The sequence below is a fragment of the Myotis daubentonii genome, chromosome 13 (genome assembly GCF_963259705.1).
Source record: "Myotis daubentonii chromosome 13, mMyoDau2.1, whole genome shotgun sequence".
Taxonomy (NCBI): Eukaryota; Metazoa; Chordata; class Mammalia; order Chiroptera; family Vespertilionidae; genus Myotis; species Myotis daubentonii.
The window spans coordinates 34,543,353-34,687,531 of NC_081852.1; the positions used below are offsets into that span (position 1 = coordinate 34,543,353).

The 144,179-nt window shown below is 37.5% G+C and overlaps 1 long non-coding RNA gene across 2 annotated transcripts; it reads left to right on the forward strand.

The window, feature by feature from the left end:
- The first annotated feature begins 16,654 nt into the window (after positions 1–16,654).
- LOC132214955 (uncharacterized) lies at positions 16,655–111,326 on the forward strand. 2 transcript variants are annotated; one of them, XR_009448375.1, is made up of 3 exons: positions 16,655–16,809; positions 47,508–47,739; positions 109,635–111,326. It is a non-coding gene; the product is annotated as an uncharacterized LOC132214955 (long non-coding RNA). The 2 variants fall into 2 exon arrangements; XR_009448376.1 differs by lacking the exon at positions 109,635–111,326 and adding an exon at positions 69,133–69,291.
- Positions 111,327–144,179: the final 32,853 nt, after the last annotated feature.

Consider the following 144,179-nt stretch of genomic DNA (forward strand, 5'->3'; position numbering starts at 1 on the left):
GATCGGCCCCTTGCCCAGGCCTGACGCCTCCGCCAGAGGTGTCAGGCTTGGACAGGGGACCCCCATCTCCCCCTGATCACTGGCTCTGGCCCCCGCCCAGGCCTGAGGCCTCTGACCCAGGCTTCAGGCCTGGGCAAGGGGACCATCATATCCCCCCAATCCCCGGCTCAGCCCCCCGCCCAGGCCTGATGCCTCGGCCAGAGGAGTTGACCCTCATCACCCTCCGATCACCAATCACCGGATCGGCCCCTTGACCAGGCCTGAGGCCTCCGGCAGAGGTGTCAGGCCTGGGCAGGGGACCCCCAGCTCCCCGCGGTTGCAGGCTCCGCCCCTGCCCAGGCCTAACGCCTCTGGCTGAGTCGTCTGGCTCGGGCAGCGGGGACCCGCAGCTGCAGCGGCCCCGCGATCCTGGGCTCCGCTTTAGGCCCAGGCAAGGGACCCCTAGCTCCCGGGACTGCCAGCTTCGACCATGCCCAGCTCCCATCGCTGGCTCCACCCCTACTTCCTGCTATCACTGGCCAGGGCAGCAAAGGCACCTGATTCTCTGATCATGGCTGGGGGGCAGGGCAAAGGCGGCCCCAGGGCCGCCTTTGCCCTGCCCCCCAGCTCTTAGCTCCCCCCTGGGTTTCTGATCACTGTCAGTGGCAGGGGGCTTCTTCCTGCTTTCCCTTTCGCCTCCCTGCATTGTGCCTACATATGCAAATTAACCGCCATCTTGTTGGCAGTTAACTGCCAATCTTAGTTGGCAGTTAATTTGCATATAGCCCTGATTAGCCAATGAAAAGGGTATCGTCGTACGCCAATTACCATTTTTCTCTTTTATTAGATAGGATATATATATATATATATATATATATATATATATATATATATATAATTGATTTTTTACAGAGAGGAAGGGAGAGAGATAGAGAGTTAGAAACATCGATGAGAGAGAAACATCGATCAGCTGCCTCCTGCACATCTCCTACTGGGGATATGCCCGCAACCCAGGTACATGCCCTTTACCGGAATCGAACCTGGGACCTTTCAGTCCGCAGGCCGACGCTCTATCCACTGAGCCAAACCGGTTTCGGCTATCACTCTTTATCATATGCAACTTTCAAGCTTTATCATGGCAATAAAAATACTTTGTGAAGGTTATTATTTTAAAATAAAGTTTTTTTGTTGTTGAGAGATCTTCATGATATAAATTCAAATGAATGAGATATCTGGTGGCTTTGGGCAAACTAGTTGGAACAGATGATTGGGGGCATGTTAGTATTCAGATCATATCATGAAGAGATGACAAACTTCACAAGAGCAAAAAATAATCCAGATCCATAGAGGAAGAAAAAAGAAAGATACTTAGGACTTATGTTCATCAAGTATGTTATGAAAAATCACCTGATCATAGGTAACTGGAAATTTATTACGGTTTTGTTTTCTTTTTATACTCTGATTGATTCTAAGGAAATCCTGTTGAAGTACTACCTAAACCAAGAAAAAGAACTTGGAGCCAGATATTAGAATATAAAAGAACTGCGAGAAACACAGAGAGGAAAAAAGCAAGAAAGAAGAAAAAGAAGATAAAATAAACATCAAATTAGTCCTTCACATCATGAACCACTTAATGAGTAGGACCATGTGTTATGTACTTTTCTTTCCCACACACAACTGATATTCAATAGTTTGCTTTGAAAAATGCTTTTCAAATTGTCTTAATTTTTTTTTTTGCTATTATAATATTTGGGGGGGATTCATCTTTTGAGGAAAACTATGGTTTTGCTTTTTTCACTCTCCCCAGATATTTGCTTATTTCTCCCATCTGAAAATTGATCAGTTTTCAATCCTAAGTTTTCAATGACTGAGTAGAGGAACATTTTCATTAACATAAATAGTCAATACAAGTCAAAATACATGACTGAAAAAATTATATAACTTGACTTGACGAGGGAGAAAGGGAAAATTAATCTGCTTGTAAAATCTGAAGAAAGACTGGATAATCAAACGGGAGAAGGAATGTGGCACATCTGGGTCCTAAGATCACCTGGTACTCAAATGCTCCAGAACTCACTCTCCATTTCTTCTTCGGGAGTTATTTGGAGATAGTGCTGTCCAGTTTTATAAATTACACATTATCCCAATTTGCTCATAAGGAGGCTAAAGTTAGAGGGTTTAAGTGACTTCCCAAGTTCACACAATTAATAAGCAACACAATCGGACTTAAAGCTAGACCATTCTGACTCCAGAGCCTGAACTCAGAAACTTTGATCTTGGCTCCTCGATTACTGCCTAATGTGCCAGAATTTAATTTTCATTTTTATTTTACTCATTTATTTTGAGAGTACATTTTTTAAAGCTGGGGGCAGTGAAACAAGGAAGGGCTTCTATCTAGGATAGAAGAAGCAACAGGACAGAGCCTAGGCTGTGCTCTGCTTTGGCTCTAGAAACATTATGGGAAAGAAGTGAGCCAAGGTGGGGCTGCTGTCAGCTCACTGGAGAGTCAGAGAAAAGGGGGCCTTAGGGACACGTTCAAGGGGTTAGCCCAGGATGAGCTGCCTCTGTCCATTGCTCCCCTCCTTTCAAGTCTCTGTGGGGTCCCCTAGAGTTTAGGAGATTCATGCCTGTGGGGGAAGAAGAGGAGGAAGGGAAAGGCATGGTTGTGGCCTCTGGAAGGAGAGCACCTAATTTCTTAATACCAGTTGTAACAAAATACACTACTTTAAGACCTGTTGTTTATTGTTGTGTTAAAATAAATAAAAATTGGTAAAATTAATAGACAGGGCAATATCCATGTCTTTGAATTCTTTCATCATTTAAAAATATATAAAATAAATTTCATTGAGAAACCAATTCATGAAATGGAAAATAAAAATCAATCATTGACAGTACCAATCACTGAATAGCAAACACTGTTTACTTTTATATAAATGCTAAAAAAACATAATCTTGGATTCCCAATATAGAGTTAAAAAACAAGTAAATCAAGGAATTTTGGATCTTTTTAAAACAACAATGTTATCACTAACAATATGCTGATTTGTTGATGTTCCACAATATTATTCTAGGTTTTTTTCATTGTTATAGTAAAACTGATAATGTAGCAATATAAACCTCTATTGTTATAGCAGCATAGAATATAACCTTAAAGTGTTTTGAAATTATTTTTTTTATTAAAAGGGAAGGCAGGGGAGGGTGGTGGGTGGGAAGAGTTCAACCAAAGAACTTGTATGCATATATGCATAACCCCTGGCCATAGACAATAGGGTGGGGAAGGCCTGAGGCAGGGTGGGGGTGGGCGAGAAGGGGTCAATGAGGGACAAAGGAGACAAATTAAATCTTCAATAATAAAGATTTAATTTTATTTTTTTAAAAAGCTTGTCTTATTTACCTCTAATTCAGCATGCTGTAAGAGTTGTTAATCTAAAGGGAATTTTTTAGGTGGGCATTTACCATCATCATTATATACTTTCATTAATAATACTTACTAAATGTACAAGCTGACCTTTATTCATTATTTAAATATTGTCATTTATTCTGGGATTTTCTTGTCTCCCTAACAATTAAATTCACTTAATGTCCATGATTCATAGATATATCCCAGAAAATCATTTGTAATATCTGAAAAGAAAACTTAGTAGTATTTTTCTTCCTAGTTATTTTGTGTCTCTTTTAAAATATACTGCTGGCATAGTATATGCAAGACTAATGAAAATTCTCAAAGATCAGTTCTACAAACATCATATTCCTGTACTCTAATGGTTGGAAGCCATGGTACCTTTTTTTAAAAAAAATCAACATTAAGTTACTAAAAAAAAGAGAATTTTAAAAGAATTCTGCATCAAGAAAGATAGATGGAATATAAATACTTTTCTCCATTCCTTCTGATAAATAAAGCAAAAAGTCCTTGATCTGATATACAAAACGAGCATAAGACTCTGAAAGGTAGAGAGAAAAATCCAATGAGCTAGGAACCTCGGGACTTAAGGAACAACACAACACTGGTTTCCTAGGATTTCGTTTTTGTTTCATATATTTGATATAGAATGCTGGAGAAGATGACACCCTGGGAATGCAAATAAATGGGTACAGTCAAAAGAAACCCCAAGAGAAGCCCAGTGCTCTGACATAACAGATCAGGGGGGAGACAGCCTAGCAAGACAGAAGTTTTAAGCAAATAACCACTCTACTTCGGCCAACTACAGAAAAAGCGAGGTCCACCCAACAACCATGGCCGAGTAGGAGTTTAGAGCTTCTCTGGACTGCAGATGCACCTACCTCCCTGCTGGGGTGGTGTCAGAGAAGATCCAATAAAGAGCCAGGAGTTGCATCTCCGTGGGCAGTAACAAGCACACACATCTAAGATGTCAGCTGAGGCCACATGAGGAGGCTGGACTTCCACTTCTCCCTTGTCGTAACATAGTGTTTCCCTGTCTCACGACACGATGGGGTCAGAAGGGGTCTAATAGAGAGTTGGAATTTTTACCACTGTTAGCAGTAACAGGGCCACTTTCAGCCCATGGTGTCAGTGGGGAGTAGTAATGAGGCACTCCTAATTCTCCTAGTATACAGGGTATCTGCAGAAGCTTACCGGGAAGCTAGAGGTCCCATCTCCACCCAGTAATAACAAGGAGAATCCCCCTGTCATTATAAATGGAGGCTGAGTTGGTAACTTGGATTTCCACCCCACCTGTAATAAGAGGTGATGTCTACCCTTCTCTCACCAGAGTGATGTTAGAGTAGGCCTACTAAAACAGAATGTTGAAAAAGAACTCTAGTCTCATAATACAACAGTCCAATCAATTTCAGAGCAAAAAAATATATATCAGAAATAGAGAAATATTACATAATGATAAAAAGTTCTATCCAGAGAGAACATATAGCCATCCTTAATGCATCTGCATCAGACATTAGAGCTGTGATATTAGTATGTGAAGCAAAAACTCATATAACTAAAAAGAGAAATAAACAAATCCACAAGTTGGAAATGTCAGCGTCCTTCTCTAAACAATTGATAGAACAACTACACAGAAATCAACAAGAATATAGAAGAATCAACAACACCATCAACCAACAGGATCTCATGAACACACTTATAGAAAACTCTATCCTAGAATAGTAAAAAGTGCCCATGAAACACATACCATGACAGACTGTCTCCTGGGTCATAAAACAAATCTTAACATTTAAAAAATAATTGAACTTATACATAGTTATCCAATATAATGGATAAATCAGAAATTAATAATTGAAGAATAAGAGAAACATCTCTCCACACTTGGCAAAAGCAAATATCAAGAGCTGGGTAAATATGTTCATGTCCTTTAATATTTCTGTTGTTATGTTCTGGAAGTTCAAGAGTTATATTGTCTATGATGAAAAATGTCATTTAGCTTTAAAAAAATAATGCATTTGCTCCTATATAACTTATCTGTTCACGTAATTATATTAAAATTAGTAAATTTGTTGCTTTAGATTTATGGTCACTTAAAAATATAATCATATAGTTTATCAAAATCATCTCAGTAATATACAAGGAGCACCACTATGTAGTAGAACTATTTTAAATGGTTAGGATACAGTGAGGAATATAGAAAAGAGAAATCCCCACTGTTGAGGGGCTTAGAATCCGGTGGGAATAATGGAATTAAGTGATTAATTAACTAATGAAATGGTAAGATAGATGGTGATAGCAATATGGAAAAATTTAAAAATAGAGCAGAATAATTGTGATTGAGAGTACAGGGTAGCAGAGGATACAAGTAGAGAGACAAATGAAAAGATTAAAATAAAAGGGGTCATGATGGTAAGCTTTCTTGAGGTTGTAAAATCTGAGGACAAACTTGAATGGGGTGAATAAATTAGTAAGCAGTTTATGGGTGATGGACATCCCAATCAGAGGGAACAGCAAGAGCTACATCCATATACCTGAGGAAAGCAACCGGACATGTAGGCGGCACAACAAGGGGGCAGCAGAGACGGACTGCAAGGGCCAGAGGAAGAGGAGAAGAAGATGAGGGACCAGAAAGGCACAGGTAGTGTGATGTTTGGGGCCTTCTAGGTCTTTGAAAGGACATTGGCTTTTACCCCTAAATCAGAGACCAGGATTCCAAGGCAGAGGACCAACAGACTGTAAATTACATTTGAAAAGACTCACTTTGGCAAGAGGAGAAGCAGGGGTGCCTGATCAGAGCTCCCCAGTAATCCAGTTAAGAGATAATGCTGGTCTGGATCAGTATAAGGACATGGACCTAGTATGTGTCTATTTTGTTAATTTTTGGAATGAATAATAAAAAATATATATTATGAATTCTATGAAAAGAAAAATGATAGTTGTAATTTCATGTGGGCAAGATGCAGAACAGTGAGTCTCCAAAACTGATTTTCTAATTCTAGGCCTAATTATCTGTACAAACTTACATCTACACTTCATGTGCAAAATCAGTTAAATGAGGGTTTTTTCCTAAGGGGTTCCTGTCAGTATTGAGAAGTACGAAATAGATTATTATTCTGAATGAACCAAAATTATCTTTAGTTAGAATAGATGTGGTCAGGCAACTCTTTAATTTTTCATTCTTTTGGTATTCATTTAATAATAGTACATAGCTGTGTATGAACCACTTGGGAGTGAAATGAGGAAAATATACATAAAATAATGACCTTATTTTCATTGTACTAAATGTTAGGTTAACCTGTTTCAATAGACAATTGTATTTCCTCTTTTTTGTTGGTCTATCTTACAATTATAATTTATTTCTGGCTTGCTAGCTCTATTTACAGTATTAGTAAATGTTTCTTAAAATATTATGGTAATTATGGTCCAGAACTTAACATTTTAACTCCTCAATAACAAGGTTGTTATTTAGCAATTAAATAAACTATTTTGCAGTATTTAGGGAGATATCTGGGAAGATATTATTAAAAATGACTAGTACAGAGCTTAGAATATGAAGAGTTTTCCATAAAAGGTAGCAAATGTGATGATGATGATGAAAGTAGGCAAGGCTTGAATTACAACTCCAAAGTTCTAATCAATACTAAGCAATACTTCTTATTAAATCTTAAATCAGTATTAAGTTGTTTTACAGGTTCATTTGCTTTTCAAAGTCTCCGTCCTTATTCAGACTTCACTAGTACAAAGAGTCTTACTCTAGGCTTTGCTTCACTTAGGAAGGAAGGGACACTGAAGCAGGGGATGAAGAGGGCAAAGAATAGAACAAAATCCCTGTCTCTCTTCTCCTTTATTGGCAGAGATGAGATGACTTCTTTTAAAGCCCTATCACATAGAGGCTTACCTTTTGCATTTTAAAGTTGGAAGTCACAAATTCTTATCGTCTGCCTCCATGTCAAATACTGAGACGGTCACAATGCCACAGCTCTGGGAGGAAGGGCCCCTTGGGTTATTGTAAAACTAGATGGTTATGATGTACAGTTTACGCTAATGAAGGTAGGCTTCCAGTCAGGAAGTGGAGTCACTCCCTGCGGTGAGGCTGTTAAGTAGCCAGGAATGGGACATGTCCATAATTAGAGAGGCATTAGGCGTTAGTGATCCCAGTGACCAGGGAGCCTATGCCCAGTGGACTAGCCAGACTGGCTGACTACCCACCCAAAGCTATTTCCTCCATTACTCAAAGTCAGAAGCAATGAAATGAGGGGTGGGCTAACAAATCCCACTGAGCTGAAATTATCCATTAAAAAAAAAAACGTTTCTAAAAAATAGACTTGAAAATTGCAATGCTTAGAGCAAAAAAAAACAAAACAAAACAAAACCCCATGGTGCCTAGTAAAGCTGTAGATTGATAAGGTAAAACAAGGCAAAAATAAACCTTAAAACTATGAGTAGCAAATCACATAGTATTATCACACCATGTTCGTATTAATCACTCCTAGGCTCTGAAAATAGAAGAACCAAAAAACCAAGAGAGCTGGAACAAGTCATTACATATTTCTGGAGTATGTAATTGTTAAAAAATGTAGAAAGCGTTCAGGGACCCCAGTGTAGTCAACAAGGCTGACAAGCCTAGAATATTTTGAAAATATGAGCTGGAAAGGATAACAGAAATGCTAGTTTACCTTTATTGCTTCACAAACGAAAAAAAAATAAAGCTGAGAAGGAACAGGATAATTAATGTAATCATAGATATTATTATTTAAAATGCATTCTATGCATTTTTGCCTTATTTCACTATCAGTCCAATTTAATAAAGCAGTGACTGACCATGGCTCAAATATTATACGTGAGAAAACTAAGCAACAGAGCTGATGAATATATTGTAAATGCCCGTCTTTGAAACCAGCAGCCTCCAAAACTAAGCTCGTAATAACTACACAGTACATGCTTGTCTAGTATCTCATTGCTACTGGTATAGGTAGAGAGAGGATTAGGATTCAGGTTCTATGGTGCCAGGCCTTTCATCCTTTCTAGTAGGCGTGGCTGCAATCCTATAAGTTCTGAACACAACTCTGTGGATTGTTTCCTTTTAGTTGTGAAAATTCAATGATATAAAAAAATTCCTTGTAAGAATAGAATTAATCTAGAACTTCTGCACTGGGCACTATAGCAAGGTACTTATCTTCATTTTTTTTTTTTTTTCTGTTTTGTTCATTGCTTTATCCTCATTACCTACTTCATTACCTCAACATAGTAAATGCTTAATAAACATTTGTTAACATGAGGGACTTGATCAAGTGTCTACAATGTGCTGCAAGACACTGTAGGGCAATGGTGAAGGAATATAAGGTTCTAGCAATAAAAAACTTTTTCTAATGCTTTAGAGCAGCGTTTCTCAACCTGTGGGTCACGACCCCTTTGGCGGTCGAACAACCCTTTCACAGGGGTCGCCTAAGACCATCCTGCATATCAGATATTTACATTATGATTCATAACAGTAGCAACATTACAGTTATGAAGTAGCAACGAAAATAATTTTATGATTGGGTCACAACATGAGGAACTGTATTGAAAGGGCCAGAAGGTTGAGAACCACTGCTTTAGAGAGATATTAAGCAAGCATACAAATACCTAAATAAGTTTTGAAAGAAGGCTATGAAGAACATGACACAGGATAATGTGAATGTGTAACTTGGGGAGTTCTTTTTGAAGTAGTGACATTTGAGCTGCACCCCAAATATCAAGAACACAGCCATATAAAGACCTGAAAAAAAAGAAATTATAGGTAGAGAAAACAGCAAGGACAAATGTTCAAAGGCAGGAACAATTGTGATTTTGAAGAAGAGAGAAGAGTGGCTTGAAGTTAGATAGTGCATGGGAGAGGGAGGAGTTATGCAGAGCATGGAGGCCAATGGTTTCAAAGGCACTTTAAAAATATTGATGCCTTTTTAGATTTTACTTATATATGAGATCATACAGTATTTGTCTTTCTCTGATTTACTTCACTTAGCTAATGCCCTAGATGTGCATTCATGTTCTTGCAAATCACATAATTTCCTTCTTTATATGAATGAATAATATTCTATTATATGTATTTTATGTATATATTCCATTATATAATACTAGGGGCCCAGTGCACGAATTCACGCACCTTGAAAGGAACTGTGTGTCATGAAGCTGCGGTGGGCACAGGAGCGGGTCTCCGTCCATCCTCCACACCCTAGCCTAGCCCCTCCTGCCACAGCCCCCAGCCTCCTGTCTACCAGCAGCCCCGCTTCCATCACCTCCACTCTCATGTGCTGATGGCACCAGCCCCGCTTGCACCAGAGCCATTGGGGCTAGTGCCAGCAGTGGGTGTGAGTGGTGGCTGCTGGCCCCAATCTCCCCTCAGGAGCAGGGGGAGGTGGAGAAGCCCTGAGGCACAATCGGGCCCGGCAGCTGCTGCTTGCACCCACTGAGGGTGCTGAGTGATTGGCACTGGGTGCTGGCAGTGAGTGAGAGCTGCCGCTCCAGCACCAGCAGCAGGTGTGAGTGCCAGGTGGGACCATGATGTGCGGGAGGAAAGAATTTTCACTAACCACCAGAGGCTCACCCCAGTGACAGCAACCGGCACCCTGCCTTGGTCTGGTGCCCCGGCTCATCTGCTCATTATCCCACCATGGCTGACACCCACCATGTTCTGTGCTCTGCCGCCTGCTGCCAACACTGGCCATGTTCTGTGCGCACCCCCTGGTGGTCAGTGCACATCATAACAACTGGTTGTTTGGCTGTTCAGTTGTTCTGCTGTTTGGTCTATTTGCATATTAGCCTTTTATTATATAGGATATGTATACCACATTTTCTTTATTCATTCATCTATCCATAGACATGCTGTTCCCATGATTTAGCTGTTGTGATAATGCTGCAATAAACATGGGGTGCGGATATCTTTTTAAGATAGTGATTTTGTTTCCTTTGGGTCAGAGGCTGATGGTGGAGGAAGTAAAGGGATATTGGTTAAATGGTACGAACTTTCAACTGTATGATGAATAAGTTCTGGGACCTAATGTATAGCATGATACTATGGTCTGCAATATTGTATTGTATAGTTGAAATTTGCTAAGAGAGTCGATCTTAAATGTTCCTACCATACACATGCAAATGGTAACTGTATGAGGTGATGGATATGTTTACAAACCTTATTATGGCAATAATTTCACAATGTACATGTATATCAAGTCATCACATGGTATGCTTGAAATTTGCACAACGTTATATCATTGCTAATGATATATTACATCATTGTGATATATTACATCATTGTGATATGTTACATCATAGCATAATGATTATATCAATGTCAGTTATATCCATAAAACTGGAAAAAATATTGATGCCTGCCTCCCACCCTGCCAATAACCTGTTCCTGTAAAACTGATTCAGTTGTTTTAGGACCCCCAATCAAAGGTATTATTTTTGTTTATTGGAAACCCACTTGTTTCATTACACTTATTAGGGTGACAGTCATCAAAAGGATCACATAAGTCTCAAGTGTAACCAAAGTTATTTTGAATCCTGAAATATAGCTTTACATGTACCCATGGTAGGAAACCATTGATAACAGTGCTGCAGGACTTAATAAGAAGTGCTTAGAGTTTGATAAAGAGGTTAAAAGAAAAGAAGTAGAGAAAATACTTATTTCTCCAATGTCTACCAATTCAATTGCAAAGTAGTCACTTAGCCCAATGAGACATGTACTCTCTGATTTCTTGAAAATGACTCTTAATTACTAAAGACTAATAAGATCAGTAACTCTATCCATGATAATGTCCTTAGAACATTATTGCTTTTGTTCATAAAATTAAAATTTAGATTTAGAATTAACTGAAGTGTATCTCCATTGAACTGTGCAAAGAGTATTTCTTAAATGTGTTTTATAATTTGCAGGATATCGACACAAGCAAAATTAATTGAAGGCCTGTTCAATTTATAAATTTAGAACTATAGCCAAACAAGAGAGGTAAGTCAGGCTAATTGTACATCTTTTGCTAAATGTATGTGTGCATTTAACAGGAAAGTGTGCATCAACTTCTCTTTTTATTTTTCTACTGGAGCACAGTCTTTCCTTATTTATTTTAATGGTTTTGGTTGTTGCTTGTAACCATGATCTTATGTTCCTGTTGATTCAATTTTAAAAATCCTACTTCATTTGAATACAATAAATAAATAAATAAATATTTAGATGAAAGCATTAAAGCACCTTCAAATATTTAGATTAAAGCATCCTGTGTTGTACCAGCCTGATTGTAAATTATAGTGAACTCTGTATGAGGAAACAGAGATCAACAGTAAAACCACAAAAAAATGTAGTTCCTAGTCCTTTAATGGGTGTGGTTTCCTTTGGAGAAGTCTTAATAGACTTGTCAGCCAATCCTCCTAATCACTGGTGCTTGCTGATACAGCTCACCCGTCACAATTTATTTCACAGTCCTCTTGCATCAGAGAGAAAGAACTTTGATTTACTGCTAATTGGAGTACCCGTTTCCCCAGGCACAGACAACATTTTGAGTGATGATATAACCAAAAACCAGGTTTTTGTGATGTCAGTACAATTTAATGGAATAGAGAAGGCATTATTTTTTCTGTGAAACACACGATGTCACTTGCATATCAGGCAGGACTGAAAGCATTAACGTCACGTTGCTTAGGTTATAAAGATGGAAGGAACGACAGGAAATTATTCCAGATTGCTAAATCAATTTGGGAAGAGTTATATACCAAAAAAAATGTGTAGGCTTCTGACTCATTGTCAGACAATTTGTAAACAAACGGGTATAGAATTGCTATCGCTCTTCAGAAAGTGTATTTGCTTGTTTGGTTGGGAATTGAACCAGACATTACAAGTTGGTTACAAATATGGACTCATTGGGGGGAGTGAGAAAGTCCTGGAATGTGAATTGTGTAGTTCCCAAATATAAGCATTTTCATATGGGTTACAAGAAGAGCAACTCAACAACCTTGCAAGTGTCTAAGTATAATAGGCAAAAATTCTGTGGTTAAAAATGTTCTCAGCCATTGTATTTATATCACTCAAAATCCCCAAGGTTATAGGGTTCTGTTTTTAGATATCCTCAATTTCAGTCCTACCAATTTTATCTAATGGTTTATTTGGGGAGGGGGAGTAGTGTGGGAGAGGGATATTATGTTCCAATTGTTATACTCAGAAAACAAAAAATAAGCATGTCTGGAGTTCACTCTATTCAATATACACTGGAGCAGCGGTGCATTTCATGCTTTAAAAATCTCTATCTTTTAGGGTGACAGGCTCAAGGGAAAAAGCACATCACTGCATTTGAGAAATGACAGGGAACCTGTGTTGCTCTCAAACACATCAATAAAGTGAACTTGGAGTGATCCGCCAAGAGACACAGGGCAGTTGCGAAAACTGCACCTGAAACTCTCAAAACTGCTTTACTTTCTTAAGATAGAATCTATTCCAGACTTGAAGCAAGCAGGGGCCTTTAAAGAACTAAACCTGTAAGACTTAATAATCAGGGGCCTTTAAATAATTAAAACAGGGGCCTTTAAGTAACTAAACCTGAGTCTTAATAATCAGGATTCAAGCTTCTATTTCATAATGTATCCATTCTCAAAAGCTTACTGGGCATTACCTTGTGTTCAAAATTTTTTTATATATGCATATGACACAGTCATTCCCTAAGAAAAACTAAAAAGTATACAGCATAAGTTAAAAAAATAAGGAGCATAAAGATAGTTCAGAGTTTGGTGGAGGTTCAAAAAAGTAAGAATGCACAAAGGTTTTTAGTTTCTTTGTTTGCTTGTGTATGTGTTGTTGGTTTTTTTTAATACAAACAGTATAGCTGGTAATAAACTTACATATTTTTATAAATTGCTGAATAAGCCTACTTTTAATAGATTAGAGATCATTGAAACTGGTTCCAATGCAAACATAGAACACTTTAATTATTGCTGTCGTTTTTTCTGATGGAGTAAATGTAGCCTTCAAAAGTATCTAACTTGCTAAATAAAATAAAAAAAATCTCTGACATTGAGATTTGCCAGTCTCAAGCTTTTCCACCAAAAAAACCAACACCCATAATTAGTACCCAGAATAGAAGAAACTCTGCTCCAAAGTATCTGACTATTTAGCCTGAACCCAGACTCACAAGACAACTTTATAGAGGCTCATACTTTTAAAATCGTGTATGGATTTTGTATGCTATTCTAGAATATATTTCTTGTGCCTTAACATATTCTTCATGGAGTGATAATGTAGAACTGACGCTCAGTGAAGATGGACCATGATATCAGACCAGGCATACCTTCTGGTCCAGAATAAAATAACTCAGAAATGCATGCCTCCCAGTTATAAAGCAAGCCATTAAAGAGAATGGCGTTAGGTTGATGCAACAATTTTTTTTTTCTCATAAAAATAATGCATGCTTTAAAATTGAGACTACTTTTAAAGCACTTATTGAAGAAAGAAAAAGTGTTGGATTGGCTATTTTAAGGTCAACCCCAGACTAGAAATTGAATGACTCCAAGTGGTAACCAAACCCACACTTGTTATATGACCTTGAACAAGCCAAGCAGGCTGTGGCCATGATTATGTATACAAACCGCCTACGTGAGGTGTCATGCCAAGGTCAATGTGTTTATGCCAGCCAGTTTTGTTATACGTGCATAACTCCACAGAGTTGTTCTGGGTCTTGCAGGCAGAGTGGATGCCAACGCAGGCTGTAATGATCAGACTGCCAGAAAGAGGATGATTATCTATGCTAAGTAGCGTTGAGGCAATTATAAGAATCAATCAAGTAAGCATCTACGTTACCAAGACAGTCTGGATGAACTGTACAATTGATCATATACTTGAGTAATTGCTGAAACATCCAATATAGATTATTTTACAAATTGGACATTCCTCTCAAATAACATGTATTTTTTCTATTAAAACAGTATATGATAGTGAAGCCTAGGACCCACGACATCAGTCCACAATAAGTTCTCAATAAATTATATGCAAGAGCAATTAAAAATGTTAAAAGTCAGATTAGCTTAAAAATTATTGCAGAGGAGTAATCACACACAGGCAAAACTTGGTTCATAGTAATGTAGTTTAATGTTCATGTAAGATCAGAATTCTTAAAGGAAAGAAAAAAAAGACTTAAGTCCATGAGTGTGTTTACTTGGTAAGATAAATGTATTTATTATATTTATTTCATTTTCAACTTATACTTCAATATATTTTATTTATTTATCTAGTTTTTTGTTTGTTTGTTTGTTTGTTTTTTGTTTGGTTGTTTTTTTTAGTTTTGCCTGAAAACTGATGCAAGCCAAAAAAATCTGCTCTGGCTCACCAGTCCGAAGACACTGACCCATAAATTTTAATCATCCCCAGTGATAATTCTGCACACATCGATTGGCCCTCTGAAAAGGCATGAATTTTGAGGTTAAATCTTAATAATGTCAAATAAATGAAAGGATTAGCTGACTTAGTAAAGGGGAAAAAATCAGGCTTAGTAATCTGAAATTGCATTTTTCACTATTCTGTCTGTTGTAGGAACATCATGAAATTATCCTGATAAAACATAATGACAAACATGACATCTATGGAAATCGATACTAGCATTTAGTATTAGAATTAGAATAGGTTTAAATGAAATCTAATGCAGATAAGAAACTATGTAAATAAATAGAAATCTTAGTAAAATATGTAATATTAATTTTTACAAATGTTACATTAAAATTCCCCTTCCTCGTTATAATGTTAAAAGAACTAATATCTAGACTTTTTGAATAACTGTCCAGAGGTAATATTTCTAGTGAATATAAAATATAATTAGAACCCTGGTTTCCAATATTCATTATACACTGTGTAAATATGTAGATTAAAAGTGATATATATATAATATTTGTATATAAAATGAATAGGGTGACCATATAATTTGACATCAAGCTAGGACACTTTAGGCAATGAAGGATGCAATTAATAATTACATCAAGATGTCACGTATAAACTGGAATTGTGCTGGGCTAACAGAGACACTTGTTCCCCTGGGGAGGATCATAACAACTTCATGCACAGGCAGTAAGGGAGGAAGTTACCCATTTAATTCATAATCTTACAATTGGTGTGATTTCACCAACTGAAATACTAGTACATTTTCTGCCCTCTCTCTTTAAGGGCAGAGAGTGTATCCCAGGCATCAAATGTGGAATAGAGGCTCATGTGTGATGTGATTGGCTCTAGAGGACAGAGACACTGAGCAGTTCAAGGTAAGAAAATTAGAGTTGAAAGTCTAAGAATAGGAAAGACCAAGAGAAGTAAGGATATTCTTAACAGCTTTGCTAAATTTTTAAACCATAGGGACACAGGTCTTGGCACTAATTTTTAACATAATTTTCAACTAAAGCTTAAACCATACATTAATTGTATATACAGTTATGACTAAGTCTACTACTTTTCAATAGATTTGTATTCATGGCATAGGATAATGTATGTTTTTCACTTTCTAAATGATAAACTAAAACTTTTTTTAAAAATTAGGCATATTATGACATATCAGGGAAACAAATTCTACAAAGTGTTTTTACATTTCTTTGCATGGCATTTTAACACAGAAATAGAAATTTCCTCCTTTTTTCCCTAATTCAAGAAATTTTTAGTGTGGAGAGCAGCTACAACGTTTGGACAAGTTCAAGCCTCGGACTGATGAGAGAGCACAGTCCTCTCATCAGTCCGAGGCTTGAACCTATCCAAACACTGTAGCCGCTTTCCACATTTTAGTACATTGATCCTCAAACATTAGTAGAAATAGAATTACCTGGAGGACTTGTAAAACACAGATTGGTGGGCCCTATCCCAGAGTTTCAGGTTTAGTAGGACTATGGTAGGCTTTGAGAATTGGCATTTCTAACACGTTCTGAAAGGGGCCCGATTACTGTGATGCTGGTGGTCTGGGCACCGCACTTTGAGAAATGCCAATATATTGAACATGAATATTTGCCAAGTGCTGTGTGCTGGGGATACAGCAGCAAACAACAAAACAGATACAAATTCCTGTCCTCATGGACCTTATATTCTAGTGGAGAAGGATGTACAATAAATCCAAAATGCAAATATGCAGCATGTTAGATAGTGATAAGTGCTGTGAAGAAAAACAAAAAAGAAAATGGGAAGAATGAGTGATGAAGTATGAATCAAAGGGGTATGATGATGGGGGTGGTCGGGGAGACCTTACCCAGAAGGCAAGAACGTCGAGAGCTGGAGAGTGAGTCAGAGATGTCTGGAGGAACAGTCAGTTCAAATGTTCTAAGGCTGGAGTGCACTCACCAAGTTTAAAGAACATGAGAAAGACCAGCGTGGCTGGAGTTGAGTGAGTGATATAGAGAGCAAAAGAAAACAAGGCAGAAAGGCAATGGGAAGATCAGCTCAGGTGAGGTCTTACAGGCCAATAAGAGGTATTTTTCTTTTATTCTGAGTGACATAGGAATCCATGGGTAAAATTTGATCAGGGAAAAGCAATTAGCTAATTTGCATTTTTAAAAGATCACTGGGGCTTCTAGGCTGAAAATAAGAGCCAAGAATTCAAGAAATGGGTGTAGTCTAGATATATAAATTTGAGAGTCACCAAATATTGGTGGTATTTAAAGCTCAAACACTAGAAAAAAATAAGAAATGCATGAACTCACCAAAGGAATAAATAAATCCAGAGAAGAAAAGTACTCCAAGAACTGGCCCTGGAGAAGTCTGACTTTCAAGGTCGGGGATAAAGTGAGAGACCAGGAAAGAGGCTGAGAAGAAATAGACAGGGAATTAGGATGAAAACCTGCAGAGACTGGCTTCCTGAAAGCCAAGCGAAGAAAGTGAGGCAGGAGCTGCTTATCATCTGCTAACGGATCAAGTAGGATGGACAATGAAAATTAAACCTTTACATTAGCAACATGAAGTTTGATAGTGATGTTGACAAGAGCTGTGTCAATGGAGAGGTAGAGATTTAAAACTTGACGGAAGTATTTTCATGTGAGGAGGGAAGAGAGCTGGTAGAGAGTGTGAGCACAGGCAATTCATTTGAGGAGTTGTGCCGGGAGCCGGTCCATCCTTGCTGTTTCAAGGGACCTGGCATATATGGCATACGGTTCTTAATATGTTTGCTCACCTTCTTGGCGCTGTGTTTTAACCAAAGTCACCTCTCCGAGAAAGGTTGAATCCCCAGGTAGGGATTTTCCCCTGAAGTTAGGGAGGGAATAAAACCCCTCAACTAAGTGCCAGGCAGGTAATTAATCCCTTTAACTACGAACAATCATGCTTAAACTACATAATCTTTTCTCCCTGGAATGGAGATAAGAAACGCCCTAACCTTTGTAATAGAGATTGATAGGATTGAATCAACTGGTATAAATACAGTTGTAACAAGACAGAAACACTCAGAACTTAGAACAGAATCAAGAAGACAGAACCTATACGGAGCCTAGAGACAGAAGAACTTCGCTGGAGAGAGCATGCCGGAGGATCCTGGAGAGGGACTGGCCTCGGAGCCTAGAGACAGAGCCTAGCGGGAGAACATGGCAAGGGATCCTGGACTGAACCTGACTACAGAAATTGGCAAGAGAACTGACTAGAACCTGGTGACTGAACCTGACTGGAGTACCTGGACAGAACCTGGCTGGAGAGCCTGGACGGAGCCTGGCTGGAGAGCCTAGCGAGGGAACATGGCTACAGAACCTCGCTGGAGATCCGAAGCAGAGCCTCTCTGGAGATCAAGACCAGAACTTGGCTGGAGATCCTGGCTAGGCTGCTGATCAACAGAACGCTGTCTCTGTGTCATTCCTTCTTCGCCGACTCCGTCCACACCTTTGGGGACCCCTGGACCCGCTGGGGCTGGACCCCGGCAGAGTTGTACTCTTAGAGAAAGGAGAGACATGGGTAAGAAGCAGAGCAAATGTTAGATTAAGGGGAAGGATTTTTGCTCTTCTCGGATGGGAGGAAGTATTGAAAATGTGTGAGCTGATGGTTATGATCCCATAGAGGTAAATAAATTGATGATGCAGAGAAACAGTGTGTAATATTGGAGTGATATACTTTATGAGGGGTGGACTGAGGGCTTCTGCGCAGGTAAAAGGGTCAACCTTATATTAAAACATAAATAGTTCATGCATAGTAATAGGAAGGAAGTCAGAGTATGTGGGAATAGATGCAGGTGAATGGATAGTTATAGTGGTGGTTGTCTCAGTGTAAGAAGTAATGTCCCCAACTGAAAAAGAGCATAACAAGGAAGTGCTGGAAGTTGGAGGGGAGATGAAAATGTTTAAATATCCTCCAGTTGAGAGAGAGAAAGGAGAGAGCAAGAGAAGAGAGAGAAGAGAAAGAAATTAAGATTGTGGACAGATAGGATTGCTAGCAATATTAATACAATCAATCTGATATTGTAAAATTATTTTATGTAAAAATCCCCTAAGTATTCTTTCAAGTATTTGTAGAGCTACTAATTAGAGCAATGTGTAATTTTCCAAGATCTCCATTATTAGAAATTTGCACAAAAAATGAAGGTCTGCCCTAACCGGTTTGGCTCAGTGGATAGAGCGTCAGCCTGTGGACTGAAGGGTCCCATGTTCGATTCCAGTCAAGGGCATGTACCTTGGTTGCGGGCACATCCCCAGTAGGGGGTGTGCAGGAGGCAGCTGATCGATGTCTCTCTCTCATCAATGTTTCTAACTCTCTATCTCTCTCCCTTCCTCTCTGTAAAAAACAATAAAATATATTTTTTAAAAAATGAAGGTCATTTGTTGGACTTGTTAATGAATCTACTCATACAGAAAACCACTGAATTAGATTTCAAGATAAATTAGGATAAAATATGCTAGTGAATTTTTGAAATTTTTATTTGTAAAATTTAACATAAATATCCAGTGGATATACTGTCTTTGAAAAATTCAAAAATATAACTCAGTTTAGATGAAAAGATACTAATCAGATAGAAATTTTTATGGGATGGTCACTCAGACCTTCTGTTCATTGGCATTCAACTGTTTTTTGGAGGGCACTCTAGTGTTCTATAAATTCTTCGTACATGTGTAGCATAACTTTGATGCAGAAAAACATTTTTCCTACAAGGAAGATATATACTGTTATGGCAACAGCTGTCAGGAACAATACTCCCTTAAGGATGATAAGTGACAGATTCAACTTGCTTTAACAGGAAAAAGGAGTAGTATACAATATAACTGTGGTAAATAAATTTCTGTTATTTATAAGCTAGAAAAAAAGTAGTAGTATAACTCCAAACATGAGGCACAGAAATGTGAAAACTTGGGTTGTTAAGTGTACCAGACAGCCTAGTAAGGGCAATAAAAAAGGTTATCAATTAGCAACATAGCTCTGAAAAATATTGAAGGGAATATGGTGATAGTTCTTATGGACACTTGGAGGATTTCTTATGGTCTCTGTAAAAAAACACTACCTTTGTCTGAGACAGTTCTGAAAATTGGCAATTTTACTCACCCATGTGTTCCCTCTCTATGTACCAGTTGGGATTTAGCATAGCAGAATGGATTCTCGAAAACAGAGAAAAAAACTTAAAATATTTGGTTTTCATCACAGTCTAGTCAAGAAATCACTCATTTTTATTCAAGGACAATGGAGTCCTAACCAAAACAAATACAATTCGGAAGCTCTAGAACATAAATTAGACATATGCTTCCTGATCTGTTGTAAGAATTACACTTTATATATATATCATACTATATAGATCAACTACAGTTATAGTACACATTTCTATCAATCAGAAACTAGATCAACAAAGAGATCAACAGCTTGTAGCTGCCTCTGCTGGATCTGGGTATGCATGGGAAGGACCGAGTTGTGCACCAAAGCTGGCTTTTACTAGCACCAGGCGTAGGGCAGAACAGGAAATGTCCCAAGGCGCCCCAAGATCCCTCTGCCTCCACCTGTTGGCTGCCAGTTAGGTTCAGTAACTGAAGGAGCCTCTCCAGGTAGGTTCTCAGTGAGTCACCAAGTAGGGGCAAGCGCTGTCCACCAAATTGATACAGGTTCACACTCAGTGCCAGTGCTGGATTGAGGCCACTCAGCAAATGTCCCAGGGTGTACCAAGTCTAGCTGCCCCCTGCTGGGTGTTTGCATATATTTCTGTTGGCGGGGTTGGGGTGGGGGTTGGGGAGGATTGCCTCTGGGAGTTCTTAGACTGAAGCTAGTAGAGTTTATCAGGCCCAAACAGATCAAGATTTGGCCATGTGAATGGAGCACTCTGCACCTTTAGGGCATGTGAAGGAAAAATGCCCCATATCCTAGAGCCACACAACTCAGTTTGTCCTGGATTCTGCCCAGACAGTGGAAAACCAGAGCTACCAGTTGGAAGCTCTACACACTGGCCTACGCAGCTGACTCCTCAGCAGCTCAAGCTCCAGAGGGTAGCATGACAAGGAGTCCGGAGTGTGTGGTTATTGCATGCCTCCAGGCTGATGTCATAAGGAGAGGAGTTCTCCACCCAAGAAAGATGGCATCTGCAGTCTGGGAGAGGAACCCAGCGCAGGGATCCTGACAGCTATCCCTTCAGCTCTCTCCCCAGAGTCACAAACCCCAATCTCTTCTCACACAACTCTAGTCAGCTCTACCCTCGCTCCCCCAGATCCCCAGGGTAAGTGGCTGCAAAGGAGATTTTGTGCATTGGCCCTTTAATAGGGCACCTGTGTATCTAGCAGACACCCATCTCTCCCTGTTGCAGGGAAGGGCAGAGTGCTCCATTCAGTCAGCTCTGCTGATTTTCACAGCTAGAGGTTCTATCGCTGTCTTTTCCCAGTTCTGGTGCTTGAGGCTGAGGAGCCCAACTTGGGGTTGAGACTCCATGCTTCTTAGGAGAGCATTTGCAGCTTTGATGTCCCTCTGGAATCTCAGTTACCACCTAGTCACATCTCTACCCTTCCTACCAGTCTCAATATGGCTTCTTCTATAAATCCTTGTTATAAGACTTATTTTCAACTCGACTTTGGTTGGTTATTCATGTTAATTGCTCTGTATTTTAGTTGTAATTCCAGTTTCATCCTGGGAGGAGGTGAGTGTAATATCCGCCTAATCTACCACCATCTTGAATCTCTGTATTTATGTCAATTTCATCAGAAATTTTTTACTATTACAATTAAATATATCAACTGATGATGAAGTTGGAAAGATAAAAACATTTTTCTCCAGGCAAAGAGGGAACTAGAGTTTGGATCTTTCTGACAGCATAGTCTTTGATCTTAACAAATAACTAGACTGTGAAAGTTCAAGGGCACCAATGAAGTTTTGTGAAGGAGAAATGACATCCTATATAATAAAAGCCAAATATGCTAAGTGTCCAGTCATCGGGTCGTTGGTTCAACCAATCAAAGTGTAATATGCTAATGATATGCTAAGGCCACTCAACCACTTGCTATGACATGCACTTACCACCAGGAGGCTGACACTCCAACCAGTAGTTAGCTTGCTGCTGGAGTTTGGCTGATCAGGACTGAGCAACATGGGCTGGACATGCCCTAAAACCCTCTCATGGCCCCTTCCCGGCTGGCCAACCTCCAGCGTCCCTCCCTAGCCCCTTGTGCACTGGTAGGGTCCCTCAGCCTGGCCTGCGCCCTCTTGCAATCTGGGCTGAGGGACCCCCGAATTTCGTGCACCAGGCCTCTAGTCTTAGTAATATGAGATACAAAAGAACTAATTGAGCTAACTCTTCCCTCTTTACTCCCTCCCCGCCTTTCTTTTCTCCTCCCTTCTCTTTCCTTCCCTTTTGGAACAATTTTGGTCTAACATCTGTGCTGAACTTAGGCAGAGCAAGTTAGGTACCTGTGGAGGTTGGGGTAGATGAAGGAAGCTGGATCAGGGCAGAGTTATGGAATTCAATAGAGAGTAGGGAACATTCACAGAGAAGCTGCCCTTCATGAGGGGTCACAGCTGACCAAGGTGAACCTCTTGTTATGGTAAAAGAATTGAAACAGACCCCAGTTTCTCTCATTTCAACCCTTGCCTCATTTGCTGTTTCTCCTCTCTTTCTCCCTGCCCTCCATCTCCCAACCCCAGCTTTTTTTCTTTCTTTCTTTTTTTCCTACTTTCCACTCTTCTAAACCTGAAAAAATGCAGAAATTGCAAAAACAATCTTTTGAAAGAATTGTTCCGACAGTTTCCAGGAGGGAAATGAACCAATGGTCCCTAGCAAGAGCTATGAAAACCAAAAAAATCTCCAGTCTTTTTCACTGAAGGTTTTGCAGCCATTAAAGCTGAAGAAATCTTCAACCTCAGCCAGACCACAAATACATATAGCCCTCTGTGCACCCTAAAAAACATCAGTCCTACTTCACTCAGGGGAGTTACCTTGATGCTCCACAGGTGCTCCTGGATGTGCATAAGGCTTTAACCTCTATTTGAGTCCTGTAAACTAATTTATTCCTTGACAGCATTCAGATGGGAAAGGGAGTCATGACTAGTATGGGATAGCAGAGTCTGAGAGGGGTGTGGAGTGCATTCATAAGGAGGGACAGCATGGTGTGGGGCATAGGAGAGTGGGTATAGAGGGCATCCATGCCAGAGCTACAGTTAGGGATCTAATTTGGAATTTAAAAATTCTGGAAGTGCAAAAGTAAAGGATTTTTATATATGTGGTTTTGAAGTATCTTTTAGCAAGTGAACACCTAGGACACAAAGATGCAGAATAAAAACTGTGTGATGAATGAATTAATGAGTAAATAAAGCTCCTCGGAGATGGTTTAGGGCAGTGGTAGGCAAACTGTGGCTCGCGAGCCACATACGGCTCTTGGCCCCTGGAGTGTGGCTCTTCCACAAAATAATGACTTCTGCACATGGGCCATGAAGTTTCAATCGCACTGTACGTGCGCGCCTGCACGTGGTATTTTGTGGAAGAGCCATACTCAAGGTGCCAAGAGCCGCATGTGGCTCGCGAGCCACAGTTTGCCAACCACTGGTTTAGGATATAAATGGGAAGAGTGGTTTTCTAGCACAGTTGATATTCTTTAGTTTTAAACAAGGGGAAGTATTTGGGTTGTTGTTTTTTTATTAAACCATAGAGTGTTTGGGATTTGTTTGCTTGATGAGAGGACTCTGCTGTTTTATGAATGTTAATCCTCTCGATATCCAAATCCCACTCTAAAGGAATACTGAGCACCACAACAATAAGACAAAGCCCAAGTAAAGTAAACATTCCAAAGGCCTTCAGAGGTTAACTAGAAGTCTGGAAATAATTATCCTACTGCTCAAAAATGAATAGCATATGGAAAATATAATCAGTTGAGGAGGACTTCCTCATCTTAAGCAGGATTTCATTTAAAAAAAATCTTGACAAAGTAATATTTGACTAATATAGTCTAAAAAGTATAGCAGTAATATAATTATTGTTTGGTATCTAATATTATTGATTTTATGATCCATTTTATATTATTAAAACTATTAATAATAAATGATGGTATTTAATATTTTATTTTCTACTTTTTATGCCCTACATAAAATTGTTCATATTGCATATTAAACAATTTAATCTATAGAAAGATATTAGCATATATATGTATATATACCTATATATATAGATATAGATATATGGCCTATCACCCAGTCCAGAAAATTAAAAAACTGGATTTATTCTACTGTCTCATTTTCTTCTCTGTCTCCCTATTCTATTATTTTCTAAGCTCCTTGAAGATGGTGTCTAGACTATTACCACTTCCTCCTTTTGTCTTCCTCCCACAGCAGTCTGGTTTTTGTCCATATCACCCCACTGAAACCCTTTCACCCAGAAACTGTTCTTCGGATCATATAATCTGAGGTAAAAGTTTTAATTCTTAATTTACTTGACTGCTAAGAGCATTCAGCACTACAGAACCCTTCTTGAAACTCTCTACATTCTTGATATTCCTGACACTACTTTCTTTTTAAATTTCTTCCTAATTAGTTAGCCATATCTTCTCAGTCTCCTTTCTCCTTTCTTCCCCTATTATCTTTCCCAGTTGTTTAATGTGATGATATATTCATCATATCACCCAAATAAAAACACTGGGGCATCATCCTTGACCCCTCACTTTCCCTCTGTCCTCATAGCCAACCGATTCTAAACACTCAATCTCCACTCTTTGTCCTCACATCCTTTTCCACGGCTGCTATCTTAGTAAACACTCTCATTATCTCTCACCCTGGGATTGCAAGAGCTTCCTAATTAGTCACCCTCTCTCCAGCCAGACTCCCCACATTCCATCCTTTATAATTGCCACCAGCAGGATGGTATCATGTCACTCCCCATTAAAAATCTTTCAGTGGCTTCCCAGTCATTGCAAGAGAAAGCCCAAGGTCTTTGGGATGGCTGACGTACCAGATTTTCCTTTATAAAATCTGGACACAGCCTGCCTCTGTCATTGTCCAACATCACTTTTTGGTATGAAGCTGCCTCTAGTTCCCACACTGTTTGGGCTGTTCTATGTGCCTGCATATTTGCGCTGGCCATTCCCCTGCCAAGCAATCCCTTTCCCCTGTAAGCTGGTTCTTCTGTACTCTTCAACTTACTCTACATAATTTTCTGCTTCCAGACCTTTTATATATACAGCTCAACCTCTTTTCTGGATTTTATGACACTATATCCAACTTCTTTTTTTTAAATATATTTTATTGATTTTTTACAGAGAGGAAGGGAGAGAAATAGAGAGTTAGAAACATCGATGAGAGAGAAACATCGATCAGCTGCCTCCTGCACACTCCCCACTGGGTATGCGCCCGCAACCAAGGTACATGCCCTTGACCAGAATTGAACCCGGGACCCCTCAGTCCGCAGGCCGACACTCTATCCACTGAGCCAAACCGGTCAGGGCAATATCCAACTTCTTAATGGATATCAGTGGATACTTCATATGTCTAAAACTCATATTTCTCCTCAAACTTATTTCTAGCTTCATAATTCAGGTTAATTACACCATCTCATTGTCCTCTGCAGAAAACTAGAATGCTCTCTTGATTCCTTCTCTTTCTTACTTCTGCATATACAATTTCTCTTCAGCATGGTTGCTTCTACTATCAAAATATCATTTACACTGATTCACTCACTTAGCCATCGGTTCCCTGAGTCAGAGCTGCATTATTCTTGACCAGTTCAATACTCTACGTGTTATCTCTGCCTCTATTTTCTCATGACTACCTCAAACCCTCATCCTTATATCCTACAGGCAGAATTGTATTTCCATCCTAAAAATTTGAACACATTATACCTCTGTTCACAATTCTTCAACAGCTCCCTCTGGTTAAAGTAGCATCTAAATTCACTTGTGTGGTCTTCAAGAGCTTCCGCATAAGCATAAGGTCCTTGACTTACTTGCTTTATGACTTCTACCACAAAGATAGGAATGCTTATACCTTGGCTCTTCTGTTTCAGAAACCCAAATGTACTCATTGGGACTTAGAAAGCTAATTACTTTTAAGTGAGTAAGTGACTATCATTTTTGTTTCTGCAAGATGAATGTGTAATAGCACGAAGCTTTTTTTCAAAAAAAAGTAAGACTAGATACAAATAGAGCTTAGAGATATACAAAGAAAGCCTAGTAGACAGTCAGCAGCCCTCCCTATGTAGCTATTCAAAACAAAATAAAACAAACAAATTAGACCTCATAAAAATGGTTTGGTAATTAAAGAGCTATTAATGGATTTTTTCCTTTTTTTCAAATTTTATTGCTATTAATATATTTTTTATGAAAAAAAATCTACCTCTTTGTAATGCGATTCAGCTTAAAAATAGCAACAATGGTCAGGTGTTGTTTGTTTGTTTTTTCCCCCTCAGTTGGACAGAGGTGATTGGCTTTTTAATTTATTTTTAACTAACTCAGAGCAGTTGAATTTTAACGGTTAAATTCTTTATTCTTTTGTATTATCTCTGTCTTCACCAAACGTTATTTGAAGCAAATTGATATTTTTGAATCTTGGCAATACTCGAGGGACAACATTACCAGCAATGAATTTTCTTCCAAAAATTCAGAGAATGCAATGACAGCCTAATCTGGGCTCAGTTAATTATATGTTTGTAAAGCACTCTGTTGGTGTTATTTCCCCCTCATGTGTTTATTTTTAACACAAACATATACACTCTACCAACAGGGCGCAACCACAGTCATACCCTCTAAACTCTATGAGAGTTTACCTCCAGCATTTATTTATTCAACATCCAACAAATATATACTGAAAACTGGCATGAGGCAGATGTGATCCCTACCTTCATGAAGCTTGCATTCCAATAAATAGTATTCACTGAACATAGTACAGTCCATGCATTGTGCTAAATGTTCTAATTGTACCATCTCCTTTAACCTTTAAGCTCACCATAATAAAGTAACTATTTAGCAGTATTGCTATTGTTGTTGTCATTTTATAAATGAGAAAACAAAAACTGAGAGAGATGAGTAACGACAGTTTTGATGGAGGCAGCATTATGTCTAGCTCAAAACTTAAAAATAGTGTTCTTTGCAAATAGTGTTGGCCACATACACAGTATTGGCCAGTTAGTTTTAAGTGAAATTTCTAAAAAAAATCTGCTTATATAGGACAATTCATCTGGTAGGAGCCCTCTCTGTCCCTTAAGTTTTATTGTTCTTTCTGTTTAGATTGAACAAAGGCCTGCTATCTTGGGCTAATGTTGACCATAAAGAAAAAAAACAAGCCCAGCAGATGTGGCTCAGTGGTTGAGCATTGACCTATGAACCAGGTCAGGGTTCTATTTCCAGTCAGGGCACATGCCCATGTCTTGGGCTCAATCCCCAGTAGGCGGTGTGTAGGAGGCAGCCAATAGATGATTCTCTCTCACCACTGATGTATCTATTTCTCTCTCCCTCTCCTTTCCTCTCTGATAGCAATAAAACACATTTTTCAAAAAATTCAAAAAAGGAAAAAGAAGAAAGGAAATGCAAAGATAGCTACAAACATTCAAACCGCCTACCTCTGTATATTATGTTATGTGGAAAAAAAGAAAAAAAAAAGAAACTATATTATTCAAGCTACTGTTCTTAGATTTTCTATTACATGCACCCAAACCCAGCCTCAACTGACACCCTCCATGATCCATTCTTCACACAGTGGCTTGAGTGATCTTTTGAAATGTACATTCATTTGTATCACTACCTCACTTTAGTGTGGCTCACATCTCCCCAAAAAAGAAATCCAAATTCCCTAGACTTACAAAGCCAGTGGGAACTGCTTTCTACCTGTCTCTCTGAGCTCATCTCTAAGCTGTATCTTTGCCTTTCATCACTGATCTGGCTTTCTTTTCCTAGAACATGCCAAGTAGGCTCTTTAGGGACTTTATACTACCTTCTGCTCAGAACACTCTGGGGTTTTGGCTTCTCTGCTTGGCTGGATCCTATCTGTCACTCAGATCTTAGCTTCTCGAGGCCAATTTAGAGAGGCCTCTCCTAACCACCTATTCTGATGTAGCCACCAGTAATTCAGTATCACATCCTAACTTAATTCTTTTTGAAGAACTTATTACTATTTCATACGTTTTCTTGTTTATTTTTTGTATTGAGTTGTGTATTGTCTGGATCTCTCTACCAAAATAGAAACTCCATTAGAGCTGGCATCTGATCTGTTTGGTTTCCACTAACACCTCTGGTACCTAAATAGTGTCTGCCACAGAGTGAAGACTCAGTAAATGTCCGTCAAATGAATGAATAGTATAATAAACCTCAACCTAAAAGATATAAACCATTCTCATCTAAATTCCAAATATTTATGTCATTCAGGTTGTGTAATTTAAACTGTTGAAATACTTTAGCCATTTTTAGTGCATAAAATATTATTCCATATTTTTATTTATATAATTACTAGAGGCCCGAGGCACGAAATTTATGCAAGAGTAGGCCTTCCTTTCCCCGGCTGTTGGCACTGGCTTCCCTCTGGCACCTGGGACCTGGGCTTCAATGGCAGCCTGGGCTTCATCTGGAAGGTCATCCGGAAGGATGTCTGCTCTAATTGGCAATATTACGCATGATAACATTGGTGACTTCTAAGGAGAAGGTCTCTCTCTCTCTCTCTCTCTCTCTCTCTCTCTCTCTCTCTCTCTTTCTCTCTGTATGCACTGAGGAAAGGCCATATGAGAAAAGAGTATTAAATTTTATCATCTGCAATTCAAGAAAAGAGCTCTCACCTGGAAGTGAATCTGTCATCACCTTGATTTTGGACTCCCCAGAATTATGAGAAATAAATTTTTTGTTTCAGCCTCACAGTGTATGGCATTTTGAGAGGAAGGAGCTATAAATATAAAATGGTGAAAGGAAAAATGATATGAAATGGCGATTTTACCCAGTCTCTACACTGAAAGGGCATGAACAATGGCACCACAATGGCCATGAGCACACCTAGCTTCCAGATCGCTGGTTCTAATATCACTCACTTCCCAGATGTCAGGGCTGGGGGTGGGAGAGAGCAAGCCTGGACCATCTTGTGCTAGAAGTAAGAATGTGCTCAAAAAATTACAGGCACAGAAGCTGGCATGAAGGAGCCCCTAGCTGCCAAATCTGAGACAAACTGAGCATCAAAATAAGTAATGATATTAATGGGTTATAATGCAGTGAATAAAAATCAGAAACCATGGATCCATTATTGACAGACAGATGTAGAGAAGGAAATACCCTTACAATAAAATGTTAACTAATAAATGAAGAAGGAATGATAGAGTTTAAAAATCACTATCTGGCCCACTGGCATGGCTCAGTGGTTGAGCATTGACCTATGAACTAGGAGGTCATGGTTCGATTCCCAGTCAGGGCACATGCCTAGGTTGCAGGCTCTTGATTCCCAGTGTGGGGTGTGCTGGAGGCAACTGATCAATGATTCCCTCTCATCATTGATGTTTCTATCTCTCTCTCCCTCTCCCTTCCTCTCTCTGAAATCAATAAAAATGTTTTAAAAAAACTCTATCTGGCAAACATCACAGTAATTTGATTCAGGCAAGAGCCATCAATGTACCATAAGGAATAGGACTTTCATATAACTTCAAATAATCTCCCCATAGTTTAATTATTTATTACAAAGGGGAGAATAGTAACTTTACAGTAGAGAAACTTGAAGGACACCTCTAAGACTTGGTGATCAAAGTTAACATCACCTATGTCAAAACAAGTCATTATCATCTGCCACCTGATGAGATCTTTAATTTACCCATACGCTGTCTTACTATTTTTGCTGTTTTCCTGCACAGGAAAAAAAAAAAAGTAGGCTGAGTAGAAATGTTCTGTAAGACAGGTTAAGTTGCAACAATAAGGATAAAAGACTGCAAAATTTGAGTCAGCTGTGAGAAGAACACAGCGTCACTTCTGGGGGATTCCTGCCACCTATGCCAAACTTGAATCTGGTGAAGTCTGAGACAAACCCAAACTGGTGGATACTCTACAAAATAAATGGCCCCAGCTCTTCAAAATGTCACAGCTGAGAGGACAAATAAAAATTAAGACTGATCCAGATTAAGGAAAGCTAAAAAGACATGACTACTGAAATGCAACAGGTGATCTTGGATTGGATCCTGGACCTGAAAAATTCTTACTACAGAAGACAAATAGGACAATGGGTGAAATCTGAATAGTCTGTAGGTTGGATTAGGGAAAGAACCAAGGACGCTTCTTATGCTCTGAGAGGCAGGCCCTTGCAATGCCAAGTCTTCACCACTCGGTTGATTTGCCTTCAGGGAAGGAGCATAGGTTCCGACAGAAGGAAAGGAACTTGTACTCTTTTAGTTTGCAGATGACTTGATATGAAAGTCTTACATGTTTATCTTTATGTTAAATCGCACTTACTCAAACCCCTAATGAATTATCTTCATAGAATACAATTAGGGAGTGTCCCATATAATCTAACAGACATCAGTGCCTGCACATGGATTATCTTCTTTGGATATCAGTCAACACTAGACCTTGAAGACTAAAAGCAGTTGAAGATGGATATTGTTTAATATCCTTAGTGCCCTAAAGGATATCCTTGACTATTCCAGGGGATTAGAAATTTTCAAATTTAACTTTATGTTCCATTTTAGTAACTAATTCTGTAAGGTTCTGCTTCTCTCCAATAAGTTGAACAAAAGGTTGGCAGCTGTTTTACTTGTGACCAAAAGGAAGGTTTCTATCTGCTTCCTCTGCCCTGTGGTTTTCTCTCTAAACACCACTCTTTTATGATAATGTAATGTCTGCCGTAATCTGGGCGTAGACCCTATGATGTAGCAAAGGGGAGGTTTACATTGGATCTTTTGTGTGTGGATAGGAGTCAGAGTTGAAAATAGATTCTGACCATTGTGGCACTAATATCTTTTGTCACACCACCACTAAGAATCTCTGCACAGCAGGTTTTCAGATATATTACTATCTAGCACTTCAAGCTCCTAATCATGTAGGTTCCTCTTCTTCATAATAGTTTATGTGTTTAAGCCCAGAATGAATACAACATTCAAAATTTAATATGGGTAAAATATACCTTTTTATTAGAGGTCTATTATATTTACACTAGAGGTCCAGTGCACAGGATTCATACACTGGTAGGGGGTGTGTCCTGTGGGGATTGGCCTGCTGTGGAAGCACCCCTCATCCCAGTCAGCTGAGTGGTGCTCCCACTGTGGGAGCGCACTGACCACCTGGGGGCAGCTCCTGCATTGAGCATCTGCGCCCTGTTGGTCAGTGCGGGTCATAGCCACTGGTCAAGCGATCGTTCTGGTCGTTTTGCCGTTTGGTTGCTGGGCTTTTATTATATAGGATTGCAACTGGCTTGATCTTTGATGGAGATTAAATGTAATTTTAAAGTAAAAGCAAATACTGCTCTATTGGATTCCCTAGCTGAATTCAATGACTTGAAATAGAGAATTTATGGCAATCTTAGCATAATTAACCAAAGTTTTAATTTATTGTACAATAAGATAGTAAAGCTTTAAAATAATAGCTCAAATGATTATTCTTAAAATTTAAGTAAAATCTTTTAAGGTCTCACTTGAGCAAGTTCAAAGAATAAAATCATCACTTACAATATTTATGTGTACTTATATTCCTCTTTGACTTTACTGTAAACCTCTGTGTAACAGACATATTTCACTCATCTTTTGAACCTTATACCAGCATAATTCTTGCATATCTTAGTTATTGGAAACAAAATACTGAATGAGTGAATCTGAATTTTTTTATCTTGGGCCTGAGAAGAAAGCGAAAGAACCTGCATCTTTGTTTAGGGACTTGATATTGTGAAGTGGACCAATATGTAAAATCATTCCATGGGAAGTAAGTATCTACCCTCTTATTGAACCCAGCATTGGGCAAATATTGACTCCACTGGTGGAAATGAGTCTCAGAGAGGTCCAACTTTACCATTCAATTCTAATTCTGTGGTTTCAGTGGTAAGAAAAATGCAGAAAATAATAGGCTGTCCACAGCAGAAGAGTATATGTTGGTAGAAAAGTAGTTAATGGCACTCTAATTAGTGAAAGGCAACATGACTTTGTCACAGACTAATTGGTGTCTTAACTAGTTGTTGAGATTGCTTAACTTCAATCAGTGAGTCTTGGGACAACAAATTCATACAACACAATGGTGCTGATAATAATAATAATAAGTTTGTATATATTCAGACAGATCCTCTATTATTCCTTTGTTCTTTAAGGACCATAATGTACCCTTTTTGTATATTATGTGATTAAACAAAGGTTGCTAAACATTTAATGTTTTATTTTGTTTGTTTCTTATTTTATTGGAAGGAAGTTATTTTTTCTCTTCCATTGATTCTACAGCTCACTACAATTAGAGTTACCATAATGATAGGATGTGGTTGGTAGAAATATATGACTTCATCCTTTATAATCACCAGCATGGCATTTCCCGCAACAAAACACTACAGGATATCAGTGAAGCTGAGTCTCTCTTCTCGGATCTAATGTTTTTGTGCATGCTGGTCTGAAAATGCTGACTGCATCATAACCCTGACTGCTGCCAACATTAAACTTGTAAAACAACAGAGAGCAACAATAAAACTGCTATTTGTATTTTATAGAACTGTATAAAAGTGAGAAAATAGAGTATCCTAGGGCTGGGTTTTTAAATATTCCCAATGATCTCAATCTTTGTTCGCAACTCATTATGGCAACACTTTCGAAGCTTTTTTTTTTTTTTTAGCTATAGTATATTTCATATATATAATGGTTAAAATCTGTCAGTGCATATCTAACATTTTAATAATGTCTAAATGAACAGTATTCTTTTGATGATTCTCATATTGTACTATTATAATTGTTTATATTGTACTAGAGGCCAGGTGCACAAAATTCATGCAAGGGGCTCGGCTCTCATGGCCCATGGCCCCAAGGTCCCACTTGACTGGTTGTTCCAGAAGGTCGTTCTGGAAGGTCATTCCACCATCCAATCTAATTAGCATATTAGCTCTTTATTATATAGGATTGTGATATATAGTACTATAAGATGCTTTAAAAACCTTAAACAGTTAACTAAGTAAGTGGTCTCAATTCAAAATTGCCCAAATCTTGAACTATGAGTAATGTTTTTCAGTACAAAGGTCTAGCTTTATTTATAACTATCATAAGTGCATACATAATACTATAATGAACAACTAAGCACCTGATTAGCTTCATTGCTTACTTGCTTATTTTTAGAAACTTTATTAGCATCTCCAAAAGTATATGAGGAACTTTTATTAATAGTTATACGAATATTAACTCCTGCTGTGGAATAAAGATGGGTACACATTCTTTACTACTCCTCCAATTGAGGTGAGTCTAATTCTTTCTCTTCAATCCAAGATTGTAACTTGTTTGACCAATAGAATGTGTTACATCCTGAGATTCTGAGGCTAGATTAACAAGAAGCTTTGCAACTTCCTCAAGCTTCTTGAAACTCTCTCTGGGAGCCCAGAGCTGCGGTGCAAGAAATCTGGCTACTCTGAGACTGCCACATTGGAGACACCACTGGTACATGCTCCAGCTGATAGTCCCTGCTGATTCTAACCTTTTAGTTATTTCCCCCAATAACCTTCTTTGATGCTCAAGACAAGCCTACATACCAGCTTAATATCAACAAGTATCCTTAGTGATATATGGAAGAGATGAATCACCCAGCTGAGTGATGTCCAAATTCCTGATTCCAAATTATGAAATACTAGAGGCCCGGTGCACAAAATTCATGCGGGGGGTGGGGGTGGGGGAGGTTGTCCCTCAGCCCAGCCTGCACCCTCTCCAATCTGGGACACCTCAGGGATGTCCGACTGCCGTTTAGGGATCAAGCCTAAACGGGCAGTCGGACATCCCTCTCACAATCCAGGACTGCTGGTTCCCAACCGCTTGCCTGCCTGCCTGCCTGATTGCCCCTAACTGCTTCTGCCTGCCAGCCTGATCAATGCCTAACTACTCCCCTGCCTGCCAAATTGCCCCTAATTGCCCTCCCCTGCCAGCCTGGTCACCCCTAACTACCCCCCCTGCAGGCCTGGTCACCCCCAACTGCCCTCCCCTGCAGGCTGGTTGCCCCCAACTGCCCTCCCCTGCAGGCCTGGTCCCCCCCCCAACTAACCTCCCCTGCAGCGCTGGTCCCCCCCCCCGCAACTGCCCTCCCCTGCTTGCCTGATCACCCACAACTTCCCTCCCCTACTGGCCATCTTGTGGTAGCCAGCTTGTGTCCACATGGGGGTGGCCATCTTTGACCACATGAGGGTGGCCATCTTGTGTGTTGGAATGATGGTCAATTTGCATATTATGTCTTTATTAGGTAGGATAATACAATGGCGATTGTATTAAATTGCTAAAGGTAAACTTTCTCTACTCATAACACTTCCTTCTGACACCAATTTATTCCCCCACATCAACCAATTCTGCAGCTTTTCAGACACCAATAGGGTGACCTAAAATTCAATTTAATTCTGATACTAGCTACCTGGAACTAACATAAACCCACAGGTCAAGGGCACAAGGATGCCCCTACACACACACACACACACACACACTTTATATGTCAATCTCATGTCCTGATCTCTCATACTTTTGAATAACTGGCTATACATTGGGGTTCACGAAATTTCCTCCTCACGTTCAATAATTTGCTATAACAGCTCCCAAAACTCAGGAAAACACTTTACTTATGTTTACCAGTTTATTATAAATGATATTATAAAAGATATAAATAAACACAAAGAGTGAAGTCTGGAAGGGCCCTGAGTGCAGGAGTTTCTGTACCCCGGGAGCTGTGGTGCACACCCTCCCAGCATATGGATGTATTCACCAACTCAGAAGCATTCTTGAACCCCTCAGGAATGTTTATGAAGGTTTCATCGTAGGCATGATCCGTTACTAACTCAATCTCCAGCTCCTCTCCCCTCCTCAGAAATAACCAGCCTCTATCCAGGAGCTCCCTAAGAGTCACCTCATTAAAACAAAAGATGCTGCTATCACCCAGGGAATTCCAGCAGATTTAGGAGCTCTGTGTTAAGACATTTCTATGACTCTCATTTTTCAGAAAATTAAAAGGGTTTTATGGGGTCTGTGTCAGAAACTAGGGCAGAGAACACACGTATATTTTTTATTAAGGCACAGCTGCTAAGCTTTGCAGGTATTCTGTTAGCAGCAGTAAATAACTGGGACACACACATATTGTATCGTCAATGATTGTCTTGCAAAATAGATTGGATTTTATTGAAATTGGATTTTATGAAACTCTATTTTAATCATTTTGTGTTAAGAAATATAATAATAATTATTATTTATCAATTTATTTCATATACAGCCTCTCTTTCTATATAGGTAGCCCACTCTTTCTTTTGGAAATCTGCCACTGAGAGAAGTCTCAATTGAAAGGTAGTTGTCTCCAACTGTGAAGGGGTATGTCCTTTCTTTTCTTGCCCTAAGTGGCCAGGGAGAGCACTTAAACTTTCAACTCCTGTGGGACTTTGAATTTTGAGCTAGTAATACAAGGATTCAAGACAGAATAAATTCCCTAAAACCTAAATATAATCATATCATTCATCTCCTAAATATGATCCAATCCTTTAAAATTAGATCAAGTTTCAACTGGTAGCCTGGTAGAAAGTGCCTTTATTGTCTGTCCCTTATTTATCTCTCCAACCTCATCCCTCAGTGTTTCTCAGAATCCTCATGGATCAATCATTCCAGATTACTGTTATGGGTAAAATTGTGTCCCTGCAAAAAAAGATATGGTTAAGTCCCAACCCCCAACATCCCAGAATGTGACCTTATTTCAAATTAGGGCCTTTATAAGGCTAATCAGTAAAATGAGGTGATTAGGGTTGGCCCTAATCCAATACAATTCCTGTCTTCATAAAATGAGAAGTTTTGACCAGGGAGACATGCAGAGGGAAGATTATGTCAAGTGAGGGAGAATGCTATGTGAAGATGGAGTGTTGTGATCACTCTGCAAGTGGAGCATAGTGATCAGAAGCTAGCAGAGAGGCATTAACCAGTTCTGTCCTTAGTGCTTTCAGAGAGAGCACCTCAATTTCAGACTTCTAGCCGCAAGACCTGTGACACAATACATTTCTGTTGTCTTAGTGCACCTAGTTTTTGGCCCTTTGTATGGCAACATAGAAAACCCATACAAGTACACACTGCTTACCAAGAGTGTTATACTTCTCCTCAAAAAAAAACAAAAAAAGGGAATATGAGGAAGATTTATGCTAAACATTCCAATATTTGGAAGAAGGAGGTGGAAGCAATCAGGGACTTTTTTTCATGAAAGAGAAAGTATTTGAACTAGGCACTAAGGACATGAAGATTTCAGTAGGCAAAGACAGGAGGATGGCATTTCTAACTTAACGAATACTTGAAGCAAAGGTGTAAAAGCAGAAACATGTAGATCCTTTCCAAAATAAAAACAGGCTGCGTCTTCGCTTTATGTATCAGGTATGTACAGTGAATTCTAAGAACATTATTATCAATGGCTCAGTTTAATTAGACTTCTAGAAGCAAGCACACTGGAAAATAGTTAGTTGCTTTAGCGTCCTTTATTAGGCCTTCCTCCAAGAACTCCCATAATTGCTTTAGGGTTTTTTAGTTATTCTCTAAAATATGAGGGCTCAGGAGTTTACCAAACAGTGACAATTTTTAAAGGATAAGGGGCACCATAAGGATATCAGTATCTTATTTTGGAACATAAGAACATTTTAATTAGTTATTTTTTTTATCACCATACCTTCATTAGAGAAATAAGATTTCAAAAATGAAGAAGGAAACATCAGAATCTCAGAGTAAATTATGATTCTATAAGTTGAAAATAGCTTTGAGAAAATTTTCCCACATTGTCATTCTTTCTTATTTCCCCCAAATCAAAGAAAACAATCTGCTGTTTAGGGGTGGAGACACATAGTAGAATTAAACATATAGACATTTTTAAGAGCGGGGAGGGGACAGAGCAAAACTCTTTGCAATGCTCTTTGATTCTCTTATAACCTATGTTCATGAACTGATTCTGCAAATGTAGCATTTACGTAAATCATCTAATAATTAAAAGTCAAAAAAAAAATGAATGATAAAACCCAGTGGGTGCTATGCTTTTTCCATAAGGCACAAAAGAAAGAAAATTATAAGGAATAAAAGAAGTTGGAGTTATAGAGGTTTGGGGTTTTCCCAATCGCTTTAAATTTTTGTAAAAGCAAATCTTGCTAATGGTTAGTTCCTGCCTCATGCTGACAGTTTACAAATAAGAATAGCAAGGTCCCATTTCAGGGCAGACAGTGTGGAGCCCTCCTCAAAAGCATTTTCAAATTAGAGTGACAGAGCTTCACAAGCATTCCTGGCAGTAAAGGATAAATATTAATGCTTCAAGCAAACCATAAACTAGATCTATAGCCTTTCACCCACCCCCTCCCACTGTAAGAGCAGAGATAGGCCTCCTGCAGCTGGACTTTGTGTCGCCTTGATTTTTTACACTCATATGTGGTAAAAGAACAATATGTAATTCTTGTTCACAAGAATGTATTCTATTGGTATACCGCTTCATCTGAGAAGATTATGCTCTAGGTTCCCCCAAATCCAGACATATAAAGATATATATTGACACATGTTCAATAGAAACATTGATTTTTTTCTCTAAATGGTATATAATTGAGGAGGCCCAGAGGAAGTAGCATAGCATGGCTTGATGACAGACAGATCCAAATAATAAATTTAGGCTCATTTGTAGGACAATTGCTTTCAGTTCCTTAAAGAATTGGGTTGCAACCTGAAAGATATGAAGGGGCTAATGCACCCATTCAGTTACATTATCTTTAGTTTGCTTCCTTATATCAGGGAGAATATCTTCAAATAAGATAGAAATAAAATGCTTCCAGTGTTCTAAATTTACAGTAGAGCTGTTAATGTATAGAATGCTTGTTCTTTACCTCTGGGTACATAGTTTCATTTTATTTTAGGGGAGGAAGCCTTTTAAAAAGTTCCTGTTGGCCCTAGCTGGTTTGGTTCAGTGGATAGAGCGTCAACCTGCAGACAGAAGGGTCCCAGGTTTGATTCCAGTCAAGGGTACAGGCCCGGGTTGCAGGCTTGGTCCCCAGTGTGGGGTGTGCAGGAGGCAGCCAATCAATGATTCTCTCTCATCATTGATGTTTCTCTCTCTCTCTCTCTTTCTCTCTGAATTCAATAAAAATATTTTTTTAAAGAAGTTCCTATTGTACTCTGAATATCAGCTTCCAATTTGGCCAACTTCATACCACAGAGCTAACAAAAAAAAAAAATATTTCATCTATCTTGTCAAGTTTCAGCTGGGACTAACAATAAACATCCCTGACGGTATTGAATGACCCCATGAACAAAAGAGCTGTCCCCTTCTCCCCCCTCATCACCCCCCCACAAGGGTGCAAAAGATACCATCCTCCCAAGATTCAGAGTCACTTCCAACGGTAGGCAAAAGAAAGACTGAATTCCCCTGAAAGCTGGCAATAGTAAGCAACACCTTAGCTTCACGTGGAGTACAACCCACATTTCTCTTTGGCCATATTTTTGAGTCCCCTATCTGACAGTTGAGCTGCCTGCATACACAAGAATAAACAACCTGCATGCCCCAGGCAGGCAGAATGCTAAACCAAGTTCTCAGGACACAAAGCACTGAAATAAGAAGAAAATAGCTGCCTTGGGGGAGAAAGGATTGATAACAAATGGGTACCCCAAATTCCCAAGAATCTGGAGCTGGAAAGGAAAGGACAACGTGGAATTTTGCCTTCCTCTCTTGATTGGGGGACCACAGAGATCCCAGAGAGCTAACTCTGGCAAGAATTCTCACCCTAGGATCCCACCTGCAGGTCTTGAGGAGGTGGGATAGAAAGAATAGCCATAATATCTACCAGATTTGGCAAGGTTTTCCATTTGGGCGCTAAGAAGTTATTTCAATACCTGGTAAAAATAAACTGAGGCATACCAAAAATGTTGAGAATTCATTTGAGCACTTAGGGCCTCACCAAACCATAAGTAGTAGGAATGCTAGGGAACAGGAGCCCTGGACATACATAAAGAGCAGAAGCAATAAATAGATAGATAGATAGATAGATAGATAGATAGATAGATAGATAGATAAATAAATAAAATTATTTGATTGGCCATAGAGTAAAGCCCACTTGCCTTTTTGTGATTGGTTCCTCATAGCATTTTGATTTTGTAACCTTGAGGCATTTCTGGGCTTAGATTTTAGCTTGATCATGTAGGGCACCTTGACCTAAGAACCACCTCCATGTTTGCAAAGGGGAACACTTTGCAAAGTATATGATTGTCTAACTACTATGCTACACACCTGGAACTAATGCAAAATAATATCGAATGTAACCTATAATTGAAAAAATAAAATGAAGCACCTCAGTCTAACAGCCTCCTTGCTTAATGTAACAGGCCTACATGAGAACAAGTGCCTAACAATAGGAGGCTGCCAGGAAAGAGCAGCTCTTTTTATTGTTGCTTTGTTGATATTATTGTCATCATCAACAGCATGCTAATCAAAAGCAAGCCGAGTGAAACGGGGGAGGTGGTGATAAAAAGCTTCAGATAAAATCCAGCTTCTAGCCCAGCTCTGCTCCTGCTTGTACGACCTTGGGAAAGTGGCTTAATCTCTCGTCGTCTCCTATTTAATGTGAGGATAATAGCTGTACTTACTCTAGAAGATGTTTGTGAGGATTAAAGAAGATTTTCAATGAAGTTCTGAGTATCGTTTCTGGCTCATAATTAAGTGTTCAGTGTTAGCAATTATTAACATTATGACATATCTTATTATTCAGTCTCAATGTAAAACAGTCCCTGCAAGAGAGTCCAACATGTCTGATCCAAGATAACAGGAAAAAATTAGAGATTTAAAAAGGTCATCCGAAAGCTATCACAAAGAAACAAAAGCAATAAAATCTGAATGGGTGGGCAGAAAAGACACAAACGCACTCTGAAAACATTAAGAAGTGAAACAACAGGCTTAAGAAGAGATTTCCTTATTCCATTTACTCGACAGACACTTTATAATGCTCACTAAGGCCCGGGCACTGTTGTAGGCCCTTCACAAATATTAATTTATATAACCCTAGCAATCCTACAAGGCAGACATTATTTTTTACCCTGATTTTACAGATAAGGAAGGAGCGGCTAGAGAAGTCAAGTAATGTACCCAGTCTCCCAACTAGCCAGTAGCAGAGCCAAGATCGGAAGCCAGAAATATGCCCCAGAATTTGGGCATTATCCTAGAAATGGAGACAAGAGCAAAAGCATTGCTGCATTTTATTGAAATCTAGCTAAGATTTTAAAATATATTCCACTGAAATGAGCTTTTATCTCCTCCTCCATGTTGAACTCCAAGAGTAACAGTCAAGGACTTTCACCTGGTTCTATGAGAAGAGCGTTCTTCTTGTGAAAATGCAGCGGCAGCCTCAAGTGTAAATGCAAATATAGAGGGCCAGTTTGGCAATGTGTGCCAAAAAAAGACTTAAAATTGTGCGTATAATTTGATCCAGAATGTCTAGCTTTTGTAATAATTTTAAGGAAGTATATGAGCATTTTCAGTGAGGATGTTTATTAAATGTGTGTTCATAAAAAAAAAAAATCATGACATCAAAAGTGAATTCAATGCCCATTGACTAGAGACAGTTAAGTAATGTATAATCAATCCACCAAATGTGATAAAATGCCCTCATTAATAAGATGTTGCAGCAGAATGTTTAAAAACAATGACATTGACAATGGTTCATGATGCATGACATCAAGGAAAAAAATGCACAGAAAAAAGTCAAAGAACATTTTCTAAAATGTGCTCTTCTAGGAAGAAAATAAAACTAGGAGAATTTTAATGTTGCATGCTTATTTATTTTGGTTTTATAAATTGTTCCAATAAACTTTTGTAATCAAAGAAAAAAAAATTTAATGTAAAAATTTGATTTGTTCCCAGTCCTAGGAGTCCTAAAAGGACAACTTGGAATCTCCAGAACCTAATGCAAATAACCAGAGTCTGAGCTGAACAGAGGATTTGTTGAGGATCCTTTCCTACCCTACAGCTTTTCATTCCAGTTTTTTTTTTTTTGTTTTTTTTTTGGCTTTGCTGTTGTGAAATACAACCCACAGTGCTACCCAGCAGATGCATATCATTTATTCCAGAACTCTCTTAGAGCCCTGAGGCTCTGAATACTTTCTATTTATGAGCTGGGATAGACACCAAACATTTAAAAAACATTAAAGGCATCCTTTTCTTTCTTAAACCCTATAACCTAAAGGAACACTGTTCAATAGAACTTTCAATATTGATGGGCATGTTCTATAGTTGCACCGCACCTTATGGTAGTCACTACTAGATGCATGTGCTATTGCATATTTGCAATGTGGCTAGTAAGACTGAAAAAACGAATTTCTAATTTTATTTCAATTTAATTAATTAAATTTAAATAGCCATGTGCAGTTGGCGGCTACCGTATTAAACAGTGCATGACTAACATGTTCAGAAACAGTTAGCTCGGTATTTCCTGTTCTGGACTTCATTTTCCAAATTAAAGTCCCTACTCAACATTTGTCACTCATTTATTCATTCACTTATTTACTACTATAAACATATTAGTAAGCATTGTAAGCCAGTCTTGGTACTAAAATCTACAGACTCAGTTGCTTACGAGAGAGCCCTCATTGCACATGCTCTTTAGCAGAAATAAAGATTTAAAATATTTATTTATTGACTTCAGAGAAGAAGGAGAGAGAGGGATAGAAACAGCAATGATTAGAGAGAATCATTGATTGGCTGCCTCCCGCAGACCCTACACTGGGGGTCAAGCCAGCAACCTGGGCATATGCCCTGACTGGGAATCAAACCCTGACCTCCTGGTTCATAGGTCAACACTCAACCACGGAGCCACACCTGCCAGGCAACATTTCCTTATCTCAAATTGCATCTCCTGTATTTTGCCTCACAAAGGATCACAAGGAAAGAAAAAGATGGATTCTAGTTCATTCCTTCAGTTTGTGCTATACTGGAACGGTGTGTTCATGAGCTAACTTATTAATTCTGTATCAGATTATATCAAAGGTCCCTCTTCCTCCCCCTGGGTACTTTGAATTCTTCCAAAATACATCCTTTAGACTGAAAAGGAGATTTCTCCTGTTTGATCTTTTCTTCATGAGCAGACAGGGATTGGTTGAGTCTTCTGAGCAAAAGGCCTTATTCATCTGAGAAATGGGAATTGGTATCTCTATATTCTCTCTGCCTCTGGGAAATAAAACTACTTTCCTACTAACTAAAGTATTCAGAAGAAAACCCTATATGTCTTTATATTTAAATTATATTGGGCATTTGCTATGTCTAAATCACTGTACTGTGTATTGCGGATTATCAAAAATCTAAAAGACATGGTCCCTGCCTTCCACAGAACCCAAAAGTGTATAGAATCCAAATAGAAGCCACCAGGTGATGTGGGTTTCTTAGAAAACATGATTCCACCACTTTTCTTTTTTTGTTTGAAGTGGACAGGTTTTATCTTATTCATTTATTCCCATTCTACCACACCTACCCCTTTGGCAACCATCAACTTGTTCTCTGAATCTGTGGGTCTGTTTCTGTTTTGTTTATTCATTTATTTTGTGTTTTTAGATTGCACATATAAGTGAGATCACATGGTATTTGTTTTACTCTCTCTGACTTGTTTTAATTAGCACAATACTCTCTAGGTCCATCCATGCAAGTGGCAAGATTTCATTATTTTTTTTTGTGACTGAATAATATTCCTTTGTATATATGTTACACATCTTCTTTACCCAATAATCTATTGATGGACACCTAGGTTGCTTCCATATATTGGCTATTACTGGTAATACTTCAGTGAACATAGAAGTGCATATGCCTTTTCCAATTAGTGTTTTTGTTTTCTTTGGATAAACACCCAGAAGTGTAATTGCTGGATTTCATGGCAGCTCTATTTTTAATATTTTTAATCTCCATGCCATTTTCCATAGTGGCTGCATAAAGTTTACAATCCCACTAACATAAGGGTTCCCTTCTTTCTATAGCCACTCAACACTTGTTTGTTGATTTATTGCTAAGACTCATTTTGACAGGTATGAGGTGATATCTCAGTGAGGTTTTCAATTTGCATTTACCTGATAATTAGTGATGTTGAACATCTTTTCATGTCTCGTGGCCTTGGGTAGGTTTTCTTGGGAGAAACGTCTTTTCAGGTCCTTGACCATTTTTATAAGTACCGCGCGCTAACCGATTGCGCGACTGGAGCTCCCTTGACCATTTTTAAATTGGATTTTTTTTGTGCTAAATTGTATGGGATTCTTATCTATTTTTGGATATTAATCCCTTATCAGATGTTTCATTTGCAAATATCTCCCCCCATTACTAGGTTGTATTTTCATTTTGTTGATGGTTTCCTTCTTGTGCAAAAAAACTTTTTATTTTTATGTAGTCGCATTCGTTTATTTTTTTTCTTTTTTTTCCATACTCAAGGAGATATATCCAGAAAGATATTACTAAGAGCAATGTCAGAGAGTTTACTGCCTATGTTTTCTTCTAGAATTTTTATAGTTTCAGGTCTAACATTTAAGTCTTTATTCCATTTTGAGTTTATTTTTTATATGGTATAAGATAGTGGTCTAGTTTCATTGTGGGGTTATATTTTTTGCATGTGTCTGTCCAGTTTTGCTAACACCACTCATTGAAAAGACTGTCTTTACACCCTCCCCACCCCCTGCTCTTTGAAAGCATTTGAAAGGGAATGAGAGGAATCAAAATTTGAGGGTCAGGTCATTTTTGGTTCATCTTTCCATTGTAAACAAATATAAAAGGAGGAACTGACATGTATCTAAAACTGTGTTAAAGTCTATGGCAACGAAAAAAATAAAACTAGCATCACTGCTGTAAAGGAGATTAAAATTTAGTTGGGTTTACATGTAGTTCATGTGTCACACACGTGTAAAAGTATTAAATATAAAAACTGTAACTAGAGCTAAGGCTCTGTAGTAATCAGTGTTTGCCAGACAAGCAGGACCGATAGAACAGAGAGAGAAAATAGATAGAAATAGATAGATTTATTATAAGGAATTGGCTCATGTGATTATGGAGGCTGAGAAGTCTCATGGCCTCCGATCTACCTGCAAGCTGGAGCCCCAGGAGAGTCAGTGATGTATTTCTAGTCCAAGTCCAAAGGTATGAGAACCAGGGGCACCGAGGGCAGGAGATGATTGATGTCCCACGCCCAGAAGTTAGGGAGAGATGAATTCAACCTTCCTCTGCTTTTTTTGTTTTCTTCAGGCTCTCAACTGATTGGATGATGCCCACTACATTAGGGAGGGCAATCTGTTTTATAGTCTACTAATTCAAATGCTAATCTTCTTCCGGAACACCCTCACAGACCCATCCAGAAACAGTGTTTAACCAGCACTCTGGAGACCTCATGGCCCAGGGAGGTTGACATAAAAATTAATTATCACAGGCTCTTCCTCACAGAGAGGTCCAGGCACGTGGCCTTCATGGATCCTTGAAATGCTACCCATGTGACTCAGGACTCTGTATTCCATTTGCAGAAAAGGCATAGCAGTGCCAGAAAGTCTGGGTTCAAATCCTGAAATCTCCACTTACCAGTTTTATGAACTTGGGAAAATTACTGAGCCCCTGAAACTTCATTTTCTTCATCTATAAAGTGTAGGCAAAACCTGCTTTATGTGGATAATGTAAACATTAAATTTAATGTATGAGGAGGGCCTACCACTGTGCCTGCTTATAATAGGTATTCAATATATTCTATATTGATTAGGAGTAGTTATTTAAGGTAATATTTATTGTAAACATCAAATAAATAGACAAGGCTTTGTATTGTGGCATCAGAAAATAACTCTTCTTTAAGCAGGCAGCAATATAACAATCACCCATACAGTGTGAAGAAATACACAGACTGGCATATGGCTTTCTCAGTGCTTGTTGATAATGATAGAAAGAGCACCGAGAAATGAATGTTCCCCTGGAGAGAAGACCGCAATAAAATCTGCAATAATCCCAATAAAGTTACAAGCTGGTTGGTCATTTCTATATCTTTAGTGATGTCTCTAAGGATTGATCTTACACCTGGAGAAAGGCTAACTCCAGACCAATTAATGCTAACCTGACACATTGATAGTCGAACAGTGGAATGGTGTCTCCATCTCCATTTTACAGATAAACTTAGTGAGTACGAGAGATACACTTACAGAGTACTCAGAGTTCAAGGGCCCCGCCACTATCTCAGAGACAAAAGTGAAGAGAGGGTACCCAGAGATAAACTGAGAGGGTGCTGAGTGCCCCAGGGCACTGCCTGATTTCTCAGAAGTGAGGCTGGAAATGAAACATAAGTCTGCAACACGGCTTTCTGCTAGAATGTGCCCTGTGAATGTTCTCTCTAACCTTGAACCTGATTTGCCCCTGTTGTTAGCAGCTCTTAGTGAGGACACTCATCTTAACCACATTTCCCTTGTCATGATATTTGTTCATTTACCAAGACATGATGTGATGTTACTATTTCGGGCTCTTCACATCAACTGTCTTAGCACTGGATGTCACTGTTGCTCCACACAAACCAAACACAAGCCTGCCTCATCATGTACTTTTGCGGAACCTCACAATACCCCCCAACCAGCCTGCCACAGGGGGTTGCTCTTTGCAGATTCTAAATCTAATCTATCCCAAGAGCAAGAGTCCAGGGAAAAGGCCAGGAAACCTCCAAGGCCCAGAATGTATACAGATTCATCCTACACTCAGATTATCAGAAAGGTCTATTTGTGAGCAAGAAATTCTGCACTTGCTACATATTTTAAGGGGTCGGGGGAAACACTTAATAGCCTGAATGTATACCTGAATCGGAATGAATTAAATTATCATCCATGAAAGAGTTCCAGAAGCATTTCTTTGGTAAATGAGAAACAAATATCAACTATTGCCTCGTATCCCAGTCGCTTCATAACCAAGTAACAGCCAGTAATCAAGGCTATTTAAGCTTTCAGTCTTGCCTTCCAAACTGCCCTTGGACTTCAGCAAGCACAGCAGGCAATGCCTTTTAGGGCAATTACAGGCATAACTCAAGTATTTACAGGACACAGCATTGTAATAGAACAGTCTTTCTTGGTATTTCCGAGGTAACAGTTCAGTCCTGCAACAGAGGTGGCCCCTCAGTGGTGGGAAAGGACCAATTGCTCTGAGGGTGGGAAATAATTTTGCAGTTCAAGTTAGTGAGGGATGGCATTTCTTCTTCCACTGGACTCAAGGCTGAATGAGTCTGCTGTAGCATTTTTATTTTTTTTTCCTTCATGACTTCCTCACGACAATGTTGTGGTTACTATAGCAGGGGGTGGAAAACTGATAAGTGTAATTGCTGTAATCACAGGATGTATAGGATGTAAATATTTGCAGGGCAATTAAAAATGATTTGCCTCTTTAGCTCCTTAAAATAAAAGGCACATCTGAATAGCAAACAAGTGGAGATTTACCAAAAATAAAGCAGAAACGATTTGTAAGCGGCAAGAGTATGAAATGATTTATTGAACATTCATTTTTGTGGGTTGGTCTGATGTGAATGTGGGGGAAAGAAGAGCAAAATGTTGTGGATCAAGAGAATTGTGTCATTGAACAACTGAAAATAAATTCCAAGAGGACTGACTCCCTGGGGTTATAAGTGATCCCAGTGTGAGGCATTGTCAGTGATCTTCTCAAGCAGGCCCATTGCTTAGGGCAGTGGCTCTCAACCTTTCTAATGCTGCGACCCTGTAATGCAGTTCCTCATGTTGTGGTGACCCCCAACCATAACATAATTTTCATTGCTACTTCATAACTGTAATATTGCTACTGTTATGAATCATAATGTAAATATCTGATACGCAGGATGTATTTTCATTGTTACAAATTGAACATAATTAAAGCATGGTGATTAATCACAAAAACAATATGTAATTATATATGTGTTTTCCGATGGTCTTAGGCGACCCCTGGGAAAGGGTCGTTCGACCCCCAAAGGGGTCATGACCCACAGGTTGAGAACCGCTGGTTTAGGGGGATGTCTAACAGCCAAGTCCTGGCAGTCACAAGTCATGGGGTTCTCCCCTTTCAGAGATACTTGTGGGATAGCAGTGAAAATGATACCTAATCACTGCCACCCAAAAATGGCATTTTTGCTATGAGAATATCTTTTCTTTTTCATTTTTATCTGATTCATATAGAAAGGTCTCCTAGGTCTCACTCTACATTCCAAGTAACATTTAATGGTATCTGACTCACGTACTGAATTTCTAGCATATGCCAACCCTTTTACCAACAGAGAGAGAAGGCTAACCTGGGCTGTGTTCAAGTGTAGGGTTTGCATAACATCGGATAGAGATTTGAACAGCCCTCAGATGCTCCTGGAGCAAGGTTAAAATTTACACACTAAAATGTATATGTGCCAAAATAGTCATTGTTATGTTCTGTGATCGACATCATCTTGCCCTTGATCCTTTCTTTCTCTGATTTGAAAACAAAACAAAACAAAACAAAAACCCAAACAAACAAAAAATCCTGAAACTTGATGATATATGGCAACTTCGTCTCTTTGTTTAAAAGGCTCTTGGGTTAACTCAGTCTCTTCAGGGTAAATACTCAATTATTTTGGATTTCTTATCTCTTTTTTAAGGCATGCAATTTCATGAGGACAAGGAAAAGTGAACTTGGACCCACATGTCATCCTCTGCTAGTCCTGCTAATTAATTGAGGAACATCCAACGGGTCTTGGCACGGGTCTTGGCACTGGTCTTGGTCATTGCTACATAAACTTGCAGAAGTGCCTGTGTATTATGGTGCTCGAGGTCTGTGCTCTCAGGCAAAGCAGAGCGATTACTCCATGAAGCTCAGCAAACCTGTGCTAGGTAGGGCCTGACTTTTGATTCCCTCCTCCCCCGACCAGTGTTGATTCTCTAAGACTTCATGGCCTTTCCTTGGGGCTGTCAACTTCGCAGAGGTTTCCTCCCCTGGTCCATGGTGACCTGTTGGCAGTGATGCCCAACTTTGCTTCGTTATTCTTACTGTTAATTCTCTGCCACCTACTTCTTCCTTCGCATAGTTAAGCTGGAACATCCTGACTTTGTCTGTGTCCCGTATACACTGTAGACCAGGAGCGCGCTGCCCCAGGCTGTGCATAGACCCTCCTGCCTGCCTGCACGGAGCCGGCACCCTGGCACCATGCTGCATGAAGCAGAGGGAAGCAGAGCAGAAGTTTGGATATCCTTTGATTTCCCCTCACTCAGTCCAGATTCCAGATCAGAAAGTCTATCATCTTTTCTTTCCTTCTCCCCAACCCCCACCCAAGAGGCAGCAGTCTTATCCTCACCTCAGTCAGCTGGTTTTATGGCCCCACACTTCCTAATCTCAAAGGTGAAAGAGCTTTCCAGTGCCATTTTCTATTTGAAAAAAGCACCTTCTATTATATATTTCTTCATAAAATAGGAGAAGAGAGCTCTATGCCTTGAATTTCAGGTTCCACTCTGAAACAATTAAAAAACCTAGAAATCCTGTTTTGTTTTTCTCATAAAAAACTAACTCGGTAGATATTATCTTGCTCTCAATCCATAAAAACAAAACTTGAACGTAAAATACCAAATTGAGCAACGACTTTATTCTCTATTGTACGCACTAAAGCAGCATTTTGAACCTTTTTCAACCTTTCTCGTGGCACACATAAACAAATTACTAAAATTTTGCGACACACCAAAAAAATACATTTTTGCCAATCTGACAAAAAAATAGTCATAATTTTGATTCATTCCTTGTTGTGTTGGCTGTTGTCATTTGTTTGTTTGCTTTGTTTTCTTAATTTGACAATCTAAGGCAGTGGTTCTCAACCTTCCTAATGCCGCGACCCTTTAATACAGTTCCTCATGCTGTGGTGACCCCCAACCATAAAATTATTTTTGTTGCTACTTCATAACTGTAATTTTGCTACTATTATGAATCATAATGTAAATATCTGGATGTATTTTCATTGTTACAAATTGAACACAATTAAAGCATAGTGATTAATCACAAAAACAATATGTAATTATATATGTGTTTTCCGATGGTCTTAGGCGACCCCTGTGAAAGGGTCATTCGACCCCCAAAGGGGTCACGACCCAGAGTTGAGAACCGCTGATCTAAGGGAAAAGGGTCAGTATCCCTGACTAAACAGCCAGGTATTGAATGCTTTAAAAATTCTTGTGGCACACCAGTTGAAAATTGCTGCACTAAAGCAATATAGGCAATCGATGCTTTGGATTCAGAGTTATAAGGCAACAAAATTTGAGGCACATTTTTTTAAAATCAGTTTAGTGTCTTAAAAAATCAGTCATACTTCTTATTCAAGACCCCCAGGAGTTGCCAGTGCTTTTGGAATCTGTACAAAAGCATCTGCAAGTGCCTTCCAGGCTTCTCTCTCACTTCTGTGTAAGAGAGGAAGAGACTTGATGACTGTAATCTCAGAGACTCTCAGCTAATGAAGAGAAACTGCCAACAGGCAGGTTTGACCCACCTAATGTAGTCCCATGTGATGGCAGAATTAGATTCTGAAAGTAGCACTTAACACTGCATTTATAAAAATTACTATTGAAAATCCCTTCAGTTGCCCATAAAGTACATTTCACTTTATTGAAAGAGTAAAAGAAAAATGCTATCTTTCACTTAGCCCAATAATAGTTTTTACTCCTGAAATAGTGGTCTATTGTATAAAAAGACATATATATATATATATATATATATTCTAAAATCATATTCAGGGATGCTCAGTTATAAGGTACACATAAACATGGGACTAATGGATCAATAATATTATTATTCATCTCTCTTTTTTCCAGACAATGTAGAGTTCTAGTTGCCAATTAAAAGTTCTTATGATGTAACTTCACCATATGCTGGACACTACTCTAATAAATATTGTTATTTGATAATAAAATGGGATGCAAATATGCTGATAGGGATCAGATAATGATAATGCAAATGATGATAATAATTACAGTGTTTGCATGCCTCTGTGCCAGGCACATTATTTCATTTAATTATCACAACAACCCCATGAAGGAGTTACCGTTCTTATCCCAATTTAAAGAAATGAACACTGATGGTAATATTCAGAGTAGTAGGTATAATAGAGCATTAAGTAATCAGCATAGAGAAAAGGCTAAAGAATTTTTTTTTAAATACTGGTATCCTGGCTGGTGTTGCTCAGTGGTTGGAGTGTCAGGCCATGCACCAAAAGGGTTGAAGGTTTGATTCCTGGCCCAGGGAAGCAGGATCCCTGGCCCCAGTCAAAGCCATGTGGGAGGCAGCCAGTCAATGTGTCTCTCTCACATTGATGTTTCTCTCTCTCACCCTCTACCTTCCAATCTCTCTAAAAAAAGAAATCAATGGGAAAAATATCCTTGGGTGAGAATTAACAACAACAAATTCTGGTAATCTTAGACTTAGATTTTTTTCTGATTAAAAAAAAAAAAAATCAGAAAATGAAGTGATTAGCCTAACACTCTATTTTAGCATAACATAAACATAAATATTTACATGAAAACCATTGTAAAATTTTTTTTAATTTTTTTAAAAATCCCGGTAGGCTTGTGGAAACGAAAAAGAGAAAAGAAACTAATTTTAGGATAAATTTGCTATTACTAAAGAGCTATAATATTCTCTTGCCTGGAATTCTCATATAAAATAATTCATAAAATGCCTGGGTGCATTCAGATTAAATAGATATATTTTCTTGTTGGATTTCTATTGTTTCCACATGTACATACCAATTAAAACAATTTCAAACTTAATTTGTTACATAATATTTCAGTTTGCACAGCATGTTTTTTTTTTTTTATCATTTAACTTTGTCCCTTTCTGCATGCTAATCTTCAAAAACACTTTCTAAATCAGTCTTTGCCTGATACATATGTCTGTTTGGTTTAACTTTTGACTCATATTTCATAATAATTCTGATTTTTTTTTCCTGAGCCACAAATTGGAGGCAAGGGAAGCATGAACTCATGGGTTTTCTTTCTTTCCTCTTTGTAAGTTTAACAGAGGTGAGGAGAATGTCTTTCATTAAGTAGACAGTAACTTCTGAGAGTTTTCAGAACCAGATGGACCAAATGATAACCTCTCTGCCGATCAGAATGTCTGATTCCCTCTACGAGACCCTAAAGGAAGCCAATTAGCAGCAGCAGATGTGTGTACATTCAGAAGGGGAAGGAAAAGAGGGCAGACACAGTGTTTTTAGGCACTTGGATGGAAAAAAAAGATAAGATTTCTGGAGAAGGGGGATGTAGGGCTTAAGCTTTAGGTAGAAGGTCATAGGAAACTGAGGGGAGGGGAGAGCAGCCTTAGAGTTGAGGGAGATCAGTGTTATGGAATTAATGTGGATACTGTATGCCTTGATTTGTTGGGGAAATTATGCTTAAGGAGTGTGGAAAACCAGGAAAATATGTTAGAGGGGAATATGCATCAGATTGTTTTTCATTCTGAGTTTGTACTCTGGAGTCAAACATTATAAGGATGTTAGATCAAAATAATGCTGTGAAATTCTTCCGAGATCAGCTGAACTCCCCAAGCAAGCCCTAACATAGCATACATCAGCACTGCACAACAGAAGTAGAATGAGAGCCATGTAGGTGACTATAAATGTTACAGTAACTACGAAAAAAGTGAAAATAATTCTCCTGCTATACTTTATTTAACCCAACACATTAAAATATTATAATTTTAATAACTAATCTTTTTGTAAATATTAATGTGATATTTCACATTAGTTTTTTCATACTAAGTTTTGAAAATCTGGTATGCATATTATACTTACAAGCTACAGCACATACTGTATGGGATCTAAATTTTTGCTGGAAAGATATGGTCTGTAGTTAGATTTCATAAAATTTATCATTGAAAAAGAAGATTCACAGACCTATATGTTTTCAGAAATATGTAAATGTTTTCTAATAACTGAAGTGGCTAACAAAATTTTTTTTCTATTAAGATTGATATCTAGCCCTAACTGGTTTGGTTCAGTGGATAGAGTGTCGACCTGCGGACTGAAGGATCCTGGGTTTGATTCTGGACAAGGGCACATGCCTGGGTTGCCAGCTCGATTCCCAGTAGGAAAAATGCAGGAGGCAGCCGATCAATGATTCTCTCTCATCATTGAATTTTCTATCTCTTTCTCTCTCTCACTCTCCCTTCCTCTCTGAAATCAATTAAAAATATATATACATATATAAATGATTGACATCTACATTGATAAAACTGGTTCATCATTCTTTAGAATTGATTTGCCTTTGAAGCAAAAGTATATCAGTTTCAAACTATGTATATCCAAACTAAATAAATGCATTAACTTTTGTATCAACTCAGTATTATTAACATTAATTCAAAGGAAGTATTTTATAAATTAAAAAAACTATTTTAAAAGTTTATCAATATCAAGAGGATTCCTCAAATTTTCTTACTCTTTGCAGCCAATTTATATAATATTGGTGATTACAATTAACATCTTCTGTATATCAATTATGTTAGAAAAATGTGTAAAATCATTATTATGAATTTATAATAAGAATAGTTTTTATTTTAATATAAATTCTTATACCTTTCTATCTAGATCACAAATACTTCTTTCCCTTGGAGCCACAAGTTTAGCTTATTTTTATGCAGTGTGGTATAAGTGAGAAAACAGAAATCACTCTGCCATTTTCACCTTTTTTTTGTTTTTGTTTAGAAACATCTTTATTTCTAGTTAATATAATAAATCTTTGTAAAATTCATGACTCAATGAACATTAGCAAAGAGCACTAGATTATTGAGTCCATTGTCTTTTATTCCTTTCAGCATTTCTATAAACTAGCAATGGCTCATGACTTTTGAATATATGTATATCCATGGCCTTTAAATTTGAATTACTTTAACAACCGCATTCATGGCACATTCAAGACTCTCAGGAGACAGAGCACAAATATTTTCAATGTGCATTATACAGTGGAATGAAGCAATGAGAAAAACATCATCTCTTGTTTTGAAAAATAGATTGAATTTTTTAGATGGAAACTGATTTTTTCATATCTGAAATTTGTTTTGACAGGAGAAGCCAAAGTATCTACATCACAACTTAATTTTCTAGGTCATGAGTTGACAACATTTATTTGTAAATTGGAAGGTCCTTTGAGACAAATTTTAACTATGTATTAATAATCTCCTACATGAGTCACAAGACTCATCTAAAGCTAAAGAAAAGATTATAATTTTTCAAATTTTCAATCGATTTTTAATATTTTTAGAAAGTGTTTGTATTCTACTGGTAATTGTTTGACAGCTTAATTAAAGTTATCTCACTTTTTATAAAATAGTTTTCTTAGTTGTTCCTCATAATTCTCTCACAAAAAGTACCATAATTGAAATTATGATATTTTTTACCATCAATCTAAAAATAATTTTTGTGTGCAATAATCCAAGCCATCTTAAAACTCGTCAGGTTTTTAAATGCTTAGGTCTTGTTTAGAAAATATTTAAAAATTTTAGACATTAATTATCAATTTTACTATGTATTTGCTCAAAAAAGTCTAATATTGCCCACTTTATCTTTAAAAAAATTATACAATGAGCAAACAGCATTTTTTTAATCTCTACAACAAATTTTAATTGCCCAGATCATTAAATTTGACACAGATTTTTCTAGTTTCTTTTTTTCTTTACTATGCCTGTCAAAATACTAGCTTTTTCATTTTCAAATGACCTTGCATCAGATGTATGCCTTTTTTTTTTTAAGTAGGAAATTTTGCCCACACTTACTTTACCATTAAAAAATAATTTAAAAATATTATTATTAAAATATCTCAATTTCATTATCATTTACAATTTACACAGGTGTCACTATAACTTTGTGCTATCTGAATAAAAAATTCACATAAACACATTACAGAAATTATCTGCTGAATCAATTCATTTACATTGATTCCATGGATGCATTTATTTTTAGAACTAGAGAGGATGTGCTCTCAAAATATGCACTACAATGTAACAATATCTTATGCAATACTCCCTTTAAAGTAAAATGAGTTCTACCAAAACAATAAAGCTATGTTTAGCAGGAAAATATCTCACACTGCTTCAGTTTTTAAATTTAAATATAAATAAATGAAAATCAAATCAATCATAAAGTTCAGTTTCTCAACCTCACCAGTTCTTCAGTCACATTTTGCAATGCTTAATAGTTGCTGAAGGCTCCTGTATTGGGTAACACAGGACTAGAAAAGATAAATGCATATTGTCATATTATTTGTGTATGTGGTGGAGAGAGGGGCTTAATTCTCACTCATCTCCCTCTTAATTCTTACTGACTGCCTCTCCAAATGTATTATTCTTCTGTTGGGACCAGCTTTTAAAACAGTGGTTAGACCACATTTTGTATTCTCATGATCACCTGGTGCTAAAAGTTCCCATAGTTGGGTGTGACTCTTTCTAGGAAATTGCCCTATGTTTTCTGCCCCTTTCCTGCCTCTAACAAACAAACAAACAAACAAACAAACAAACAAACAAACAAACAAACAAACACTGACCCAGGAAATGGCCCTTTAATGTCGGCTAATTATCTTGAGTTCTAATCTACATATATAAAAGCCTAAATGACCAAATGACCAGTTGCTATAATGTGCACTGACCACCAGGTGGCAGATGCTCAATGCAGGAGCTGCCCCCTGGTGATCAGTGTGCCCCCACAGCCAACCTCCCGCAGTTCCTCCTCCCGACTTCGACTGGCTGGCTCTGATAGGCCCCGATCAGGGCTGTCCGGCCCACCTCCCACAGCCCCTCCCCCCAGCCAACCTCCCAAGGCCCCAGATTGGTCCCGATTGCCAGCCAGGTAGAGGGACCCCACCCATGCATGAATTGGTGACCGGGCCTCTAGTTTGCTTATACAGGCCAGGAGGAATTTAGACTTTTAGTTACACTTATTTCATTTTGGAAACCAGTTGGTGGTAAGTAGGGGCCTAATCAAGGCCAGAAGCTTCACTTCGTTTTTGAGCCCAATCATGTGTGCATGTCCAATTTTCCAGCAAGTTTAAAATTGGGGTTAATAGCAGCTCCATAACCCACAACAAAGAGGATGAGAAACTTTATCATTTGTGTTTGCCTCTTTTGAGTATTTATTTCTCAGGAATGTCATGGGGTCAGAGTGGTTATGCAAAATAGGGTTTAGTAATCATACTCTAAATATCATGTGATTTTAGCATGATGCCACAATAATTTCTTTCTTTTTTTTTAAATATATTTTTATTGATTTCAGAGAGGAAGGGAGAGGGAGAGAGAGATAGAAATACCAATGATGAGAGAGAATCATTGATCACCTGCCTCCTGCACGCCCCACACTGGGGACTGAGCCCGCAACTCAGGCATGTGCCCTTGACCGGTGTCGAACCTGGGACCCTTCAGTCTGCAGTCCAACGCTCTATCCACTGAGCCAAACCGGCCAGGGCCACAATAATTTCTAATAAATACCATTTTACTTTAATTTTGTGTTGCATCATCATCTTTTTGATAATGACCCTGAAGAAAAAGATGGAGTCTTTTTTTAACAACTGATATATATACATGATACTTGGTTTAGGATTATGTCCTTATCAAGATGGTATTAATTGCAGTGGCAAACTTTGAGTTTTATAGAAGGAATCAATGAGGATGTTAATAGATGATATTCCCTATTTGTCTTAAGTCAGAATTGAATATGTCTCTTTAAGTCACATTTGATTTATAAACATCCTATCCATTTGAATGAGGTTGTACAGTTTCACCATTCCATAATCACCCTGAGGCCTATTGTTGAACCCTCTTGCTCTGGAAAATAAACTGCTCTGGTCCACCACTGCCACCCAGTGGCAATTTAAGGAATTCTGTTATCCAAAATCCCCTATTATACCATTTTTTAAAAATATAGATTTTTTTATTTCAAAGAGGAAGGGAGAGGGAAAGATAGAAACATCAATAATGAGAGGGAATCATTAATCAACTGCCTCCTGCACGCCCCCTACTGGGGATCGAATCCGCAACCCACACATGTGCTCTTGACTGGAATCGAACCTGGGAACCTTCAGTCTGCAGGCTGATGCTCTATCCACTGACCAAACCGGCTAATGCTGTACCATTTTTTTGTATACATTTCACTTTCTTCTGTTTTTACATATCCTATCTCAATTAATTTCTTTTTTCCAAAAATTTATCACACACACTGAAAGAAGTACGATATGGTGGCTAGAAGTACAGCTCTAGAATTAGACATTCTAGGTTCACCGCTCTCCACTCCTTTCCTGCTTTGTGGCCTTGGACAGGTTGCTTAATTTCTTTATTTATCAATTTCCTAATTTGTAAAATGGAGCAATAATAGCACTTATCTCATAAAGTTGTTTTGAAGAATTTTATTAAGTCACATATGCTAAATTTATGTCTGACATATAGAAAATGCTCAATAAATGCCAATAAATATCAGTTGTTATAAACACAATCCTTTCTAGTCACCTTCATACTTCCATTTTTCCTTTCAATTTTGGATACTTTTCTCATATTTCCCAAATCAATCCAAATTATGTCTGGTAAATATATTATAAATTAGTGATTAGAGACATGAATATATTAGTGGAAATAAAATTAATATACAAGGTGTCCCCAAAAAATGTCAGACTCCAAAAGCTAATAGCTGTTACATTTTGAAAATGAAATGTATTTTAATAAGCACTGCCTTTATAATTATTCAAAGTGTGTATGCAATTTTTGGGTCACTCTGCATTTTAACATGACATTAGGTGTGACTAATACAACTTATAATTCTCTTGGCACTACTCAGAAGAGCCATTTAGAATCTCAGTAAAAATTTTCATTTGCTTCCTGTCTTCGTCTGTTCATCCGACCATAACAAACTACCATGGGCTGCTGGATAATAGACAAGAGAAACGTATTTTCGCACTTCTGGAATCCGGGGAGTCTAAGATCGAAGTGCTGGCAGGTTTGCTGTTAGTGAGGGCCTGATACCTGGTTCAGAGGCTGCCGTCCTTTTGCTGTGTGCTCACCTGGCAGAAGGGCTGAGAACGCTCTCTGGGCCTCGTAAGGGCACTAATCTCATTCATGAGAGCTCCACTCTCATGACCTGATCACCTTCCAAAGGCCCACCACCTTATACCGTTACACCGAGGGGTTAGGATGTCAACCGGTCAATGTGGGGCAGATTCAGACATTCAGTCCCTGACACTTTCTAAACTTCCCCTTTGTAAAAGTCATCCGCTATTGAGAAAATATTTTAAAATATTTTATTCTAATTTCTTTCCCTGTTTTGTGAAAGTCAAATCAATGATTCAAAATCATCTGAATTACACAAAATGCTAAATGAATACTTTTTCTTGTTGTAAAAAAATCCTCCTTGACTCCCTCCTCCCTCAATTCTACAAAATGCCTTAGATGTAAAGACCATCCTTTGGTGAATCTCCTTTTAGGCCTTTTCCCACACATTTTCCCCTGGCTTCAAATCTTGACAAAATACTTAACTGATTCTGGACACTTTTTTCCCCTGGTCATCCCCATACATGGTGTCCACTGCTCTGACTCTGTGATCAGGGACTTGGAAATGTCCCCAGGAGATGGATGACAGGGTCTGCTCTCAACACTAGCATAAGCGTAGCCCAACGCCCTTCAACTCTTTCCTGTGGTCCTACGAGGAAGCTTACTCCTTTCCAACTGAAGACTCTAGTTGGGAGTCTCCTTTCTCTTTGAACCCATTTTTACTAGACTTGTGAGCAGAAAAATGGTCTCTTTGATTCTGAACCCAAATCTTTCTTAGACTTAGATCAGCAGTCTCTTTGAATTTCTGCTTTTGTTTTCTTATGGGCTTAGTGTGCCCTGGGGGTAGCAGGAAGAGAAAGGTAAGTATAGAAAAACCAACAAATTAATATTCTGAAGTGTTATTCTGTCACATATGTATTTATACACATAAATAAATATGTGGTTTTGTTTTGATTTACATGTTTTTTTTTCACACAAATGTCATCACCATGTGGATATTATTCAGATTATTCTTTTCTTTAACAGCCCTCTTGACATAAACTTTAAAATATTTATCCAGCCACTTCTACATGGAATAGCTAAGGAGTCCATTAATTTAGAAATAAATACTAAAATGCTGATTTTACAATATCCTTTTTCACTATTTTTTAGTTCTAATAAGCCAAATTTGGCAAATGTTTCTAACTTTGCTATCTCTGTATGCATGTGCACCAACTTTCAAACTATTAACTTACAAATGAGCTTTGTCAAAATAATTTATGTATAAAGTGATGACCTTTTGTATTTATATTTTAAAAACCTATCTATTTTTACTCATTCTCTTAGGAAATTAATTTCCTTTAAAACATCTTCTGTAGTACAGTTCTAAAATAACAAAACAACAACAACAAAATACCTTAGAATACAAAATCATATTTTAAATCTTTCATTAGTGGCTTAAGGTACAATCTGATCTTTTCCCACAAAAATTTATGTACAATTAAAATTTTTTTTGTCACTTTCTCTGTGTTAAGTTGCATTTAAAGATTTTTCCCCATGCAGAATTATTTGTAAATCAAAGACTACATTGTCTAAGTCAAAATGGGCTTAAATGTAAAAATATATTATGGTTTATGAATCAATTGGAATAGACATATTTAATCCCTACTTCCTCTACTCAGTGGTATATGTTGAGGGAGTAGCTAAAGAAAACTCATTATCATAGGTAAATACTAAAAGGCAAATTTGGTTGAGTTTTAAACAATATATAAAGTCCACTACAACACTGTGTGTATCTTGGATAACTCATAGACCCATTTTTCTTCTGCATAAAATAATTCCCTTCTTTTCATTTATTATATATTGCTACTTAACCAGTGCTAATAGATTTCCAACACTTTTAAAACACATTCCAACACTTTTTCTTTTGAAATAGCATTTATAAATGACATATAACTGCTTGGTTTCAAGTGTGAACTTTCTTGAAACCAAAAATAGAAAGCTTTAGAAAATGTGATAAGTATTTTAAAATACTTTGAAAGGAAAAGGAAGTATGAGTCGAATCATTCTTTAAATGATACTGGGCTTGTAAAGATGGAGTCAAGAAAGGAAAAATTTATGGTAGCAATTTCTATGCTGATAAATAGTAAGTTGTGCTCTTTTTCTTATTAATGTTAATGTACTATACTATTAATTTCTTTTGTAATAAACTCAATAATAGAAAGGAAATAGAAAGGGAAGTCACATATTTGGATTTTTCACTTCACAAGGTTTTTTATTATTTACCTTGAAATTTTTATATAGAATAGATAGATGCACAGAATACCTTCTTACATATATAGCCACACCCATGCTATACATGTGTTTTCTCCTGGGGTGTGCATGAGTCGAGAGGAAGAGAGGAAAGGATGAAAGAAAAACAGAAATATTGTTTTGTTTTGCATTGTTTTTGTGCTATCGTAGTGCTAAAAATATCACTGAACTTAAAATTGGGCAAAAAAAAAATATTTTTAGGCTAGTCTATAAATTGGATATTCATTTGGAGTATGTAATCACCCACTTTTGTATTTTTATTTTTTATTCTTGGCACCATTAGCACTTTGCCAGAATCTCCTGATATGGTCGCAGTGTAAGTACTTTCGTGATCTCATTTTTGCAATTGCTATCTCTCGTTCCCAGATAAGTGGTTACAAAACGCACGCTGTGTGTGTGTGGGTTCTGTGTCTCTCTCAGGGGCTAATTGGTTTACATGCAGTTTTCTGTGGTTAGCCACTTAACTCGGAAGCTGTCTCTTACTTCATGATTCCCGGCATCCTTCTCTCTATATCAGGTCTTGGAGCAAGTGTTCTGGTGTGGCTGAGCATGTAATTATCTTCTCATCGTTTCTGTTTTCGTCTCCCATCCTGCACCCTTCTGGATTATTGCGTAAGATGACATTAGGAGTTAAAAATTAATGTAAATATTGTATCTGCAATATAAACTTCAGTAGAAATGCCTGGAAAGCCAAGATCTAATCAACTTGCCTATTCTAGAACATCCAGATACCATCTGAATGTGATGATATAGAGAATTCTCTACACTTTTTATGGTCACTCTTTCCTATTTCCTTCCAGATTTCAAGGTCACTGTGAAATATTATGAGGATATGTTATCCAAGTATAATTGTGATTTAACTTTGACATTATGTTAGTTGCTATTTATTAACACACACACCACTTTCTTCTGGGTACTATGGAAGATATAATATTTATAGAGGATGGATCTTCACAGGGGAATATAAAGTGGTCAAGAGCATGGCACATTCCTAGCTGCTGGGGAGGTTCCTGGTTTCTTCTCCTCATTTTCTATAAAAACTCTACCTCATATAATTTCTGGGAGGATTAAATAACATTTGTCTAGCACTGAAACAATGACTTCAATATGCAAAGCTCATGTTTAGGTACTGTTATCATATTATTATAGAGTAGTTCATAGGCAAGTAATGAACCACATAGGCTAGGCCAGTGGTCGTCAAACCATGGCTCGCGAGCCACATGCGACTCTTTGGCTCCTTGAGAGTGGCTCTTCCAGAAAATACCACGTGCGGACATGCACGTACAGTGCGATTGAAACTTCATGGCCCATGCGCAGAGTCGGTTTTTGGCCTGGGCGAGTCTATTTTGAAGAAGTGGCGTTAGAAGAAGTGGGGGTACATTCGCTGAGGTCGACCCCTCAGATTGAGGACATTTTTAGCAAAAGCCAGCTTAGGAGTACCCCAATTAAGTTAATAACAATGTACCTACCTATATAGTTTAAGTTTAAAAAATTTGGCTCTCAAAAGAAATTTCAATCGTTGTACTGTTGATATTTGGCTCTGGTGACTAATGAGTTTGCCGACCACTGGTAGACTATCAGAGCATAAACTTTTTTTAAAAATGAAAAGGCTTTCTGAGAACAGTGACTCCTAAGAAAGCTTTTATGGCCTTTGGGATGAGCTTTAATGGAAGAAAGTCGGGACTAGGACAAAGGAGAATGAGAAAAAAACTGGAAGGTGACTTATCAGGAGAAACTCAAAAGACCCATTTGACAAGGATGAGAAGTGGATGTGATGAGCAAATGCAGCATGGGATTGTATGAAGTGAAGATGGGAAATGGAGGGTGTTGAATTTTTGTATTTCTAATGTATTTTTTAAATTTTTAATATAAACTTAGAAGCTCTTTAGAAGGAGAGATCCATCCCTTTCCTTTCGAAAAGGAGCCTTAAGTATTTGCCAGAGATTCAAGTCCTGGGATCCAATATCATTCCTACAGATTTTGATTGCCTATAGCTGGATGGACAATAGTTATTTTATCTCAACAACCAGCCTGCTAAGATGAGAACTATCTAGCTGCTAAGATGAGAACTATTTTAAGAGAACATCTAGCTATTTGAGGACACTGGCATTAAAAATAAAGGGGAAAGATGGGCCGAGGTAGAATGAGGAGAATGAAAGAGAGTGGGATGCTGAATATTCACGGGTACGTTTAGATCATCACAGTGGTGGAATCTCAGCCAGAAATGAGACCTAGAATAACTAAGTCTGCGCTGTTTTGCAGGCTTTCTCTGCTCCTAATGCATCACTCTTTTCAAGTTCAGTTCTTCTTTAAAAAAATGTACCCTTGCTCGACTGGTGTGACTCAGTGATTGAGCATTGACCTATGAACCAGGAGGTCACGGTTCGATTCCCAGTCAGGGCACATGCCAGGGTTGCAGGCTGACCCCCAGTGAGAGGTGTGCAGGAGGCAGCTGATCAATGATTCTCTCTTATCATTGATGTTTCTGTCTCCCTCTCCCTTCCTCTCCGAAATCAATAAAAATATATTTTTTAAAATGATCCCTTATCCTCTCAAATTCTCAAAAAGATTGAAATTAGTTACCTCTGCATGTGTCTTTTTAATTTTGTGTACAAATCAGACTCTATGGAGGAGATAGCCTCCGGGATCTTCTCGCTGTTTTGGCACTGCCTGGCCCTGGCCAAAAGTTGATTCGGTGCTTACGTAAGGATAGACCAATGAGTACCTGGAAGTCTCCCCACTGGCTGGCCAGCATACCTCGCTAAACGAGTGTCTAGACAGGCTGGGGTTCCTTTAAAGTCCCAGCCATGTATACATCATTCTTTTCCTCCCTGAGACACAGAAACCCTTGTATAAACACTGCCTAAGTCCTAAATCCATGTGATGTGTGTCTCCTGTTATTCAGACATTGATTATTTGGATAGAGTAGCCAAGTCGTCCTGGAAAACTATTCTATGCTGTACACAGTATTTATGTCAGTTTCCTTCAGAGTCAACCCATGCATAGTAAGTGGCAAGTAGCTACATAATAGAATATGACTCTAAAAATAATAAACACCTTACCTGCTCAAAATTCTCTTCACCAGACCTGAAAAGTGTTTAAAATGTATGCCCACTTCCTAAATAAAGTCACTAACTTCAGAAATCTATGAGTGCATATGCTATTTATGAGTGGGATGTGTCATTCATAACTACTTTGTCAGGATGGGTCCCTAAGGGAATGGGACCCAGGGAAAGTTAGTGTTGTTCAGAGAGATGGGAGCGAGGCGATGTGGCATATGATGAATGATTAGGGACTTTGGCACAGACTTGGGGTACACAGATATCTCACAGATAAATAGAAAGTCCCACCAAAGCTTTTGGATAGAAAAAGAAACAATAAAAATGAATAGCAATGAATGATAGGATGTAAGTTAATTTTTGAAAGTTGTATGTGGAATATGTTTATAAAATATTAATTGTCACTCCCAAGAGAAAAAGTACTTTTGTACAAATTATTTATTTTTATTGGTCCATTAAATATTATGCACACCAAGTGCTACAGTATCGCATTTAAGAATACACCTGAATAAGAGATCATGAGTTCTATTGGCAGCACATCCAAATATCTTTAGATTTCAAAGTAATAATGCACAGATCTGGAAAAATTAATCTTATAATGTCTATCTTTAGGACTACTTATTTAAATAAATTAAATAATGGAGGTAATTATATGAATCTACAAAAAGTTATAATGGGCTAATTGATTGAGAGAAATACAGGTTTTTTTCACTTCTCTGAGTATGCAACTGCTCTAAATAAAATGAGTGGTACAAAAGCACAGGCTGAACATGGAGTGAAATACCAGGTTTTCTTTCTGTTTACCTAAGCACAAATAACTATAGTTTTATTTCTTATTCAGAGGAAAGCAGTTTTGTGTTTTACTTTCATTCACTTGTCCGACGAGTTTGCAGAACAGCTTTATTCTGTATTATGGAACTACAGTGGGGCCTTGACTTACGAGTTTAATTCGTTCCGTGATGGAGCTCGTAACTCAAATTACTTGTAGGTCAAATCATTAAAGTGAACGAGTGAGACACGTGATGCTGGGCTGATGTTGTGGCGTTCACTGTGACGTTCGCTGCGCCAACTAGCGGTGGGGTATCTGAAGCTGGCTCGTAACCCAAATTTTAGCTCACAACTCAAAGCAAAAAATCGGCCGAGAGACGGCTCCTATCTCGAAAAACTCGTTAGTTGGGACACTCGTAAGTCAAGGCCCCACTGTAATTAGCAGTAAGTATCTGATGTGTAACTCTTGGGAGTCTCAAAGGAAATAAAATATATGTTTATTTCAGCCATTACAGGACACAAAGACATAAATTTAATATAAAAAATCAATCAAAAACCAGGCTACCATAAACACATATACATACAATACAAAAATGATAATATTGTCAAAAAACATTTCACCGAGGGTTCTTTCATAACACAGTCAGAGACTTTGCCTTCTTTAGGGTATAACACATTTTTATGGATAGTAACCCATTCTCATGGCTAATCACGTCACTTAGTGTTTTCAAACCTTGGGTCAAATGAAGCAGCGGAAGAAGACCTTTTGCTTAGTCATCACAAATCCCTAGAGTTTTCACGGGGGCATTTTGTGTGAAAAATAAAAGTAGGTGTGAGCGGGTATGGCTCCAACCTGTTTGACCTCTGAAGATGATGTTCCAAACCCAGACAAAGTTGGACAGACAAAAATCCAAAGAAAGCACATGCAAATTAGAGGTTACCAAATGCTACAAACTTAGCCACAAAACTTGCTGAGGGTTACATAACTTATGTCTTATTTTATTTTATTTTTTGCCTACCAAGTGCAGAAAGATTCTTGGGGACACTTCATTTCTCTTTCTATATTAGCTTTGAAGGAAATTAGACAAAATAATTTGCTGGGAGGAATGTGGTCAAGCTGATAATCTGCATTAGATCTTGTGTCTTACGCCTGATAGATAACATTGTACATGCTGATCATGTCCCTAGTGTGCTGGAGCATATACAAGTTTATTGAATACAAAGAATTCTTAGAACCCTGTGAAGTCTGTAAAATCTGTTCTAATCATTATTGTTTGCTATAAAGTATTGGGCTGTCACTTCACTTCTTATAGTACACCTGTAATAGAGAATCATCGGCCATCTATAGGTAATGACTCAATGACAAAGCTAGCTACTGCTGGGGGTGATTCTGAACCAAGTGCCTCTATCTCTAAAGTCTCTCGTGTGCTTCCACTCTTTTGGGGCCACATCTAATATGTATTATTTTATAGTCGGGGGAGACTGCAAATATTTGGATTGAATTTATGAAATAGATCTTTCAGACTATATACAACCTGCCTTAGAATTATAATATTATTAGCTTTTGGAGTTGGGGAGGGCAGTAATGACAGCTTAGCTCAACAACTATATTTTTTAAAAAATGAGATAGCTGAAGTCCAAAGACGTCACTGACACCCAAATCACATTATTGGTTAACAAAAATTCGTTTTCATAACCATTATCACAATAAACATTAAGTAGCATTTTTTAACCTTTCCATTATTGCTCCAGATACTTCACCTGCATTAACATAATGTTTCAATATCTTTAAACAGATGAGTAAAATATTTTCCCCATCGATTTTACACATGGGGAAACTGAGATGCAGAGAAATTGAGTAACATGCTAATTAGTGGCAGAGGTAAGGCTCATATTGGTTTATGACTCAAAAAAATGCACCTGATATCTATGTTAGAGTGAAGATTACATAATTAAGTAGACACTTCTCCAAAGAGGACAGTCATCTTTTCTTTTTAATGTTTTTGTTGATTTCAGAGAGGATGGGAGGGAGAGAGGAAAGGAGGGAGGGAGGGAGGGGGAGAGAGAGAGAGAGAGAGAGAGAGAGAGAGAGAGAGAGAGAGAGAGAGAAAGAGAGAGAGAGAGAGAAACATCAACGATGAAAGACAATCATTGGTAGTCTGCCTCCTGCAAGCCCCACACTAGGGATTGAGCCCACAATTAGGGCATGTGCCCTGACCTGGAATCAAACCATGACCTCCTGGTTCATACGTCAATGCTAAACCACTGATCCACACCAGCCAGGCTGAATCTTAACTATTTACAAAACACAGAGGGAGGAATGCCCTAAATAATGACAAATAACTGCTCTCAAACAACTTAAGAATGCATTACATATACCACGTTAGCAGATTCAATTTTTTTTAAAGATTCTCAATTGGCAAATATATTTGAGTGAGTCTGCTATAAGCAAGATGTGATTCTTGGCAATGGAGATATAAAGATGACAATTTTCCTTAAATAAAGTTAAAGTAAATTTCTATTCCTAACTACTCAGTGATCACGTAGAAGGAATTGATAATATGTTGAGGGATTGAAAGAAACATATGATACAGAGACGCCTCATGTGGAAAGTTGAAAAATGACACTTTATATATTTATATGAAACTATATATGCACACTACAAATATCAAGAAATAGCTATACGGTGTCAAGTGAAGTGACCCTCTTTAGAGGTAACCTCTTGATTTAACTGTTTTCCAGGATGTTTCAACTTATTCCGAAAAAAGAATACACACTTTTAATCATTATTAATTCCAATAGGTTAAATCTGAAAAGAAAGAAACATCAATTGAGCTGTCAGATGTCATACAATTGAACTATCAGTGTGTATACATTTTTGGGGGATACCCTGTATTTTCCCATTTGAGAGAGAAGTTTGAGAAATCATATTAAATTCAACCCCAAATACTACTGGCAGATATATGTATAATTTGTATGTATCTTGACTCAGAATGCCTTTCACAGCCAACATTTAAATGTAATATTTTAATCAGTTTTATTGCTGTAAAGACACTGATTTTTCTTCAGAGTGCTATTTATTACCCGTTGGCTTGGTTTGATTTTACAGGAGATTCCAGTCAACTTTAATTTGTGCTATTTTAACATTTTACTACAGTTCTCACCCCTTTTGAGAAAGAATTTATTCCTTCTTCAAAATTTATGGGATCCTTTTACAACTTCTTTCTAAAAGAAAAATAAGTCAGGTTGTAATTAATTCCCTTACAGATAGTTTATGAAATTAGTGCTGACTCTGTCCCTTCCTTTACTATGGTTTGTGGGGCCTTAAAATGTAATTTAAGAGGTGAGATTATAAGCACTTCCTCACTCAGGAAAAAGCAAGAGGAAGAAAACTCGTCTCAGGAAATATAAAAGCCTTAGAATGATTATTTTGCAGTCATTGTGAATGGAGAGGGTGGATCATGCATGAGTTGTGTTCTTTCAAAATAGATGGTGGCAGTTTGTTAGGTTATAAATTCAAATGTGGCCTCGCAAATTCAAGTCCATTTAAATCATGAGGAATCTTCCCAAAGCACCAGTTAGTCCATACTCACTGCTACCAGGAGACCATTAAGCAACAAGGCACCTTCTCAGTGGGAGGCCAGAGTCCAGGACTGTAATCCTTCATTAGTGAAAACAAGGAAGATGCAGGGGAGTATAATGGAAAGATCTGGACCTGAAGGTAGAAGATGCTTTCGGTGAAGTGACATTGTGTTCATTTCATATCACTCCTGCCACGCCTCAGTTTTCTTATTGAAAACCTTTTATGGTCCAGAACTCGCATGGGGTAGGCAATGTTAGTTTCCTTCTGCATCTTTGATATGTTCCTGGTCTCAATCTCTCCATTGCTGTGTGTATCTTTGGATAAGTCTCAGTTTGGGTTTTACCTCCCTCGCTGGAAGAATCTAGGACATAGACAAAATAATTAAAATAACCCTCCCAACTCATACAATTTCTAAGAAACTTTGGAAAATGCAGGCCAAAAATGTGTAATTCTGTCCAATTATAAGACAGAATATATATGACAAAGAAAAGATAAGACATTAAAGAGAGTAAAGAATCTTTCTATTACTTTTCAGTTTTGAAACCAAAAGAAGCTATATAAATTGTGGTAATTTTCTTTAACTGGTTTAGAAGATACGGCCATCTCTGTGCAATGAAAGGAAAACAATAATATGGCATGATAAGACTCCTGAAGACAGATTATTTTAATCTGGGCATCATCTACTCTTTATGATGGCCCCACCCACATTCTTTTTTAAAAAATATATATTTTTACTGATTTCAGAGAGGAAAGGAGAGGAAGAGAGAGATAGAAACAACAATGATGAGATAGAATTATTGATTGGCTACCTCCTGCACACCCCAGAGGGATTGAGCCTGCAACCCAGGCATGTGCCCTTGACCGGAATCAAACCCAGGACTCTTCAGTCTGTGGGCCAATGCTCTATTCACTGAGCCAAACTGGCTAATAGGCCAGATTAATCAATTGTAACACAGTCTGAGCTTAGATTTAAATTTAGAATTACAATAATCAATCACTTTGCTAACCATTTTATCCATTTAATCCCACTACCCATTTAAGAAAGTAATTAATTTGAATTTCACTGAGTAGCCTAAGGCTCAGATGGATAAGTCTCTAACCCAGCAGTTCTCAACCTGTGGGTCATGACCCCTTTGGCGGTCGAACAACTCTTTCACAGGGGTTGCCTAAGACCATCCTGCATATCAGATATTTACATTATGATTCATAACAGTAGCAAAATTACAGTTATGAAGTAGCAACGAAAATAATTTTATGGTTGGGGGTCACCACATGAGGAACTGTTTTAAAGGGCCAGAAGGTTGAGAACCATAAGACGGAGCATTGACAGGTAGTTTAGTCCATCCTTGCCTAATTTTTTTCTGCTCCCAAGGCCTGGAAAACACTGCATGTATTTCTCTCCCCATAGTAAGAAGAAGAGGACATGAAAGAAGATAAATCCAAACTGAGCCTCTCATTCTTTCATTCTCTTCACTCAAAGTGCTTCCTGAGTATTTGCAATTTGCAGACAGTGCTCCAAATGGAGGGGACATATTGGTCAATAAAGCAGATAAAAGTCTAGTATGTGTACTTGTGGGGTGATACATAACAAAGAAGACCAGTAAACAGAACATTAAGTATATTCATAAATGTTACCAAGAAAACATAAAGCAAAGAAAGTTAAGAAGGGGGACTATTTATTAGACAGTTGGTCGGGGACCTCATGGGAAGGTAATATTTGAGTGAAGAAGAGTTAAAGGAAGGGAAGAAATGGGGGAAGAACATTGCACTTAGAGAAGGTAAGTGCATTAGCCCTTAGGTGGGAGGACAGCTAGAGTGGCCCAGGCACTGAAATGGATGGAGTGATAGAGAAGTGGCAGATGGATTCAGAGAGCTGACAAGGCTGAGCAGAGCAGATTGAATAGAGCCCTGAGGGTTCTAATAATAAAGACTCTGCTTGTACTTTGAGCACAATAGGAAGCAATTGGAGGACTTTGACAAAGGAGTCCATCATATGGTTCTGTGAATTGACTAGAATTATTGAGTTATTGACTCTTTTACTAGTGAGAAAGAATTAGAAATCTGTATTACAATTCTAATGTCCTTAGAATAAATGATAGGGAAGTATGTTGTTATGGACTGAATTGCACCCTACCCTCACTCCTCCCCCCCCCCCCAATGTTACTACATTTGGAGATAGGGCCTTTAAAGAAAGGATTCAGTTAAAATGAGGCCATTAGGTTGGGTCCTAATTCAATATGACTGGTGTCCTTATAGAAAGGAATTAGGGCACACAAAGAAACATCAGAGGAGCACACAGAGGACAGGCAACATGAGGACACAGTGAGAAGGTGACCATCTGCAAGCCCAGGAGACCTCAGAAGAAACCAAATCTGTCTTCATCTTCATTTTGGATTTCTAGCTACAAGAATTGTGAGGAAATACATTTTTGTCATTTAAGTTACCCAATCTGTATTTTCTTTTCTTTTTATTTTGCTCCTATTCTGGCTGCCTTAGCAAACTACTAAATGCATGTTTTCTTCTTACAGGGAATGAGCACACTCAAGCTACAATACAATGACAACAAAAGGATTTTCTTTTTACTCTTCTGGTTCTAAATATAAATATCATTAATATTAATGTAAATATCTAGTCAGAGTATAGCCTACCTCACTATGGCAATCCGAAATATACTCAGTTCTTCAGCTTATTTTTACACATGCATAGTTTTAAAAGGAACTGCTTCACCTAAATATTGTCAATAAAACCTACCTGTGAAAGAGTTATTATAAACAACCAAAGATTTCATTAATCCTTTGCTTACACACTCCCTACAGAAAATTCTAATTTTTAGCCCTTTAAAATGTTTTTTAATGGATTTTTTTGAGAGAGAGAGAGAGAGAGAGAGAGAGAGAGAGAGAGAGAGAGAGAGAAGGAGGAGGAAGGGAGAGGGACAGAGGGATAGAAACATCATCACATCATGGATCGGCTGCCCCCCTGCAAGCCCCCTGCTGGGGATTGAGCCCATAACCCACGCGGACATGTGCCCTGACCAGTAATTGAACCAGTAACCTCTTGGTTCATGGGTCAACAGACAACTACTGAGCCACACCAGTCAGGCTAATTGTTAACCTTTGAAAAAAAATGACTGGCTTTTGTTTACTTACATGTTTTGAAAAATGTTGGAATTAAGTTGGGTCAATGTAGAGAGCCTCTTTAAATAACATAGAATTTATAAAAATTGTTTATTTGATTACTTTGTTAATTTTCTCAATTTTCCTTTTCAAAGTCTGCTTTTTTGTTTTACAGACAAAGTATGACTTGAGAAAATTCTGGTATAGCATTTGTCTGACTAAACCAAAGGAGATGAAGGAAAGAGAGAAAGAAAAAAAGGAAGGAAGGAAGGAAGGAAGGAAGGAAGGAAGGAAGGAAGGAAGGAAGGAAGGAAGGAAGGAAGAAAGAAAGAAAGAAAGAAAGAAAGAAAGAAAGAAAGAAAGAAAGAAAGAAAGAAAGAAAGAAAGAGACAACAAATGCAGAGGCTCTGGATGAGGTTGTTAAGGGAAGAGGGTAAATATGGAAATCTGTCTTTTTAAGCCTTTCACTTACACCCCAAACACACACACACACACACACACACACACACACAAACACACACACACAAACACACACACACGCGCGCCCTCTACATAGGGTTGCCAGATAAAATATAGGACCTGCTTAAATGTGAATTCAGATATATAACAAATAACTGTTTAGTATAGGTACTTCCTAAATATTGACTTTATTGGCATATTTTTATTTGCTAAATCTATCAACCCTACCTCTGCAGACATCCTCCCAGTAGTGTGCTGGACTGGCTTGTTCAAGCTTGAAAGAGCTGGCTGTTAAAAGTTCTGGGATTTGCTGTCTGGTTGATGTCGAGTTGGTAGCTTGAAATTGGCCAGGGTGGGAGTATTAACACTGCAGAAAGTGGCATAACTTAAGAAGCAGGCTTTTCTCTTTGGAGAGTTGGCTGTTGAGCATGTACCAGAACACCACTGCTTCCCCTGAAAGTGGACTACTCAGACCAACACTGGAAACTACCCTTTTATACGAATAAAGACAGCTTATAATTATAAATGTGTGTACAATTTACAAAATTGTATTATGCACTTTACTTCACTGAATACTAACAACTACCTTGTATTTGTTCTTAGTTAATGGATGAGGAAGATGAAATAACTTCTTTGAGGTAAACAATTGCTTATGAACCAAAGCAGTGAAGGAAGGAAGGATGACTAATGGAGTTAGAAAAAGTCTAAAATAAACCCATAGATGAATTACTTATTGCAAAAGGGAAAATGTGTCTTTAGAGTGGAGAGATCTGGTTGTAACCACCTTAACCAAAGGACCAAATGATGGGAAAACCTGACATTTGTCAGCATGGATATGATGCAATGTGAAATACACAATGTCACCAATGATGTGCTCATGAAAAAAAAAAGTTTACTCTGAAACTAATCAAGCCTGTAGACCTAAATTTCAATTTCTAACAAATACAAGAGATGGGAGGACACATTAAACTATACAATGAGGAAACAAACAAATTCAGAATGGAAGAATGGAACATTTTATGAGAAAACTGGTCTGGAATCTTCTAAAAAAATAAGGTAATTAAAAAAAAAGATGACTGGAATTATTCTCTAAGAGAAACAAACCAAAAAATTAATAATACATACCATGTATGAACCTAGACTGAATTCCTCTTTAGCAAATAAATTAAATAAATAAAAAATGAGCTAGAAAACACACCCTTGGCATAAGTGGAGAAATTTGAATATGAACTGAATATTAGATGATTGCAAGGGATTTTTGTTTATTTTCTTAGGTATGTTGATAGTACTATAGTTATGTAACAGAATATCCTCACTTTGAAAAATTTAAGAGTGAAATTGTTATGTTGTCTGAAATTTATTTTACAACATTTCATAAAAATGTGTGTTTATAGAGAGAAAAATATTAAAATACAGAATTCAGGAAAGATTGTTTAACAGAGGACAATCCAATTGTTGAGTCCATGTGGTGTGAAGACAGTGTTCATTGCACTAATGTTTCAAATTTTCTGTTCATTTGAACACTTTTCATAATAAAGAGTTGATACAAAAGAAAAGAACAGCAAATACAGGTACAATGGAGAAGTAGTGGTTAAAAGAGAGGGAGAGGTAGAGAGAGACTACTAAAAGTCATGCTAGGATTGGTTTTTATACACTGAATTGACCACTAGAGACAAACCAAAATATATTTGACTCTTTTTTTTTTAATTTTATTTACTGGTAAGATATATGCTCATAAAATAAACTAAATAAAAACTTTCTCAAATTATCCATGATTTTAAATTAGCTCATGATATTTGCTACCTTATAAAGCAGATATGAAACTCATTGAGATTAAATTCAGGTATTCAGGACATATGACTTCTTTTATATTTCCCAAATAATCTAACTTCTATTCAGACTTTCACTTCTTTCTTTCTTCCCCCCCCAATTTGTATGTTAATCTCAGGAATTCTTAAAATAGCAATCAGCTCTCAGAGTCAGAAGAGAATATGGTTGTGGTTCCTCAATCCTCCACTGGAGTTGCATTATCCCAGCCTGTTCTTGGTTGACATCTCTCACCCTTGTCTATACGCCTTCCCTGTCCAACTCTCCGTTATTTCCCTGCTCCTCTTGAGGGTCTGGGAAACATGCAGGTGCTCTCTTCCATGAATTTGGGGGGCCTCTGGAAATATAGTGGCGCCAAATAAGGTCCTGTTCTCAAATAAACTGCCTAATCAATCTATCGTCCAGTCCCAGCACCAGGCAGGTCACAGTCAGAACTCTGGGATCTTGCTACCTGTTTGTATAAGGTCCCCTGTGTGTGATTTTTTCATTTCCACCAACCACTCCCAGGTTGGTGGCTTATATGAAATGCAGGACACAGGCTCCTTCTTAGGAATATGATGCTCTCTAAACTTTCTTGCATCTTCTTCCTCTTTCTCTCCCCTCTAACATCTTCCCCTAGTTGGGGTAGCTTTACAGATAAGAGGAACTCACCCAAACTGCTTAGGGTATCCTCCTAAAGATTTTGTTTATGCCCCAAGTTCTAGACTTTTAAAACTCAGAAATGAATATTTAATGTTGTTCTCTGGATTCTAGTGGGTCATCACTTCTCTTTTAATATATATATATATATATATATATATATATATATATATATATATATATATATATATATATATATATAATTATTGATGTCAGAGAGGAAGGGAGAGGGAGAGAGAGATAGAAACATCAATGATGAGAGAAAATCGTTGATTGGCTGCCTCCTGCACGGCCCACACTGGGGATGTGCCCTGACCACAGAATCAAACCATGACCTCCTGGTTCATAGGTCAATACTCAATCACTGAGCCTTGCTGGCCAGAAAGATCATCCCTTCTCTGAGATTACATACAGTCAGTCTCAGATGCTACCTTAATTAGATGAAGGAGGATAATCCTTGTTTTACATATCAATACCATATCCACCACATTTATAACAGCATTACCATGTACTTATTCACAATGCTGCCAGAAGACCATCCTCCCACAAACATTTTATAATTCAGCATACACAATTCTTTCCAATATTTTTTATATCAAAGTGTCTTAAATTAGCTGAGGCTTTTGTGTGCAAACAAATGAATTTTTTAACCGAGGGCAATCCAATGCAAATATAATATGAACCATTTATGTAATTTTACATTTTCTTGTAGCTAGATTAAAAAGTAAGAAGATTTGTCAGTAGTAATAAATAAGAATTATAATTCAACTGTAAATTTATAGGGCCACTGTTGACCAGATGATAGCTTTCTGGAAGACATTAGGTCGGAGAAGAGATCATGAATGTCAAGTGAAAGAAGCTGAAAATATTTTGAAAACTAAATTTCTTTATTCCTAGTAGCAGTTTCTGATGACACTTAGCTGAAATATTTTTGGAGGGAATGTTTAGTGTTAATTTATGAAAATTAGAAGAAAGCCTAACAACCAGAAAAATTCAAATGAAAATTTTAGCATTAAAAAACTGGGGATCGAACCCACAACCTGGGCATGTGCCCTGACAGAAAATCAAACCAGTGACCTTTTGGTGCATAGGACAATGCTCAACCAACTGAGCCACCCCAGCCAGGGCTGGCGTAGCTATTTTTAATGCAATAGAGGGCTTCTCTATGGGGATACATGTTAAAGGAAATCTATACATGCCTACATAACACTCAAATAGTGTGCTTCCAACATGTCTTAGGAACATAAAAAATATTTTTGTATCAAAGAACACAGCAGAAGTGGAACTCCTTATTGAAACATGGCACTACAGTGAGATACTAAGTAACAAGGACATAGGTTGTAAGAGTTGGATTATTTATATGCTTTGATCAAAAGCCAAAAGCATGATACTCTACAGCCTTGAATAATCTCTCCCAAATTTGATTTACTTTATAGTCATTCTCAACATAATGGTTCCCATAATTTTCTGGGATTTGTGCTTTTTATAAATACCCCTTTGTCATATAGTATTTATCAATTTTTAAATTCTTGGGTGGCTATGGTGATCTCTTCTTTAGCACTGATATATAGTTATAAGTATACAGCCTATATGCACATAGTACTATAATCTCAATCATGGGGTAATTAAAGTGTTGGTTTGGCAGTCAAATAGCTACATAGCTAATAATTACACTGGAAAACATCAACTCAATTAAGTCCTTTCTAAAACCTTAGGCTTCAATAATTTACATATTACTAACTGATTTGATCAGTTGGGTAAAATTGATAGTAGAGCCATTCACATATTTTAAACCCAATCTCTATACCTAATGCATTAAATATTTTTTAAAAAATGAAAATTATAAATGTACAACAAAGCTTCTTATCTGAAAGTGGTTTAGAAAATTAATTTATATTTTTGCAGGAATTGCTTAAAATAGGTGAGATATGTTTTCTTACAAATTGTGATAAGAAATTGTGAAAATATGTATTAAATTTAAGTTGGGCAGGCTTCCTACAACAACCTTGTTAATTGCCTAGTATCTAATAGAACAAACATTTAAATCCAATACAAATGCAGCATTCTATTTCTAAGAGCTGGTGTAATTTAATCTAATTCAGTAAAAGAAAAGAAAAATATTGGTCACTCTTTCTCAATAAGAAAACTCATAAAATTTGGAAAATATCAGTTGAAGCCATGTTCTTACTCTCTGTAAGACCTTTTGAGAAAACTTTAGGTCTCAGGGCATAAATATAGTCTGAGATGGTTACCAACATACATTTCTTAGATTTATTATTTCCTTTAAAGGACTCATGTAGCTGCCTAAAATTTATCAAAGTGATGGATACCAAAAAAATAATCTGTGGCCTTAATTGCTAAGTTCCCAAACCATAAAGAATGATACTAGGATCAGAGGTTAAAATCTACCCTTTGCTCACAAAGTGCAAACATTATAGAATCTTTACTACCTCACAAAGCCTCTATTTGAGGTTATTTTTCACATAACACACAACAATTGTGTTGTGCAGAGGATCTTCAGAGAATAAAACCACTATCACATTATGCTATAGTAGCATTGATAGGTATTCTCTACTTCAAAAAGTCAGTGAGACCAAGTAGATGATATCTGAGGTATCTACTTCATGAAGTTCTATAATTCTGTGAAAATGTTCAAATTTGAGAAGAGAAATCACGTTTTTGTTTTAGTTGAGCAAAATCTTATATCTTTCAAATCGATATCCATAGCTTCAACTCTGAGCCAACCAATGACTTTCAACTGTATACCCTCAGCCCAAGTTTCTCTCTTTGGAGATTCAGATACCTGAGGCCCACTCATCTCTGAACATCTCCATCTGGTTCTCCCCGCAGCATCTTAAACTAAACATACCTAAAATGAAGGATATTGTCGTCTATCCTCATCTCTTCTGTGGCATTAATCCACCACTTCTTCAGTTTCCCATGGCAAAAACTTTGGAGATATTTTAAGTGGCTCATTAGCATCTATATTTAATATTTTCAAAAGTTATATAGCAAAATGGCATGAGACATAAATTGAAATCTTTTTCTGTGCCTGGAGGTAATCAATAGAACACGGCATTATAGTGAGGACCTCATCTACTTTCTTCAGGTGAGACACTCAGTTTTCCCCCAGGTTCAGGAGAAACTACTTGGATGGTCTTCACCAGCCAGAGGCACAAGAAGGAACTGGGAGAAGAAAAGGTGGTCTCGTCTGTAAGGAGTAGGTAGAGCTTGGTAATCCTCCCAGCCACTTCTCACTTCTCCCTAGAAAAAAGAACATTTAACTTTTCTGTCTCTTTTGTATGATTACAGGTGTCAAAAACTCCCCTTTCTACCTCATACTGAGTTGGGCAAGTGAAGTTGCCTGAAAGTTGAGCCATCCAACTGATAAAGCACCCCGTGTTTTTGGGATGTGAAGAAAGGGTCAAGAGAAAACAGGGCAACTGAGACAGGGAGCACCAATAGGTAGACAGGATTTCCATGCAAGGATATATAAACCTAAATTTCCTTTCTTAGACTGGAGGCTGAGGCTTAAGCCATATTTCTGGCTCTATTACCATTCCCCTACCATGTACCATGGGCATTCAGTAAGTGGTTAAAGGGACCTCAGCAGGTAAAGGTTGTGGGGTGAACAAATATGCTGTGAATACCAGAGGAAAGTGAGTCCTCAGGGAGGGAGAAGCTGGCTAATGGCCAGGCAGCTCTCCCAGGTCAGAGGACTGCAAGGGATGCTTTTGTAATATCTTCCCAACAAAATAGAATGCACCCACAGAGAACCAATACTGTGAAGTCTGCCTCACAGATTGCTTTACCCTGAGAAGTAGTGACCAACAAAAAGGGGACAATGTGTCTGCCAGTAGCAACTTGTCACCCCTCCAATACACTTTGCCATTGATAGATACAGGCTTAAAGAACACTAGTATATCAGGAGGAAAAGTGGAGGGGAGGCAAATGGAGAAAACTGACCCAAACCCCCTTCCCACAAGTGTGGTCTGTGCTGAAGAAGAATTTTAAATAGGAGAAAAGCCTTCTCTAAAAAACCAAGTGGCTAAAATATTACGAAATTTTACTGAGCTATTATGAAAATAGTCTACTTCCCAGGAGAAAAAATACTCTATAATTCGAAACAGTTTTAGAAAGATAAAAGTGTCCCATGTTTACATCAGTATGAGTTGAAAATTCTCAATCAAATCAAGGCATGAATATTTGAGCTCCCAAACATCTCCCAGATCTACTCTGATCTTCCTTGTTCTGTTGTAGTTGCTATAGGTCAAGTTCTAGCTAATCACCTCTGACTCTGGTTATTACATTTGTTCCCTTTCTTCCTTCCAGCCTGGAATCTTTCCCTAACTTTTCCAGTGCTTTTTTCCTCTATTCTTTTAAACTTATAAATCTGATTGTCACTCCTCAATTGCTTTCAATTTTTAGCAAACCAAAAATTGTTTTTTGCATGACATTCAAAGCATTTATGGTCTGACTTTCTGCTTACCCACTCATCTTTATCTGTTGCTGAAAATTTATCAAATGCAAACTTGAACTACTTAGAATCCATGAACATTCTTTTCTCTCCTGGCTTATCTGCATTTGTATTTACATTTTCTCTTTTCTTGGAATATCAGGAAGTTCTGCAAGGTAATTTATCAAATTCCAAGAATGACCTAAATGCTAATTAGCCGTAAATATTTCTCTGATTCCTTCAGGCCTACTCAAATATCCTCATCCCAGGTTCCTTCTGGACTCATGCTCATCATTACAACCACTTCATTGATTCACGGTAATTGTTTGCCATCACACAATAGTAAAAATTACTATTATAATAAAAATTAACTAAACTTGTTTTATAAGAATCCATCAGATGTACTTTCTCTGGCTCTTAATATTAGGAAAAGGAGTGCTTTTTAAAATAACTTGCTGGGTTTTAATATACCATCTACTTCTGTTCCTTAGATTATAATACCCTCCTGGGAACCAAAGAAATACTAGCAGATTGATTTATATTTCTTGAATGAATGAATGAATGAATGAATGAATAAATAGTAAATAATCTTTCTCGCTTTGGTCACAAGAAAGCTCAGAACTAAATTTGTGGCCCATCTTTAGCAACCACATAGGACCTTATGGCATGAGACTGGCAGAGTAACCTCAATGTGGATTTCACTTTTTTTTTTTACCCTTTTTCTTTACAATATAGGTATCACTTTATCAGTTTATTTTTCTTTTTAAAATCTTTCAATAGAGTACATAAATGCTTTACTTCCTTCTGAAAGCAAAATGGACATAATCATAAGTAGCGATTGTACATTCATTATTTAATGAAGGAAGAATGGGGGTAAATACAAAACCAACATAGTTTGGCAGAGTTTAGTAAGAGATCATTGAATTCTGTTTGCTTGTGAACATGGTTATGGCAGAAAACAAAGCTTACTGAATACACTTTTAATTCATTTTAACTGTTACATAAGTTTGAACTTTCACAGTTTAAACTACAGATGTTATGCTTCTTAAAAAAATTGTGGCTGATTTCATCAGACTTTCAGTAAAATATGTTCAAGTGACAGGCATGAAATTATTAGAAAGATTATGTCATTCTACTTTTACTGTACCAGACAGGGTTTTCATAAGTAGAGCCATGATGAAGATCTAAAATTGCAAAGAATTTCCATTTTAATTTTCTTAGTCACAAAGGAAATGAATCTAACACAGGAACTGTTTAGGACTCCCTAAATGTGGTTCTCCTTAGATTTTCTGTCCCTTCCATTCCTCAGCTCTAGGGAATGTTTGCTAATACCACAGCAGAGAAAGTTTGTGCTTTAGGAGAAACACTAGCAAACAGATCCAACGTCATGACTCTTTTTTTTAAAATATATTTTATTGATTTTTTACAGAGATGAAGGGAGAGAGATAGAGTTAGAAACATCAATGAGAAAGAAACATCGATCAGCTGCCTCCTGCACATTCCCCACTGGAGATGTGCCTGCAACCAAGGTACATGCCCTTGACCGGAATCGAACCCGGGACCCTTCAGTCCGCAGGCTGACTCTCTATCCACTGAGCCAAACTGGTTACGGCAATGAATCTTAGTTCTGTTCTTATATTTAACTTTTTGATTTGAAAATATTCCCATTCATAAGCACTACACAAGTTTGTTAGTAGAGATTAAATTTCCCATGCATTCGGTCATGGAAGCATAACTTCCTATTAGAAACATATCTCAGTTTAATCTTTTTTTATTATTGAATTTATTGGGGTGACATTGGTTAATAAAATTATATAGGTTTCAGGTGTGCAATTCTATAATACATCATCGGTATATGATATTGCATGTTCACCACCCCAAGTTAAGTTTCCTTCTATCACCATTTATGTATCCTTTACCCTCTTCTATCTCCCCCATCCCTTTTCCCTCTGGTAATCACTATGTTGTAGTCGGTGTCTATGAATTGTTTGGTGTTTGTTTTCTTTAATCCTTCATCCTTCTCACCCAGCCCCAACTCCCTCCCTTGTGACAGCTGTCAGTCTCTTCTCTGTATCTATTAGTCTGTTTCTATTTTGTTTTTTAGTTTATTTTGTTCATTAGATTACACGTATAAGTGAAATCATATAGTACTTGTCTTTCTCTGACTGGGTTATTTTATTTAACATAATATTCTCCAGGCCCATCCATGCTGTCACAAAAGTTAAGATTTCTTTATTTCTTATGGCCATGTAATATTCCATTATATATATATCACATATATCACTCCTTTTAAAAAAAATACTGATTTTTTTAGAAGGACATGGAGAGAGAGAGAGAGAGAGAGAGAGAGAGAGAGAGAGAGAGAGAGAGAGAGAAGAAAGAAACATTTACCACATCTACCGATTGCCTCCCGCATGTGCCCTGAGCAGGAATTGAACCCACCACCTTTTGGTGTATGGGATGAGGCTTCAACCAACGGAGCCACACTAGCCAGGGAACCACTTCTTTTTTATTCACTCAACTACTGATGGGCACTTGGGCATCTTCCCAATCTTGGCTATTGCAAATAATACTATAATGAACAAAAGGAAGAATATATCTTTTGAATTAGTGTTTCAGGTTTCTTTAGATCTATTCCCAGAAGTGAATAAGATAGGTCATGAGGCAGTTCTATTTTCAATTTTTTGAGGTAACTCCATACTGGTTTCCACAGTGGCTGCACCAGTTTGCATTCCCATCAACAGGGCATGAAGGTTCTCTTTTCTCCACATTCTTATCAATACTTGTTGTTTATTAATTTATTGATGATAGCCATTCTGACAGGTATGAGGCGATATCTCATTGTAATTTTAATTTGCATTTCTCTAATGATTAATGACATTGAGCATCTTTTGATATATCTCCTAGCTATCTGTATGTACTCTTTTAAGAAGTGTTTATTCAGGATTGTTTTATTGGTGTTGGGTTGGATATGTTCTTTATAAATGTTGGATATTAACCTCTTACCAGGTATATCAGTGAATATGTTCTCCCATTCAGTGCGTTTTCTTTCATTTTGTGGATGGTTTCCTTTGCTGTGAAAAAATTTTTAGTTTGATGCAGTCCCATTTGTTTATTTTTTCTTTTGTTTTCCTTGCCTGAGGAGATATATCAGAAAAAAATATTGCTATGAGAAATGTCTAAGATTTTACTGCCTATGTTTACTTCTAGGATTTTTATGGTTTCAAGTCTAGCATTTAAGTCTTTAATTCATTTGAGTTTATTTTTGTGTGTGGTATAAGAAGGTGGTCTGGTTTCATTTTTTCTGCAATATATCTCCAATTTTCCAACACCATTTATTCAATATACTATCTTTACCTCTTTGTATATTATTGATCTCCTGTGTCAAATAATAATTGACCATAAAGGTAAGAGTTTATTTCTGGGCTCACTATTCTGCTTCATTGATTTGTGTGTGTTTTTATGTCAGTACCATGCTATTTTGATTACTATGGCCTTGTAGTATAGTTTGATCTCATGTAGCATGATTCTTCCAACTTTGCTCTTTCTCAAGATTGCTATGGCTATTTGGAATCTTTTGTGGTTCCATATACATTTTTGGAATATTTGTTATAGTTCTGTGAAATACATCATTGGTATCTTAATTAAAATTGTATATTGGTAACAGTATATAATTTTACCTTGATAGCAAAAGTCTGTAGATTGCTCTGAGTAGTATGGGCATGTTAATGATGTTAATTCTTCCAATCTATGAACACAATATATGCTTCCACTTATTTGCATTTTTTCAAATTCTTTTTCAAGTGTCTTATGATTTTTCTAAGATTTTGTTTTATAAAACCTAATTGGATGGCAGGCAACAGACAAGAAAAAGTCAGAGACCCAATTTGGACAAGCATTATCTTAATAATCAAGCAATCTGGAGTTGGGGGGAAAGCTTATAGAAGAGACAGTGTGTTCTAAAGTACTAAGTTTTGGGATTTTTAAATGTAATCCTTTACATTTCTCTGAATATTTTTGCTAGAGTTTGAGCTATTGAAGAAAAGTGCCACTAGAAAAATGGGAAATCTTGGTTTAAAAATATTTTCAATTTCCCTGGCTGGTTTGGCTCAGTGGATGGAGCATCAGCCTGTGAACTGAAGGGTCCCATGTTCGATTCCAGTCAAGGGCATGTATCTTCGTTGTGGGCACATCCCCAGTGTGGGGTGTGCAGGAGGCGGCTGATCGATGTTTCTCTCTCATCGATGTTTGTGGCTCTCTATCCCTCTCTTTTCCTCTCTGTAAAAAATCAATAAAACATATCATTAAAAAAATATTTGCAATTGGACTATGTATTACTTAAATCCTGATAACAAAGAACAACTAAATTATTACATTCTTCAGTGGATTGAGGTCACTAATATAAAACACACACACATACACAAACACACACTTTGGATTGATTCAACCAAAATGTATTTAAGTTTACGTCAGCATTCTAAGAAATTTAATACGATATCTCCTTTAATTTCACAACAACTCATGGGGCCCGTATGTTAATGATGATAATGATGAAGAAGAGGAGGATGATGATAATGATACTAATGTGGAAACTGAGTCTAAGAGAGGTTAGGGAATTTCACTAGGGGTTATGAATAAGTGGCTGAAACAAAGAATTAGGGACATAGTTTGAGAGGCAGCCAGGAATAAGGGAAAGATTATGACCCAGACATGAATTTGAAAACTACTTGTACCACACAAGCTTCTAGGTCTTGGTATGTTACTTAACCTCTTTGAGAATCTGTAAGGTGACAATTATGCCTACCTCCTAATGTTATGAGAAACAGATGAGTCAGTGTGTCAGAAATAGAGAAGGTGCTAAATAAATGTTTAATATATTAATGAGTAATCAATTAGTGAAAAGTCTTAGCATGGTTTTTAATGAGGATTAAATGGGTGTACAGTGGGGCCTTGACTTACGAGTTTAATTGGTTCCGAGACTGAGCTCATTAAGGAGCTCGTTAACTCAAATTACTCTATCAACTCAATGCAAAAAATCGGCCGAGAGACAGCTGGTATCTCAAAAAACTCATTAGTCGGAACACTCGTAAGCCAAGGCCCCACTGTATATAACTTCTTAGCATAAAATAAGTACTAATAAATATTATGTAATATCATTATTATTAAAGCCTCTAAATAATAATTATTTAAGTCTCTACATAAGCATAGCTATTGTTATTGTCATTATTATGTAACCAAGTTTTTTTATATTTAAATTCTTTATTGTTTAAAGTATTACATGAGTCTCCTTTTTCCCCCATTGACCTCTCCCCCTGCACCCCTACCCCAAGCACAAGTCCTCATCCCCCTACTGTCTGTGTCCATTGGTAATGCTCATATGCATGCATACAAGTCCTTTGGTTGATCTCTTACCCTCTCACCCTCTGCCTTCCCTCATAGTTTGGACAGTCTGTTCAATGCTTCTATGACTCTGGTTCTGTTTTTGTTCATCAGTTTATGTTGTTCATTATATTCCACAAATGAGTGAGTTCATGTGATATTTATCTTTCTCTGACTGGCTTATTTCACTTAGCATAATGCTCTACAGTTCCATCCATGCTGTTTCAAATGGTAAGAATTCCTTCTTTTTTATAGCAGCATAGTATTCCATTGTGTATATCTTACCAAGTTTTAATTGCAGGTCTTAACTCCTGTTTACTTGTTATCCCAATTAAAATTTTAAAACATCCTAGGGTGAAGCCAGCAAAGAAGTATGTATGCCTTTATGAAATGTTTGAAAAGAGATAAGCTGACTGCTTGATAATCATTCTCAGGTGTAAAGCTCCAAGTGTAAATAAAAGTGGCATTTAACAAATCTTTTCAGAACAAAGTACAGCTAACTATATATACCAAGAACTAAGCTAAAGAAACAGCTGAGAGCTGCTGATTCCCATGAGAGTGGGAGGAAATCTAGTAGAAGCTCTGCTTTGTATTTCTTCTCTACTGTTCTTTAAGGACGTGGGGTGATGGGAAATCATGGAGTTAAGTTGTATTTAAACATAAAAATGAACTTGCTAATAACTCTTCTGGGTTTAGTAGAGCCTCAGCATTGCTTTAACTTAGTTTATACTTTTTTATTTTAAAAAATACAGTAATGAATGGTTTTTTAAAAGTAGTGTGACTGTAAAATTGATAAATATAACTGTAACACAGCTATGTGGTAGCTGTGACACAGTTCAGTTGGGCAAAGGAGTGGTGATGGACTCATTAAAATCATATATACTTGAATAGTCCATTGACCGGAACCCTTTATAGACTATTGTATAAATGTTGCCTGGACTTCAGCAGAGTCCCGGAGGCTGCTGGGACCTCTCCTATCATGACTGACTTGGACTTTTTTTCTCTTTCCTGGTTTTAAAAGACATAAAACTATAGAATCCATAGAATTTGCTGGAGTCATTCTGATTCACCATATAGATCTGTATTTAATATCATTTGGATTTGGAGAAGTGTCAATTACATTATGGCTGTGTAATAAAATTTTTATTAAAACTGAAAAAAAACCAAAAAATAAAAAATAAAAAAAAATAAAATTTTAAAACATCCTACCTTGCCCAGCTGGCATGGCTCAATGGTTGAGTGTCAACCTATGAATCAGGAGGTCACGGTTTGATTCCTGGTCAGGGCACATGCTTGGGTTGCCATTCCCAGTCTGGGGTGCAGGGGGGGGGGGAGTGCAGGAGACAGCCAATAAATGATTCTCTCTCATCATTGATGTCTCTATCTCTCTCTTCCTCTTCCTTTCTGAAATCAATAAAAATATATTTTTAAAAATAAATAAAACAGCTAGCCTCTCCAGAGCAAAAAAAAAATGTCCCTCTCCAAAGTGAAAGCTGAGAGAAGGCAACTCTGTGCGCTCTCATCTCTGAACTTGCTTATCTACTTATAATTCACATCCTGTCTGTCCTTGCCTAGTTTATTTTCCTCAAGTTCTGTACAGTGCTTCACAAAATACTGCCAGTGAACCTGGTGACTTTGCAGAACTTGGGTCTCTAATTGGGGCCAACAATACACCATGCTCCCTTTCTATTAGCCAAGCGACATTTTCTTGCTGTAGGAGAGATTTGACACTGCCATTCCCAATTCACAAACTCGCATGTCACTGACACAGACCTGGTTTTGATCTTTGAGGCACCTCTCCCTAAACTGGTACCCTTGCTTTTAAGGAAGGGAGACCGGGTGCCTCCATCAGATATTATTAAGCTGAGGAAAAACACAAATCCTGCCATGACAGATGTGGCTAGTGACATAAGCATGCTGTTGTCTCCAAGAGTCTGGTTTGGACAAACACTCTGAAGGGGACAGCCCGGCCGGCTGACTGGCATGGCACGTACAGGAAATCATCTGGACCAAAGGGTTAAATCTGTTTCAAATTAGGGGAGTAGAAATACAGTAAGATGATTGCACTGTAATTAAATAACTGAAAACAATTTATCAGCTCAATACGTTGTCACACCATCTGTCACATAAATGAGACAGTAAAACGGATTTGGTCTATAACACAGCCTGATGAAATGCAAACCGGATCTGATTATTCCTTTTTTAAATTCCCCATTTTTGTTACCTTTGTAGAATGATCTTCCTAGTTGTAGTTCAGTCATTTATCAAGGATTCAGTTCCCTTCTTGAGGTCCTTGTGCTTTTTGCTTTTTTTTTTTTTTCTAAAATCTCATTTTAGGGAAGCACATCTTGGAGATTATACCAAAAAGTCTGTCATCTTTTCATTTATTTTAAGAATCAATGAAACTTGAAACACCCTCTATTAACATGAGCTATCAAATGTTGAGGGCCTAGTAAGGCCAGGCTAACCTTTGTAGAGTCAGTCTCATTTAACCCCCATAGCAACCAGACGAGATGGAGTTTATAGCCCTCAGGGATGGGAAAACCTGCCTAAGAAAAATTAAACAATGTCCTCAGGATTACGCACAACTTCAGCAAAAGCGCTGGAATTTAAACTCAGGTCTGTCTGGCTACAAAGACTAGTTTTCATTTGGAACCAATACAATTAAAAAATATTTCCTGAGTACCATTAGCCCAAACAAACAAGGAATTCGGGGTAAGTATACAGCAGATTCCGGTTGATAGGTGCCATTTAGAAGGTATGTAGTCCAGGAAAAAAGAGTATAATTATTAGAACCAAAGTAGGCCCAGTCTGTACTCAATCTAGTAAAATATAACTATCTCAGCCCTACGGAGAAATCCTAGAAGTATGCTACTGGGTGGATAAAAGGAACTAGAAATATAAATTGCTTGTGCCTTATTGAGATAATTTTGGCTCACCTCACATAACTTTTATTCTGATACTTCAGAGCCTGAAGATAAGTGGAACATAGCCAATGGGTCAATCATTTTGAGACATATACACATACATACTCATTGTGCCAGTTATGAATCCACTAGAGGCCCGATGCACAAAATTCGTGCAAAAGGCTCAGCCCTAGCAGCCACAGCGGCTTGCCTTGGCCCTTGCAGCCCTGGCTTCATCCAGAAGGTTGTCTGGAAGGACGTCTGGAAGGTCGTTTGGCTGTCTGGTCTAATTAGCATATTATGCTTTTATTATTATAGATTGCCTCTTAGGTCCAAATCCATCCTTTTCGTGCCCTGTAACATGTTTCTCTCTTGCTAGCTGGCACAATACCCTGTTAGAAAATTCTGGAGGGGGTGCACTGCTAAAGGTTTTTTCCTTGTTCTGGTGGTGCTGTATCTCCTATTCCAACAGCTCAGCTGCTGAGGTTTGGCTTTCTTGCCAGCAGGCTGCATCCTTGCTCACAAGTGGTTGGGCAATTCCCTTGCCATTGTCGTGAGGGGATCAGTAGTGCACACCCTTCCAAAGACTTTTGCCAGTACAGCCGTGGGCATCTTCCCAGTGAGTCTCACCAGTATCCCAGGGGCAGCTTCTCTGCAAGGTGCTCTGGTGCCCTCAGGATGTGGTTTCTTCTTCACATTTTCTACCTGGAACACTCAACACACTTCACCGTCCAGTGGGCACAGGCACACTCTCTTCAGAGAACCCTGGCTCTCACTTTGGAATGGGGGACAGTGCTTCCAAATTAATTCCTTCCTTGGGTTTTCTCTCTCAGCCCTAGAGGTAAAAGCTGTCCCCTGCATCTGTGACTCTTTCACTTCTATCACCTTTAAAGTCTCAATAAAAAAAACTCCTCCAAAAACCCTAATGTAATTATCTCCCATTTTCTAAACTTCCATTAATAATTTATTTAAGTCTCACATTTGCTTGTTGGTTCTTTCTCCCTGATGTTTTAGCTATAATAGGGATGGATTGTTTCATACTGTTCAGGGTGTGAATAAGACCATCCTGTTTATTTCTCAAATTAAATTAGAATTATGTTCTAGAAACTCAGAATAGGTCTAGATTAGCAGGAAGCCCAGAATCATATTCTTGATGTTACCTATTTGCCAACCTAGATCATCCAGGAAAATAAGTTCAGTAAATAAGTCCGTGATCTTCCTTCTCAAGAAGGGAAGAGCTAGTGTTTAGCCGCTGTACCAAGTAAGCAAAGGCCTAGGCCACCAGTAAAATCAGGGCATCAACAAGATGAGAAAAGTTCATTTCTTCTTTTTCTTTTTTTATCTAAAAATATAGAAAGAAGGTATTTTGATTTTAGCACACATACAAGTTTTACTTTACGGTTTCATAGTTTGTTGACTTTGATTTACATATAGGATAAGTGGGTGAGAGTTTCTTAAACTTTTCAGGGCTCTGAAGGTTCTGCCTAGGAAGAATCCTGGCATCTCTGCTCCAGCATCACTTGCTGGTGTCCAGTGCCACCCTGAGATGTTGGGGTCTTTCTTCCTCTGCCAATTGCTGCTGTTTCACACGGTGTCTCTGCCTCTGCCAGTCTGGTCTTTTGAAGGAGGCTGGCTTCGAGTGTGACTTCATTCCCTCATGAGCAGCTTGGTTATGACTCACTCTTGTCCTGGTGGCCAAGGCCTGAGCGTTAATACCCTGTCCATCCAGGTACCCACACAGCCATCATCATCTCAGGCCTTTTCTCATCAGAGCTGCTGGATGCAGGTGGGCCCAAATACCCACACACATAGAACCTGAGAAGTTTAGGTGCCACACGTCCTGAGGGAGCCCTCCATTACAAAGGGTTCCTTCCACATGCGGATGATTCATCTGCAAAGTTTGCTGGTCATTAGAAAGGACGGAAAGCAAGGCCTAGCCACCCTTCTTGAAGAATGAATCACTCTCTCCCATTCCTTCTGATCAAGTCATTCTTTTCCAAGGATGGATGCAGAACTTTTTTACAACAATAACAACACACACACACACACACACACACACACACACACACACTTCCTGAATGGTCATCTCGATATCTTGTTAGGATGTTTTTTTTACCTTTTCCACTAGACTCAAATCCTGAATGTGAGCTCAGTGCCTAATTTATTTCTGTCCTTCCTGCTTACATGAAGTAATATTGCTGTAGATGATAAATGAACAAAGTATTTGTTGAATAAGAGAGTGAATGAAGGGCATTCTTTTTTATTCCAAGAAATTAGCTTGATTATCATAAATCACATAATTAACATTTTCACTCTAACATAACATATCATTGAGAGTAACAGAAGAGGAACTGAAACATTGCTTACCTAATTGGAGACTAGTTACAATCAATTAACCATTCAAAAACATTTACTAGGCACCTACTATGTATTTGGAACTATGTTAGGTTCTAGGGTAACAAAAATAAACAAGATGTCAGCTGTCAAGGAGTTCGTAGTCTAAAGGGAAAACCACCACATACACAAATATTCTTTTTCAGTGTAACAAGGCCAATAAAGGCAAGTATAAAATACTGCAGAGCAGAGAACACACACTTATGTATCACCCAGTAATTCTCCCAATACTCAGTATGTCCTGGAATAACTACCAGCTGAGTCATTTCCTTCTGTAAAAGACTGTAAGCTCCATAGGAACGTGGCTCTGTGTGTTATGTTCCCTACAGTTTCCAAGTAACTAGCAGAGAGCCTGGCACATGGTAGGCACTAAATAAGCAACTGTACATACAGTAAATTATGCATACAGTTAATGTACATAAACATATATCTGTGAGTATAAATAACCATGTATTTATAGTCATATGCATGCTAATGACAAAGTATATAATCAAAATATTGTTAGTATTTTATTTAGTGAGGGAAACCATTTTAGTGTACTTTTATGATTCATATATCCTATATAATAAAAACCTAATATGCAAATTGTCCCCTCAACCAGGAGTTTGACCAGGGGGTGGGGCTGGTGGCAGGCTGCTAGGGGAAGGGAGGCACCCTGGCTGGCAGCTGGCAGCCACAAGGGACCCTACCCATTGCATGAATTTCGTGCACTGGACCTCTAGTTTGTTTATAAACAGCACCTTAAAAAGGTAACATGGCACTGCTTTCAATTTTATGAGTGTAAAGAATTTATTTTAATTTTTCCTAAAAAAAAAGGCTTAAAAGTTCAACTGAGTGAACAACAATTAGCACAAAATCTGATGAATACATTTGTACCCATTTGAGCTATTCTAACTATAAAGATATGTAAGGATGTAATAATTATTAAGCCAATTGTTTTACTTCTAAATGTTTTAGAATTGAAATTTATAGAGAGAGAGAGCTGATTTGTTAATTCTGCATTTTTATTGAATAGCAACATTCATTTCCACTTAACCCTTTATCTTGCTTGCTTCTTTACATATTCTTTTGGAAGAAAACAAAATAGATATATTATGTTATTGGAGCTTCATTTGGTTGTCAAACAGGCATCTATAGGAAGCAGAATGTCCCTTCCTAAAATGTCCCCAACCTAATTCCTGGGACCAGTGAATGTGTCACCTTACATGGCAAAGGGGAGTTAATATTGTAGACAGACGGAGTTAAATTGCTAATCAGATGATTTTAAAACAGGGAGATTTTCTCAGATTATCTAGAGGGAGGCTACCCAATATAATCACAAGAGTCCTTAAAGGTGTAAGAGGCAGGTAGAAGAGTCCAAATCTACCTTCTGTAAATATGTGAAATTGAAATGCCTGTCACCATATCCAACTCTATCAAGTTATTTATAGCAATTATTTCCTCCAAAATTGCAGTACCAGTTTTGGATGACCTCTTTGTATAGGTAAGTCATCCCATGTCACTCTGCTGAAACTCTTCCTGGCTTTCCAACTTAATAGAATAAAATAGTTCTTACTATGGCCTACAAGGCTTTATAGGATTTGGCCCCAGAAACATCCCAAACTCATCCTTTACCATGATCCTCTCTGTCACTCTGTATTGGCCATATTTTCCTCTTTATTGTTTGTAGAATCTCCAAGAATATTCCTGTTGAAGTCCTTTCCCTTGCTGGTGCAATGTTCTCCCCAGATATCTGTCCACATGACTGGTTCCATTGCTTCATTCTGATTTTTCCTTGACACCTTTTCTAAAATAGTCCACCCCCCCCCCCCATCACTTAGAGTCTCTTTATCCTATTTTTTTTTTCAAGGCACCACCACTTACCTATTATATTGTTTCTTTCCCCATTTTAATGTAATTCTATGAGAACAGAAATATGATCTTTCTTGTAATTGCTCACTACTCTACCTCCCTCATCCAAATCAGTGTCTGAATCACAGGAGGTCCTCTGTAGTCATTTTTTGACAGAAGGAGTAACTGATGCTTAAATTTTTATCACACTGTTCATCTGCTCATTACATAGCCAGGTGACTGCTTTGCAAAACTCTGAGTAATTAAGTTTGACATCCAAGATGAATGAATTATTTTGACTCATGGAAGGAAATTATGGAGATCACAGGAGACATTGAAAAACTATCAAAAAAACTAATTACAAAAAGAATCCCACAGTTCAAATTATGTCAGAGCATGGACTCTGCATAAACTCTGGGACCAGATGTCTGAAGTTAAATTCTACCTAATTCTTCCACTTATAAGCTGTGTTCTCCTGGACAAGTTACTTAATGTCTCTGTGGCTCTATTTATCATCTGTAAAATAGGAATAATAGTAGTATCCAACTCATAGTGTTGTTATGAGTATTAAACAAGCTAGTATTTGTATAATGCTTAGAATATTGTCTGGCATGTGGCAAGTTCTACATGAGAGTTTTGCAAACAAATGTTCCTGTTTCACAAATAAACATATACATACTAGAGGCTCAGTGCACAAAATTCATGCACTGGTTATTTCATGGATTGGTAATTTCATGTACTGGTAGGGTCCCTAACAGCTGCTGGCTGCTGGCTGGACACTCTTTCCCTTCCCCAGCCAGCCCCACCTCCTGGTCAAACCTAGATGAACTCCCAGTTGAGGGGACAATTTGCATACTATGCTTTTATTATATAGGATATATATACATATACATATATATATACATATATATCTACATATTTGTATTTCAAAACAGAGAGGCAAAAAACCTTCTGAATTCTTTTTTACAAAGTATAATATTGAAATTAAACCTGAAAGAATTAGATACTGAAGATCAAACCATGCAATATTCTGTCTTTTGAAAATAAATGTAGAAATCACATAAAATATCAACAAATAATTTATCAGAGTATTTAAGGCATATTACAAAATAATCAAGTATGATTCAAATGTGGAAAGCAAGAATGAATTAATAATATAAAATCTATTAGTATAGGAGGAAAAAATATGGTCTAAATTGATGATGAGGGACATGCAACAAAATTCCATTTTCCAACCTTAATAATGGGGGGAAAACATTCAATAATTCCTAGTTACCCTTCCTTCCAAAATTTCTGACACCTATGCCAAACTTTATTCTAAAAACCAGACTGGAAACATAAACAGTGTCAGTTGGGAAAAATGTATTTAATGCAATCAAAATAAAATAACATTTTTGTTAATTTTAAATAAACAATATTCAAATAGCACTACTAAAAAATTCTAGAAATACACTGCACTGTTTTTTATCTTCATGAAAGAATCTATACAAAATTTCCTGTGTATCCAAATTTAAACGCAGAGACAAAATTCACTTCCCATTACTATGTAGAAATTAGAATACAGTACTTTTAACTAAAATTATTTTAAAATATCTGACATAAGAAATATTTGGGGTAATATAATAATGATCAAATTAACTTTTTTTCTTCCTCCTTTACTACTGAGAAAAGAGCTTAGTCATGGTTGAAGATTAAGTTTAAATGAATCTTGTTCTAATGATTGAAAATCATTCATCATTATATTTTTAATTAAATATATTTTATAAAATTAGAAAAACAGTCCATGCTCCTTTGAGATAATTTAATGAGAGGATATGTTGATAAAGGGAGCCAACCTGACCTCTTCATTTCTGCATGTGGTGAATAATGTTGACAGCATCCATTTCCTTTTATATTTCTCTGATGAAAGACTGATTTTATTTAGTTATTTTTTAAAAAAATGTTTTTATTGATATCAGAGAGAAAGGGAGAGGGAGAGAGAGATAGAAACATCAATGATGAGAGAGAATCATTGATTGGCTGCCTCTTGCATGCCTCCTACTAGGGATGGAGCCCACAACCTGGGCATGTGCCCTGACCTGGAATCTAACTAAGATCTCCTGGTTCATAGGTCAATGCTCAACCATTGAGCCATGCCGGCCAGGAAGATTTTGTTTAGTTATAATATTATTCCTTCTCGTAGCCCACTCCAAGCCCCAGAAGTCTGAATATTTGGTCTAAGGCAGGATTCCAAACTTTTGGCTTAGGACCCCCTTTCACTCTTAGAATTACTAAGGATTCCAAAAAGTGTTTGTCTGGTTTATATCTATTGATATTTACTACATTAGCAATTAAAGCAGGAATTTAAAAACATTTATTAACCATTGTAAATTACCATTAATAAACCCTCTTCATGCAGGGGTTCCCTACTTACACTTTGAAAACTACTGTCTATGGTAATTTATCCCTTTACCCAATGACTGAGAGGTTCAAACACACAACCAACAATGGCATTCCTGCAGTCCCAGGATTTGTAGGAGAAGATGTCATTTTCTCCTCCTTTGGGGGTTGTGACATGTGAAGTGCGGCCATAGGTCCCAGTGTCCCTGGGACTGCTCCGACTTATGCCCATTGCAATCCCTTTCACTGTCCAGATTTTATCAGATTAGATGGTAAGTTAGACAGTCACCCTAGACTTGTGGATATGAAACAAAGAATTGCAACAGCTATTTGCCAGTATAAAGAAAGCAGAAAGAGGACAAAGGTAGTGCCCAAAGCTTTAAGAGGCAACAGCCAAGAAACATACAGACAGCAGCGCCAGAAAGACACTGAGCCTAAAACCACGCTGGGGCTAGATTTCTAGAATAGATTTCTACTCCAACCTATTCCCTCACTTTCAAATCAGTTTGAATTGGGATCACTGGTCCTTGCAGTTGAAAGGGCTCCCACCACCGTGGCAGGTGACAGCAGCTTAATGTGGATTCTTCTACCTTTCCCCTTCCCAGAGTCATATAGACATGTACTTGCACACATATTTCATAGTTTGGTTTGATTGAAGTTTGTTTTTATAAGAATTGGATTTCTATACATGTGTTTAATAACAATACATTATAAACAACTCTCTGGGTCCACAGATCCAGATCTGATATCTTTTTAATAGTTCCATAATATTTCATCATGCAAATGTCTCACCATTTCCTCCCAGTTTTTTGAGCATACAGGTTTTTTTTTCAGGTTTTCCACTATTAATAATATATAAATGATTATTTTAGTATACATATTCTTTGTACTCTTGCTTTTGTTAAGATAAGATAGATTCCTAAACCTGGGATGACTTGATCAAAGGGTACGTGAGGATCCTCACGTACCCTTTTTCTTAAAAATAATTAGAAAAATACTTTAGATGGAGAAGTAATCCTATATAATAAAAGGCTAATATGCAAATTGACTGAACAGTGGAATGACTGGTTGCTATGATGCACACTGATCACCAGGGGGCAAATGCTCAATGCAGGAGCTGCTCTCTGGTGGTCAGTGTGCTCCCACAGGGGGAGTGTCGCTAAGCCAGAAGCCAGGCTGACAGCTGGTGAGCCCAGCGGCGGTGGCAGGAGCCTCTCCTGCCTCCTCGGCAGCGCTAAGGATGTCCAACTGACGGCTTGTCCAATTCCCTGCAGGGAGCAGGCCTAAGCCTGCAGGCGGACATCCCCCAAGGGATCCCAGATTGTGCACTGGGCCTCTAGTAGATGATAAAAACTTAGATTAACCAAAGAACTATATGCATATATGCATAGTCCATGGACACAGACAATAGTATGGAGAAGGCCTCAGATAGGGTGGGGGCTGGGTAAAGGGGAAAAAGAGGGAAAATGGAAGACATCTGTAATACTGCCAATAAGAATAAAGTTTTAAAAAATTAGGAAACAAAAAATATAAAATAAAAGGTAATATTTAATACTAAAATAGATGAAATCCATCTACTTTCTCCTATGATCTAGATTTGGTGTTTCTTTTAGAATGGCTCATTCTTAAGTGTTGTTGTTTTTTAGACTCTATTTTCTTCTAGTTCCTAGTTTTATTTTACTTGTTTAAATCCCTAATCCACCTGAAATATATTTTGGTGTAATTCAAACACAATGAGTGAAATACAGATTTAACCATTTTTCTCAACCCATTTATTGACTAATGATCTTTACTTAACAGACAATGTCACTTTGTTTCATATAACAAATTACAAACAGAAAAGAAACCCTACATGTATTTAAAAAAAACCAAAATATGATATTTTAGTAAATTGCAGAGCGAGTTTCCTCTATGTTTCTTCATTTTTCAGAATATTTCTGGCTAAGTTTGAGTCCAGGATTGTTCTTCAGAGAAGCAAACTTATTACTAATGGGTAGTGAAATTTAGGAAGTATTCATTTAATCTAATAAAATTCCATTTAAATTTATACCTTAAACTTCAAACAAGAAAATTTGTTTTATCTTTTAAAAGGAAGATACACTACTAGGGGTGCAGTTAGGACATCAAATTTAATTCACCCTCCCACCCCCCTTAAAAACAAACAAACAAAAAAAGCAAACACCTCAGACAATATCAATCCAGTGGGTTTTTCCTTGGAAGAACATTTCTGAACTTGGGTATTCACATTGTTATTATTTGGGAAATGGAGCATATTATCTGAATTCCTACAACAAAAGAAAATTGTATGTTTTTTTTTTCTCTTTTGCCATGTTTTCTGTTCCAGTTTCCACTAATTAAGCAGCACTTTAGCCCCTTGGACTTTGAAGTTTCACTCATTACCTGGCTTCTGTAAGTCAACAAAAGACAACATCTAAAGCCCTCAGCATTGGGCCATCACTCTGGGGACTGCTAATTGAACGTAATTACTTTATTTTGTGCCAGGGTTCATACTTGTAACATCGCCTTGTAATAATTTAAATTGTCTGCATACTGCAAGGGACTGTTTGACGCCAGAGTGGAGACGGCCAGGCCGCCACTTGGGCCTTGGAAGCAAAGTCAAAAGTAAGGAGACATTGTCATTTGGCTACCTACTCATTAGCTGCCCTCTATGGCTGTCTGTTGTTTTGAGTGGACAGGATGTGTAGTGACTGAATCTTGCCCCTAAAATAGCTGTGAAAACAGGCATTTGGGATGTACAGTAATTGGTTGCTTAGTTAATCACAGATATTTTTAAAGACCTTGGGAAAAAGCAAGATATTTTTAAATCATGACCTTGCAATGCCACATTACCCCCCTCTCTCTCTCTCTCTCTCTCTCTCTCTCTCTCTCTCTCTCTCACTGCAATGGAGCAAAGATCAAAAGGATAAAATGTGGTGTTATCCTTCATTATTTCATTTGAGGAATTTGAAGAATGACATGTCCTAGAAGAATAAAACCAAATCCTCTTGCCATTTTCCTGGCCTGATATTTTGGCAACCGCATTGCTTCCTAAGAGAAGCATCACCCAAACTTCATTTTTTAAAATGCATGTGAGAAGAAAGATTACTGTAGAAGGGAAAATTACAAGCCTGAAGCCCTGCACAAGCTCTGGGAAAGCTCTCTGACCCCCAAACAAGGTGCAACCCATCCTGAGTTTTTGCCTCTACTTGGGTGATTAATCACAAGGTGAATGCGGTCTTACTGGCTTAATAATAGGGCTTGTTTTTGGCTCCCTGTGACCAGCAACATAACAGCACCTTCCCTGAGTGTCAGAATCCTCCCCTTTTGTCTATGGTGCCAGCAGGTCTATACCACTGGCAGTTAAAGCTAATGTGATTTTTTTTTAATTCTCAAATTACATTTAACTATAGAAAGAAAACAATGCTATAGTTTTGAAAGAAAAGGTAAAGGGTATGGTAACAGGAAAAATCACACACAAAAAGAAAATGAGATTAAATTGAACAAAATTTAATGTAAACCTTTGATTTGCCTGAATCTCCTGTAATTATTTCTTTAGGATGGTTGGAAGAATAAAATGACCACCAAGTAATAGATGCCGCCAATTCTTTCCTAACACGTGTGTATTTAGTGTGTATGTTTTAGATATAATTCGCATTGCACGAAATTCGCCTTCTTAAATTATATACAATTCAGCAGTTTTTAATACATAAATAAAGCTGTTTAGCCATTCCCCCTATCTAATACTACATTTTCATCACCTCAACATGAAACTCCATATCCATTAGCAGTGACTCCCCATTGTAGCCATGGTAACCTCTTTTCTATTTTCTGTCTCTATGCATTTGCCTAACATGGACATTTCATATAAATGGCATCATTTAATATGTGGCCTTTTGTGACTGGCTTCTTTCACCTAGCATTTAAGATGTATCCATTATAGAATGTATCTGTACTTCATCCTTTTTATGGCTATATAATATTCCAGTGTATGGATAGGTTGCATTGTGTGTACCCACTCATCACTAATGGACATTTGGGTTGATTCTGCTTTTTTGGCTATTTTGAATAATGCTTCCATGAGCATTCATATACAAATTTTTGTCTGAACATATGTTTTTGGCTCTCTTGGGTAGTATATCTGGGAGTGAGATTGGTGAGTCATATGGTAACTTTCTGCTTCACTTTTTGAGGAGCTGCTGGACTGTTTTTCAAAGAGGCTGCACTATTTTATATTCCCACCAGTAATCTAAGAGGACTCCAATTTCTCCACATCAACAACCAAAAGCATACGAAGCATACATATGGCACTTGTGATTTGGTTATAGTCATCCTAATAGATGTAATGTGGTATCTCATTATTTTGATCTGTATTTCCCTAATGACAAATGACACTGAAACTTTTTATGTGCTTGTTGACTATTTGCATATCTTTTTTGGAAAAAATGTCTATTAAAGTTCTTTGCCCATTTTTTAATTGGGTTATTTATCTCCATTGTTGAGTGGCAAGAGTTCTTTATATAGTCTAGATATTAAGCCACTATCAGATATATGATTTGCAAATATTTTCTCCCATTCAGTAAGTTGTCTTTTCACTTTATTGAGAGTGTTAGCCAGTTTATCTATGTTTTCTTTAGTTGCTTGTACTTTTGGTGTTTCTTATAAAAAACCACTGCCTAGTCCTTGATTCCAAAGATTTGCCCTTATGAATTCTTCTAAGAGTTTTATAGCATTAGTTCTAACATTTAGGTCTTTATTCCTTAATTTTTAAATGTGGTATGAGGTAAGAATTCAATTCAACTCTTTCACATGTGGATATCCAGTCATCTTAGCACCATTTGATGAAAATACTATTTTTTCCCCACAAAATGGTTATGGCTCCCTTTTTGTAAATCAATTGAATAGATATGGGTTTATTTCTCTCAATTCTATTCCATTGATCTGTATATATACCCTTTTTCTGGTACCACACAGTCTTAATTACTGTAGCTTTAAGGACCTTTTGAAATTGAGAGGTGTAAATCCTCCAAATTTGTTCTTCTTTCAAGATTGTCTTGGATGTGTATGTTAGTTTTTAATTGTAATCAAAATCACAATAGAAATTTTTGACCTGAGAACGCCTGGAAATATAATTTCTTTTAAAAAATATTTTTTAAAGATCTTATCATAAAATAATTTCCAATAGCATGAATGTCTCAATCTATAAACCACTGTCCAGTAATAAAGGAATCTCTTTAGTAAATACCTTGATTTACTCAAAGGTCAATTAACATGGTAAATCAATGTTTTAGAATGCTAAATTATTTTTGGAGTAGAGGATGTAATAGAATATTCAGATTTATATACTTAGTGGAGATTTTATGTCATAATACCATGCAATTTTCTTTTAGCTCTGCGATTCATTGCTGATAACCTACAGCAAAACACTTTACCTTTCTTTTCCTTTATTTAATTTGATTATAAGTTCATGTTTCTGGCAGCTGGAAAAGAGGTAAAGGGAAGTGATGAGCACATGCTAAGAAACATCTTAATTCTGGGCAATCATTTTCTCAGTTATAATTCAGAGGAGTTATCTGCTACAGGTATGATAGCATTGCCATTCCTTTGTCCAACTCCTCAATTAAGTCCCATTACCCCTTACTTTTATCTGCATGGTTAGTTTGTATCTTAAATTGGCTCTAAAAATTGGAGATCAATTGTAGGATTTACATTACTATGACTATGTAAATAATATAAGTTGGGCCAAGTAATGTGCTAGCATTACATTTGCATATTTATAGGTCCTTTGCCACAAACATTGAGCAAATCAAAGGAGAGTGTTCCTAGCATTAGTGTTAAATAAACTTTTCTTACTTATACCTCACCAATGACTTAAAATTATACCTCATTTGAGTTTATTTTTTTTGTCAAAACAATTTAGTTCTTCTTAAAGTTTCTAATATACTTTATTTAATTTCTTGCAGTACTCACCTTTATTGTAAACTATTTCTGCTTCCAATTCTCTATCCTATCATCTCTATATATAAAAGCCCAGTGAGCAGAACAGCAGGACGACCAGTTCGACCCGTGGCTATGACACGCACAGCGGCAGCCAACCAGCTCGATCCTGGTCGGATTGGGGGTGGGGCCAGCCAACTGCCCACGGCCTCTCCCTCGGCCTGCCTGGCCCCATGGGCCCCCACTGGGGCGGGCAGGCCAGACCCCACATATGCATGAATTCATGCACTGGACCTCTAGTTTATTATATTAGTCCTTTGTGTACCTATTTTTCCTTAGAGAAGAATCCTCCCAACTCCACCTCCTGCTGCTCCAGTGAATTGGTTGCTCTTGTCCTGATGCTCAGTTGTTACACTGATCTTACTGCTTCCCAGGTTGAAACTTTTGCCTCTTTGGTGGATCAAAATGAATTGCAACATGGTTTTTTGTTGTTGTTTGTTTGTTTGTTTGTTTGTTTTATTTCAGAGAGGAAGGGAGAGGGAGAGAGAGATAGAAATATCTATGATGAGACAGAACCATTGATTGGCTGCTTCCTGCATGCTGGGGATCGAGCCCACAACCTGGGCATGTGCCCTTGACCAGAATCAAACCCGGGACCCTTCAATCTACAGGCTGATGCTCTATCCACTGAGCAACCGGATAGGGCTGAATTGCAACTTTTTGCTCTCATTTCACTGAAACATTTCATATAACGTCCCATGAAGATGTCCATGAAATATGTTACTAAGTTTCTCTTTGTATGTAAAAAAAAAAGTCTTTGCTCCGTTCTCATGCTTGAATGAATGTTAGTTTGAGTAAAAACTCTAGCTTGAGCCCTAACTAGTTTAGCTCAGTGGATAGAGGGCCGGCCTGCGGACTGAAGGGTCCCAGGTTCGATACTGGTCAAGAGCATGAACCTTGGTTGCAGGCACATCCCCAGTAGGGGGTGTGCAGGAGGCAGCTGATCGATTCTTCTCTCTCATCGATGTTTCTAACTCTCTATCCCTCTCCCTTCCTCTCTGTAAAAAATCAATAAAATATATTAAAAAACAAAAACAAAAAACTCTAGGTTGATATTGTTTTATCTCAGAATTAAGGACACTTTGTTCCATTGTCTTCTAACATATCATATTAATAAAATATTTTATTCCCATTTCTTTCCACACAATTTGATCTTTGTTCTCTGAACTTGATTACGGTCTTCTTTTATTCTAGGTGTTTGGAATTTTATTCCCTGAGCTAAAAACCCTGAGGTCCCCAAGGCAGTTCCAATGTCCTGTGTGCCTGGGGGTCTCTTATATGTATCAAATGATAAATTTTGGAAGAACCAAGATAGGAATATCACAACTGATACTGATACCATTGTAATAACCTGTTATCATTTAACAGGGAAGATAATAAAGGGAAGACTAGATAAAATAGGCATGCCATTTATACAGCTTTGCTAATTGAACACTCCAAGTCTGTTCCCTGCTGACTGATGGGGGAAGGAACTGGACAACAGACACATGCCCAGTGAGGTCTGAATGTTGTGGGAAGGTGCTTACTTGTCTGTCAGTCACACCTGGAGTGGGTCAGTGGGCCACAATAAGAGTGGCCACTGAAAGGGCATGAAACCTGAATATTTAAACTTCTGAACAAAGGAGTTCACTGTTTTGTGTTTCTTTTTTTTTTTTTTTTCACTATGTTTGCTGTTGGCTCTTGCCTCTCCTGCTTGCCTGTGCTCCTGTGACTCCTGTTGCAAAGGGCACACTCCCCTGTGCCCATGTGGCTCACAGCCATGTGGGATGCACACAATGGACTAATGGACTTTAATTAACTGATGCTCTGCCGGACCCAGCTGCAGCGTGGAACGGAAGCCCTGGACACTGGCCTTGCTTTTGGCTCTACTGGAGCCCCAGCTACACTTCTTTCAGGACTGATTTAAGGGGCATGGGACTTTGCAACCCCAGGAATGCAACTCCTTGAAAATAAGGCCTTTTACTACATCTCATTCTTCCACGCGAATCTTAGAAAATTAATTTTCTAAAGATATCACAGGAACCTCACTCCCAAGAGCGATTCTCCTGTAAAAATATAATCAAAATACACTAACCATAAATGTATTTTCTTGATGATAGTTTTTTTCCTAGTGGATCACATATTTAATTTTTTAATTTGTTTTTTATTAATCCTCACCAGAGGATATTTTCCCATTGATTTTGGGGGAGAGTGGAAGAGAGAGGGAAAGACAGAGAAAAACACTGATGTGAGAGAAACACATCGATTAGTTGCCTCCTGCATGAACCTTGACCAGGGCCCAGGCGAGGCAGGAGCCTTCAACTGAGTATATGCCCTTGACCAGAATCAAACCTAGATGCCTTTGGTCCATAAGCCAATGCTCTATCCACTGAGAACAGCCAGCTAGGACTAAATATTTAAATTTTAAAATAGTGAAAAAATGGGCTAGAATAAATTGCAGCTATTTTTCTGGAAATGAAACACTTTTTAAGCAAAAGATCAAAGGCAGATACAATAAAGAAAAAGTTCATAAAAACTGATCACATAATTTGGAAAGCTTCTATACTGAAAACATATATTTAGAATATTATAAGGCAAATGAAAAATTATTTGCAAAATAGTGTTAGAGGTTTGATATTCTTACTATGATAATGAGGTCTTAAATGTAAAAAAGAAATTTAAAAATATCCCAAAAGAAAAATGATGTAATGATGTAAATAGGCAATTAACAAAATAAAAATATAAATGGAAAATAACCATAAAATATTTATTTTTTTAAATACAAAGAAAAATACCAAAAATTTGACTTTTTATCCTATCAAATTGCAAAATAAAAAATAATTTTAAGTAAACGTGTTGTTTAGGAATAACAGGCTATATAGAACCACTCTTGGTATAAGGCAGTCTTATACCAAGCTCGTGCCTTTGAAAAGTCAGAAAAATGTATGTGTGAATGCATATCAAAGGCCATGAAAATGTGCATATTTTGAGCCAGAAATTCTATTTCTAGAAATTTAAGAAAAAAACATATATAAAGATGCACTTGTAAGGATAGACAACACTGAGCGCTTTATAAGAAAATTGGAAACAACTGAGTCCAAAAATAGAGGTTGGATTTATGTTGTGTTCATGTAAGAGAATTAAAAATGATTCTGTATCCACATAGTCATTGACATAGAAAGACACCCAAAATGTTATCTAATGAGAAAGGCATGTCCCAAAACAGTATGTATAGTATAATTCCAACATTTTTGTTGGCCTCCATAATTGAAAAATCATGCCTGGTTTGATCTAAAGCCTCAAATAGCACCATATATTATTACAAAGTGTGGGAAAACATACACAATAACATTAACAGTGGTGCTTTGGGTTTTCTCCTTTATAATTTTCCATATTTTCTAAAATTTCTAAAATAAACAATAAAATGAGTTAACGGAGTCTTCCTTCCATTTAAAGATATTTTCTTTTTAGTGGCTCTTAACAATCAGAAATCAACAGGATAAAGATTTCGAATGAAGGCAGTGTGAGATAAGCTCTCCTTCACCATACAGCCTCTGTTTCCTTACCTCCTTTTTTATACAGGCCTTCATATCAGATCCATCCACAGTAAATTTATATTTGCCCATATATTGTCTTTCTGTGGTCTCATGGTGTCTAATTACTTAAAGATAAGAACTCATTCTTTATTCAGACAAAGTGTCGCTTGTTATCCCTATCATATAGGATGAAGTTTTTTATAGAATCTTGTAATAGTGTTTTCCTTATGATTTTGAGTATTAAATATAAGTAGTTCACACTAAATTTAGATATAAGGAATAACCAGACCAAATGATATGATTAAAGCCACTGTTCTGGTAGACAGTGTAGGTTGAGTACTTATCCAGATAATTTGATTACTGTAAACAGTCAACTTTGCCTGGATTATCTGGATAATTGCCTCACCTCGGCATTTTACATTGCCTAAGGTTCTAGCTTTATTTTGCATCCTATGGGCCACTTTCTGCAGTGATCAGCAATCAGAGAAAATCAGATTATCACTCTGGTAACCTTCCTGTGCCTTGGGTAATTAAGTCAACAAATTAGCTGAAGGCTCCAATGCGGAAGGGGATTGGTAGACTGTGGTCAAGACACATATTTATGAATTTTCCCTTAAGCTGCTTTTCTTGAGGAAGCTTTGATAAGAAACATATGATCTCAATTATCATTAACTCCCTGTGGTTTCCGTGCTTGGGAGCTTGACCTAGACTTTCGAAGGCCTGGGACCCCCTTCGAAGTGTGCCTGAGCAGCATACTGCCAGTCCATTCACATTTTCCATCCTGTTATCTCACACTGAGAAAGGGGACTTAAATCACTCTTCACACACTCACTGCAGTCTCAGGGGTTATGCCACTTTGGCGGGCTGCTTTTAGTTTTTCTTTCCTGCCCTTTGGTAATATGCTTTTCTTGTCAACCAAACACCTTTCTTTAAAGCTATTTTTAAATATAAAATTCTTTTAAAAAATCTTTTAATGGCAAAGGGAAAATATAGGCATGAAAATGACTCCTATCAGACACAGACGAATAAGAATTTAACAAAGATGATCATTGCTATTATTTGAAAATTTAACATGTAAATAGGAGTGGGTGCTTGGGTTTTGTTTCTGCATTTAGAATTGTAGATTTAGTTTCTCTATGTGAAAAAGACTTAAGCAATATATCGGAATGTTTAACAGTTAATTAGTTACAATACAACCTTTGAATATACATATTGAAAAGCTACTCCAAATATTAACTTTGATTCAGGACCAGGAAGGGGCTTACAGTGAAGACTGGCAGAACTGGGCTGGCTGGGATATGTGGGCTGATGGGCCCAAAGACGACTGGGTGCACAATTAAAAGGGGCATTCATGTCCCTCAAACCATGTAAATAGGTATTAAAGTGGGAAAAAGAAAAGGGGAAATTAGCTCTCAGAATAATCATTTTAAATGCGTTTTGTTTTGTGACCAGAGTGGAATTATTTGCTTATCTATGTACAAATTATGCTGCTGCAAGAAGTAAGGAAACAGAGTTTATTGTAAATGACTTGCCCAACTGGCCTCCCAAGATAGAACTTGAAAAAAATAAACAGTTTGATGGTTAATGAAGCTAATATGTGCCCATTATAAAAGCTAAAAAAATGCATATAAATCTAAAAGAATAAATAATACTTGATCATCAACTAGAGATATTTTTACATATTTTCCATGAATATGTACATTCCATGATAGGGAACATATTGTGTATTTCAATTTTGATTCATCCTCTTTCCCCATTTAGTATTATAGCATACATATGTCATTTAGAATTTATTATGTTTCAAGAGTCAGTACACCCGACTTAAACTGGCTGAAAAAAATCCAGGGAATTATTGGCTCTAGAACTGAAAAGTTGAGAGGAAGAAGTGGATTCAAGCACAAACCAGAGGTCCAGCTGGCTCTGTCTGGTTCCATTTACCTGCACTTCCCGCAGACTTGCTCTCTTTGGTGGCTCTGTCCTCATGCTAACTTCTCTCACCAAATACATCAGTATCAGTTCCAGACTTCACACCCTCTCACCACAGTGTCCAAAGAGAGAGAGTTTCTTTTCCAAAGCTCTTTGAAAGAAAAATTTTGTTCACACCTTTCTAACAAAAGTGCTAAAGTGCACTCTAATCACAACCTGCTTACATCAGAGGCACTTCCTCAAAACTATTACTAAGATAAGGGAACATTTGACTCCTATAGACTTAGATGTGGGTTACATGTTAAACCCACCCAGGCCACATAAGCAAAGGGTATCCTATATAAAGAGCTAATATGCTAATTAGACCGAACAGCAGAAGGATCGTTCGGCGACCTTCCTGATGAAGCCTGGGCTGCAAGGGCTGGCTGGAGCTGTGAAGGCCGGCCAGGGCTGCGAGGACCGGGACCCTTGCACGAATTTCGTGCATTGGGCCTCTAGTAATCTAATAAACTTCCTACTACCACATTAAAAGAATCTTCACAAATATTATTATAATGTCCGTATACTATCTCATTTTACAGTAATACTTACATTTATTAAACACTAGAGGCCTGGTACATGAATTTGTGCATGGGTGGGATCCAGCCAGCCTGCCCCAATTGGGGCAGATCGGGGCCAGGCAGTGGGGGGGAGGGGACATGGGAGGTTGACTGGATGGCCCCGCCCCCAATTGGGGTGGGGGGGCTGATCAGGGGCAGGGCCGGCTGGGGGGAGGGTCCGTGGGTGGTTAGCTGGCTGGCCCCGCCCCTGATCGAGCCAATTGGCCGGCTGCAGTGGGCATCATAGTGACCAGTCGTTCTGGTCAGTCCAGCATTCCAGTCACTGGCTTTTTATATATATAGATTCTTCTCATTAGACATTTAGTCTGTTTCCAATTTTTCTATAATATAAATAATGTTGTGAACATTCTTTTTAATAAATTTTTGGCTGCCTTTGGTTTTACTCTTTTATAATAGATAACAAGTGTAATTATTAACCAAGGGCACAATATTTTTCAGTATTATGTTGCTTTTTAGAAGAATCATGTGTCTTATACACATGGCTACCTAGCTGATCACCATTGGTAGCATTATCACTTACAAACAAGTCTTTACTAACCTGCTTAGTGAGATATTGCAGATCATGGTTATTTTTTATTCAAATTTTTTAAATTTACTAATGAAGTTAACATTGTCCTCTAATGATAATTATAATAGTAATTGAGCAGCACAGTGTGCCAATCACTGGCCTGGGCATTTTATACACATCAGATAATTTAAACATCATAAAACCTATATAATTACTAGGAGTACCAGTTTATAAAGCGGATTTTTTTCAATAGATGGATTTACACATATGTTGCTATATATGCGATTTGATATGTATGCTATTTTGTTGTATTGACAACAAGCTTCAAAACTTCATATGTCAAATTTGCTGAAGGTGTTAACATCATAGATATTTTTACGCTTAAAAATGTCAAATTCTGTGCTAAAAAAAAGAGCATTTGCGGGAAGTTTTAATTCATTACTTTATTTTGAACAAAAGTGCTGCTGAATATTTCAGGAAGCTATGGTGAACATGCTGCATCTCAAGATACTTGTGAACACTGGTTTAAACGCTTTAAAAGTGATGATTTTGATGTGAAAGACAAAAAACATCCAGGTCAACCGAAAAAGTTTGAAGACCAACAATTACAAGCATTATTGGATGAAGATGCATGTCAAACTCAAAAACAACTTGCAGAAAGATTAAACGTTGCTCAGCAAACAATTTCCCATCATTTACAAGCAATGGGAAAGATTTTAAAGGAAGGAAATCGGGTGCCACATCAACTGAACGAAAGACCAATGGAAACCTAAAAGTCATCAGTAAAATGTTGCTTCAACGGCACAAAAGGAAGTCTTTTTTTGCATCAAATTGTGACTGACAATGAAAAGTGGATTTATTTTGAGAATCGCAAATGCACAAAATCATGAGTTGATCCAGGTCAACCATCAACATCGACTGCAAGGCCAAATCACTTCGGAAAGAAGACAATGCTCTGCGTTTGGTGGGATCAGGAAGGTGTGGTGTACTAGGAGCTTCTAAAACCAGGTGAAACCATTAATACTGATCTATCTCTACTGACAACAAATAATCCATTTGAACCACACTTTGATCATAAAATGACCAGAATGGGCCAGAAGACATGGCAAAGTAATTTTGCTTCATAATGATGTACCATCACACACTTCAAAATCAGTTAAAGACACCTTAAAAGATCTTGCCTGGGAAGTATTAACCCACCACCATATTCTCCAGACCTTGCTCCTTCAGATTACCACTTGTTCTGATCGATGGCAAATACACTTTCTGAGCAGCACTTCAAAACATACGAAGAAGTGGAAAATTGGGTCTCTGAATGGTTTGCCTCAAAACAAGAAAGGTTCTATTGGGACGGTTTCCACAAATTACCTGAAAGGTGGGGGAAATGTGTAGCTAGCAATGGGCATTACTTTGAATAAAGCACGTTTGATGTTTCTCTTGAAATTACTGTGTTTTCTTTGATTACAAAATCCACATTTTAACCAGTACACAATTAATTTACCAAAAGTAAAATTGCCAGAAAGTGGATAGCCAGCCAGGACTCAAATCCATGTCTACCTAACTCAAATGTAAGCTTTTAAGAATCAAGAAAAGCTACTTCCTATATTATGCATAGTAACTATTTATATTTCCTACTTTGTTGTGACTGTAATATTTATTATGATTTACTTTGAAGAATTATTTTCCTTGCTAATCTCTAAAATCTAAAATAACCCCCAAAATAATACAGTTGAAAATAACTACAGAATTGTAGTTTTCTATGAAAAAAAAAATAAAAACTCTTGGTGAAAGTCACAGTTGCAACACATTCCCATAATTCAGTCCTCAGGCACAAGGGTGCTAAACTAGAACTCTTTCTACAATTTTCTATTATTAATGAAAACAAATGGAAAAGAAGAAAAGAACGCAATGCTTTAGCTCTCCTGTGTACATGATTGCCCTCTGAAATGTGCACTGTTTTGGTAATTTTTCAATGGTTTTTTGTTAATATTTTGTCTGTATTTCTAGTTGTTCTCAAGAGGAGGGTCGGTCTGTTATCTATCGCAACTAAAAGCAAAGTCTATAAGTGTCAAACATCTCTATAATTTTATGAAAAATGCTTACAAAATATAAGGGTAAATAATATTTTACCCACTTATAATACTGTTAAGATATGCCACAATAAAGAGAAAGGCATAAAACTAGTATTTATATGCTTACATAGGCTTGAAATAGGGTTGCATTTACAAAAATGCCTTCATGATATAGCTAATGAATATTCAGCACAGAACAAAGACACATGCTATTCCTATATTGTGAGCAAAAGCAGCCACAGGAAAGAAACTTTGTAAAGTTTCTGAGGCATTGAGTTGCCCACAGGTTACCAATATTTACATATTAATTCATTCCTCTAGAGGTCTTTATAAACCAAAAATATGGCATATGTCACCACTCTTAACATCTGCAGCCATTAGAGAAGAAAACCAAATAAGAATGCAACAGTTAACTTAATTTATTATTCTTCTTCCTCCCACCAACACACACACACACACACACACACACACACACACACACACACACACACACACCATATACAGAGTAAACCTATAAACCATTCTTGAGCAGTGTATCACGACCATTGAGAAGTCCATTCAGTTGAGAAGATATATACATTCTTTCTGACATTATGATGTCTCTTCTGTGTCCCTTATATACAAAAGGATATTAAGCTGTTAATGTGAATAAGTCCTAAATTTTCAGTCTCAGCCTATTTATGTCCTTTTTAAATAACTATCCATGTGAATTCCCTTCCTTGATGTGTGTGTGTGTGTGTGTGTGTGTGTGTGTGTATAATCTTTAAACATTTATGAGCCTACGTCATTTACTTGAACACTTATTTCAGTATCTTTTGAATCTCAAACTCATTATGCAGAATTAGAAATGTCTACCTGACTCAAATCTAAGCTGTTAAGAAATTTTATACAAACACATATAAAGAAGACTAATGTTAATTTTGATGTTAAATAAACAATGTTTAACTATATTAAGAAGAAATATGCTTTTCCTATAGAATTAACAAAAAAATACTTTAAAGAATTTCTGTAACAATGGTAACAGAGAAGTAAGGTAACACTAAACTAATTTGTAAAATATATTTGTAATAAACTGAATATTAATTCTATTTTAAGGGTTTGATGTATGTTAGGTAGTTACACCAACTTTGTTTAATTGAACTTATATCACTTCAAAAAGTCATCAGTAGCCCTAACCTGTTTGGCTCAGTGGATAGAACGTCGGCCTGCGGACTGAAGGGTCCCAGGCTCAATTGTGGTCAAAGGCATGTACCTTGGTTGCGGGCACATCCCCAGTAGGAGGTGTACAGGGGGCAGCTGATCGATGTTTCTCTCTCATCGATGTTTCTAACTCTCTATCCCTCTCCCTTCCTCTCTGTAAAAAATCAATAAAATATATTTTTTTAAAAAGTCACCAGTAGAGGTAGCAAATGATTTTAAAATAATATTAATTATGACCTACTTTTTTGTTTGCTTATTTGTTTTTGTTAATCCTCACCCGAAGATATTTTTCCATTGATTTTTAGAGAAAGTGGAAGGGACAGAGAGAGAGAAACATTGATATGAGAGAGACACATCAATTGGTTGCCTCCCACACAGCATGGGGATCTAGCCTGCAATTGAGGTACATGCCCTTGACCAGAATTGAACTCAGAACCCTTCAGTCTGCAGGCTGACACCCTATCCACCAAACCAAGCAAGCTGGGGCATGATCTACTTTTAAGTTGTATAAGAGTTAACCTATTTACTTCTGAAAAATATTTGGCTTTGAAAAGTCACTATATAACTTATACAAGATTTATAACTATATAAGATACAGAAACATAGAAAATATAATTATAAATATAATTTATTAATCTCTTACTAGACTAAATCATAATCACACATAAGATCTGGATTTTTCTATTCTTGTTCAGTTTCTTTCTAATTCTAGACTTGGGGAAAGCCATCCACTTCTCTAAGCCTCATTTTTATGTCTTCAAATTGGAAACAATAATAAATCACAGAGATAAGATGTCACAGAGCATCTATGAAAGGATTAAATATGATGGTATATGTTAGGTGATTAGCATTAACAAATGTTAGGGTTTTCTGTGTATCTACCCCAAAGAATGTAGATCCCTCCCCCAAAACAGCCTCCTCTTTTTGATTCAATTTGTTTAGTCACCACAGCCCTATCTCACAATATTGTTGAAGAATATCAGACTCCTAAGGGGTTTTGTTAACTGAAGGCATTTATTATTATTTTATAAGGCAGAGCAGCATAATGATTTTTTTTATTTGTTCCACCTGAATAGAATCTCAAAGCATGCCCCTTAGGCCTGCTGCAAATCTATATATCTATATATCTATCTATATCTATATCTATATCTATATCTATATCTATATCTATATCTATATCTATATCTATCTATCTATCTATCTATCTATCTATATATATATATATATATATATATAAAAGCTTAAGCAACCGGAATGCTGGAACAACCAGAATGACAGGTTGCTATGATGCACACTGACCACCAGGAGGCAGACGTTCAATGCAGGAGGTGTCTCCAGGAGGTCAGTGTGCTCCCACAGCCAACCTCTGGTGGCTGGCCAACCTCCTGTGGTCCCTCCCCCCATCTGGCAGGCCCTGCCAGCAGCCGGCAGCCGGCAGCTGGCAGTTGGCAGGAAGGAAAGCCCAGGTCGGCAGGAAGGAAGGCCCTGGCCTGTAGCCAGAAGGAAGGCCCTGGCCAGCAGCCGGAAGGCCCCAATCGGCCCTGATTGCCGGCCAGGCCTAGAGACCCCACCCATGCACGCATTTCATGCACCAGGCCTTTAGTATATATATATATATAAAAGCCTAAGTGACCGAACAACCGAATGACCAGTCAACCAGTCGCTATGATACACACTGACCACCAGAGGGCAAATGCTCAATGTAGGAGTTGCCCCCTGGTGGTCAGTGCGCTCCCATAGTGGGAGCACCACTCAGCTGACCAACCCGTCCTGGCGGCCCAGCAGCCAGCCAACAGCCACTCACTCCCTGCAGGTCCAATGTCCGGAGAGTCCAATGTCTGGAGAACTGGCCAGGCACCGACAGACCAGCACCACCGGCACGATCCTGACAGCACCTCCGGCCTCCTGGAAGTCGGCCTTGGACAGCGTGGATGCTTCTCCTCCCGAGACACTCCACAAGGAAGAAATGATATAAAACCTGCCGCCAGGTGGCTCCTGACAACCGGCGCGAATGTCAGCGGGATGGATCCGGAACCCGGGCAACAAGGGTGTCCCACTGCCTGCCCAGAGGGCCGATCGCATCCCAACCCCCCCCAACCACCTCGGGCGGGTACCAGACACAGGGCTCATGGCTGGCAAGGGCCTCTGGCTGTGCAAGCCTCACCCAATTGGGACTGACTGGGCTCAAGCTTGCGGTAGGCGCAGTGGTGCCGGGATGAGTGGGAATGGCAAGCAGGAGCGGCAGGTGGTATTGGACTGTGGGGATGGGTTTTGGCCTGATCCCCGCAGGCCATACCAAGGGACCCCACCCGTGCATGAATTCATGCACCAGGCCGCTAGTGAGATATAAGCCAAGTAATGACTCATTTATCTGCTATCACTGCCATAATGATATAAATACTTGCCCAAAGTTTTCAATTTAATCCTTATAAGGCTCCAGGTAAGCTTCTTAGAAAAAGCACCAGTCTTTTCTCTAGCATTCTTGGGCTAGGAATGGCTATTCTAGATTTCTAGTTGCACATATGAACTGAAATAAGTGGAGGGGAATTCTGAAGGTCAAGTACAAGAGACAGGAGTGTCTTTATTGGACACTTGTGATTTTCAATAAGCTCTAGAGGTATATCTCTGATTGCTCAAGAAAGCAAGAGATAAAGGAGGACCCTTTTGTTCTAAGACAGAATACTCTGTGCCAGGATATGGCCTGTGATAATTCAGTGAACATGAATGAAAACACAAAGAAAACAAATATGTAACGTGAGAATGACTGATGAAGCCACAGCGTAGAGGAGGCAGATAAAAGAAATTTCCTCAAGTATTATAAATTAATATATGGGCTACAAACTTTATTGATGTTTTATTGTTATACCTGGAGCTTCTTTCTATTAACCTGTATTAATCTTAGTGAGAGTAGGAAGTAATATATTCTCTAATCAGCATAGATTTTTCTAGAAACTGGGCAGATTAAGATTGCAAAGAAGGGGTATTCCTAAAATGAGTAGATAAGCCCTTGTGCTAAAAACATCATCAAAAGTAGAATTATTTTTAGAATTTACTATTATGAAATTGCTGCGAAATTTTCAACATAAAATAGAGATGAAGATGACACATAAATATTGGAAACTTAGAGAAAGAAAACTTGGGATCAGTACTCTATGACCACTAGTGTATCAAAATCTACCTCATTGGAGTAAAAGCTGAAACCCAAATTACAAATTAATTTGTGTTGGTAATTATTGAATGCATATGAACAACTAGATAGTTTATTTAATGATGTGATTTTAAATTCTTACAGTTTTTGACTCACCTGCAAGAACTTGAGAATTTATGCAATGCTAGAATTAATAATCCACTTCCCGCCATTTTGTGGCTCTCACCTTGTATCAAGTACTACTTTCAGTGAAATGAGATAAAATATAATATTTCTTGCTTCTTTATACAACTTCCTTTCAAAATATGAAATTCACATTTTTATATTATTTCTTACCTGTTACAAATCAATAAACTAAATGGCTATATCATTAACTTATCAAAGTAGCTTATCTTTTATAAAAATTGTTTATAATAGATAAACAAAAATTACAAGGTATTTTTCAATTATTTTTGTTCAATTATTATTTTAAAATTTCTGTGATCAGTCCCATGAATAACTAAAGACCACCAATATACTTTATTATTTATTGACTTGTTTTTCAGTTTATTTGTTCTAGTGTTAAGCATTAACATATTAAGGTGGGAATGGCAGCCACATTTATTTTAAGTCCTAAAATTAATAAGCATAAAACTAGAAAACATTCAATAAACCATTAACTTGCTCTGTATATATTTTTTTCTAGTTAAACACTGTAGAGAGAAAGGATTCCCACATTCGGGGAATTTATTTTTCCAGAAGTCAATTTAAGATTCACGGGAGACTTTTATTGGCTTTACAAGACTAACAACATTGAAATATTTCTTGTGACTGATCGCATTTTTATCTGTTCATAGATAATTTGGAGCAGATATGCCCCAGAAAAACTGACTGTGAGAAGCACTGTGGCTCCAGATACTAACAGAGACTACAGACATGCTGCTGCTTAGCAAAGGAAAGTCAGATGGATTAGGGCCAGGACGGCCTAACTGTAACAAGTTAAGCAGAGAAAATATTAGACTCACCGACATGAAGAGAGAAACAAATATAGAGTTGCTTCTCTGTCTCCGTGTAAGATAAGCACGACTCACGATTGCACATATAAAAGTAACTTATGATGCTACTTTTTCTAACTTTTCTTAATAAGCTAATGTTGCTTTTGCTCTCTATTTTTCTTCACAAGAATGTTATTGGAACAGAATATGCATCTTGCTGTCTACCTAAAATCAGCAGAGTAATCTTGAATGCGTAATACGTGCCAGACACTGTGCAAATCATTGGAAAGATACACATGACAAACAACAGATTGCTATAAGCTAGCATCATGTATTCCAGCACCAGATTCTGAGCTGGTATAAGTCTTCCCCAAACCACTTGTGCTGACAGAGGAACTACAGTGGTTCCTCATAGGGTAATTGGGATATGTAATCACCAAAAGAACAGAGCACAGGTCCTGGGTGTCCAGAAAACAAAATCTCCACTATACCAGGTATGAATTTTATCTCCAGAACTAGTAGCTCAGTGCACAAAATTCGTGCACATTAAAAGGGAATTAATTAGAGAAAATATTTTAATATTGCTATTTGCCCTTTCTCTATAATAGAAGTGTCAGAGATGAAAGAAAATTAGTTAAATGTATATGAAAATCTCTCTTCTGTCAGAGTCTGGGGTGTGCTCCGGGACTTAGAGTCAAGTCCCCACCCATCACCTGCACATGCTTTGAAAATGCAGGAGACCCAGACCCGGCCGGCCCCACCCACATTGGATGAGACCCAGGCCCAGCCAGCCCCACACCCATCAAGCCCCTCCAGGCGGGGGCGCAGCCTCAGGTCCCCCAGCCTGGCGCCGGGTGGGGGGCATGGCCTGAGGTCCCCTGTCAAGCCCCATAGGGTGAGGGGCACAGTCTGAGGTCCCCTGGCCTGGCACTGGGGCAGGGGTGGGGAACGGCCTAAGATACCCTGTCAAGCCCAGCCAGGCAAGGGGTGTGGCCTGAGGTCCCCCGTCAAGCCCGGTCGGGCGGGAGTGCGACCTGAGGTCCCCTGGCCTGGTGCTGGGGTGGGGGAGCACGTCCTGAGGTCTCCAGGCCCGGCTCTGGGACAGGGGGCATGACCTGAGGCCTCCTGTCAAGCCCCGCCGGGCATGGGGCATGGCCTGAGTTCTCCAGGCCTGGTGCCGGGGCAGGGGGTGCGGCCTGAGGTCCCTTGCCCTGGCCAGGTGCCATGCAGCCTCAGGTCCCGCTATTTGGTCGGGATGTTATGGCATCCCAGCTAATTTGCATATTCTTCTATTATATAGATTCTACCTAGAGCTTTTACATTTTGTAAGACTGATTATGTTGCTGACACTCTTTATGTATATCCAAACCTTGTCTCAGTAGCAGTCCACCATCTTAGCACCATGCTTAAGAATGCACCATAAAAGTCCCATGGACCTGCCCAGCCAGCATGGCTCAGTGGTTGAGCATTGACCTATGAACCAGGAGGTCATGGTTTAAGTCCTGGTCAGGGCACATGGCCAGGTTGCAGGCTTGATCCCCAATGGGAGGCATGCAGGAAACAACTGATCAATAGATGATTCTCTCATCATTGAGTCTCTCCCACCCCCTTCCTCTCTGAAATCAATAAAAATACATATTAATTTTTTTTTAAATCCCATGGACCTGGCTCAGGGGTAGCCAAGGTAATCAGCAAAATTCTACAGGGGGACATGGATCAGGAGACAGATCAGAGCAGCACAGTGATAATAATCTTGATGAACTGAATCTAATTTTTATTAAGAAAGATGGCATTTTTTATAGGAAAGAAAGGTCGAAGTTGCTGAGAAAGGAGAGTTTGCCATCTTGAACATTCCCCAAAACATAAAGATACTGTAAATGTTTTCATGTTCACTTGGATAAAATCTCATTGTCCATTTAGGCACAAAACTTAAGCTCTGTTAATTTGAAATGTAGAGCGGTTTTATCTTTTGTATGTTCAGAACTGTTCTTCATTATAAACCAGCTCTCTTCTAAAGACCTACACTTTTCCATTCAAGATCTACAGGAAAATAAATAATACTGGTTCCAAATATCGTTGTAAGAGAATGTTCAGAAGTTTTGATCACATGCAGGCCTCTTCCTTATGTTATAGTAAACCTTTGATTGCAGAGCATATCTAAATATGTTTCTCCTGACTCTCTCAATTTGCATGAGGAAATTAAGATTGGTTTTTTTTTTGGTTGGTTTCCTGTTTCTCTTATAGCACAAAGACATTCAGTTGTTCCTGGAACACTATGTTCTGCTCAGTTTCTTTCTTATCAATCTGCGAGGGGGGGGGGTAAGGATGTTTGTTTTTGCAATAATTAGGAAAGAATTCTGCCTTCTATATGCTTACAGATAGCAGGAAATACGCCCATTGGCCACAATCCTAATCACTTCAGATTCCTTAAAAGCTCTATTATTTTAACTACCATTCTCTTTAAAAATCGCTAGTTGTGGAAACCTCAGGAAGTGCACAGGAAATAACTGCCTGAGAAAATGTTATCCAGGGAACTGGGTCATATAACAAAGTGGTAAGGCATGGTTAAAACTACACCCAAACATTATTATTTAGCTTCTCAAGCTGTCTTTGTTTGTAGCATTACATATGTGAAAAGAAATAACTCTCATAATATGAGTATCATGTCCTAGAAAGATCATTGCCCAATTAGGCAAAGGGCCAAGACATCCAGTTAATTGTTGACTTTTACAGGCAAGGGGAATTAGAGAGTTGGGTCAATAACTCAGCTAATCTCGCTGCTAAGAGAATGTGTGTTCAGATTCTGCAATGATTGGTCACCAAAGCTGCCTACAATTCACTGTTGATTTAATTTTGGATATCCATTTGATTTACAATTCTTAAATTGAGGTGACAGAGCCTCTGACTTTGTTTCTTAAATTTTTGGATGATGATTTGCATTAGAAAGAGATAATGTCAATAGGAGACCATCTCTCTGACAACTCTTCACCAAATCTCCATGTATGCAGATTCCATACCAGGCAGACCTGGGTTTATATCCCAGCTTTGCTACTAACTCAGGGTGTGTGAATTTGGGCATGTTTTTTATTATCACTAAGGCTTAGTTTTTATTTCTTATAAAGTGGCATTAACAGTACTTTATTCCTTGGCTTAAAGACACACAAGTAATTTTAAATTTGAATAATTCTAAATTTTGAACAAGTTCTATAAATGATAAATAAATTTAACGTAGTGTTATTTTTCCAAAAATAACAAGTAATACGCAAATAATATAGTTTATAATCCCCAGCATACAGAAATAGATGAAAAGGTGATGCCTAGCTCATGGTATTTTTATAAGGATTAAATAATACTTGACCTGCATGGAGAGAAAAACATTTTAGTTACCACAACTACTTTTACCATTGTAAGTACAACTTCCATGACTATAACTACCAACTCTCTGTTTCAGTTTCCTAATGTGTGAAAAAAGGGAATAAAACATAACTTTTCTTATAGAGTTGAAATGAAATAGCTTTGCCCAGCTCGTGTGGTTTAGTGATTGAACGTCAACCCATGAACCAAGAGGTCACCGGTTCAATTCCCAATCAGGGCACATGTCCTGGCTGCAAGCTTGATCCCTGTAGGGGACATGCAGGAGGCAGTCAATCAATGTTTCTCTCAGTGATGTTTCTATCTCACTACCCCTCTCCCTTCCTCTCTCTCTAAAATCAATTTAAAATATTTTTAAAAATTAAAAAAAAATAATTTATCTAAAGCTCTTTGCATGATGCTTGGCACATAATAAGTGCTCATTAAATGTTAGCTACTACTATTAATCATAATGAGAACTATCACCACTATTACAACTGTACTACTACAACCACTCTTATTAGGGGGAATTAATCCTCATTCATTTCAAAGAACTTGCAGTCTAATTATAATGTCATCAAAGCGAAATACTTCAATATATAATTTTCTTTCATTGTTATTTCATGAAGCTGAGCCAGAGACTAGAGAAGATCAAAATCACAGGGCTCAAAACCACCTAGGAACACGTAGCAATTCTGTGCCTCCCTTCTCCAACGTCCTCAGTAAAGAGAATGTCAAAGTTCCCGGGCACTGAAAAATTTTGTAGAGCACTATTGTCTCAAAATAACTGCGGAGCATTTTCTCTGGCTTTTAAATTGGACAGTTGGTAGCTTGATTTCCTATCATATTTCCCCTTCTCCCTAACACCACTGGATGCACCTGATGCACTTACACAAATACATACACATACAAATTGACCAAGAGCTGAGGAAAGTGGCAAAGGAAACCCCAAATGAGCAGCCCTATGTTCACCTGAGGTTGTGTGTGTGTAGTGTGTGTGTGTGTGTGTGTGTGTGTGTGTGTTTTAGTTTTCTCTTGAATTGTATTAATTAAATCAAGAATTTTTACCTCTTATTATGTAAGTCCATGCTTACACATGCTATTTACCCTGAGGAAAATGAAGTATTTCAGAAGTTTAACTCTCCACTTGACTCAACATTCCTGTACCTCCTAGTTCTGAACTATGGATTAGCTCTTATATTGCTTGAATTTTCACATCTTTTTATTTTTTTAAAAAAATCACAATATATGTGAAAAATCACACTAAATTCAGCCAATATAGTAAAAATCATTTTCATATAATTTTTTAAAACTTATTTGAAATCAAATCACAGTGGTTAACTGTCTAGTGTGGCTGACACTGTTTCAAAAGAAATTAAGAGCAAACAATACTCATAATATTTATGGAAATCCAACCAGAAACCTACTGACTAAAACCAACAAAAGCTCACCTAACACAAAGAGTCATATGCCTGTTATCAGAATCCAGCTGCAATTCTTTTCATCTTAGTTGTTACCATGGCAAATTGGAAGGTTAAAGATTCTTCATTTGATATTTGAATATTATTTCAGTTAGCTATTTCTAAATATGAGTTCAGGAACAAACGTGAGGAACTTATTAGAATGCTACATGAGAAGCGGGATTAGCACAGGGGAAGAACTGAAGGGAAACATTTTTTAAAATTATATGAGAATCAGGCAGAGAAGGTGAAGTTGGCATTGAGTGGAGTTCCTAGCTCTTTAGACAGGGTACGGTAGGCCTAGATATTGATTAATCATAACTATATAGTCTCAAGATTAATTTAAATTTCTCACTGCAGCAGTTAAGCAAATTACAAAACTATACTCACTGACACTAGCTGTTAAGCAAATATTTGGACTTGTTTTATTTTGTCCCATTTCAAGTTTGCCCTGGAGACATATTACAGATGACTTACCTAAGGTAACCTCTTGGTTGAAGGTTGAAGGGTCATTTAAGGGAAATGGGGAGAAACCTGAAATATGAAGGAAACTGCTTCCCCAGTCTCCTAGAAGGGAGGAAACAGATTGGCAGAGGGTGTTTATTTAAATTACTAAATTACCTTTATAGTGACTTGAGGCCAGGGAGGTACTTATTTGCAAAGCTGTAATAGAATGTCTTTAGCAAGAAATCTTAAGTAAGGGCTAAACCACTTCAGGACCTTGGCTGGAAACTTGAACTATGAACATTAAGCAATCAGCAAGGAAATAATATAGCATTATTTCATCGATAGAGACTGTGCTATAAATAAGCAGAAATAAAGGAAGGAAGCAGTATACTCCTTTGCTTTGGTACTAAATTAAATTTCCCTGGCAAGGAAGAACATAAATTAGGAAAACATAACTTGCTTCCAAAGCAGAGCAATAAAGATATTTTGAAATATCTTTTTTTAAAAAAAGAAAAGAAAACCCAATCATTAACACTAAAGAGCTATCAAAAGTGGGAAGGGTGGAAGAAGAAGCAAAAAATGAAAAGCATGCTTTTTTCTCTTGAGCTTTCTTTAGTCTCTCAGTGCTATGGGATTAGAGCAGCAAGCTGAAATGATTTATAAAATGAGAAATTCCTGCCCACCCAGCTCACAATCATGTGCAATAACTACTGTGTTCTGCTATTTGCCATAATATTCAGCTCAGATGGAGCCAGAAAATCCCACTACACACAGAAGAGTCAACCGTAAGAAGAAACAGATTTCCTTGCCTTTCTCTCATGTGTTTGTACACGGACACACAGGAAAACAATACATGCGTATTTCTGCACACACTAATTTCCCTTTTGTCTGATCCTTTTGCTTTTGTTTCCTTTTTTTTCAAAAAATTTATTTTACTTTTACTCTTAAAGTACCCCTGTATAAACTTCTCACCTCCTTTCTCTATCTCGACCCCATACACTTTTTTCCTCTCCACAAGATTGAGAACCAGGCTGTTTACCTGAGTAATTTAGCAGCTACCCACTCATCTAAATTTAATCGCTGCACCACTTTTTAACAAAAGTGATTTTGTTAAATACTGTCCTTCCCCCCTGCTCCCCCATATTACTAATTAGCAGTATTAGTTATGTGACTACTGAGGAGAGTGTAGCCTGGTCTGAAACTGTAAATAGTGCATTTGCTTGTGCTATTATGCAAAGCTTAAACACATGCAGGAGAAACTATGAGCATTAAATGCAAGACTATTGGCCAGACCTTCCACACATACACATTTAATTCAGAGCAATGTGAGGTGTTGCAGGGAAAATAAATTGAGTAGAAATCAGTCATGCTTCTCTCTGAGGACCCCATATTTAGGTTGGAAAGTCATATACACAATAAATTAGAGACTACCATAAGTTTATTTACAACCAGAGCCTGCAGTAGTTCAGGAAAGTGACGATATTGTTATAAACTTGGAGAACTGGGAAAAGTCAATGCATACAGTGGGATTTAACATGAGTTTAAAATATAATTTTAGATAATAAGACCTTGCATACCACGTATGGCTCTTGCCACAGTGGACTCCTAGAAAGTGATAATTACAGCCAAACTTCAATCTTCCTGGTTAATTATATTTTCCCATATCCTCTGGATATATGAGCACATAAGAATGTCTGAGAAACAACAAAACTTGGAAAGCAAGCATGAAGCACGCAGTTGTATAGGGAGTGGCATGATAGGGATAAAGGGCCTTAATTTCATCTGTCGTCCATGGATGGATGCAGAGTAAAATGCTTCTAGTGTGTGTGTGTGTGTGTGTGTGGCTGGGGGTGGATATTAAAGCTATGGCAGAGGAAAACTTTCTAACTATATTCCCATAGGAAAGAGTCTTAAATGACATTCTAAGGAGTTTTTGTCACCAAGCCCACCCTCCTGCCCCTTCATGGCCTAACACAGGCAACTGGAGGAGGATTACTTCTTGTAAAGGAGATGTGCAGCTGGGGTGGCGTGTGGTGCAGGGTTGAGAACTACTATATCCTTTATTTCTCATTTCTCTTGCTCAGTTCAGAGTTGTTTATTTGGATATTCTTTGAAGATGCTGGCATTAAAATCTGCTTCTTGGTGTTTGTTTGTTTGTTTCCTAGTCTTCTCTGTTGAACCTGATTCTCTAATATATAAGCTAAATAATTGGACTTGGTGAAAACATACTTAGATGCCTCTTAGCTTTTTTTTTTTTTTCTATTGATGGGGAGAGTGGTTCAGAATGAATCCCATTCTCATGGAAGCAGAATGTGGACTTTCCCAAAGCCCCTAAGAGATAACACAGAAAGAGTTGGGTATAAGCACTGGAACCCTCTCAGCTGAAAGTAACAAAAACCATATTCAAAATAGCATTAGTAAAAAGAGAACAGTATGGAGTTTCCTCAAAAAACTAAAAATGGAACTTCCATTTGACCCAGCGATCCCACTTCTAGGAATATATCCCAAGAAACTAGAAACACCAATCAAAAAGGATATATGCACCCCTATGTTCATAGCAGCACAATTCACCATAGCTAAGATCTGGAAACAGCCTAAGTGCCCATCAGCAGATGAGTGGGTTAAAAAACTGTGGTACATCTACACAATGGAATACTGTGCTGCTGTAAAAAAGAAGGAATTCTTACCATTTGCAACAGCATGAGTGGAACTGGAGAGCATTATGCTAAGCGAAATAAGCCAGTCAGAGAAAGATAAATATCACATGATCTCACTCATTTATTGAATATAATGAACAACATAAATGGATGAACAAAAACAGATCCAGAGACAGAGAAGCATTGATCAGACCATCAAACCTCGGAGGAAAGGTAGGGTGTAAGAGGGAGAGATCAACCAAAGGACCTGTATGCATGCATATAAGCCTAACCAATGGACCCAGACAACAGGGGGGTGAGGGCATGAGTGGGGGGGGGGAGTTTGGGGGACATGGGGGGATCAGGACACATATGTAATACCTTAATCAATAAAGAAAAAAATTAATAAAAAAATAATAGTATTTGAGTGTCTTTGAAGGCCATGTCACAAAAGTCCAGGGATACATTTCCACAAGTAAAAGTAGGATCCAAGGTCTCAGAATTGATTCCATCAGATCACCTCTCTCTGTCCCATGACTCTCTTCACATTGCTGGGTCACCAATGGTTAGCAACCAAATACAGACAGAGTACCTTCCCTAAAGCTCTGATTAGCTAGGCCTGGGTCACGTGCCCACCATGTGGCTTGGGATAGGAGAGTTTAGTGTCACTCCCAACTGAATCATGTGGGATGCTTTCCACATGAAATAAGAGTTCTGTTAACAACAAAAAAAGAGAGAGTGTAGGGAAAGACAATATAAGTATTACATATGTGTAGGTTCCCAAATATGCGGGAATTTGAGCACTCTGTCACTGTAAGACTTTGTGGCAGCCCCTTCTCTTCCTAAAAGTCCCATAGAGAATACTATTTTATTCCCTTTCATTTTCAATGTTATTTTTGTTTTTAAATACCTTAAGAAAAACAAGAATACATTCTGAAAGACCCATTTGTTTAAGAGCTAATTGTTCTCCACTGGCAAAGACAACCAAAGCTCTATTAAAACTACACCTTCTAGCATTTCTGTCAAAGAAAATCATAGCATGAATTGAGCCCTTATTATGTGTACATTAATTATAGGCCACTACTCCACATGATTTACATATGTTAATTCATTTACACCTCATGGCCCTCCATTGATGTGGGAGTTGTTACTCTCATTTTATAGAGAAGAAAACTGAAAGACTGAGTAATTAACTGAAGTCACACAGCAAAGTTGGGATATGAAACACTGTTAACTCCTTTAAGTCATCTCCTCTATCAGTTTGCACAGCTTTATGGTTTTCCTTTTGTTTCTTTTATGGAAAGATGGACTTTGTGTTTCTTGAAAATAGAAATTAACAGAATAAGCTATGTGTGTAGACAAATACTTGATTTCTTTTTTTATTAGGCACTAGACTACATACTCTAGAAAATTTATTTTAAAAAGCCTAGACTTACTACTTTCTCCAGCCTTCAGCACTTTTTTCATAGCTAAATTGACCAAAATGGTCATTTTTTAAACTAATCATTGGTCAAACTATAAAATTAAATTCTGTGAATAGAGGCTTATATCATTATTAATATCTCTCTGATTATTAGAAAGCCTGTGAGAGTGAATTTTCCATTTGGTGTTTTGAAGTTGTAAACACGTGGTTTTCTTCCTGTGCCTCAATTTCTAAATGAAACCACATGGATAGAGAAATGACTTCACATGGCTAGTGAGAAATACCAAGTCATTTGCTCTCTTCTGCATGGTAATAGAGTCCATCTGAATCCGCCTGGCATAAAAGGCATTGGAGAGCATTGGCTAGAATTTGGTTACAAGTACCATAAATTTAAACTTTCAGCTGAAAGAGGAAAGAATCCTAGTGTTTCTCAGGAACATGAAATGCAGACTTAGTGATCCTCATGAACAACTAAAGCCAAAGGCTCAATTACTATTAGACTATTTGTTCTGTGTTTCTGCTGTTCCTGTTTTACTGCTGACCAATGTTTTTTGGCCATCTCAGTCTGCATAGGAGAGCAAAAATACTACCAACTCCAAAATTATTACCCTGTTCTCTGACATATCGGTAATCTTGGTCCTGATTCCAAAATTCCCAGAGAGACCAACAAATTCAGTTGGATCAGTTGCTTCCTCCTGGTCCAATTAGTTCTCCCTGGGGAGAGGACTAGACTTGGCTCATTTCAGGTCAGCTACCAATTTTGGGAACAAAGAAACACATGTGGGTGGGGGGAGTGGCAGTTTGCAGAACAAGAAGATTCCAGGAAGTGAAGACAATATGTACCTATAGCCATGAGACTTCTATTTAAAGTAATTTTATGATTTCTAGTTATTTGGCTGAAAAGGAACTTAAGACAATTACTTTCCAATGGTGTTTTTAAAGATAACTCGTATAAATTATTTTTAAAAACTCTACAGAGGAATTATTTAAATGGAAAACACCAGAAAATCACCTGATCTATATCTGTTCTCATCCAAGGTACAGAAAAGTTACTAAAAAGAAGAAAATTTAACTGACACAATTTTCACCTTTCTTTTCTAAAAAGAAGGGCGGGGGGGGGGGGGGGCGGGAATGCTATGAACCAACCATAAGAGAAATAGCTAGAGAAAGGAGAAAGAGAAGAAGGAGACGGAGGAGAAGGAAAATGTCTCCAGTTGACTGAAGAAACTGATTGTAAAAAGATTATTTTAAACAAGTTGAAACTAAGGATCTGCCACTAATGGAACACTGGCTTGAAATGGAAATAAAGTAATAACAAATGTATAATATTCCTTTTCTTGGACACCTAGCTTTGTATACTAAAATTTATAGTAATTACTTATTTAGTGGCAGAATTGAGAAAATGATGCCCATTAACTATTTTTCACTTCTTTTTCTCCAATGGCTTGCATTCTCTAATGAAGAGGTTGAAAATACTTATTTGAAAAATGACCCGCAGGCCTAATGTGTTTTTAAAATTATTTTTCTTCTATCATATGGCCCTGGGAGCCAAGCTCTCTGATATTTTAATTATTTCGCTAGTATGTTTAAATGGGGTGACTTCATTTGCTAGAAATATCTCCTTTGAGATTCAGTCCTACTTGGTGTTAATGTATGAATCTTTCTTCTTTTGTCTATTCATTTTCTTCACTTCCTCCAACTATCTAGTACTGAAACAGCATCATCAGAATAGGACCTCCTTGCATGCTATTCCTCAGTTTGCCAGTGACACAAAAGAATCTTTTAAATACAATTCCATAGAGGCCACATGTGTACCTTATATAGGACTTAATATAAATCATGAGGAGAGGGCCTCCAGCTTCCTATGAGTAAAGTCTTGAACTTGGTATGCTATAGTAGTTAGTCTTTGATCCAAGGAAACCCACAATTGAATTAGCAGCAATGATTTCTTTTTGGTTTCTTCCCTTTCTCATGCCCTTGGTAGATTTGTAGCCCAGAAAATTGTATCCCTAACGACATATGAGGAATCATTCTACTTGCAGTGTCTGCAGCTTTTCTGATTCAATAAGTGACTAATAGCAGGAGAAAGTGACAAAGCTAGACAGTTCAAGAGAGGGAAACTTGTCATAGCTCTATGGTAAGAGTCTGTCATTCTTCTAAAGTGGGGAGAGAACGAAGTGATAAATCAGATTATGCTAAGTGTCCCTCTCTACCACACAATATTTTAGATTTACATTTTGCTGATTTGTACTCTGGTTCTAATTGGATTGAAAAGGCAGTATCATATGGAAGACAGTCATGAAAAACCCTCTGGTGTCTAAGGTATCAGTTGACCCCTACTCTCTTCTGCTATCAGGTTGCCAGCAAAAAAAGGGACCAACCAATAGGCCATAAGCTTATGTGCCTAAGCATATTGGGTTATAAATATCAGTTATCTAAGTCCAATACGAACTCCATATGAATACCCAGGCTCCTCCTGAGCATCTCCCAACATTTTAATTTTATTTCTATATTTTTGCTTCAACTTGTTATCCAAAGGACTTAAAGTGGTTTATAATATACATAAAATACTTCAAATTTATATAAATTAGAAGTGGGTAAAAAGAAGAAAGAGAAGTATTGGTAGATTAAATAAATGTATGAATATGGCAAACTCAAAAGAATGTATATTATATGATCTCATAAGGATACATATCATTTTTTCACTTTATGACAAGGCAAGGGGGTAGAAACATCTGACGGGGTAGTTTATCTGATTTGTCAAGGTGCTCATCAGCTCATAACAATTATTCAGAAGAAACAAAAAGGAAATCATCTGAAGGGACCTCGGGGTAGGAAAAAATATTCTCAGCCCCTATACATGTGCTGGATAAAGACCAGGTACTTGTCACAGGCTTACCGAGGACAATTGAATCTAAGGCTGTGATCTTAAATCATTATTTTGGGTGGCCCATGCTTTTGAAGAAAAGTCAAAATTAAAGTGCCTTAATTTTTTAGATTTAGATTTAGTGAGTTTGACAGAGACAGATTATGGCCACAAATGTTTGATGACACTAAAAGGTGAAAGTGAATTCCTTATCTGAGGAGACTTGTACTACATCTTGGAATTAGCTCACCTGACATTTTATGTAGACCGTTACTGCCTGAGGGTGACATGGGTCATATCTAAACTTAAAATCTGGATGGAACAATGTGGGAAAGCATGAAGAGTTGGGAACATTCCTTCCAACTTTCGCCATGTGATACCTGACTCATTTGTTTAGATAATGGCATGGGCTTACCATGTAGGTCTGTCCTGGAATCCTTCACCTTCCACCAGGGAACTGGTTTAAAACAGAGTTAAGACATTTGCATTTCAATAGTTTTAGGGAAGTTGATACAAATCTATATATCTTTGAAATATGTGAATACGAATAGAATTAACCGAATTGTCCAATTTGTCAGCTAAGCTTGATCGAATCATGTCTACTTTATTGACTCTTGACCAGAGCAAAGTCATAGAACAATGAGCAAAAGACTCTTGACCCCTTCAGGATGTAGAACTTAATCCTCTTCCACCCCACTTGAGGAGGGACTAGCCTTAGTGACTTGCTTCCAAAAACAGAGCATGGAAAGGGGGAAACATGGTAGGGAAATCTGGCAAACTTTGGCTTAAATAGTAATGAAGGTTAACATCCTGAGTAGTGACACGTGGATACCATCTATTTCCAATATGATGCGATGAAAGGGCACTTCACCTGTGATATTTTTACAAACCTATAAACCCAGCCTAATCATGACAAATCATCAGATAAACCCAGAATCAGGGACGTTTTATAGGACACCTGGCCAATTCTCAAGATTATTAAGGTTATGAAAACCAAGGAAAGACTGAGGACTTGCCACAGATCACAAGGGAGTGGAGAGATATCATAACTAAATGCAATATAGTAGCCTGACTTACATCTTGGAACAGAAAGAGGATAGTAGTTGAAAAACTGATAAAATCCAAATAATGTCTGGAGTTTGGTTAATAATTATATATCCATCTCAGTTTCTTAGTTTGACAAATGTACCACAGTAGTATAATATATTAACAATGGCAAATCTGAATGAGGGGTGTATAGATACTCTGTTAACTTTGAGCATGTCTTTCTATCTAAAATTAAAAGATTCTTGAGATATCTATTAAGAAGGAAGTTTTATAATTAAGCATAAATTAGCTAAGAAAAATATTTTTAAGACATACAAACCATGGCAAAATAAAACAAAAAAAATATGATTTGGAGCACAATGAATGTAAAATGACTTGCTATAATTCTGCATAAAGATGAAACTCTCCATATTCTTTTATAACTCTTCAGAGATGTGTATTCGCCTCATATTTCCTCCCCTGTAACATGAACTTCTTTTTAATATTAACCACATATACCTCTCCCCATTACACAGTCCCCTGAGTCTTTCTTTAGGGAGTTCAAAAGGGATTTTTTCACACCCAAATTATTCTGAGGTATTTTCCTTCTTTCTTCTTCTGTCATGTTTATCTTGTTTTAATCACCTTGCCTGTACCATGAAAAACAACAAATGGTGTCTGAGGTTCTGTTCAGTCAAACTAGTAAGCAATGCATGGAAGCTGGCGACCAGCTGTTTTCATTTCTGTTACAAATAGGAAGAGCAGAGACCAGTGCCCAACTGAAAGAACTGCGTACATAGATTCTATGAAATCCTCTTTAAATGACCTAGAACTGTCAGAGCAGGTACCAAAGTGAAATAGATTCTGTCACATTTTCTAAGTATTTTCATGGATTTGAAACAAAATTGAAAACATAGACTGGATCTACTGGTCCAAATTGAAACACAGTAAAAAAAAAGGAGAGATTAAAAGGGGGAAAATATTCACGTTATTTTCAACAAGAATATAATGCATTTATTTCATAAATAAACACAAACCCTCTCTACAAAATAGAGATATTTGGAAATGGAAAGGAAGTAAAATTTAAAATTTTTATTCTTTTGTACCATATTTAGAAACTCAAATGTGCAGACTACTATATTAGTTTGCTGGTGGTGAGGCAAAGTATAAGCTTTATAAATCTAATAGGAGGAATGACATAAATTTCTTATCATGAGATAAATGTTAATTTCTATAATAAAGAAAATACTGTTTTATGAGAAGCACATTGATCTGAGGTCACTAATAAGAACATGCTTGTCTGTGTTTTTTTGTAACTGTTTTTGAGAATATTTTAATAACTTGAATTCATAGTGGAAAATTATCCTCATCCACTTATTTCCTGCAGGGGGCAGAATTACCCTGGAGGAAACAGAAGGTACAAAAGTATGAGGAAACAAAAAACAAACTAAAGTAGAAAAGTAAGAATACATTTTCTTTTTTTGAACACTTTCCAAGTTGAAAAATAATTATCAATTTTTAAGGGTAACAAAAAGTTCTTCATGAAATATTTAGCTATTGCTCTCTAGCATTTACCACCAAAGGCAATTTTTTCACCTATTCAATAGAAAGATTGATTTTTGTTCAATGCTCTAGTCTAGGATATCAAGTCCTTGCTGTTCTTATAGGGCAAGGAGAATATTTGAAGCAAAATAGTTTGCATTCTCATTCTGATTTGATATCTCAAACATTGTCAAAAGTTTTTCTCTTTCTAACTAAGCCTTCATTGAATTGAGTAAAAAAATACACTAGAAAGTTATTGCCAATGGTGTGATGATCCTTTAATAACTGGTTCTCTACCAAAAAAAATGTATATGTCTAGGCATATATGTACATCAGGCTATTATAAATTTTACTGATATAACAAATGTGAACACTTCTATTGATTTTTCAAACTTTTCTATAGTTGCAGTTGACAAATATGAGTGTCCCTGGTGTGAATGTTGGTTGATATTTTCTTTACTTTTCTTTACTCATTAAAATAAAAGTAAAACAATGAAGACCAATGTCAGAATTTCAATCCTTCATTAATAATGTGAGCAACATCTTTTAAAATAGTTTTAAAATACTAAAATATTCTTTTTCCTATTTTGTGTGTGTGTTATAGCTGCAGGCACATCTCACTTTTAAGTGGATTCTGCATTATTTGTTTTGCAACATTTTTGCATCGCTTTTAGAGACTATAAATAAAATAATAAACCAAGTTCTGCTTTGAAGCATTTGCCTATTTCTGTAGTATAAATATTATCACCATAGCTCATTTCAAACTACTAATATAAGTCATTGAACAGTGATGCTCAGTAGTTTATGATTATATAGTACTGTCACCACTGTAATCAATATAAAATGAAGTAAATAACCTAAAGATCATACATAATAACAAAATGTATAGAACAATTAGAAAGTGCTGAGTATTGATTATCTTTGTTTAATATAATTTAATTTATTAATAAATTTACTTGATTGTAAATTTATATAATTTTGTTTTTAATAATGGCTCATTTAGCAACCAGCTTGCAAACTTACCAAAAATTCAACCATCCACATTTGCAAGCTGTTATGAGTCAGCTCCAGCACACTGTTGATTGCAGCACGAGTTTTTGCAAACTCTTTGGACAAAGGTTTAACACAAAAGGAAATACAATCAAAGCTAACCAAAATAGAACACATATGGGCAATAAAACAAACCTTAACCAATTTAAAAGAACAGAAGTCAATCAATATGGGCTCTCAGACCACAATAAAATGAAACTAAAAATCAATAACAGAAATATCACTAAAAATCACAAAATATATGGAGATTAAACAACACACAACTAAATAACACAGCGGTAAAGAGAAATAAAAAATATTTTGAACTAAATGAAAATGAAAGCATAACTTATCAAAACTTGTGGGATGCAGTAAAAACAGTGCTTAGAGGAAAATGTATAGCATTGAATGCATATAACAGAAAAGAAATAATCTCAGGTCAATAATCTAAGGTGCACCTTAGGAAACTAGAAAAATAATAGAAAAATTAAAGTCAAAGAAAGCAGAATAAAAAAAAATAATTGGAGCTGAAACCAATGAATTAGAAGCAGGAAACCAATACAGAAAATCAATAAAATCAAAAGCTGGCTCTTTAAAAAAGATAAATAAAATTTATAAGCCTTCAGCCAATCTACCTAAGTAAAAAATAAAAAGGACATATATTACTAACATCAAATATGAAAGGGGCACCACTAAAGGTCCCATGGAAATTAAAAAGATAATAAAAGACTACAGATAATTATCTCTCATGAACTAATATGCAAAAATATTCAACAAAATATTGGTAAGTTGAATCTAAAAAAGTATTAAAGACTATGCATCATGAAAAAGTAGGATTTATTCTAGGTATGCAAGCCTGGTACAATATTTGGAAATCAACTAATGTAATCCATCACAATAAACTGAAAAAGAAAAATCACATGATCATCAATAGACGCAGAAAAAGCATTTGGCAAAATCCAATACCCATTCATGATGAACACTTTAAGGACACTAGAAATAGATAAGAACTTTTTCAACTTGATAAAGACTATTTTCAACAAGCAGCCCTATACAGCTAACATCATACTACATGATGAGAAACTTTGAAGTTTCCCCACTAAGATTAGGTACAAGGCAAAGGCAAGGATATCTCCTTGCCCTGTCCTTTTCACCACTGCACTGAACTCATACTAATGCAATAAGGCAAGAAAAGGAAACAAAAGATATACAACTTGAAAAGGAAGGCATAAACTGTCTTTGTTCACAAGTAACATGATAGTTTATGTAAAAAATCCAAAAGTATCAACAACAACACCTCCTGAAATTAGTGTGTGTATTGCAAGGTGGCAGGATGTAAAGTTAATGTATAAAAGTCAATTGGTTTTCTATATACCAAGAAAAACAAGTAGGACGGAATTAAAGATACAATCCCATTTACATTAGTACCCAAAATAATAAAATACTCAGGGATACGTCTAAAAAGGTACATGTAATATCTATATTAGGAAAATTATAAAAGTATGATGAAATTAAGGAAGTATTAAATAAGTAAATATTCCATGTTCAAGGATAGGAAGACTCAATATTGTCAAAATATTAGTTTTTTACTAACTTGATCTACAAATTCCATGGAATCACAATAAAAATCTTAGAAAGTTATTTTATTAATATCAACAAACTGATTCTAAGGTGATAAGGAGAGGCAAAAGATCCAGAACAACCAGTACAATATTGAAGATAAAGAACAATGTTGAAGGACTAATATTACCCAACTTCAAGACTTACTGTAAAACCATAATAATAATGACAGTGTGACATTAGCATATGAAGACAAATAGATCAATGGAACTGAATAGAGAATCCCAAAATAAACTCCCATAAATATAGTCCACAGATCTTTGACAAAGAGCCAAAGTCAATGCAATGGAACAAAGGTAGTTCTCCAGAAAGAGATACTGGAGCAGCTGTATATCTGTATACAAAAATAAATAAATAAATAAATAAATAAATCTAGACCCAGACTTTATACCCTTCACAGAAAGTTAACTCAAAATGGATCATAGACCTAAATGTAAAAAAATATAAAACTCCTAGAAAATAGCATAGGAAAAAAATCTAGATGACCTTGGATATGGTGATGCCTTTTTAGATAAAACACCAAAGATATGATCAATGAAAAATACTCATAAACTGGACCTCATGAAATTAAAAACCTCTGCTATGCAAAGACAATGTGAAAAAAAATGAGGAGACAAGTTACAGACTGGGAGGAAATATTTGCAAAAGGTATATCTGATAAAGGACCATTAGCCAAAAAATATACAAAGAACACATAAAACACAACGATATGAAACAAATAATCTTATAAAAAAGTGAGCCAAAGTTCCTTACACACATTTCACCAAAGAAGAATATAGATGATAAATGAACATATGAAAAGATGCTCTGTACTGTAAGTCATCAGGCAAAAGCAAATTAAAACAATGAAATAAAACTACTTACCTATTAGAATGGCCAACATCTGGAAAACTGAGGAGACCAAATACTGGTAAGGATGTGGAGTAACAGGATCTCTCACACATTACCTGTGGGAATACAAAATGGTAAAGCTACTTTAGAAGACAATTTGATGGTTTCTTGAAAAATTAAATATACTCTTACCATATCATTTAGCAATCCTAGTCCTTGATATTTAATCAAAGGAGTTGGAAAATTGTCCACACAAAAACCTGCACATGGATGTTATAGCAGCTTTTTTCATAATTGATAAAACTTAAAAACAACTGAGATGTTTTTCAGTGGCTAAGTGGATAAACTGTGGGACATCCAGACAATGGAATACTACTCACTGCTAAAAAGACATGAGCTACCATGCTATGAAAATATATGGAGAAACCGTAAATGCATATTAATAAGTAAAAGAAGCCAATCTGAAAGGCTATATATTGTATGATTCCAACTATATGATACTCTGGAAAAGTCAAAACTATGGAGTGGTGGTGGGAGTGAGGGAATAAATGGGATTTTGAAGGCAATAAAAATACTCTGTATGTTACAATAATAATGGATGTGTCATACATTTTGTTCAAATCTATGGACTATACAGCACCAAGAGTGAATTCTAAAGTAAACTATTGACTTTGGGTGATTATAGTGTGTTAAATAGGTTCATCCTGGTAACAAATGTACTATTGTGGTGAGTGATGTTGATAATGTGGGGTGGGGGTAAGAGGTATATGGAAAATCTTATACTTTCCTTGCAATTTTTTTGTGAACATACTGGTAGAACTGCTTTAAGGAACTAGTCTTAAAAAATCAAAGCTAAAGACATTGCAAAAGAAATGGAGTTAAACTTTTCTCCTTTTAGTTCCATTAGTACTAAAATTTATAAAAAACATTGAGAGAAATCCAATTAATTGGTAAGTCAATATATTAATTTCCTGAACACATTAAATCATACATAATACTTTTGTGTTTTCCCCATCCTATATAATAAAAGGCTAATATGCAAATTGACCAAACAATGGACCAACTGGTCACTATGATGCACACTGACCACCAGGAGGCAGATGCTCAATGCAGGAGCTGCCCCCTGGTGGTCAGTGTGCTCTCACAGAGGGAGCGCCACTCAGCCAGAAGCTGGGCTCGAGCTGGCGAGTGAAGCTGTGGTGGTGAGAGCCTCTCGCCTCCACGGCAGCACTGAGGACCCCTCGGGGGATGCCCAACTGCTGGCTTAGGCCCACTCCCCTAAACCGGCAGGCGGAAATCCCCCAAGGGGTCCTGGACTGTGAGAGGGTGTAGGCCTGGCTGAGCCTCCTCTCACCCCCCAGTGCACGATTATTGTGCACTAGGTCTCTAGTATAAGGCATAAACAGATACACAACACTTCTTTGTGCCTTCAGAATAAACTCATTTATAGGTAAGATAGTACCAAAGAAAATTCCATGTTAGTATTTTACAAAAATTATTCTTTTTTATTTCATACTTCAAAATTTTCAGAAACTGTTCCTGACTGACAGAGAAAGTTCATTCTAGCATTGTCTCAGCTATTTTCTGGCTGGCTTCCAGCATAGCTACATGTTCATTACCTGCCCTACTCCAAAATACTTGGTCTCAATTAAAAAAAAAAAAAGAAAGTTTAAACTTCTCTGCTTTCAAATGCTGCTACAATTTTGTCCCACCCTAACCAACCAACTTTATTTCCTACCTATCTCTTTCTGCTCCAGACAGCCTCATCTTACCTTCCTAGGAATATAAAATGTTTAAACATGGTTTTGTATTTCATGGTGTTCTCTACATTTGGAGGATCCTTTTCCTTTTTTTAAATTTATATCTTCCCCAGTAATATTTATACAATAAGGGCCAATTCAGAACTTACATTTTATTTTTCTTCTCACCATAAATGATAGCAGTTCAATGCAATGAAACATTTGAGTGCTAGGCAACCAGCATGTGCAGTAGAGGGAGATTTTTTTAGGAGCATGTTGAGTTTGAAGCACTTGTGGAAAATCTACTTACAAATACTCATCAAGAAACGAGAAGACTGAAGATACAGAGTTACTGAAAGGATGATAGAAGAGATAGATTTATCCACATAGAAATTGGATAGAAAAGATTGCCTAAGCTGAGGCAAGACCACGGAGAAAGGAAAGAAGAGAAATAAAATGATAATTTATGTATAAGAAGTGAGATAAAAATCAGAGTGGTGACCAAGCATTTTCAGGCAGAGAAGCACAAGAAAAATCTATGCACATATATCAAAAAAGGAAAATATCAAAAAGTAGCATATTCAAAGATATCTACTATCGTGAAATCAAGTATGATGTGAACTTCGGTTTGCTAGCCCTCACTATTATTTGATTATGGTCTCTATTTCTTTTCATTCCAGTTTTTCTGATACAGAATCTGATTTCTTACTGATCAAACATTGTTAGCCTCCCTCTAATCCTATTAGTCTTAACCAAAATAAGGCAAACATTGTGCTATAAGCATGATTCTCTCCTCTCTTCCAGAGAGCTTATTAGACAAAGATGGGAGCATGAAGGAGGCAAGCCACATCAAAATGAGTCTTCCTCAGTCTGGCTTGCACCCTCTCCAATCTGGGACCCTTCAGGGGATGTCTGACTGCCAGTTTATGACCTCCCTCTCACAATCCAGGACTGCTCACTCCTAACCACTCACCTGCCTGCCTGCCTGATTGCCCCAAACCGCTTCTGCCTGCCACCCTAATAGCCCCCTAACCGCTCCCCTGCCGGAATGATCAATACCTAACCGCTCCCCTGCCAGCCTGATCGCCCCCAAGTGCCCTCCCCTGCCAGCTCCATCACCCAAAACTGCCTTCCCCTGCCAGCCCGATCACCCACAACTGCCCTTTCCTGCTGGCATGATCACACCCAACTGCCTTCTCCTGCCACGACTTGCCTCCTCCACACCGCGCAGAGCCACAGGACCTCCAGACCTCACCACACGGAGAAGCTGCTGGGCCCTGTCTCCACTGTGCATGTGGCCATCTTGTGGTGGCCATCTTGTGATGACATCATGCACAAGGGTGCAAGGACCACCTAGGCTTTTATTAGTATAGATTACTGATTTAATTTTTTTTCTGAAGTATCTTTCTTATAGCATAATAATAGCTAGTATATCTTAAGGGTATTAAAATACCTACTCAATTCATGATTTATCAGGTGTACTTACACATTAAGTGAAGTTTTCTCAAACATACTTTAGATCAGGGATGGGGAAGGTCTGGCCTGCAGACCATATAAAGCCTGAGAAATCATTGGGTCTGGTCCTGCCAAGGCATTAGGGGGGATTTAATTAAATGTTTGACCAAATATAGCAGGCTAATTTTTAAGTTGATAATTCTGTATGGACCTCAAATGATGTTATAAAGATTCAAATGGCCCTGGGCAGAAAAAAAGATTCCCTAACCCTGCTTTAGATAAAAAATGGCATTCACTTTTTTTTTTTTTTTTTACATCAGGATTGCCAACAGCTGTATGAACTTGTCAGTGTAGGGTATTCGTAAAACTGTGTGTTTAAAATGGTAAATATTACTGTTAGTATAAAATTTACAGCAAATAAAGTAAATAAAAGAGAAAATAAAATTAAAGTTAAAATGGCATTAATTTTAAAAAATTAGTTTCTTTTCTGAACCTCTTTGTATAATAAAAAAGTGGGGAATGGAAGATTGAAAACTCACCAAAATTACTGCTCTGATAAAATCTCTGAATGATATGATTTTATTATGCTGAAATGTTATCATATATATCCTTACCCAAAACATAATGAATTAAGCATGGGTAAAATATGAAGACATGATTTTTAAACTGCAAAACGTGGGATAACTCTTCAACCCTCAAAAGAAATTACAGATTTGACTATATTTTCCTTCAGCTTTCATTTAATTCAAAAACATTGTTTTTATACCCATTTTAATTTTATGGTGCTTTGAAATAATTACAATAAAATTCTTTTAATTACTCTATAATAATTCAAATAATCCAAAACATATAAAGTGAATAGGACAATTTAATCTCATTCATTAAATACTTATTGGGGACCTAGCCTACATGTAAGACAATGTTAGTTGCTATTACAATGATGATAAAGATGAGTCAGCTGGTCACTAAGTTCATGGCAGAAGAAAATACATATAAACAGGTGCTTGAAGCAAGACTGAGCCATGCTCAACACAGAGGGATCCTGGGCTGGCTGAAAGCCTGGCTGCAAAGGTGTGAGTACTAGTAAGGCAGACGAAGCACTAAATACAAATAGACTTTTGGGAAGTTTGTAAGTAAGAGTAGTAGATTAAGGAGGAAGCAGAGTTGAGAGAATCTTTCTTTAGGGTGAGAGCTAATAAAGAGGGAGTACATCATACACTGGAAACAATACAAAATAATATTGAATGTAAACTGTAACTGAAAAGTACAATTTTTAAAAGCATCAAAATCCCTGGCTGGTGTGGCTCAGTTGGTTGGGCATCATCCAGTGAACCAAAGGGTTGCTGGTTTGACTCCTGATCAGGGCACATGCCCAGGTTGCAGACTCGATCCCTGGTAGGGTGGTGCAGGAGGCAACTGATCAATGTTGCGCTCTCACATCGATGTTTCTCTCCCTTCCTCTCTCTAAAAAACTATTCTTAAAATCAAAAACAGAACCAGAGAACAACTGCTTCTGCAGGTACTGAGGTTAATATTCAGAGGGAGAGGCTCACCTTGTCAAAAAACTGGGGCATTTCTTTCTCAGAGACAATATTTTAAAAAATTAAAAATAAGATATAAGGGGACAAAGTGATGGCTATAGTACTTAATTATACTTAGTTATTTGATTAGTCTCTTGGGGATGAATCAAACTCACAAGACTGTTATATAATTGAAAAAGCATTAATAAAATGAGAAATGTTACAAGCAACCCAGGTAGTCTAATTCCTAGTACATTTTATTCTTATGCTATTGAATTTACATTAGGGATATCCTTTTCCAGTGCTTGACATGCTTGTGTTGGCATTTCTGTCTTCATCAGAGAACCAATAAAGTAGGCATGTGGTTAAAAATGTACACAGTGAACACAGAAGCAGAGCATTCATTTTGTTACTAAACATTTATGTAACGGGAGCTAACCCAAGTACTGGGCATGCACTGGAAAAGGAAGGAGGTGCCGTTCCAACCTTATAGGTTTTAGAGTCTAGAATAGAGAACAAACATTAAAATAAAAGTTATAAAAATAGAGTACTGTGAAAGAATATTAATAGAGACATCTATTTAGTTGGTGTGGCCAGTGGAGGCCTCTTTGAGAAAAGCATCATTCTCCTAATATTTTGCTATACAGTTTTGAAGTACCCTCTACCCAGCTCTTATGCTACTTAAGTGAAAAACATGTGTCTAATGACCAGCAGCTTTATATCGTACAGATTAAATGTGACAGCTGATATAAAAATGGTTCTTAGTAGTCATAAACAGGGCGGGTGCTGGGTCAACCATCTGGTTAGGGATGCGTGCTAGCTGCAAGAACTTACACTCATGATTTAACTTTTACTAACCTCAGCTTGTTCTTCTTGTAAGATGGATGTATTGCATGTCTTGCAAGTGTTTGTCTAAATAAATTAGGTTAATCTGTGGAAAGCAATTAGCACAATGTCTGGCTAAGTGTAAATATTCAATACTTATTGTTATTGTTGTTGTTTTTATTATTAACATTAAGTGTCTCCACTGGAATGCTGAATATACCCTGCCAATGTTTGCTTTCAAGAGGGTTCTAGTTTTTGTAATATTAATTGAGTCTAGTCCTGTTTGTTGATACAGTCTTTTTAAAAATATGTTAATATCTGATCAAGCTATAGACTTCAGCGTGGAGACATTCTGTATTTTATGTTGACTTCTGCAGATTTGATAAGTACAGTATGATTTTGTTACTTTAATTGCTTTGTGGAGAAGGAAGTATTATACAGTGGGGCCTTGACTTACGAGTTTAATTCATTCCGAGACTGAGCTCGTTAAGGAGCTTGTTAACTCAAATTACTCTATCATCTCAATGCAAAAAATAGGCTGAGAGACAGCTGGTATCTGAAAAAACTCGTTAGTCGGGACACTCGTAAGTCAAGGCCCCACTGTATAGAGCATGGATTCCAGGCCAGGCCACCTGAGTGAGAAATCCCAGCATTCCCACTTACTAGATGAATGAACTTAAAAAAAAAATACTTAAACTTCCTGTGGCTCCATGACATCGTATACAAAATGAAAATAATAATAGTACCTACCTCACACTATTGTTATAAGGAATAAATGAGTTAATTATGTAAAGTGCTTAAAACCTATCTGGCACTTACATACTGGTAGATACATACACTATTAATATTCTTTCATTTAATCCATTCAACAGCCAGATGCTGTGAGGCTGCGGTGGGCACAGGGATGGGTCTCGGCCCACCTCCATGCCCCAGCCCGGCCACTCCCGCCTCAGCCCCCCGTCTGCCAGCAGCTTTGCTCTCACTGCCTCTCCCATGCATGGAGTGATTGAGGCCGGTGCCAGCAGCAGGTGAGAGTGGAGCCAGTGCCGTCAGCGGGTCCAAGCGGTGGCTGCTGCCCCGATCGCCCCTCAGGAGCCGGGGGGAGGTGGAGAAGCCCTCAGGGGTGATTGGGCCGAGCAGCCTCTGCTCACACACCCTGATGGCGCAGAGCGATTGGAACCAGTACTGGGCACCAGCAGCAGGTGTGAGCGGCGGCTCTGGCACCAGCAGCAGGTCTGAGCACCAGGTGGGACCACCGCACACGGGAGCAAAGGATTTTCAGTAACCATCAGGACCTCGCCCCGATGACAGCGACCAGCACCCTGCCTTAGCCTGACGCCCCGCTCACCTGCTCCAGCATCCCACTGCGGCCAACACCCGCCATGGTCCACGCCCTCTGGTGGTCAGCACATGTCATTGTGACCAGTTGTTCAGTTGTTTGGCCTTTCAGTCTATTTGCATATTAGGGTTTTATATACATACATAAATCTGCCTTTAAAATTACGCTTTATTATAATTTTAAAAGTCACATGCATAGGTTTAAATACAATGAAGTTATTGTTAGGCAAACAAATTTATTTTAGATTTATATAATTTTTAAATGGTCAGAGAAAGTTGTTGTTTTTTTTTTTAGGTTCCCAAGAAACGAACATTGAGTTTAGCAATAGTGTATCCACAATTTTTCACATGTGATTCTAATTTAGTCCTTTTCTTCAGGCTAAAGAGGAAGTACATTTCAATTAATAATTCAATGCATTTGTGTATGATGAGATGAATATTTTAGATGTCATCCTTAACATGAGAAATAGAAACTAAATGTTTTTTAAAACTGCTTCATGAATACTCAATATGGCTATCTGTTACTTAAATCTGTTTGCATACACATCTATCTATCAGTGGTATTAAAGATTTCTCAGAGATAAATATCACTTTCTTATAAATGGAATTCTTCCAAAATTAATTTTAAAAACGCTTAGTCAACCTGGCTGGTGTGGCTCAGCAGATTGAGTGTCATCCCATGCACCAAGATGACTGGATTGATCCCTGGTCAGGGCACATACTTGGGGTTGTGACCCCGATCCCCAGTAGGGGGCATACAGGAGATAGCAGATCAATGTTTCTCTTTCATTGATGTTTGTTTCTCTCTCTCTCTCTCTCTCTCTCTCTCTCTCTCTCTCTCTCTCTCTTCCTCTCTCTCTCTCTCTCTACTCCCCTTCCTGTCTCTTTAAAAAATCAATACAAACAAATTTTAAGAAAATTCTTTGTCAAACTATTTTATGTAATCTAGATATTTTTGTTTACTTTTTCTCATATTAATATAATACTGATAAATGTTAAATGACCTTTTCTTCTAACACTTCTTTTCTTGACTATCTGACATTTTATGCTATGCCATCTACTTTTGACTTCTCCCAACTTTCCAGAGAGCCTCTGGCTCCTTTGCTTCTCACTCAACAAAAATGCTTTTTTGAAAGTTATTGCTTAATCTAATATTTTTCCCAGTCCTCATTTTTAGAATGATTGCCTCTTCTAACAACTTTGCCCTTATTTTATTTTCAAAAAAACTGCAACACTTCAAGTTATAAAAATGTTTTCTTAGTCTCCTTTCATCTTTAAAGTTTTACATTATGCAACATAGTAAAAAAATACAAAATAATATGACAGATATCATATGAACTCAGCACTAAAACAGATGTTAACATTTCACCATATTTACTTCAGACCTTACCTTTCTAAAAGAATAAGAAAAGAAGGAAACTACATAAAGAGCTAAAGCCCTAACTGGAACCTTTTCTCCTCACTTTCTCCTCAGAGGAAGGTGTGTATCATTTCCATGTGTTTCTGTACATTGACTACATATGTATATTCATAAACAACATATGCCATTATTGTATCTTAACATTTACACAAATCCTATATTCTGCATGACTTCTTCAATTTGTTTTACTAATATTATTTTCTTTAAGAGTATCTATGTTTATGCATGTAAATCAAGCTTATTCATTTTAACTGAATGATGCTTCATTCCATAAATAAACCATGATTTATCCATTTCCCTACTGAGTGACCATTAGAATTTTTTTTTTTTGCTATAATAAACAGTCCTGCAATTATTATCTTTGTACATGTCTCCATGTATAAGAATTTTTCCAGGATGGATCCTTAGAAGTAGCATTTCTGACTCAGAGAGTATACATATTTTAAATTCTATTGGTTATTGTCAAATTGTTCCCCAAAGTAGATGTACCAATTTATATTCCCACCACTGGTATATAATATTAAATCTAGCTTTGTTTGAATATCTCTTCAACATTTTTTTTATCTCCATTGTCTGTGTTCTCCTTCTAAAATTCTGATTAAACTGGAATTAGATTTTCTTACTCTATCATACATATATTTTAAGAGCTCTTTCATATTTTCTATCACTTTCTCCATTTGTGTTTCATAAGGGAATTGTTTTTCAGAATCTTTAAATTTATAATTTTTCTCTTGTATTAAATTATAATCTCAATATTTTATTTCTTGAAATTATATGGAGATTTTAAATAAAACTTTGTTGCACTGTGTTATGTCTTGTTATATAGTCATAATTTTTATTCCCACTTTTATTTCTTGTTACTCATTACATATATTTATTTTAAAATTTATAACTAATATCTTCGGTCTTTTCTGTTTTGTACTATTTTGTATGTCACTCATATTAGCTTGCTTCTTTAGGAGTTTGGTGATTTAAAAATTTGAGCTCATATTTCTTGAAACTTTATCACCATGAATCCTTTGATGGTTGAAAAGAAGATGTGTTCCTTTAGAGATTTGGATCTGCTTCTACTGGAGGAAACAACAAACGCAAGTTGCCTGGAATCACATGGAATGTTAAATGTTTGAGGGATCAAGTAGGTGGTACATTCTGGCCTCAAGTTTACATAAGGGGCAGCTTCCAGTTGTAATTTTCAGAAAAGACTTTTTTTTAATTTTTATCTATGCTTCTCCCAGAGCTTGGGATAAGACAGGTAAGTCTCCTTACATTCTTTCTTTGCGGGCAGGTTTTGATTTGGGATTTCTTCATTTGTTTGAATGTTTATTTGATTTTTAGTTTGCTTCATGCAAATGTCTTTGGCCTTCCTCCCATCTTGACTGGGCCCTAGCCTTTGTTTACTTTCCCTAGTGAGTGCAGGAAGGTTCCACATGATGGGATAAGAACAATCTTGGGAGAAAGATCTTGAATTCAAGCTTAGACATAGTACATATTTGTAAAACAACCAAAGAGACATGACAAGTTAGGTGCTTCAGGATACACTGTGAGCAAAGAGGTCAATATGAGAACAGTATTTGAATCCTTGGCTGTTCAAGACACTGGTTACAAGTGTGTGGAGTAAGAAGAGATTAAGGAAGAGAGACCAAGGTACACCTACCATGAAAGCCAAGTGAAAAAGCGTTGACCAAACATAGTGTGTATATTCCATGCATGTTTTAAACAATTTGAGTGTATATTTACAAGTCAGGGGAATTAATATGAAAATACAAAATTTCTGCTTCTGTTGAAAAATCAGAGTTCTGTCATCAAAGGGTTCATATTCAAAAAGCATCAGCTAGAGTTAAGTGAGCCTATTTGCTTTAAAGAAGCCATATATTTTCTCACCTAGATGGCAGCCATTATCTACAGTACCTGCTAGCCTCTTCATACATTTGCAGTTATATCCTGACCTAAGCTAATAATGGCTCTATCATGTTATTGTTGAAGAGGACATGGACCTAGATGACTATGGAATAGAAAACCACAAACTTACTCACACATTGATTGGCCTTGAATTGGCTTTCCCCAAACTGGAAAAATATAAGGGGTTCTATATTTTATGGGAACCGTGGCTTAGGTTGTAGGGTTCCTGCCCGTTCACATACAAGGCCCCACATCAGGGTATGACTTCAGTGTGTTTGCAAGGCCTGATATTGGCCCAGAGGGAATCGAACACACAAACCCATAAACAGGAAACATGGGCCAAGCCAAGGAAAAACAAAAACATAAATGTTTAAAGGTGTCTGTTAATACCAGTGGATGAGAGAGTTCCACCCACAATAAGTTAGGAATTGTGTTGGAACCACTTGTAACACACGTCCCTAAAGAATGATTTAAGCAACTTTGTGGTTCAAGAGTTATGAGCAACTGAAGGGGGAGAAGAATCATCAAGTGAAAGTCAGATTTATGTGACAGCATTAATGTGAAACAAATGTTCAGAGAAGAGTTTGAGGACTGAATAGATTTTGTGATGATGGACTATGGACTTGAGAGAATCAAAATGGAAGTATCTCAGGAAATGGGAACAGGTGAAACACGGAGCAGAAATGGGTTCACGTAGAATCAAAATTAGATAGATACAGGATGATCTTGGAGTCTATGGACTTTTGTGGCATCATAGACATATAAAATGCTTAGTGATTTATCCTGGTGGATTTAAAGTTATGATTGTTAGAAGCTGAGGGTGACTGATGGGAGAGTAGGGTGTTCTCTGATCCTTACAACAGAGTTGAGAATGCCTGGGGAACAAATTATTCCTCTGAATGGGATCCCATCAGAGGAGAGAAAGACTAGGGAGCATAGTTAAGGGGCTTGCTCTCAGCCCTGCTGGGAGAAGGGCAGTCTTATTTTGTGTGAGCAAGAAGGCAGTGATCAATAGAACAACTGGAATTATAAAAAAAACTCAACAGAGAGAACAAACAATTATTCATTAATATAATTCAGGAGACTTGGATGGTGTTTCTCAGTGGTTAGAGTGTTGGCCCAGACACCAAAAGGTTGAGTTCAATTCCTGGTCAAGGGCACATACCTGGGTTTCTGGTTTGATCCCTAGCCCCATTTGGGGTGCATGCAGGAGGCAACTAATCAATGTGTCTCTCTCACATCCATGTTTCTCTCTCTCACCCTCCCTCCTTATAGTCCACTCTACCAGAAAAATCAATAGAAAAAAATATCCTTGGGTGAGGATTTAAAAAAAGAAAAGGATGAATATATATATAAAACCCTAATATGCAAATCAACCAAATGGCAGAATGACCGGCAAAACGACCAGTCTCTATGACATGCACTGCCTCCCCGAGAGGGAGGCGATTGGCAGAAGCGATCGGGGGCGTGGCCAGCCAGCTGGTGGCTCCAGGCCACGAGCCAAGGTGGGTGCCAGTGGGGCCCTCTGATTGCCCTGCCCGCAGGTTGCCCCACAGATGGCCCTGATCGCTGGTCAGGCCTAGGGGCTCTACCCTATATATATTGGGAGCAGTCTCTTAGATTTAAAAATTAAAACCTGATGAGGTTATTCTAACACCTAAAAAAAACAGGATGATGCAGCGATGACATGCATGGACTCTGGCTTGCAAATTTTGTGGTCAGCCCTGATTCTGACACTTATAACTGTGTGACAAAGCCAATTACTCAACTTCTCTCTGCTTCAGTTTTTCCACCCATAAGATGGGGAAAATGGTACTACTGCCTCAGAAGGATCATGTTATGTACTATTTTTTATAATCAGGGCAAAAAAAATGTAGCTGCCATAAAATAACAAGATACCTTTCACCTGTATGAAAAGTATGGTCACTGGTGCATGCAGCATCCCGGTTTTCTAGAGAGATGTCCGACTGCCAGTTTAGGCCCAACATCCTCTGAGGCGTCCTGGATTGCGAGAGGGCACAGGCCGGGCTGAGGGACGTCACCCCCACCCCCACCACAACACCGTGCATGGATTTCATGCACCGGGCCTCTAGTATATATATAAAATTCAAAAAAAATTATAAAATAGATAAATTATGAGTCTTTGCATGGTGATATACCGCCATATATCAGAATATTTTATACAAATCAGTCAACAACACGACATTTCCTGGCTATTTGATCTAAGGCCTTAGACATTTTTCAGGCATCCATTTAGATAGCAAAAACATATATTTCCTACAAGAGGGAAAAAATCAGTCTGGCTTCAACCTTGTTCAAAGCAAATGTAGAAATAGAAGAATATTGAGCAATTGTCATAGAATCTCCAAGATAAAGAACTTGTGATCCAAGAATTACATCCAGCCAAAGTGTCATTTATATAAGGCAACAGGCAGGTATTTTTAAACCTCAAAGAACTAAGAAAATGTGGCACTAATGATCCGTTTTGAAAGCACAATTTATCAATAAATACCATTTATTAATAAATTCAGCCACTTAAGAAATAATCCATAAATAAATAATTTGGGAACTGAGGAAGCTATGTTAAAAGATTTGCTTCTGAGCTGTGAAACTTATTTAAATACACTATTAAAGTACATTGTTTTTTACATTTGGTCTTTATAACTGCTTTGAGAGATGTGGTGGACACATTATTCAAGATATTTCTTAGGAAACTCCCTTTATATCAAGAGGACAAAGGACAGTACCTGATTAGCCTGAAATATTATTTGATAAAGAGCACCACTTAAAATAAAAAGTATAAATTTGGGCCGAAACCGGTTTGGCTCAGTGGATAGAGCGTCGGCCTGCGGACTGAGGAGTCCCAGGTTCGATTTCGGTCAAGGGCATGTACCTGGGTTGCGGGCACATCCCCAGTGGGAGATGTGCAGGAGGCAGCTGATTGATGTTTCTCTCTCATCGATGTTTCTAACTCTCTATCTCTCTCCCTTCCTCTCTGTAAAAAATCAATAAAAAATATATTTTAAAAAAAAGTATAAATTTGGGCAACATCACAGGGGAAAAAAAAGCTTCCACGTTTACTGTTTGTGGTGTGTGTATGTTTTTCTCCCTAAAAGGACACAAAATCAGCAACAGTGAAATTCTGGGAAGACCCTGGAACCAGATAAAACAATCTTATTAAGCACTGAGTCACTGTTAAAGGACAGTTACCCAGCAACCAACGACCTAGTCATTTTCTCCAGATCTTCCACACTGCATTTTTTTAAACAACCTCATAAAAGTAGGACAGACTGAAAAATCGTGGAAAGAGGTGGGAAATGAAGAGGGCTGAGGGAGGGAGAAACCTAATATTATTTGACTGCAAATTTGATCCAGATACTCAAAGGCTACACAAGGTTAAGCAATTCAGGCAACAAAACACATGCAATATTCTTATACCTCAGTCAGCTGAAGATCAGGCAGTAGGAGAAAAATAAATGGGCATAGAAGCTACAAAGGGTACAAGTAACAAAAGAGACTCACAAACACTGGGACAGGAAGGAATCTGAGGCTCCAAATCCCTTCATTTGGCAGGTGGAAGGGGAGGTCTGTGGCCCACTGCACATAAGTGCTGAGTAGGCATCTCACTAGTGGGTCATTATTCTTTCTACCAACCACACCGCTTCATACTAAATACAGGTGTTGTTAAATGGCAATATCTGTCATTAAGTAATTATTAACTAGTTAAATTTGGCAATAATATCAATAACTCTGTTCTCCTAAGAACTTAAATATTATAATACTACTATAGGCCTGATGCATGAAATTCA